Source organism: Pogona vitticeps, chromosome 9 (genome assembly GCF_051106095.1).
Source record: "Pogona vitticeps strain Pit_001003342236 chromosome 9, PviZW2.1, whole genome shotgun sequence".
Lineage (NCBI taxonomy): Eukaryota > Metazoa > Chordata > Lepidosauria > Squamata > Agamidae > Pogona > Pogona vitticeps.
The window spans coordinates 1937931-2078840 of NC_135791.1; the positions used below are offsets into that span (position 1 = coordinate 1937931).

At 46.3% G+C, this 140910-nt stretch overlaps 4 protein-coding genes across 10 annotated transcripts; 2 read left to right on the forward strand and 2 right to left on the reverse strand.

The window, feature by feature from the left end:
• Nucleotides 1-2331: 2331 nt before the first annotated feature.
• Nucleotides 2332-12614, reverse strand: TMEM39B (transmembrane protein 39B). Of its 2 annotated transcripts, none has more exons than XM_072979562.2 (9): nt 12476-12614; nt 10154-10335; nt 8954-9173; nt 8088-8180; nt 7327-7478; nt 6667-7003; nt 4985-5172; nt 4277-4397; nt 2332-2900 (listed from the first exon to the last, which is right to left on the reverse strand). In XM_072979562.2, the coding sequence occupies exons 2-9, from the start codon at nt 10279-10281 to the stop codon at nt 2664-2666; spliced, it is 1476 nt and encodes a 491-aa protein (XP_072835663.2). In that variant the 5' UTR covers nt 10282-10335; nt 12476-12614; the 3' UTR covers nt 2332-2663. The 2 variants fall into 2 exon arrangements, with proteins under 2 accessions (XP_072835663.2, XP_072835664.2); XM_072979563.2 differs by lacking the exon at nt 12476-12614 and adding an exon at nt 11185-11325.
• A 503-nt stretch (nt 12615-13117) lies between these two features.
• On the reverse strand, nt 13118-40895 carry KHDRBS1 (KH RNA binding domain containing, signal transduction associated 1). Of its 2 annotated transcripts, XR_012080982.2 has the most exons (11): nt 40282-40895; nt 29061-29185; nt 27057-27173; nt 25845-25991; nt 24176-24309; nt 22805-23018; nt 21299-21366; nt 20718-20776; nt 19303-19499; nt 16200-16249; nt 13118-13704 (listed from the first exon to the last, which is right to left on the reverse strand). XR_012080982.2 is itself a non-coding variant. In XM_072979566.2 (9 exons), exons 1-9 carry the CDS (start codon nt 40682-40684, stop codon nt 19402-19404), a joined length of 1365 nt encoding a protein of 454 aa, XP_072835667.2. In that variant the 5' UTR covers nt 40685-40894; the 3' UTR covers nt 18126-19401. The 2 variants fall into 2 exon arrangements, 1 of the variants encoding a protein (XP_072835667.2); XM_072979566.2 differs by lacking the exons at nt 13118-13704; nt 16200-16249 and having other exon boundaries at nt 18126-19499; nt 40282-40894.
• Nucleotides 40896-47022: 6127 nt separating this feature from the next.
• Nucleotides 47023-75739, forward strand: PTP4A2 (protein tyrosine phosphatase 4A2). 2 transcript variants are annotated; one of them, XM_072980245.2, is made up of 6 exons: nt 47023-47242; nt 60961-61635; nt 65371-65463; nt 70830-70960; nt 72010-72084; nt 73224-75739. In XM_072980245.2, the coding sequence occupies exons 2-6, from the start codon at nt 61540-61542 to the stop codon at nt 73330-73332; spliced, it is 504 nt and encodes a 167-aa protein (XP_072836346.1). In that variant the 5' UTR covers nt 47023-47242; nt 60961-61539; the 3' UTR covers nt 73333-75739. The 2 variants fall into 2 exon arrangements, with proteins under 2 accessions (XP_072836346.1, XP_078236019.1); XM_078379893.1 differs by lacking the exon at nt 47023-47242 and adding an exon at nt 60333-60385.
• A 2729-nt stretch (nt 75740-78468) lies between these two features.
• SPOCD1 (SPOC domain containing 1) lies at nt 78469-101696 on the forward strand. 4 transcript variants are annotated; one of them, XM_072979786.2, is made up of 16 exons: nt 78469-78744; nt 79477-80116; nt 81606-83019; nt 84128-84181; nt 87456-87575; nt 88426-88510; nt 90743-90878; nt 92048-92207; nt 92804-92920; nt 93293-93418; nt 94134-94200; nt 95418-95559; nt 96553-96706; nt 97377-97466; nt 98427-98613; nt 100382-101696. In XM_072979786.2, the coding sequence occupies exons 2-16, from the start codon at nt 79551-79553 to the stop codon at nt 101332-101334; spliced, it is 4371 nt and encodes a 1456-aa protein (XP_072835887.2). In that variant the 5' UTR covers nt 78469-78744; nt 79477-79550; the 3' UTR covers nt 101335-101696. The 4 variants fall into 4 exon arrangements, with proteins under 4 accessions (XP_072835887.2, XP_072835886.2, XP_072835885.2 ...); XM_072979785.2 differs by having other exon boundaries at nt 78469-78720; XM_072979784.2 differs by having other exon boundaries at nt 78727-78864.
• Nucleotides 101697-140910: the final 39214 nt, after the last annotated feature.

Below are 140910 nucleotides of genomic sequence, written 5' to 3' on the forward strand. Positions count from 1 at the left end.
TCAAGAAAGACCACCGCCGAAGGAAGAGGGGACAAGGGGAGGGGACAGGGTGGAGGAGAAATCAGAGGAGTCCAAAGGAGGATGCTGCCCCCAGCCTGCCAAACCCAAGCAGCCGGTCTTTGCTCTTTTGTTCTGCCTTGGTCCGGACGGACACCCAGCTCACATACGCTTCATTCAAACCAGGGCGAACCTGAAGGGGTTTATTCTGCTACTCCCTTTTTGGTTTTTACAGTTCTGCAACCGATCTTCCACCCCGGGTGGCATCTTGGTCCAGGTCGTGCTCCGGCTGGCCACCTCTCCCTGATGGCCCTTCAGGTTTTCACCTGGGAAGTTAAAAAGGCCACGTGGGGATGTGGCAAGAGGGCAAATGAAGCTCTGGTTTGGCAAAGGGGTGGAAAAATGAAATCCGAAAGCCAGAGAAAGCCCTGCTAACCATACTGACCAGAGGGAGGCAGGGCTGCCTGTTCAGAAATATAACACAGAGCCCACGGTGCACTTGGGGGGCCACACGAAGAGCGAATCTCTACCCACCAAGAAGACATTTTTTCGGGTGCATGTGTGCGCCCTACCTGCCCTTCCATGTCAAGGATAAAGGGACTGGCTTGCCAACAGCCATGAGGCACGGGGGGGGGGGGGGACCACAGCCTGCAACTCTTTTTCAGAAACCAGGCAGCCGGTCCCTGGGGCCCGATCCCTGTAGACGTGACCTGTCCCCATTTTAAGCAGGGCAGCACCGGACTCCTTCCCTTAGGAGGTCTGCAGCAAGGCCAGGGCATCCACACACTTTGCTTCTCGAACGCAAGAGGGGGTGGGAAGTCCTCGGAGGGAGACCCTGGGAAAAAATGGGTTTTTTTTTGGGGGGGGGGGAGGGTAGCAGGAACTCCCCTGACTGCCACCTGGCGGACATGCGCTCCGGATGCACATGTCTCCGTGCATCAAACATGGACCAATGGAGCAACTCCGGCTGTCGCACCACCCCAGGGCCCATGTCTCATGATTTCTTACCCCCCCCCCCCCATGGCAAGCCGGGGTGGCCTGAGCGAGCAAGGCACCACCGCAGACCCAATGCCACTGGATGACTCGGGGCGGGGGGGGGGTCCATTCACACCTGTCTCCTGCTCTCGTGTGTGTGGAGCATATAAAAGAGGACACAGGGGTGCTCCTTCTCTTAATTCCATCATCCTATACCCGAAGGACTCTGTTTGAAGCATTTGCCTCGAGAGAAGGGTATGCGGGTGATCCGAGAGGGGGCACAAGATGGTTCTCCTGCGGCAACTGGCTTCGCAGCCCTTGTATTTATGTTCCCAGCACCCTCCCTCCATTGCAGTCCTTCTTTGTAAATTTAATCCGGTCCATCAAAGGTCGTAAGGATCATCAGTGGGCCAGATTATTATTCTGACCATTTATGTGCCACAAGGAATTTCTGACTCACAGTGACCTTTTTTTCTGAATTTCCTAAGTACACAGGACTCAGACGTGGTTGACCCATTCCTTCACAATGGGGGTGGATCACCTCCAGGCTTAGAAAAAAGGTCCCTCCAAATGCCAGATGCAGGGGAGGGGGATCAGGAGATGGGGATCCTGTGGTCTCTCATGGGCTCCCAGAGGCATCGGGTGGGGCGACGGTGAGAGATACAGGAAGCTGGGATGAGAGGCACCCTTGGCCTGATCCAGCACAGGGCTCTTTTTGATGTCCTTCTGGCGGCGCCCTGGGAGGGTGCACCTTGCCCAAGGCCACCCAGGCTGGCTCTTCCCCAATCATTCACACTGGGGGAATCCAACACCTGGCTCTGCAGCCAGGCGCTCCAATGCACTGAGCTCTTCAGCCAGCTTGACTTACCCTTCCCTCTAACTGCTCAGGTCCCACTATGTACCTTCCTGGTGCAACACGTTTACTCCAGAGTGGCAGAAGAAGCCAAGAGCTCGGGTCTGGCCGAAGAGTGACAATGCCAACTATGAAGACGGCAGATGCCAGGTGCTCGGCAGCGACTTGACCTTCACTGGGCAGACCGAGGGCACTGATATGCCCGCCAACGCAGTATGTTTGGAGGGGACATGTGCCTGAATGAATACAGCCCCTTGCCCCAAGGCCAGCTTGGAGCAAAGCTAGGATTTGGACATAAGACGTGCCTGGACCACCGGTCATCTTTTTCCTGTCCCCCCACCCCACGTAGCTCAGCAATCGTGGGGCTTCTTTAAGACGGGACGTCGTATTAAACAACCTGACGCACTAAGGTTGATGCCCAGCCAGACACGCGTCCCGGAGCTGCCAAGAGCCAGCTCCGGCTCTCGCCGCTCGTTCCTGCCGAACAAAACCAGGCAGACGGCAGGTGGGAGTACAAAAATAAGATATTTTCCTTACAGATCAGTTATCAAACCAAACCAAACAAAAAAAAACTCCAAACCAAACAGAAAGCAGTGGTAAAAAAAGGGGAAATACAAAGCTCAGGGCCGGCCTGACTGCGTGCTCCTTGAGCACCAGGCTCCAGGGAGAGATTTCCAGGGGAGCACGTCTCAGGCAGCGCGGTGTGGTGGCAGAGGCGCCTGGAGGAGGAGGAGGAGGAGGAGGGGGCAGAACACCTCGGGCCACCTGCCAACGGAGCCGGGAGCTGGTTCTCTCTCTCTCCCTCCCTCCCCTTTTGTGTCTGTTGAGTGCAAGGCCTTCAGTTTGCCTTCGGATCAGTCTCTCTGGCGGCAGAGTAGGAGTAGGCTTTCCCCAGCACCAGCCGGTCACGCAGCAGCTTGAAGAAGGCGTAGTAGTTGCTGAAGAGGATCAGGGCCAGCGAGATGGTCTGGTGCCACTTCTCCGACACGATGAGGGAGTAGAGCTGGTAGACGATGACGCCCCCTTCCAGGAGGATCAGGATGTTCAAGATCCGCAGGGGTTTGCTGAAAAAGAACTGGAAATCCAAGAGGTTCCCTTCCAGGTGAGAGGCTTAGACTCTTGTTCCCAAGAGGGCTAGAATGCTGGCATTTTAATTTCCAACAAAATAAGCAAGTAAATAACGGAATGCACTCTAAAGGGAGACAGAAATCTGTTTCCTGTTAACTCCAAGGGGAAGCCTGGAGAACGTCCTGCTCTCCCTCTAATGCACTGATGCTGAAATGGCCACTGAGCAATAGCGAGCAGACTCCCCTGATGGCCATCAGATCTTCCCTTAGCAACATGCAGCTGAGGAAGAACGCTGGGAGTTTTCTAGGCTGCAAAACTGCTCTGCCATCCACTTTTCAGCCACGAAAACATGGGTTGGCAAAACACGCCCTACCCAGCTCTTTCTAGATGGCAGCTCCCAGCTCTCGCAGCCCCCAGGCGGTCACACAAAGCCCACATGGGCTGGGTGAAGCACAGAACCCGGTCTCCTTCATGCACCTGGTCTGAGCATCCAGGCCAGCATCAGAGGTCCTGTTCGCTGGTCGCCCTTTGGACGATGCTTAATGGGCCGACAGCACAGATGTGACAACAGTGACAACATTTCGCCCCTACCTTAGTAGGTTTAAGACAAACTGCCTTTCCCTCTCCCTCTTTTAGACAGCTACCGAGAACGTCTTAAATTTGGAAATGATTTGATACATTTATGCTGTTTTGACTTCTGCTGTGTATTTTCATCTCAACACCTTTAAGATTCTATTTGTACTATCAGTGATTTTGCATTAGCAAGTTTTCCTTCCCAATGTATTTTCATATGTGTGTAAAATCACATACAGTACTTTGGTCAAAAAGCGGGATAAAAATAACAGAAAAGAAGGCCCTAGAGGCCTGGCCGAGGGTCCCAGGTCATTGAGCGAGTGCCTGAACACTCCCCAAAGTTCTTCACCAACACACGAACAGACTGATACGTGTATAAGGCGCTATGAACTGCACTGTCCGCTCACCTTCAAGGGAATTCATTACTGTTTGTGGAGGATGAAGGCTAGAAAGTGGATCTCCCTGGACGTTGAGGAAGACCAAGACACGGACAGAGCCTGACGGTAAAGCCCAGGCCTCCTGTCAATTCTCGGGACCCCCGAGGCCTTCTAGAAGGCAAATCACACTCCAAGCAGGCCTGGGAAGGGGGAGCTGGACCCCATTTCCAACACAGACCCAGATGTGCATGCCTGCTTGCTCCTTATTGAGTCTGAGGGAGCCTGGCTGCAGAAAGGGGCTCTTTCAAAGAGCCCTCTTGACTGATGGCGTCATGCTAGTGTTGCATAAACAACAAGGGGTGGGGTTCGTGGTGACGCTGCTCGCCTAGGATCGCGGCCTGAATACACCGAAAGGAAAAAGGCCAACGCTTACGTGAAACCGGAAGTGGGAGACGTCAGAAGGCACCGCCACGTTGTAATGGCCCACGGCTTTGTACACGTTCCTGCTGTGCTTGACCAGGACCCCTTGGGGCCACATGCATTCCTCCGTCCACCTGGGAAAGAAATGGAAATAAATGAACCCTGCCAGGGGAAGGGAAGAGACAGGGATCCCCTTGAATTCCGCTCTGGCCCAACTCACCGCTGAGAGCAGGCCAACTATGGCCAAAACCCCCCCATACATACGGAAAGAAATAAGAGGCCAAATCAGGACGATGCTAAGTCACATCATGAACCTTGTACCAGGTGGGGTGGGAAGATCAGTTCCCAGTCTGCAGCCCCCTTTAAATGTTCCAGCCCACCCCACCCCCCCAGGGAACCATATGGATCCCCGTTAAGGATGGCTTATTATCACCGATTATCCCAAATGAAAGGAGGAAGGAGAGCTTATTTTCACTACGTTCCCATCAAAGATCTACTTACAGGAAAAACAACAGTGTCTCTTATGGTTCTGTTACTACTTGGTTTTTCCCCCTTCAACAAAAAGTGAGCTCCAAGCACAGCAAATCTTGCACTGAATAAACATAGGGGTTTAATCCCCCACTATCAGAGGCTTTGTATCCCCCCATGAAAAATAGTAACACAGATGCATTTTACATGTGCTGAAGGTCAGGATGGGAGTCGGTCCCTGAGAGCTGCTTACTGGTGCTGCAGTACGTTGGAGCAAAGTGCCGGGTCCACCTTCTGCCAACAGCCCAGATGCGCCGCAGCCTTATGGAGGAGATCACAGTAGCGGGCAGGCAAAAGATGCTGCGTGAGGATGACGGAGGTGCTGATAGAGACCAAGAGGAACAGCTCACAGGACCACCGCTTATCGTAATACTGGGTGTTCTGTGGCAAAGAGGGGAGAAAACACGGATGAAGCACCAGTCCTGCAAAGTGAACAGATCGGGGGGGGGGGCACTATATCTCTGTAGGCATCCTTCAGTCTCAAGAGACGATGGTATCATGCTCTGTATGGAGGTCTTGGAACAGCGTCTAGTGTGGCTGAGAAGGCCAATTCGAGAATGACCATCCCTTCCACACTGAAGACAAATACAATCTGCCCCCTGTCCAGCTCCCTGGTTCTGCTCGTTTCGGGACTGCCTCTTTGCTTCGGCCTGCTGTACAAGGGTCTCTTCAAATTGGGAGAGGCCATGATGCTACCTATAGGTTTCAATTTAAAAATCTGGTTTAGAGGAAGATTTCAAGAGAGACCTATATTGAAGGGAATGAACAATTTTCAAAACCCGAAAAACCCACAGCAACCAATTTTCAAAACATTTACCAGCACGTTCCTGCTAGGAAGTTCTAGAGTGCCTTTCTCCTTCTGATGGTTTTCCAAAGAAGAAACTGCAGTTTTGGCCCACGGGTCCTTCATTGCCAAGAACTGTGGGCCATCTCGCTGTGATGCCAAACCCAGTGCTGCCGGCTCTTGACAGGCAGCAGCGATCCAGGCTTTTGGACTCTACCCTGGCCCTACCTGGAGATGCTGAGGCCTTGAGCTTGGGGTCCAAGCCATGTTCATGCTCTGCCCCAAAGCCACCTCCAACGTCTGGTATCTCCCTTCACGTCTCTCCTATGTATCAGTTCAACCGGCTTAACCTCCAGAGCCAAACAAGACGGAATCTGTCCCGGATTATTTGCAATATAACCTTCTGTGCTGGATAGCGCTGAGAAAAGACACCACCGGACCAGCAGCATCCTGTTCCTATAGCAACTACCTAGCTTTATGCCTCTTGAACCTCACTGACACACAGCAGAGGTGGCCTACCACCACCGCCCATCTCCACCCTCTAGGAGCTGGAGATATGGAGAGCGGTCTTTAGATCTTAGAGGCTGATTCTTCAAGCGTTTCCAGGCTCCATGAGCCTACATTCATCAGGAAGGACATCTACGCTGCCCAAGAATCATGGAACTGGAAGGGACGTGTAAGGCCACTGAATCTAATCCCCTGCTTGGTGCAGGAAACCAAGTCAAAGCAGATCTAACAGAGGGTGGTCCAATTTTCTCTCGAAGGCCTCCAGCACTGGAGCGCTCACCGCCTCCCCTGAGGTCGCTGGTCCCATTGTTGTACTGCTCTAACAGAGTTCTTTGCGTGCCAATGTGGCAGTACACCAAGCCCCACACATACTAGTTTGATGGACTAGTACCCTTACTTCATATTTATATGCACAGAATTCCCAAAGGCTGAACTTGCCCTGGCCCTATAATCAGGTGCTGATCGTGCACCCGGTCAGGTGTGACCAGCTCCTGGAGCTCCACAGGGACAGGAATATCAAACCAGATACCGGCCACGGATTGTCTTTCTGCAGAGCAAAGGTGTCTCATCCCTCACCCTTGTACCTTGACGAACCAGACCGGCACGAAGGCCACGTAGTAGGCGCTGAGCATGGAGCTCACGAGCACCTCCTTCATGCGGCAGTTGAAGTCCATCTTCAGGTACTCCACCTCGTTGCGGATCAGGTCTGGCGAGAGGCAGCAGGCGTGGGTGGGCATCGCCTCCATCCCGTAGAGGGGCCGCGTGTGCTGCTTCCAGGTCTCCTTGAGGACCGACAGGTAGTCTTTGCCCCTTGTGCCCCCCTCGCCCGTCTCACGAGGGCCGAGGCTGGCCACTGGCGAGAAAAGGCCCGCCTTGCGGAAGTCGCAGTCCAGCTGCAGGAAGGGGACGTACATGCCGAACCTGCGAGGAAGGGGAGAGAAAGCAGCTCTGAAGTCCCTCTGCTGAGCTGCGCAGAGCCCTCCACGGGCAAAGGATGAAACGGTCAGCCCTGGGCCAAAGAAACAGCACAAAGGAGACACCAGACAAGGAGGGAGGGAAAGAGAGGCAGGGGTGAAAGGAGAAGAAAACACGGTCGCAGGAGGATAATTTTTTTTTATGCCAAGCAGGACCCATCCTCCTGTCTATTTTATTCCCAATGGGAGTCTTTTATTTTTTGTGACTTTCGTCTCACTTCAGAACCTGCGAAAAAGGCAGAAATGTGACCACAACTCTCGGGTACTCACGGATAACACAAAAACAGGAGGTTGAGCAGCGAATACGTCCTGAAGAGGTGGATGGATCTGCTGAGACTCCAAACCACCCCGGTCAGGACAGCAAAACTCGTCAGCACCAGGAGAATAGAGCGTGGGAGGGAGACCTGGCCAGTATGAGAAGCCTGGAAGGACAGAGAAGAAGAGCAAGATAGACATCAGACGCCTAATATGCAAAATCAATTAATTGGTCAGTCAATTAATCACTCAGTGCTACCTCAGAATCCCAGCTACTTGACTGACTTTCAAAGGCGGGGGATTGCATTCCATAAACAAGATCTTACTCATTTCCAACACATTCAGAAAGGTGTGTGTGTCTTAACCTAAACTCAATGGCCTCACAGGCCCCTTCCGACTCAGTCATCCCACAATTCTTCTATGCTCTAGGAATTCTTGGAGTTCAAGGCCTCTCCGTCCCCATCAAGGTCATCGAGAGAAGCTGCACTGCTTTGGTGTCGGGCTAGAACTAAGGGAAGCCGCCACCCACCACTCTTCTCATTCCACCTTCCCAGGGCAGGCTGGAAAAGAAGGACGGCTAAAGACACAGGTCCTGCCTTCCAGACCCGGCCCCCCATCTCCTACAGGTCACCGGCAGGAGCCCCCACTTGCTTGTACGAAGGAAATATTGGACACATCTTACTGGGACGTTCACCTACGAAAGCCCCAGTGTAACAAGCAGGAGCTGAAAAACCCCCAACAACAACCCAACCCAACCCGCCACCTCGGATCTTTACCTCCTTCACCTCCTTCACAATGGCCCCGATCAATCTCCTTGCCAAGACAGCGGTGGTCACTGCTAGGACGTTGCAGTCAATGAGATGAAAATTCTGCAGGAAGGAAAAACAAAGAAGCCAACAGAAGGTTTTGTTAACTTATGAACAGAGGTGTTTGAAGCAAGGAGAACATGCCGGAAAAAAAACCTGAATGGTTTTCCTACTGAGAAATGTTTCTTTGACCATCTGGGAGCTACTTCATAGACTTTGATGTGAAGTAGGATCAAAGAATAAATCAAGGATACAGGACAAATGTTCTGTGACTGTGGAGAAATTCAATCAATGCAGCATTTATGTGCATGCAATTTATGCCCCACGACGTGTACAAAAGAAAATCTAGCAAAGGGCTGAGAGTTGCTGGAAGTAGGCAGTTTTGGGTCAAAAATTAGTCTAATTGTCTTAGCATTTTACCTTTTTCTAATTTGACCTCTATTTCGTATGTGTCTATAATTTCAAGAAGAGATTGATAAATGTGTGGAAAAAAAATCCAGAAGAGGACCAAACCACCCCACCTGTCAGTGACAGGCAATGAATTCACTCTGCAAGGCTGATTCTCTAAGCTGTACCTGACATGGGTCTCTTGTGCGCTCTACTCCCTCTCTGGATTAGACCGCCTTTCTCTTTAAAAAGGACCCAAGGGGGCTTACATCCTTGAAAAGGCAATATTTGAAAGCTAAAAGCAGTGGGTATACAAATATTAAAAAAAATATTATACTGAATGTGCAAACAAAAGGAATACTAAAACACATTTAAAGCCAGAGACCACCCAAGCACCCACGGTGCTGCTCTCTGGCAAAAAAAGGGCAGCGTTCCCTAAAGGTACCCACCAGTGAAGTGTGGGAGGGCGGGTGGGAAGGCGGGTACCACCAGACCGTTTTGTAGATGTTGATGTAGTGGACGAAGAGCGCAATGAGGTGGCAGAAGAAGAGCTGGAGTTCGAATAAGATGCTTCGCTCGACAGGAAGCTCCGGGATCTTGCAGTGCTGGAGGGGAACCACCGTCTGGGTGGCTAAGGGAGGGCTGGAGAGACCCGTCCCTGAACCGCTCCTGCAGACGGGAGTGTGTTGGGGGGGGGGAAGAGAGAGAGAAAAGAAACGAGAGTCCATGAGGGCGGAACACAAGCCTTCAGGCACATCAATCTCGGAAACAGACGTCCAATGGGATCACAGGAATGCCCCCCCCCCATTTGTAAAAGGGTTAGAACAGTCAGAGACCTGGATGTCAGATGCATCCTTTACAAAGCGTAAGGCTATACTCGTGGGCAACAGGGGAGCAGTGAGGGCGCTTTTGGGCAGCTGAGACTCTGGCAAATATAGGATCTCAGTAACCCCCAACGTGGCGCAGAATAAGTGGCTCCGTACTCCTGTCCATATACTGTAGATGAGGAGAGGGGATGAGGGGCCGTGGCTTACCCTTCGCCCCCGAGATCACCTAGCACAGCCTTTCCCATGCTAGTACCCTCCAAAGAGGTTGGACTACCCTCCCCATCATTCCCCATCAGCAGTGGCATCTGGATTGGAAAAAGATTGTCACTGGAGCAGTATTTGAACCAGGAACCACCCAGCTGCTGAGCTGTAGGACAGAAATTTCTGTCTGATAAAAACACAGGTGGTACATGCCATTAAAGGACAATAAAACCAACCTTGGTTGATGGAGAACAGGGAGAGGGAACCTCTAGAATCCAATTTTGGGGACCCAGGATCCACCACAGCTGCACCAGATCCCCCAACTCCACTTCCCAGGTGCAGTTGGAAGTCTAGTTCAACTTTCAGAGAACCTTTTTTTTAGAGGGTGTAACAGGCTACACCCTACTGTAATGGAGAACAGCCACTCCTGGAGGCTTCAAGGTATAGCCATGGCAATTTTCCTGCTAGATTCCTCCCCCCAGCTTGGAAAGAATGCACAAAAATGGCTTTTGGGCTCTACACCACCTGCAGAACTTCCACCCTTTAAAAAAAAAAAATCAAAATACTTTAGAGCGGTCAGGAGCCTTAACGACTCAGGACGTCCCGAGAACTCACGCCTACCGGGTACGCGAGCGCACGCCTGTGACGGAGGTGCTGGTAGAGTGGCCGGCGCCCCCCGCGGCCCCCGCCTCACAAAGAGGATTGCGGCAATAGGAGGTCCGGTTCGGTCCCCTCCTTCCCCCGGCCATAACCACCGACGAGCAGGAGCGAAGCAGGTCTCCCTCCTCAAAGGAATCGAAGAACTGAAAGAGAAAAGAGCTTGGTGAGCACAGCTTGGCTGGCCTCCGACTCCGGCCGTCCAGGACAAGGATCCGATGCCGGCCGGCCGGCCAGCCAGCCGTGGGTCCCGCGCAAGTCGGGATCGGTAACGACCATCTCATTGCCTCCTGGGTGGGGACTAAACGAACGGAGGCAGCTCTGGGCAGAATGGGGGGCAACGGAAAGGAGAGGGTGGCGGACTAGACCCCGGAGGACCTGGGTTCGAATCTCCCCTTGGCCACGGTGGGGGGGGGCAGTGGTGATGCCACCCCAAAGCTCTGGAAACCTTATGAGGTGGCTTCCCAAGCAGGAGGGGGAGCTTCCCGGGGATCCCAGCCTTTTTTTGGGTGGTGGGGGTGGTGGCTGTTTCCCAGGGGAGTTCGGGGCTTAGAGCAGGAAGGGGCTGCCCACAGGGGGGTGGGGGTTTGTGGGGCAGGGACCACCTCCGGGGTCCTCCTGACACCCCTGCAGAGTTAACGGGGGGGGAGGGTGAATCAAAAAGGCAAAGGGGGGGGTAGAGAGCGCGAGAGAGGGGGAGATGTTGGGGGGCGCTAGGGGAAAAGGCAAAGGTCACCGGTGGGGAGGGGGAACGGGGTGAAAGGTCAAGGGAAGGGGGGCTGTCTTGGCAGGAGGACAAACCCCTTCGAGGATAAGCCCCGAAGCGTCAGTCGCGTTACTTGCCCTTGGACTACAGTTCCCAGAATCCCCCTCCCCGCTGGGGATTCTGGGAGGTGTAGTACAACTGAAAGGAAGGGGGCCGTCGGGGGGGAATAATTTAATTCGCCGCCGCCGCCAGGCCTCTTCTCTCCCCCTCCTTCCCTTCCCTTCCTCACCCATCGCCGGGACGAGGCGGCAGAAGGAGCGGCGGCGGCGGCGGCGACAGCGGTGGCGACCGAAGCCGCGGGGAACAAGATGGCGGGCAGGCCAGGCCAGGAGGCGACGGCGGCCGGCGAGGGACAAAAGAGCGCGCCGCAGCGCCCGGGCCGGCAAATCACGCGGCGCCGGCGCCCAGGAGCCAATCAGAGCGCCCCCGCGCGGAGGCGTTCCGGTTGTTTTCAAGAGGAAGACTACAATCCCCAGCAGCCCCCGCGGCCTGTGGGTGGGGCGAGAATCCTCAAAGATCTCTAAAAGGGATCTCCAGTAATTTGAGAAGCCAAAGCCAGAAAGACTTGCTTCCCTTTGTCCTCTGGCCCAAAATGCACTCGTGCTTGCTGCAATCTCTCTCTCTCTCTCAATACATATATTTATTTTAAAAATTTTTAGCCAGACCATTACCAGTGGCTTCTGGGTGGCGTACAACAATATTAAAACTTAAAAACATTAAAAAGACTCTATAAAATATCCTATATTAAAACAAATCTTAAAACATTAATATAAGTCCTGCTGCTCATGTGGTCAGTTAGAGAATACTGTAGGTCTCTAGCCTGTTTCCCGGAAAGTAAGCCCTAGCAGGATTTTTCAGGATGCTTGCAATATAAGCCCTACCCCCCAAATAAGCCCCTGTTAAATGAAACCTCGCCCTCCAACCTTGTGCAGCAACCAGAAGATGATGACATGCCTGTCTTTGAATATAGATTGTTTTAATTTAAAAAATAAAATAAAAACATCCCCTGAAAATAAGCCCTAACACATTTTTAGAGACAAAAATTAATATAAGACCCTGTCTTATTTTCAGTGAAACAAAGGGGGGGGGTCTACCTACATGTCTTATGTCTTTCATCCCTCCTTCCCTCTCTCTGCATCCATTTATCTTCTATCTCACAAAGAGTATTTATTTAAAATATTTTTACCCCACCTTTCTCCTTAAAAGGACCCAAGGCAGCTTACACGGTTAAAAGGATAAGATTTAAAAGCAGCAAGTACACAAATATTTTTTTTATTTAAAAAAAGAATTAAAGAAGTATTTCATTAAAAACGGTGGGCCAAAATCAAAACCCACTGGCAAAGCCAACAGAGCACAACTGTTTCACAATTGCTTTGCTCAGGTCGAGTCAATATCTGGCCCTCCCTTTTATTCAGGGGCATTTCCAGCATCTGGAAGTGTGCATTTTCTCAGGGAAGGGGCACAGCGAAGCACAGCGGCATAGCAACAGCTGGAGGGGTGGGAAACGGCAAAAGGCTCACCTACAGTGACCCTTTCCTTTGCCACTTACAGCAGGAGAAAGACAGCCTATAAGTAAAACAAAATAAATACAATAAATAATGTTACTAAAGTTGTCCTGATGCTATTTTAACGTGATTTAAAATAAAACCTCTCTCTGCCTACCGCCGAGAGAATTTGTTAACGTGTGTATAAAAGTTACAGCTAATTAAAATAAAACTCCTATTGAGTGGAGCAGTCTTCTTTGGCTCCGTGCTTAATGTCTGGAAGAGACTGGAACCCATGCTTTCCAATAAAAAACAACAGCTGCTCCTTTCCCAGATTATCTGGAGCTTCTCGTGACCAAAACTTTCAGACAACAGTTGATCGGACATTTAGGAGTCCAGCAGCAACCAAGCAGGATGTAAACATTTGCTGTCTCCCCCCCCCCCACCTTAAAAATAAACGTCTTTTCCTTTATTCTTTCAAACAACCAGTTATGAGCAGAGAAGGTAGAAGGTGACAATATTTTCGGGGCTGAAAACCAGTCTTTTACTGTTTCTCAGATCTCCCAACACTACAAGGGTTATATCTTCTCATCAATACCAAAGCTGAATTGCGGAGCTGGACGACAAAAGTTCAGACGAAAGGCTCAAAATAATTAAATGATTACCACGAGATTGTGCTTTATTTAAAAAACAGAGTGCCTTTATTAAAACGTAGTCAAAGCTAGAGAACAGACTCAAACGGTATCCGGGTCCCATGCACTCTTTGCTTAAGTGACAAACCAAGCGAAGAGGCAGTTTCCAGAAACCAGTGTGATCAAACACGAAAAGGCCCAAGTAAACGTCTCCTTAGGCTATGACTCAACAGTACTTCATGGAAAACCTGAAAATCATTTCCACAATCGTATCTGACTGCCCGGTACATTACGAGAACCTTTGCCAGCAAAGGGCTTCAATTCAACAGGATGCTGATGAGAGCATCCGTCTTCCACCTTTCTTCCCTGAAGTCTTTGGCGGTGCTGAGAGGGCAAATCCCTTCCTCCCTGGGGTACTAGAAAACACATTTGCACCTCATGTTTTAGATCTTCATTTGTCAACACTACCAGTTTCAGCAAGAGTCCCCAGGACTGTTCAATTAAAAAAAATTTTTTTTTTAAATCCCAACTGCAGAACACAGGTATTACAAATTTTCCTGGACTACTTCTTGGTAACAGTACACATTATTTAAGAGTGCCTCCAAGCCATCTCCTTGGATTTGAAGATTCCACCTAGGGGAGAAAAAAAGAAAGCTAATGATACCCAACACAGAATCAGCCATCATCTTGCAATCACCATATAACAATGGGTCTAAAACGGTGGCTTATGGATCGTGCCTTTAAGACCCACAGGTACAAACTTAGAGATCATGCTGCCTCTGATAACCGACCAAGACCTTCCCATCTGTGCTGCATTCCCGGCCTGCACACCCAGAATTCTTTCTCATTCTAAAAAGCCACCAGGCTTCAGAAAGGAGAATACAGTGGTGCCTTGCTTAGCAATCTCTCTGTTGAGCAACGAAATCGCTTAGCGACGGAGTTTTTGCAATAGCAAAAGCGATCGCTTTGCGATGGTCCCTATGGGTTTTTTTTCGCTTTGCGATGATCGCAGGGAAGCGATCATGGCAAAGTGACCCTTTTTTAACAGCTGATCGGCGGTTTCAAAATGGCCGCCCACTGTGTTTCCTCACTTTAGAGGCACCGAAAATGGCCGCCCCTATGGAGGATCTTCGCTTAAAGGTTAGTTTTTAGCCCATAGGAACGCATTAAGTGTTTTAATGCGTTTTTATGGGCTTTTTAATATCGCTTAGCGATGAAATCGCTTAGCAACGGTTTTTCCAGAACGGATTAACGTCGCTAAGCGAGGCACCACTGTAAAGTCAACTGCAGTCCTGCAGCAAAGACTCTGCTCACAGTCTGAGTTCAATCCCAGGCTCAGGTAGTCAGCTCAAGGTTGACTCAGCCGTAAAAAACAAGTTAGTTAAAAGCTACAGGACTATTTTGTTTTAATTACACTACATTAAGTTATCCTTCTGATGCCACTAGAGGGAGATATTCCATTACTTATTAGCTAACTTGTGAACAAAAGGGGACCACGTGCCACCCTTCAGCAGCCATCTTGGCTCTTGCCAAAAGCGAAGGGAATTCCAGAGTTGCCCAGAGACTTCTTTCCAAGACTTTGGGAGAGGCGGCGGCGACGGCTGTACTGGATTCTCTCCCATGGAACAAGCTCCTCACCCCCAGGACTGCTGCAGAACCCATGGCTCTGGCAGCAACAGGAGCGTGCTCTGCAATGCAAATATGGTGGACCAGGTCCATACACATTTTTAACTTGCTGGGGTGGAGGGGGAGCAATGATTGCTGCCACAAGGAATCAGCCTTGACAAAAGCGCTTCACCCCCCCAACATGTAAACAAGGTGTGCGGGGAGTGTGCATCTTGTTTCTAAACTGGACAGGGGTTCCTAGAGCAGGCTTGATGTTGGGAAAAAAACTTTTTTTGTTTGTTTCAAAGCATTGCATGTATGTTGCCCAACGTCTCTGATCTCCAGCGGCACCGCTGAGACATTTCCCAGCCTTCCTAGTCCAAAATATTTCAGCAACTGTTTAGGGCTCTTCTAGTTTTATCTCCCAGACTGGCCATTACTGGTTCAGTGTCCATGAGGGGACCCACGTGGCGAACAGAAGGACCTGCGAGCAGCAGCGACTTCCCAGAATCATGCCTTCTGCCCGGCTTGTTGGATATTTCAGCCATTTCATTTTCTGTTCCTTCAGACAGTCTCCAGTTGTTATCTGCCTCCCAAATCTTTAGCAAAGATGACAATTATTATTACTGCATTATTGTTTTTAAAAAGGGGGCCGTGCAAGACGGTGGTTGCTGGCAACGCTTGCTGGCAACATCCGCATGAACCTACAGCTCCAAAGCAGACACTGTGGTAGGCCCTTCTGTGGGCTAGGAACAGGGGGATTAGGTGGACTCATGGTACGGATAGGTTCCAGCTCCCATCAGCCCCACCAGTGTGGCTAATGTCAAGGGGTGATGGGAATTGTAGTCCAAGCTATCTGCATGGCCATAGGCTTTCCAACCCGGCTGAAATTCTGTAATCACATGGGAAACTTTAGGTGATAACAACACAGTATTATATTTGTGGAAGTTTAGTTCTGTTGTATAAACTTACTCCCCAAATATGCAAGGTTCTGTACAGGATGCAAAACTCAGGGTTTTGTTTTTTTTTTGAATACATTTTTTCTTTAGGAACATACTCAGCCATATTCACGAAGGCTTTCATGTCCGGGACCTAATGGTTGTTGTGGGTTTTTCGGGCTCTTTGGCCGTGTTCTGAAGGTTGTTCTTCCTGACGTTTCGCCAGTCTCTGTGGCCATGGGCATCTTCAGAGGATTGGAGTAGGAACTCTGTCCAATCTCTGCACCAACAGAACATGGACAGAGTTCCTACTCCAGTCCTCTGAAGATGCCGGCCACAGAGACTGGCGAAACATTAGAACAACCTTCAGAACACGGCCAAAGAGCCCGAAAAACCCACAACCATACTCAGCCGTGTTTATCCTTCTGCTCACCCCATCACTGATCTCCTTTCCAAAGTCAAAACTGGACGACAACTGAGTGCTAGTAATTAGTGAGCCAAAATTACTGTCCTTGCAAATAGTGATTTACTGGAGCCGTTGGTTCCAGAAACAGACAGGTAAAAACAGCTGAAAAGCATACATACCCAGTAAGTTCTCAGCCAATGTTGTTTTCAGCCAATGGGCAGCTCGCCTCCTGCAAACGGAAAAAAGAGAGTAAGTCCCCCTCAGAACTGTGCAAAAATCAAAACAAAACTTTGACAGAAATATTTGCATGCAATTGAAACACTTCAGGAAAAAAAAGAAAACATGCAACTTAACACCTAAAGACTGGAAATTTCAATATAGTGAACAGCAATACTGGGCCATTAAAGGGCTGTGGATTTACTTGAATTAATTGAGCAGATTTTGTTGGCAAACAGAGAGGACTGGCTACATCCATTTTTAAAATATATATTTAAAGTCTGATTCTTTCTGTTTTTTTTTTTTTTGCCCAAAGTTACGGTTTGTTGTATTGACAAAAGGGCACAAGGATTAAAACATTATCACTAATTTATGCAAAAGCAAGTGGATGTATTTTAAGTTATCTATTTTTAAACCATCTTTTTTTTTAAAAAAAACAAAAATTTTTACATGAAAATTAACACGTGAAGAACTTCTTCAGTAATAATAGTAATTAAAAAAAGAGTTTATGCAAGTTGCTGTCACAGTTTATGTAAAAAAGAAATGTGCTATTAAAATTAGACATTTAGGTTACCTTTTTGAGTTTTTCGGTGCATGTTAGCTTTACATCCTGAATTCTCCTGCGATAACTTTTCCTTTAAAAGGGGGTTTTTTGGGCGATCTTTTCATCAAGCAAGACATTAAACCCTGAAAGCTGACTCCAAACCGTTGCGGAAAATTCAGTTATTTACATTTTTTTTAAAATAACAATCTAAACATACAACCTTTTTTGTGTTGTTGTTTTTTTGGCTTTTAAAAGGATTTTTCCTCGATCATGCAGGAACAGTGGACTTTTTCTTTTTTTTTCACCCCCAAGCAGTTTTTATCCCAGCAAATATCCAATTTTAAAATTCTGCCAACTAGGGAGATTACAAACAACGCCTCCCCCCCAAACTGGACGTAAAGGCATCTGTTATTACGCCAGGCTTCAGAACAGCGATTCAGCTGTGCAGCCTGCGGTGATTTGCACCTTCCTTCCGGGCAGGAAACCTTGTCCTCTCTTTTTCAATCTCTCTTTCCCCCTCGGAGGCCACAAATCGCTAACAGGGGGAATTACGTGGACAGGCTGGCTGTTTGCAAAGCTGTACTATGTGCCTTCTTTAATGGCTCTTGCGAAGAATCTGCCGGCAACCTGCGTAAGCCACCGCTTGTGCTCTGAAATTGCTCTGGAACCCAGGCAGTCATCTCGAGAGAAGCAAAATCTGCAGCCACATAACAAGGAAGGTTACGTTTCTATTTGTTTTTTTTTCTTTTTAAAAAAAGGCTTTTGAAGATTCTAGGAAAAGCGCACTACGCTAATTTGACAAAGCAACGCCTACTTTTGGATCAACCCTGTCCGCCTCTCTCCGGAGAGGGTGCAATCCATGGGGCACATTCCTTACACAAGTGTATCGCCAAAGGGAAACGGGGGCTTGTTAAAGAATGTCGCCGTGTCCTTTTGAGATCAGCAGCAGCTCCAGAGGCGCAGGCATAAAAGCAGCTGCCTGGAGGGGCTCGAGATTAAAAAGCCAGCCGATGGGTCTCAACAGCTTGGCAAAACGGACCACTGGTATAACCGCTGCCTTGCAAAGCCCAGTTTCTGGCACCACTGCTCAACTTCCAGGGGGTGAAAAACAATTTTGTATTAAAACTTAAGCTCACTCGGCTCAGTAGTTTTAAAAAAAATTGGAACACACCATTTTAAACAACACCTTGGATTTTAGTTGTCTTTTTTTAAAAAAAAATATATATATATATATAAAATAAAATACAAACCATGTACTTTAGCATTAATTTAAATTTATTAAAAGAGGAAAATCTATTTTTACTTTTGACCAAAATTAGGGGGGAAAAAATCACAATTCATCACATTTACTTTGATTAAAAAAGGACTAAACTTTATTGACAAACTGCTGCAGACATCTTGACAATTTTTAGCTACCTATTTAGGCAGGCTTACACATGTAGTAGCATTTTTATCTTCCAAGAACAAAATGGGAGGACCGTGTACAAAGCTAGGTATAAAATAAGCTCTTTCTCCTTGAATTCTCCATTGCAAAGTCCCTTTTTAACATAATGCTAGTGTTGAGACACACAAACATGTCACTGGAATGGCTTAAAAGATTGAGTTTTGCCAATTTGGAGCCTGACTGACTTAGGCACTGCAAACACTCAAGTGTTCAGCTCTTCCTTTGAGAGAGAGAGGGGAAAAAAAGACACAATGCACAGCTATTTGTTTAATACTTCCTAATATCAAAACACTGGGCAGTTAAGAGCAATATAAAAAAATTACAGCGCAGTTAGATGTCCACTTCTCTTAAAAGTTCTTCATGCAGAATTAAACTAAGAATACCTTTTACGGGGAAAACCTCCACCACTAGCATCTCAACACTGGGGGGGCTAGATTTCAAAACTCAAATGGTTAGAGAGCCATTGTTACAAACCTACTTTTTTTTAAAAAAAGAAAAAACAAAAAAGGAAAATTGATGGAAGAAAAGAAACATAGTTTAAAAGTGTTAAGGAGGCTTCCTTTCTATGAACGTTTAAACTTACGATTAACCAAGAAATCTGCTTTTAAGGGCAAACTTTTGACATTTGACTTTAGTTTTAAACTGCGGCAGTCACTATCATTACATTATGGTTTTAATTCACACACACACACACAAATTTCAACCCTGAATTTTGAAATGTACCCTACTTTGGGATTCTGGAACTACAACTTTTATGGGTTGCCTAAAAATAAAAAAAAGCGAAAAAAAAATACTTAAAAGATTAACAAACTTTTAATCTCATAACTGTTAAGCAAGCATATCACTTTGGAAACTAACATTTTTATCTCTTTTTTTTCTTTTTAAAGGTACAGTTGTTTATAATATCTAAACAGGAAAGAAAAGCAGCCTACACACTTTAAAAAAATGAACCCTGTTTGGCTAAATCTAACTTATTTTAAAATACTACATACAGAAGCCAGAATGCAGGGGTGTCGGTGGGGGAAGGTTAGAGGTGGGAGCAAAAAGGGAGCCAGAGAAAAATCAGGGAGACAATTACTTGTCTGTTGTGGGTAAAGGAACAGGAATCCTGGGAGATACAACTGAATCAGAAACAACTGTTTGCCCCAAAAGTGATTATTTCCCCTGCACGAAGGCTTTAATAGCGTCCGTAGGGGTGCTCTCGATAGGCCCCCTTCACTGGCCGGGTCGGAGGGGCCTTGAGGGAGGGCCTGGTTCCATTCCAATCATCTTGACCTGCGGAAAAGAAAAACAGCACACTTGCACGCCAGCCCAGCAAACGAAGGAAGCGCGAGGGGGGCCACGTCTGCAAAAGAGCCCAGGAGAATGTTCGAGGCAGTGATTTTGGGGGGGCAGGCCAGCGGGGGCCACCCCCTTCTGCAGGGGCAAACCGTAGAGCGGGTGCAGCGATCGCCAGGGGTAGGGGGAGGCATGGGACGAATGCCGGTCCAGCCCCGTCCCCCCACCCCGAACTGGCAGGTCCAATGACTGCTCGCCAGCCAGCGTGGTGCCCATTGTGCCAACTGCAGAAGTAGCTCGGCCCAGCGCTTCCCCGCCCAGCTGACCGCTTGGCAGCTGAGCAGAGAGCTTCATCATCCCGCCTCCGCCCAACTGGCAGGTTCCCAGGAAAGGAGGTGCCAAAGAAAACCACGGGGACAACTGAGTTCATGGCCAGAAGCTCTGTCCCACAATGGATCTGGTCCCCAGCTCGTCAACACAGGGCTTGGGCACGGGGCTGTCCTGACCGGGGGTAGGAGTAGTGGAGACGAAAGAGACCCTGTGCCAGCCGCTCCGGAAACAACGGCACAGCAGCTTGTCAGCCCCTCAGTGTAGAGGGGAGGAAACTCCCCTGGGACTGGTTTTTGTGGGTGCCACTGGTTCCATCTTATTTACACCAGCAGAGAATCTCTGGGCCATCCAGACTGGCGCAGTTTAAAGCTCCAGGATTTCCATGACGTTCATGTGCCCATGAGAAAGGAAGCCCTTTCTGAATGCAGAAGTCAGTCTCTGGAGAAGCTCAGGTTCCCCATTTACAAAGACAGACACGTACAGACATTGCAGTTTTAGTCTGTTTTAGAAGAAGGGAGGCTGGGAAGTCTATGGGTGAGGCCGACTGACATTTGGTAAGTCAGAAAGGGAGGCCCAGGTTTTAATAACAATTAAGACAGATAAGCTGAACTTTATGAATGTGGGCTGACAATTTGTAGTGTATTCTACGGGCACCCAGGATGAATGAACTCCTGTAGAAAAGCTTTTCTTACTATACTTTTCTATGATTTCCCTGCTTTTAAGATTATCTGTACAAGCATTTCTCAACACCAATTAAACATCAGATCTCAATTTAAGCAGAGATCTGCACTGAACTGAAAAAACACATTTATACCCAGCTGCATTTCTCTAGAAGCCTAGACTACTGTAAATGTTGTGTTGTTTGCACTTGGAAGTTAGACATACCATATGCTTCATATGATTCTTGAGCCTCACCATGGCCATAGTCATAGTATTCTGTTTCCCTGCAAAAAACACAAGATGAATCATAATTATTTCTTGAGACTGCTGTGGCTGTCTTTTTTTGAGTCTTACGGTTATGATGGTACAATTCACGCTTCTGCCAGTGAAAGGCTGTTTTGTACACCTGGTTCTTGCAGTGCCTTGGACGTTCTACTTCCACACCATATCTCTGCACCAAAGAAAGCGTTATCTAGGTGGAACTACATGGGGTCATTGTAAGCAGGAAAGGAGAGATGATGCCAACAGCAACAGGACAGGAGGATAAAGAAGGCTTCTGGGAGCCCACTGTCTTCCTCGGGAGGAAGAATATCCTTTGCTGAGGAGTTCTAAGTCTACCACTGGGGGTTGACTTTTCCATTGATCACGGTGCTGCTTGACAAGGCTACTTTTTGTGACCCATCCTCCTCTTGAAACAGAATCAAACGGCCCACCCACTAAAGGTTTGAGGTTTACTCTTCCCAAGACATTTGTCAACTGGGACCGTGCCGTGCCAATGAAGCCAAAAAACCCAAGGGAGCACTTACTGTTGACCCTGGCTATAGTAGCCTTCGTAGCCTTCATAACTTTGCTCCGCATAAGCATCATCATAGCCCTGAAACGGATGCAGAGACAAAGAAGGAATCAGCAACAGCCAGCAGTTAACAGTCCAGGAGGATTCAACTCAAGAGAGCAGAGCATCTTTTCTATACAAGGCACGTTCAAATGATGTAGGGCAGAAAATGAACAGACGTGATACAATCACACCCAGCAGTTGAGGGGGTTGTCAAAGAGGTGACTGAAGGATTGTCTTCCACTCCAGACATCATCATCATGAAGTGCTGTCAAATCGGTTCTGACTGATAGCAACCCTTTTCTGAATACTCAGAAGTGGTTTACCCTTCCCTTCTTCCTTGGGAGCCCTGGGACTCCTGTGCAGCTGGCCCAAGGCTACCCAGCCTGCCTCTTCTCCCGGAAGGCACAGTGGGGGGAATCAAACTCCCAACCTCTGGCTTTGCAGCCACTTCCAATTCACTGAGCTAACCATGGTATAATAAGGGTTTGGGATCCTGGTGGACAGTCATAGAGGGTTGGGGTGTGCATTCATGAGCCCCATTTCCAAAGCCCTGAAATCTCACAGGACACACACCTGGCTTCCTGAGTAGGTCAACTTCTGGTTTTGAAAAAATGCAGTTTAGAGGGCAATAACAAGGGGCAGAAACTATCCTTGTTTGAGGATAGCGTTGTGTGTCCCTGAAACTTTCAGAGGTGTGATTCTCTTTTTATTGGATCAGGGGGGTTAGTGATGGGGATTGAGGGGTGGCCTTGGTAAGCTGCACCACTTTTGCCAAGAGAATTCCCACGTGTTCCACCCCTCAGTTCTTTCCTCTTACACAATGCAATTAAAAGCCTCTAGTGTTTGTCAAACCATGGTCTCCCCCAACAGGGAAACCAACTTCATCTCAGATAACAAACCAGGATCTCAAGATGCAGAGTGCAATTAAGAGCGAGCCCCAGAGGTCCTTCACAATGGTATGTGAACGGGTGAAAGAGGTAAAGCTGTGTTTGAATCAGACTACAGTCTCAAGTGTAACGGCAGTAGGAACAGCGTCACATGGGGGACTTGTCAGAGAAGCTCAAATCTCCCTTAATGCAGGTTAAACTACTGCTTCCATACTTCAGCCTCACCTAGGCTATACAGGCAGTCTTCTTCCAGACCCCTGATCCAGCCCTTTTGAGCACCAGTTTCTGGGAATGATAGATGGAAGCCTTGAGCAGCCACTGCCACCTCCCCTCCATGGAAGCGTGTGTCCCAGCAGAAGCAAGTCCTACTCATTCTCTAGTGCCATTCCTTTTTTTAAAAAAACTACAGCGAGGCCCAAAGGACAGCACAGAAGGGACACTGCGATCGTTTGCAGTACGGTATCCTGTGTCAAAGCAAAGTTACGAGAACCTTGGCTCACGGCATCACCTCCCCAGGGTGTAAAACAGCCTGCATGCCCAAAATATCTGCCTTTCAACTCTGAAGGATGGAGAGTTCCAAGTTTTCTTACATAATCTTCATAGGTCTCTGGTGCAGGAGGGGGTGGAAGAGGTATTCTCTGAATGCCGGCGGTGCGGGCTCTCGGAGCAGGGGCCCCTCTCACGGGTGGCAGAGGGGGGACACCGCGGGCCACAGCTGCTCCCCTTGTGATGGCACCTCTCACGGGGGCCCCTCGCACAAGGGCTCCACGTGGGGGAAGTGGAGGAGGCCCCACACCCCGTCCCCTAGAGAGGAAGGAAAGAAAGCAAAGTCAAGGACACGCAGTGTATGCACGGTGAGGCTGAGACCATTTACGAAATCTGATCCAGCACCAGCAGCGAAGCTAAACCCCCTGAGGCCTGAGCAGCAGAGAGCAGTAAGAAAAATTATCTGCATTAAAACCCGTCCTACGAGGCAGAGCCAGAGAGATCCTGGCGTGAAGCTTGGATTAGCAGCAAGTATTAGCTACGGAAATCGCTTCAACTGCAGGTCACACAGGAATAACACCGTTCATGGGTTATCAAACCTAGCATGGCCTTCACAGCCTTGTGACTTACAAAAAAATCTTCAATGCAAAGAGGGAGAAGCAGTATTGCTTAAGGCCAAAGCACACAATACCGATTCTGTCCCTCCAATGTGCATGTAAAAGCTCTACAAAACTGGGCCCACTTCTGACACTGAAGAATTTGGAGATTTCTTAATTCATTTGTGTTAAGGATCAAAGGATAACTGAAAAAGGCCAATGCATGAAGGCCAGGGCAGGCGAAGAAAGGTAGGTAAGCAGGCTGGAATTGTTTGGGAGCCGTGATACCTAAATGCAGAAAAGCTGGGGGGGGAAATAGCCACGGTCAAGCAAAGGGCAGCTGGGTGGGACACTGAAAATACCTCCCTCCCCCCACACGATAAGAAAGGCTGACCGGAGGCAGGCTGGATTTAAAGCCATGAGGGCTAGAAGCAGTTTGCAAGGAAGAGTGACTTCAGAATGTCCAATTTTGCTCCCACGTGTTGCGCAGTATTTTGGCAGTGCCACAGTTCAAGCTGCTCTGTCATTACTGAGAGCATAGGGAGGCTTGCACCGTGCTGGACAGTTAGCACCTCTCTGAGGTCCACATCCAATGAGATACATACAGCTTGCGACTGGGGGAGCAAACCAAGACTCGAGACCTGCACCTATAACAGGAACGACCATCCTGTGCCTTTGCTACTGCCTCTTTGCTACTTGCCATCAAGGTTGTCCCACTCCAAAAATACAAAACCCAACATGTCTGTGAAGCCTGGACATTGCTTTCCCATCTTCGCCAAAGTCTCTGGAGCCCAACGACACTGCTTAAAAGAGGCAACGGCAACCAGGTTGAGCTCTTACCAATTGCACAGGATGTCTAGAAACATTCCCGTTTGTTACCTAGGGACAGGCGGAGGTGGGGGAACCGCTCCTCTGCCCCTCACAGGAAGCCCTCGGCCACGGGTTGGCTCTGGGACACCATTGAGATAGGACAGCTCCAAAAACTGCTCCTGGCAGATGTCATCCATCATATCCTAAGTGAAGACAACGAGGAGACGGAGGTTGAGACGTGCAAAACAACATTCTGTGCTGGTAGCTCCAAGCAGGCTTGGAAAGCAGGCAAGTGGGAGCGACCCAGGCTGATGCAGCAGCTGTTGCAAAACATTTCTGCACTCCCTCCCGTTGGGCTCCCTGGGAGTCGAAGGCACTCAGAGCCGGCTCCCCCAAGAATAAAGCTGCTCATTCTTGCTCACAGGAGGCAGGGGTTGGTTTCTATCCCCTCCCCCCCAAAAAGCACACACCAACATATCAGCAAATCTGTCTGTGCTGTATCCCTGCCCCCTCCCTGCTGCACAGGCAGTACCACCCGAGGAGAAAACTTTCCCCTCCCGATCCAGTGGTGAATTCAGTTTCTGAGGCCGGTCTGTGCAATGGGGACTCCTCAAGACCGTAAACGTCAGACCAGGACCTTCAGCTTTTGCACAGACAGAACACAGTTGTAATGGGTGAAAGGAAAAACAGGGGAGGCAGGGGAAAGCTGCGTTAAAGGTACATCCTGAAGCAGGCCAGATCATTTCATAGGAAATCAAACAGTAGAGATCCAACAGAATAACATCTGGAATTTTATTCTCCCTTAAAGTCTGGCTCTCACTCTACCTCTAAAAATAGCTGAGGATTTATTATTAGTTTTATTTAGTGAATAAAGCCCAGGCTACAATACCATGAGGCATCCATTCTTTTTAGAGTTACGTTCTCTACTGTCCAACCTTTCTTTAAGAAAGACAGCTATCAAAAATTGCTTTGAACAGATGAAAATATTTAAAGTTTTTCTTTCCTGATTTCCAAAGGATGTTATATGTTCGTCAGTAACGTTCTTAATAGCTTTTGGGGAGGGCTAATTTTCACTAAGGTATCCAGAGATCTCATATAGAATAATTAACTATTTTGCATGCTTCTCCTTTTCTCCTGCTTTTCAGCGCTAAGAAAGAGCTATTAGAATATCACTCCATGGGGCGAGGGGGGGGAGAGAATGGATATCCTACCTCAAGGAAATGCTGTAAATCGAAAGAACATGGAGTACCAGCCAAGGTAAACCTTACACCTACTTCTTCAAAATACCACAAGGCCCTCTTTATCCTTGGTTGCTAAGAAACTGTTCTTCCAGAAAGAGGATCAACTGTGTATCTGTGTTTGTTCCAATCATGTTTGAGCTAAATGTCAGTTGAGCACTAGTAATTAAAACACAGCCACCTGGTGCATCTGCTGGCCTTCATTAACAAACAATCTGGAGGCCAATCACCCAAACTAGTCCCGGACATTCTGGATGACCACGGTTTGAGAACACCTAAGCAAAATGCATCAACTTGCATGAAATATTCAACATTCGCTCAAATTCTTCTCAAGTCAATGGAGTTCTTGACTGAGATAAATCTTCCAAGCACGTCTCCTATGGATCCTTTTGAGCTGCATTTATTTCATGGGACATGCTACACTGCAATCGATCTGACTTCACAGTCTGTCACTACTAAAGCACACTAAAGCCTCTCTTTGGGGAGAGGACGTTACTCACCGGAACAAGGAACTTCTTGACTTCTTCCATGGCGTGGGCCATGAGAGCATAAGCCTCGCACGGTGGCCCAAATACTTCAATGAAGACATGCAGGTCCATATTTAAGTGAGCATATTTTGGGTCTCCTCCTTTGCGTAGCTCTTCCTCCTGGAAACACCCGGGGGTTACAACAGGTAACCAGAGAGATTAAGACCAATCATGGCAAATGACCCATGGAATATATATTGGGCTGTGGATAAGTGAAACTGTGGATACTGATCCCATGGATATGGGGATCCTACTGTACAAAGCATGGCCTCTGGAATTAGCAGATATTGATTCCACAGATGAAGGGGTCCTGCTGTATTGTTGCAACTCTACAATTCTGTGCTTCTGTGATCTTTCCTTAATATTTAAAGGGGCCCAAAAAAGTCACTGTTAGTGTTCTCCCTGTGAGGTTAACTTCACCATTCTTTTTAACTGGCACAAGTGGAATTACATTGAACAACTTGCTGAGGCCGTCCATACATCTACAGAACAGACCTCCATTCAATAATGTCTGAAGACACATACTAGCTCTACTCAGTGATTCCTACCAACTAGGAATGATTAAATCCTATCAAGACCAGTGTGTATGCTTTGTACTCCTGTTCCCGTGTGTGCAGACACACCTTCCAGACTGATGTCACCTATGGCCTGGCAGCATGGCTAGTGTGGCTGCTGAGAAGGTCAGGATTAGTTCAGAACGTGCCTTCCCTGCTCTCCATGCACGTGGTACAGGATGGTACTGAACAGCCAAATAAGGCTATCATCTGGATTAACTGGTGGATTATGGAAAACTCAGCCTATGCCAGAACGCTTTCTTTAGGGCTGAGCTATTCTGATACTGCTTTTCAGTGCACAAGGTGAAGGAGGATCCCAGGGACAGAGCAAAATGTCAGAAGGTCCTCAGGAAGCTGCCTGCCCAAGCAAACATCAACAGCTGTACGTGGGACACATCCCCATTGATTCTCCAAAAGCATTTGGGGGAAACTGACATCCATTCAGAGATTGACTCCACAAGCCTTGATAAAATCAAACCTAAAAGGGAATAGGCAAAACTCCCGAACGTTAGGGCATGTGCTTAAAGGGCCTTGAACGGATAAACCAATCCTCCACTGGTTTAAATTTTTTAAAAAATTAACTGGGGTCCCTCATATAAGACTCGTCATCATTTGAGCCCGGAGCCCTTACCTTTGCCTTGTCTCTCATGGATCCCTTCCCCAGAACTGAGATCTTTGCTCCGGTTTCTTCCTGCAGACGCTTGATGGTGTTGCCTTGAGGTCCCAGGATCTTCCCAACAAAGTTAAACTAGGAGAAGGAAAACAAGAGGCTTCTTTTCACTTGGCTGCATTCTGCTTTGCTCCATGTTTTAATCAGTGCTGACCTCAAGAATTCCAGGAAAAACACAGCACTGCATGTTCCCAATTTTTGGTACAGGGTGTACTAAAAGCCAGGCAGCTTTTCTTGAGAATGCTGCCACCACTTGTCGTTGGTGCCTGCGGGTCTCCTGGTAAATGGCAAATCCCTGTCAGCCCCCCTTCCCTTTGCCTAGAATATCTTCACCGTTCTATGGTGTGCCTTAGCCTTCTACACTTTTCCCCTCTCTCGAAACCCGATCTCCATGACAGCATCTCACACCCCTTCCCTTCCCTTTTCAAACTGCCCCTCATTTGTCCAGAAACAAAGGATATACAAGGATTCCATTTCTCTCTTTCCAGCTACTTATTCTCACTTAACCTGCCTCCCTCCATCCTGGATACCAACCCTCGCGACTATCCCACTGTTGTGGTTTTCTATGTCGGAAATCTTGTTTCCATGCCCTGAGTCCTGATGCCAAAGCAGGGAGTGGCAGAGGCCCACCACCGCCTTCCCAAGGCCTGGCCATTTCTAGTCCCTGCATTCCCAGGTCCTTTTCTCTTTCTGGAACTTCTTAATGCAACACCACAACATAGGCAGCTGACACAATATAAAGTTCTCTGAAAAAGAAAAGTGCACCTTCTTTGAATTCTATGGCGTTATATATCAGAACACGATACAAACATCTGATCCTTAGCAGGTCTGAAAAATTACCTACAATCTCAGATGAACAGCAACGAATGACATATTACACTGTGTCATGACTCATTTCAGAGAAATAACACTAAAAAGGAGGAGCCATGTCTGAAAAACTAAGTAGACCCTATGTATTACTTACTAATCAAAATAAAGCTACCTACAGTGGTGCCTCGCTTAGCAATTGCTGTTGAGCGATTAAATCATTTAGCGATGGGGTTTTGGCCATCGCCAGAGCGATCGCTTAGCGATGGTCCCATGGGGAAAAATCGCTTTGCAATGATCGCGGGGAAGCGATCATCACAAAGCCCCCATTTTCAGCCAGCTGATCGGTGGTTCCAAAATGGCCGCCCGCTGTTTTGCCTCGCTTTTAGAGGCACCGAAAATGGCCGCCCCTATGGAGGATCTTCGCATAAGGTCGGTTTCTAAGCCCATAGGAACGCATTAAACACGTTTTAATGCGTTTCTATGGGCTTCTGTATTCCGTTTAGCGATGAAATCGCTTAGCAACGTTTTTCCTGGAATGGATTAACGTCGCTAAGCGAGGCACCACTGTATATAGGCAAAGTACTTCTGGACTGAACGGTACACTGAAGTATTAGCTCCCACATTTGCACTACAATTTAAATCAAATGGTCTTAGTTTCAATCATGGCACCCTTTTTGGAAGAGGATTAAAAGTACTAACATACAGAAAAAATTGGCAGATCGCCTGGATTACAGCAACCACAAGCATCAACCAGTACAGCCATTTGTTCGGATTCATGGGAACTGTTGTTCGAAATACCTGAAGGGGACCGGGTCGCCCACTCTTACGTACAGGAGACCAAAAACAGTGGACCCTCGACTTACAGACTTTTCGAGTTATAGACTTCTCTGGCCGCAAAATTTAGGTTCGACTTGCAGCCTGAGAATTGACCTACAGACCAGAAAAAAACCAAAATGGAACAAAAATGGAACAAAAACGGCTGGTTACGGATTAATCGGTTTTCAAAGCATTGTAGGTCAATGGAGACACGACCTACAGACTTTTCGACCTGCAGGCACCGTTCTAATACGGATTAATTCCGTAAGTAGAGGGTCCACTGTATGCTTAAGCCAAGCCTTAACTTACAGAAGCGACAAGGTATTTTCTGGCCTTTACCTTAGGATATTGCTTGACTGGGATCAGAACTCGTTCCTTCAGCTTCATATTTTTATGGGAAAATAAGTCCAAGTAGGTCTCCTCTTCATCCTTCTTCGACTCTCCCTTCTGAATCTTGTCAATTTCTAGGGAAGGCAAAACATCCTTCAATCGAGACGGCACTTTACACTTAAGTGTACTCTACAAGTAAGCAAGGAGGACCAGCATGGCTCATGTCTTATGAAAAACGAGACCTTGATGATTTTTTTAAAGAAACTGAGCCAAGTCAAAAAACACACCCCATCACCTGCCAAACAAAAGATAAATGAAACTATTAATTTTTCCTGTAGCAATTTTTATTTACCCAAAAAGGAAACAGGGACTCAACAGTTGATACAAAATATAAGCAGGCACTAAATGCAAAATGCTGTTGTATACTTATTTACTAAACACAACTGCAAAAAAAGCAACATGCACAATCACAACTGGTATCCTGTTAGCAGCCCATTTGATACAGCATCTTCAGGAGATATACAGCCTCTCTAGACCTTGTTTTTTATAAACTAGATTAATTTTCTGCCCTCCAGAAATGACTAAGGTCTCTAGGCTATATGAAAGACCACACCTCCTTCTGTGAGCCTGCACGGGTTTTTAAATCATCAGGGAAGAAGGCCTTTCACAGCTACATCTGGTAAAGACACAGGGTGGATTTCATTTAAATCGCAACTAAAAAAATTAAATTGTAGTTTAAATCAATTAGATTTTTTTTTTTTTAAAAAAGCAACATTGATTTTTATCCACCCTGCTGTTGCCATGTCGGATTAACACGGCTATATCCTAGAAATGCCTACCACCATCTCATTATTATTTGCTTTATACTGCAAATGACTTTTTTCACATAATACAGTACACTATGTGCCAGTCACACAAAATGGTTTTGAAAAATACTTTTGTTTAGCAATGATCTATGCATCGTATGTATGTTGACCATTTATTTACGTATTTCTCAGTGGTCAGTATCAACCATCTACTAGCATGCTTTGCGGTTCCTTATTTCATTTCAATCAAGGCAGCACCCATTTTGGAACAAGTTCTATTTCCCACATTACTGAGCCTCGTGGTGCCCCAGCGGTTCAACTGGTGTACTGCAGCCCAAACTGTGCTCACCACCCGGGGTTCAATCTGAGCCTTTAGGCTGACTCAGCTTTCTATCCTTCGGAGGTCAAGAAAATGAGTCTAGAGTCTAAATGGTGCCTCGCTAGACGATGATAATCGCTGTTTAGCGAAATCAGTCTAGCGAAAATCGGCCATAGGAAAGACGCTTTGCAAACCGCCGATCAGCTGTTTAAATAGCTGTCTTGCGAAGCTTAGGTCCCGAAAACCTGTTTTGTGAGGGAGGGAGGGAGCTGTCAAAATTGTTGTCTAGCGAAAATCGGTTTGCGTAGCAGGGACCAAACACTGTCCAGCGAAATTGCCCCATAGGAATCACTATTTCACAAATCACTATAGCGACTGCAAAAAGTCAATGTCTAGCAAAAAAAACCTGTCATGCAGGGTCTAGCGAGGCACCACTGTATACCCAGTTTGCGGGGCGGGGGGGGGGGGAGGAGAGAGAGAATGCATAGCCTGCGTAATTAATTTGAAACTGCCCACAGACTGCCTTAAGTGCTATGGGGCAGTATATAAGCAACACACTTTTTGCTTTACCTTCAGCCCAAGGCTCAACTGAACAGATTTCTAGGATCTAGGCCAGTTTTTGCAATCTTCAAACCAAGACGCACACATTCACAGATAACAAGATTTGCTGTAACCCTGAACAGAATCCCAAACATTCCTTTAAAAAGGGGCAGAGAAGGCCCAGGTTCTACTGGGAGATTCAAGCTCTTCCAGCCAGCTGTAATGAGTACCAGGAGGAATGGGGGGGGGGCAAACTTCATAACGACACAATCTTTCCTGAGCCACTGTGACGTGATCTTCCCAGTAGAATTATATGCTCCAGCTCTCCTTGTAATGACAAGCATTTGAAGGTGGGAACTTGGCACTAACAGGGAATCCAAGAACCTTCCTGGCAAGCTCCCAGCCTGCAACTGACAAGAGGAGGCTCTTTTCCAAGTCCCGCACCGCTTTCCTCAGGCAGTGCCGGGTGAAACCTAAGATGTGCAAGCGGGCATTCCTAGCTATGTGGGCCAGGGTTTTCGGACGTGTAGCATAGCTTTTCTGAGGATGTGGGGCTGCAAGGGCTCAAGACGCAGAAGGTCAAAGAATTTACCCAAGAACTACAGGACAAACAAAGGTAGGTCTAAAGGCAGGAAAGCTGAGCAATGAAAATTCCTGCATTGCAGGCAAGGGGCCCAAACTAAGTGAAAACCTGTGCACACGGTTAAAACACAGACTTTCTTCTGCAGGTTTTCCATATATTTTTAAAAAGTAACCCTGAGCAGCTTTCCCACCCACGATTTCAACATCTTGAATAGCAGTCTGATTTTTGTGGAACTCAAGTAAAGCATGCAGAAATCTTCTTGAGATTTTTCTTTTATTTACTTTTTGGCACACAAGCTAAAGGTTTTTAACCCACAAGCCGCTAAACACGGCTAGAGACTTACTCAAGCATAGAAACCAATTTCTTCAATTGAGAGCTACACATTTTAAAACTGATTGCTTTCCTCAACTGGAACTAAACATACATAGTAAAGTCTACTCTTATAATTTCAGTAAAATTATATATATTTGAGCTCCCTTGTCCTTATTACCAGGCAAGAACAAACAGGTAATTCATAAGCAATTTAATGTCTTTTTCTGTATGGCCATGTGTTGGGAAATTGCCACAAACTCGAAGGGAACTTGTCATTTACAGCCATGGAGAAGAAGAATGTGGCACACTGCCCTAATGGAAATATTAACACGCCTATTCAAATTCCTTAAAGGACCACAATCCCAATATGATTTTTTTTCTACACATGATTTCCTTTTATTTATTATGTTACTAAGAATGACAACACCACTTTCGTCAATCTTTGGTGTGATATTCTAATGATGCAAAACACAATGGTATGAAGGCAATATATCAGATTATACATTTCTACTGAAAGACTTGTACTATTATTTTGTTTTGTTTCCATGTTCTTTCAATAAAGATTTTAAAAACGGTATATATTATATTCTGAGGGGCCATCAGTTTTGCTGGACCACTCCGTTGGGGGTTCATTCTGCAGACTGTAATTTCCCTTCCACTGTGATCAGTGTTCATGTTTTTGAGGCAGATTGTTTAATTAGGTTGATTACACTGGTGATCGCATGGGAGCAGCCTGAGAGCGCTCAGAGGTTTTCAACTGGTAGGCATGCATATCTATATCTATATCTATATATGTAAAAGGGCGGGGGGGGGAAGTACCCTTTGGATAAGGAAGTAAGAAAGCCAGTTTAATCTCAGATCTGTCTTGAGAATCTCTTGAATTATATGTGGGTGAGCAGGGTTTTCTGCCGCAGGGTGGGTGGGAGTGGGGACAAAACTGACCTTGTCGACAGCTTCTACACCTGGGGCCAGGGCGATGCTGCTGCCATCCGGGCTGCTATCTACAAACCTCCTTCCCCGACGGCCCTGCATATGCAGGCATGGAAGAATGCCACACAAATAGCTGCAAGTCCCTTTCGCTCCCCCTCAACAACTTGCTTGGAAAGCATCCAAGCCAGCTCTGAGGGAAGCATCCCAGAGGGTGTGGGTGGACACAAGAACTCTCCAGCTCTGCCTGTACTGTCCTAGCTAGGCTGCACACAGGCTTCTTCTGGTCAAGCTGCTCCTACACAGAAAAGCTGCCTCTGGGGCCACTGCTGACCCTGACTGGAAGGCAAAATCTAAAGAAAAGGGCGGTGGCAGCAGTGGGGATAACCAGACCCAAGCATGTTATATACAGGGACTACACAGGCACCTAAAATTGAAGCTGATAAAGACTTCAAACACGATGCATTTTCGCATGCTTCTCTACAGGAAACTGTGCACAGGGTTTATGCTTGCCGCACACACAGACCTACTCCTCTGCTTCTATAGATTTATCCGTATCACCAAGTGTGAACAACTGCAGCTTTCCCAGTACGTGCCTGGCAAAACAGACACGCCTGATCTTTTATAGAGTGGAGACATACTTTGCAACAGAAATAGAGGCGGTGTTGAAACTGAAGCAGCTGCCTTTCTTTATCCTTCTGCTGTCTGCCCACGTAAGAACCTGCACATTTCCTGAAAGATGCAAATCAGACCTGGGCTGCAGCATTTGCAGAAATGAAGATCAGCAACTGCTTTTTCATCCCAGAATACATTGCTGGGTGTAATCTCCTACCTGTAGCATCTATCATAAATTCATTCGGCCATTTGGAAGTTGGGCAAAAATCATGGCCACAACAGCTGGCCATGACTTTTCTGTGGGAACTTCTCTGCTGCTTTCCCCTTCTCTTCTTTTGAGCCACCTTGATCTAACAGGAAGTATTCAGAACTTGGGAAGTAAATGAATTTAATTATAAACCCGTTTTGGATAAAATGAGGTCTAAAATACTCTAAATGTAGATATACAAGAATACCACTGTCAAGGCTAACAACGGCTGAGAGATCAGACACTAAACAGTGGCAACTACAGTGAATCACACTCCTGCAGGCTGACCAATCTGGTGTTAGAACATGGAATGTGCAGTCATTAAGGGAACATAATGAACTCAAATCCAGCTTCTAGGAGGGAAGACTGCCAATTTGACTAGGGAAAAAAAGCCTCACAGGGAAGGATTAGGGCAGGCCTTGTGGTTATTAGGATCATTTTTCACCTTTCTATCCTCTTGCTAATTCATGTCCACTGGTCCAAGCAACCTGAAACCAGGACGTTAATAATATTAATAAAAAAAAGCACACAAGCAAGCATAAAATAAGCAACAGATAATGCCATGATAAAATTGTTATGGTAAGGCAACTACCAGAATACAAACAGTTTGTTAATAAGGACGATAAAAGAAAGGGCCATGGAACTCTTTTTCTGTGACTGAAAAAAGAAAAGAGAAACAATGGAACATAGATTAAAACCACACAGTGGGTTTAGAAATGCCAGGACCCATATAGTATTGATCAGATACAGCTAGCCAAAGGTCAGAAGCCTGAGAACATAACATAATAATTCTGCTGCCTGTGGCTTCTGCCACTGTTACAGTGTTATGATTTGGTCAAGAAGCAGCAGGTCATTCAAAGGCCAATTTTCACACAGTGACTTGAGCTTTTTCAGACAATTACAGTGGTGCCTCGCTTAATGAGCGCACCGTTTAACGACGAATCCGCATAGCGACGCGTTTTTTGCGATCGAATAGGGAAAACATCACATTGCGATGATCGGTAAGCGCTTTGCTTACCGATCTTCGCATTGTGATGTTTTGGAACAGCTGATCGGCGGTTCCAAAATGGCCGCCAGAGGAAGAAAATGGCTGCCCGCAGCGTTTTCGTGCTGATTCCTCGCTTACCAAGGCGGCGAAAATGGCGGCCGGATTGAGGATTCCTGCTTAGTGGTGAGTTTTGTCCCCATAGGAACGCATTAAACAGAGTTTAATGTGTTCCTATGGGTTCCTCCCCCCCCCCCACATAGCGACGTTTCCGGATAGCGATGTTTTTCCTGGAACGGATTAATGTTGCTATGCGGGGCACCACTGTATTTGATGGAAGGCCTTCAGCTGTTTATGCATACAGGACTACAACTGCCTAAGAATAAAAGGCATATGAAATGATACATCTTATGTAAATTAGCCGTGCTACTAGAGGTTCTTTGGGGAAGATCCTTCTGCAGGATTTTGCTGGTTATATTTTCACAGATGGAATTTATTGCTGGTGGAATTAACTGCTTTAGAGGCTTTTATTTCCTCAAGATTCTCTTATGACAGGATCTAGGTGCTCAACTAAAGCTTAGAAACTGCAGGGTCTCACTTAAACAAAAGAAAATAGGGAAGGGGCTCCTCATCCTGCAAGATTAAATAAACAACACCAATGAATTGGTTTGAAAAGCAAACAAATCTGACTTAATTGTAGGGGTTCTGCTTTACCAGTTTGACTAGTCCTTACATCAAGAACCCACCACATCTCACCGAACAGTCACAAATCTAGCAATTCCCCTTTGTTCTAAATTCTGATCAGTCATTTCCAGGCAGTTGGTTTCACATGATGCAAGAAAAGACTGAAAGCACAGCAGCTGCACAGTGGCGATTAGGCTCTGTCAAGATGGGGAAGGAGGGTTTTAAGAAGACAAAGACTGCCATTTCCACTCTGGTTGCTTCCAAGAGAGGCATGAAATAAGGACTTGTGTGTATACGCATAGCAATGAACGGAGAGGTCGATTACAAAGCGCTCTGTCTTTGCAAGATGGAAAGAGAAAATATACCCAAATAGCCCTGCTTTGAAAACTCCTGTCTTTGCACGAGAGAACAAGGGAACCAGAAATGCTTTGGAAATTTCTCTGGCTCTAATTCACTGAATCCTGATCAACACAGTCCTTTCTGCAACATGAACACCTTCTAAAACAGTGCAATAAATACAACCTTTCAAACAGATCCATTAGCGGCCCCTTTATTAAGGACTTCAACTGGTCAGAACGCTCCGACTTGCCTAGAGTAAGAGGTGATTGGGCATGGCATCCTTTTCCTAAATGCGCAAATGGAAAGCATCTGCTTGTGCAGGCCCTGAGCCCTGTAAATGTGCCTCCCTACAGTATATAGATCAGAACTCCAACAGTGGTACAACCAGGAATCTTGCCATATAAGTGGTGTCAGTGGGACCTCAGGGCCCTGCACCAGCCTCCAGAGGTCTATGGAGGAGGACTGGAATGGTTCGCCCTTTCCATTGTGGACAGCTTCCTGCCTCTATTCCTCCCTTGAACAGTTACAGGAGCACCAGCCTCAAACTTAAGAAGGAGGGGAAAAAAACTGGATTTCCCCAAACCTTCTCTATATTACTACTTAGGAAACATAGCGCTAGGAATGCAGAAGTAAAACAATGCAAGCACTGTTAGGTAAGACTGTTATTTGGCCATAAGAATCATAACACAAAAGGGGAAAGGTGTAACTTTTGCCACTATTAAAGGTGCAACAAAAACAAAACACATTTATCTAAGAAAGTGATTGCTAGCCACAAAAACTCAAACCAATGAATTAAATTAGTAGGATGTCTAAGGTGCCACAGAACTTTTGTTTCTGCCGTTGTTGCTGAAAGGGACTGACAAGGTTAACTTTCTATAAACAAAAGGGACAGGAGCTCTGATTACTTCAGCCCACTGGACAACAAATGAGACTTCTGAGTCTTTCCATCCCTTACTGAGTTTATTATATTCGTAGCAGAAGAACCATTGCAGGATTCCCTCTTGGGAGGTGTTGGACAGTGTCCATGTCGCCTCCTGAGCATTTATAGTGGGCAGCCTAAACAGTATTTCTTCCTTCCTAGGGCCAAATGTCTTCAGAACTAGTTTTAAGGATAGGTTCTGGCGTTGCATTTGATATATTCTTGGGAAATGTTAGCTTTTAACAGCATTTTGCTATGTGCTTTGAAAGTGGCCCTCTTGAAGAGGAAAAAAAAAAATAAATTCTTAATGAGGTTGAAGTGCCCTGTTATCAGATTACATCTCCAGGGATGGCAGTATTAATTGTCTGTCTCCATCTTTATAGACAAAAGGCATAGAAACATGTGTCATCTGTTACCGAGTTGGAGCAAATACATTACACTGACCAACACTCCCTCTAATTTTCTGCCAGGACGGGTGGCGCCCCCGCCCCACCTGAGGTCCTGACTATGACTGGAACCAAATGGGCAGCAACACTGCACAGCACCGAAGCAGCACCGCATAGCCAGGCAACCGAGAGGGAGTGCTGCTAAGCACTCCATCTTCTTCCAAGCACATGATAAAGTCATCATTTGGCTTCAGATTACTATTTTCGCCTCTTGTACCACCTATGTTTATCTCCAGTTCTGCTGAGATGGGAAATGCCATACAGAACCTCGTAGTGACCTCAAACACATCCTTTCCCAATGGAAGCAGATTTCAAAGGCCATACGCCAGACTGGAGGGAAAAAGGGGAGTGAATACGTCTTTCAGGAGAAGTTAAATTGAGCAGCTGCTCCTGACTAAATGCACCTTCAGACAAACCAACGATTGTCACTAAATAACTTGTGCAAAGGCCCTTGTGTTGGTAGACATGTGACAACACTTCCAACATCCTGGAAGATTATTCAAGAGAATAATTGAACAGGTGGTTGGATGGCTCAGTGAGTTAGGTTTCTGCTTGTGAAGCCAGAAGCTGAGGGTTCAATTCCCCACTGTGCCTCCTTGGAGAACAACCAGCCTGTGTAGCCTTGGGCAAGCTGCACAGTCCAAGGATGCCCCCAGAAGTGAATGAGAAACAATTTCTGAGTACCCTATACCTAGAAAATGCTGGAAAAGGTCACCACAAGTCAGAATTGACTTAAGAGTACACAAATAATTACTCAGTCATTACACAAGCAAGATAACTTGGCAGCAATGAGTTTTTATGGCAAATGAAACAAGTTCAGCACAAATTCTGGGAGCAAAAGGAAAGCTGTCAATTTTCCAGCGATCTGGCACTTCCATTAGGAGCCACATTCAGCTACAAATCTGCAGATCTGTCCTGGGAGTCTTGAAACAGTGGGTCTGAACCACCCAGCTTTTGTGGCAGGCATTTGAGTTGCTGCTTTTATAAAACTAAGGTACTGTAACTGCAGAAGAACCTGTTAAAACCTCAAAATACCGCCAAGTCCCTTGTTGGAGAAAAAAAAGGAGAAGAGATGGGGGAGAAGACAATGATCCAATCTTAAAGTTGCGTTATGATCAGCATGTTATCTCAAAATGTTGGGGAAAAGGAACACTCTCAAATGGTATTTGCACCCTAAATGGCTTCTAAGCTTGGTGGAAAACAATGGGAGGCAACAGAGGCTGATTATCTTGAAAATAGACATAACACCCCCTCCCTCACAAAACAACCCTCAGAATGGTCTCTATTCAGAAAAAGCTCACTGGCTCCTTTGTAGTTAAGGAGAACAGTCTAGATGTAGGCAAAGCATGGTGTGTACAGCCTTAAAAGACTCCCCCATCCGAGTAACAACCCCTCCCCAACTGTTTTCTCAGAAAAGAAAAGTCACCCCGAGGGTGCTAATTCATCTCCTAAACATGCTTGCTGCAGGGTGACCATGCAGAGCTTAACACCAGGAAACACACACAAAGCTTTCCAATCTGAGGTGGATTTATGGCCATGTCCCCTTGCATTTCTGACACTTCATGCAGTCCCTGGAAAATCCGGGGCAATCCCCCCTCCAAAAAAACTGATTAGGAGCATTTCTCAGCAGGCCTTCTACTCTCAAGTCTGGGAAGGATTTCAGACACTGGGCTTTTAGGAGTGTCAACCTCCTTGTACAGTTTTATATTATTATACAGTATTTTGTGGACTGAGCGGGGTATAGATGTCTTTTTATGTCTACCCTCACCGTTGGAAACCACCCAGAGCAGCGGCTTGCCGCTAGATAGTGTGGTATAGAATATAACAATAAATAATCATAGTAAGTAATAGAGATAGCCCACAATAAAGTGCCTTGGGTGTTAGAGAAGCCTTAAACCTTTTGATTTTCACTCTGTTATACATACTGAAAAAGACTAACAAAAGTAAAAAGCAAAAGGTCTACCTTGAAATCCAGATAAAGTTGCCTGTAGCCTTCAAATAGGCCTAAACATTATATTATCTATTGCAAACATTTGCTATAAATTTGTTGTGGATCTTTTTCATCCATGGCACTGAATTGTAATCCGTAAAACTAACCACAAGGAAATAAATAAATAAAAATTAAAAAACTAAACCCAAAATTTTTGGGTTTGTTTTTGTCTCCCATTGCAATGTCTTGTCTGAGCAAAGATCTTAAACCTTACCTGTGTTTAATATTTTAGTTGTGGTCTGTCTTGTTTATCAACAAGTGTGTTCATATTTAGTACATTACTTAAAATTTATTTTCATTTTATTCTATGCTCGTTTCTTTTGGGATGTAAACCGCCCAGAGTCTTGTATATAACCAGTTTGGTATATAAAGGTATTAATTTTTTAATTCAGATATATGTTTATTGCCCCCCCTCCCCCACAACTAGGGGCAACGCCAATATTCTGGGTGGCGAACGAAAAGCATAATATAAGCATACAGTACAGAACTAAAAATAAAATTCACATGGAATGACATACAGACAACCTACTCTCTAAAATTAGGATCACTAGTACAAAAGGAAAAAAAGTATAAAAAAAATAAATAAAGCAATAAATATAGCAGTAAGAAGCATAATAGGAGGCTGACAAAAGTGATTTAACAGGCACAAGAGAGGGGAAAAAAACCCAAATTAAATGATTAGTTTGGGGTAAGGCCATAAAAAGCTCGTGAGAACAGCCAAATATAATAAATAAACAGTAATCTTCCTTTTTTCGTCTCTCCCTTCCTTCTTTTCCTAATAGGTCCACCATGTTCTTTCTTCCAGGGAGAAGGCCAGGCAAAGGCCCCAAGCTTAGAAAAGAGCCCCCACCCACCCATCTCCTGCACCTCTGTGCCTTTATTCCTAAGCATTTGGGGGGAAATAAAGACTGCAACGAAGGGGAAACACGTTTAAGGGCCGCTTTAAGAAGAAATCATAATAACTATTAAGTTTGTCCTTCAAATTTGTCCCGTTTCAGAGACGTCAGTCAGATGAAAAGGGTCCCAATAAAGTGAATAATTAGTCATTACATCAGGCCACCGTTCCAAGTGCTGGTTTTAACAAACAAAGCCCTAAACATCTTGGATGTCAGCTACCTTGGATCATGAGGGGAGGCCTTTCTCTCCGTCCCACCCACCCGCCCCCTCTCTCACAGGCGCGCTGAGGGGGGGGATGACACGGGAGAGGAGGGCCTTCTCTGGGGCTGCTCCTTTTAGACTCTGGAACTCCCTCCCACTGGAGGCCATCCTGATCCCCACCTTTTTTTTTTTGGTCCTTCCTCACCACCTTTCTCTTCAGGCAAGCTTTCCCTCAAATGACCAGCCTGGGGTCCTTTTTTCCAAGGGAAAGTCGGCGGGGGGTGGGGTGGGGGTGGGGGGTGGTTTACAAACTCTTCCAAATCCAATCGGAGCGTCGGCCTTCCTCGGTCTGACCCTCTCCGTCCCCCCCAACCCCGTTTACCGCTTCTCCCCCCCCTCTCTCTCCTGAGGGCCTCTTACCGGCCTGGAGCAGCTGCATGGCGTGGGTGAAGGAGGGGTCCAGGCTGTCCTTCTCGGCCATGAGCTCCGGCAGGTACTTGTTCTCGGGCGGCTCGGCTTTGGCGGCCCCTCCTCCTCCTCCTCCTCCTCCGGTGGCGGCCGAGGGCAGCAGCGGGGTCGGGGCGGCGGAGGGGGCCGGCGGGGGGCCCGAGCCGGTGGCCGAGGGGGGCAGCAGGGGCGGCGGCTGGGCCCCGCGACCACCACCACCACCCCCGCCTCCGCCGCCGCCTCCACGGGGAGGCCTACGCGACGGGGCGGCCTGGCCGGCCGGAGGCGCCTGGAGGCGGGCCCCGGAGGCGGACGAGGCCGAGGCCGGCCCAGGGCCCCGGCCCAGGCGGGCGGCGAGGTCCTCGCGGCGCTGCATCCGCGGCCGAAGGAGCGGCAAAGGCGCGCGAGGGAACAGGGTTGCCACGCCGACCGAGCGCCGGGGCCGCCGGGACAGGAAGGAAGAGGAGGAGGAGGGCGAGCGGGGGCGGCAAGAGAGGCCGGAAGCGCCGCGAGCCTTTTCCGCCTCGCCTCGCGCACCGACGACGACGACGACGACGACGACGACGCTCCTGCTGCTGCTGCTGCTCCGGCCGCCGCCAACCGTTCCTCGGCTCGGAAACGCGCCTGCGCGGAGCTCGCGAGAGAGAGGGGGAGGGAGCGGCTCCCCACGACGCACGCGCACGGCTGGACCCCGCCCACTTTGGTTCCCCCGCGCTTTCAGAGTAGTGGGAAAAGACGGGAGAAAAAGAAATACAGTACAGTAATTGGCCGGGACGAGTGCGCAAGCGCAGTTCTCTCTCTCTCTCTCTTTGTGGGTGACGCCCTCCCTTTTCCGGCTCCGCGCATGCGCCGTTGCTCTCTTGGGCCGCATGGTGGGACCAGCAAAGCGTGGTGCGTGGCAAGGGCTTTTTTTTTCTTTTTTCTTTTTAAAAGAACGTCAGAAGAGCCATCTTGGGTCAGGCCCAAAGCGTGTCAAGAGTCCCCTATTCAGTGCACAAGGGTGCGCAGCCAGTGGGGCCGGGGAAACGGCCACCTCGCGTTCCTCAGCCATTCAACCCAGCAGGGAAAAGTTACTTTTTTTTTGGAACTTTTGTAAAAGTCACCGAGGGGGGGGACGTTTGGACGAGATCTCACGATCTCCCCTTCTGGCCTGGCCAAAATATAAAATACGTACGGTGGTGACGGATCATTTCTATATCAGGCCAAAAAACAAGATAAAAATAAAACCCATGCAGGGGCAGGTCATACCTTTATTAGACGACTAAAAATAATCAAGCAGACAGATAATACATTGAATAATGTCAGATTAAGTGGATTTGTCCACAAAAACTCACATTAAGAAATATACAAGTTAAGTCTTTTAAGGTGCCACCACCTTTTTGTCTTTTTATTTAAATTTTATTTTCGTTTCCACCTCCAAGGCTTGCACAGACTAAGAGAGCTACCCCTTCTACAACTATCTCAAATAAATAGCCTGTCTTTTAATGTGAGCTTGCTTCCTCAGGCCCTGACCATTTTAGTGTCACAGACAGAATCCTGCCTTCCTCTTTTAAGGAGCAGAGCCTGGACATCCTGCTGTCTTTGTGGTAAAAGGAACTTTTCCAAGTTCTTGCCAGCATTGCTCTATTGCAGGCCAGAGATGTTTTTGAAGGACCTAACAGGGCTCATGTCCCGACACTTACACACATCTGTCTACTCAAAATCTACGGCCAGTGTAAAATCGGTATGTTTTTTCAGGGGCAGGAGGGGAAAGCTTTACTAAACTGCTCTTCCCACCCACAGTCTCGGGATGGCCCCAGTAACTAAATTCCTCCATCTCCCTGCTGGGCAGAGATTTCAATAGGACTGATGGGGTGAAGGGCGAAACAACGTCCAGAACATCCTCCAGCCGGCACTCTTCCAACGTTCCTCGTACAACAGACTGAGAAAGTTACCCATCGGGAAAGCCTTTGCCAAGCTGTGGACGATGGGAACCGTGAAACTGAGATGATGAGAAAGCCGCCGATTGGGAAGGAAGGTGAGGACAGAGAGCGGTGGAGACAATCCAGCATTTTGGCACAAAAGATAGCCAAGAAAAGTGGGGCCACTGCCTGGATTACCCTATAGCCAGCTCCCCTTTCCACCCCTGTGGCGGAAAAAATGGCAGGGGTTCTAAAGGAACCAGAAAGATCTGATACGGGAGAATACTGTATTGAGAGTATGTTTTAACATAACTATTACCACCATATGTATAAATAAGACTCGGGTATCCTATGTACCAGCTATGTACCAATACTCCATGCACCAACACGATGTAAACACTATACTGTATTCATAGCACAAATGCACTTTATCTCAAATGTACTTTATACTTGTACTGTGTATTTCTCTGATGTTCTACCCTATTAATGTATGCCTTTCCAAGATGGTCAAGTAGCCCACATTCATTAGATATTTTGCAAATTTGATTGTTTTAACTCTGTCTCAACCCAGACCTGGGAACAACAAAGACCATGTGGGCGATAAATGAATGAATGAATGAATGAATGAATGAATGAATGAATAAATAAATAAATAAATAAATAAATAGCACCACTTGATAAGCATTTATGGCCTACATGGAATAACAATGTAATTCTTCTTTCCTCCTACCCATCTTTTGGGTAAAGCAGATGGCCCATCATTGGAATGCTTGGGGGCGGAAAAGACAACAAAGTAACTTATACAAGTAAGACATAGAATTGGAGGTTACATTTCAGGGCTCAGGAAGAACACACATAAACATATCAATAGATAAGGGGGATTGTTTCCAGATTTTTAGGCCCATCTTGGGCACAGGTCAAAGAAACATCAGGGCATACAATGGATATTTTCTTCAGAACAATAGGTTGGCCAAGTTAGCATCTCAGATCCAGTCAGGAGCAGGATCCAAAGTTGGGGTACCAATAGAAATGTAGTACTTTTATGGCTCTTTTTTTGGTACCATTATAAAATGTATGTACATGCATCTCCTCCTGGTCTCTCTCTGCTTTTAAGAGAAGGCCCAGCTGACAATTTCCTTCCTGATATTCAAATAAAATTGGGTCTTTGGTTCAGCTGCCTTGCTTCTTAGCCTGTTGTCCTCACCGGAAATCTTGAACCCGGAATTGGCCTGTAACAGGTCCATATATGTAGAGTCTAATATACTCATTGTTTCCAACTTTAAGTATTGTCTTTCATTGTTAGCCACCTTTGGTCATTGACCAGGAGAAAGGCAGGGTCAAAATATTTAAAATAAATAAATAATACATTTCCGTTATGTCCTCATATTTAAATTCTCTTTTTGTTCCTAAGCTAGGTTTCAGTTTATGTGAAAATCTACTGCTGAAAATCTATCCCATTGTACTGTGTTTCAAATAATACTTTCCCCTCATTTCTGCAAGTGCCTCTATTAGAAAATAAACCCGGAATGGCTCAGAGGTTTCTGATGCAACACTCTTTCTTATAGCTCTTTCTTATAGATGTGGCTGTGGCCTGGTCATCTCTCATTTTCTTGGCTCTTTAAGTGTAAATTGATTGACACAGAAAGCAATTGAAAGAGGAAGAGTAGCAAATCTTTATGTGCAACTGCGAATGCAGGCCTGCTCAAGGTGAGTTCTGTTAACATTCAGCTGGTCTCCTTTGAGACAAAGGCATGGAGCTCTGGATCACAGCCTTTTGTGATTTTCCCAAAGGCAGAAGGGGACTTTCCCAAAGGCATGGCTTGAGATTTTTCTGTAGCTTCCCAGGTGGTGGGAAGGCTGTTTTCTACTGCTCTCTAGTGTTGAAAGCAGAAACGGGAAAAAACTGCTGTCCAGTTTTGAACAAATTCTAGCCAACTTCAAGCAATCCCCATGTAATTATTCCACGGAAAGGAAAAAGACGGAACAGACAGGAACGCAAGTGGGATGCGTGACACATTTGCAAACAATCCAGAAGGTGGGCCGCTTCTTGGCAATGTGGAATGCAATCAGCTCCTCTTCAAAAGAAGATCCCAAACATGCCCTTTATTCCGTATAAGGACCTTTCAGCACTTAACAGTGGCTTAATTCCTGGCCTATTTAATTCATTGAAACATGGCAGGAGCAGCTTAACTGCTTAACGAATGAGTAGAACATTAATTGCAGTCTTGTATTTTTGACTTATTAAAAGCCAATAAAAGAAAGCAAAGTGTGCTGCTTATATACAGCCCCATAGTGCTTTAGGCACTCTCGGGGTGGGTTGGGTTGTTACAATTTAATTATGCAGGCTGCGCATTTAAGAAGGGCCAGATAGTTTTTTAAAGGCTGGGAATGTGGGGGTTCTGGTTTTGGGGTGGGGTTAGAATTCCCTCTACTATCCCCCAAACAGTTATTTAAGAAGATGTTCAATAAATGTATTCTCAAAGCCTTTCACGGCCGGGATCCAATGGTTGTTGTAGGTTTTTTCTGGCTGTTTGGCCGTGTTCTGGAGGTTTTTCTTCCTAACATCTCTGTGGCCGGCATCTTCAGAGGATAGGAGTCGGAACTCTGTCTGTGCCCTGGTGCAGTTTGTGGGATAGTTGAGTATTTATAGCTGTGGAATCAATAAATACTGTATTGTTCAATAAATATTGCAGTATGTGGAAGGGGATTATACTATAGGAAGGAAGGCTCAGAGGCTATTACTAGCAGGTCCATTACAAAAAGAAAAAACCAACCCAAACAAAAAAAAAACCACTAGTTTAGGTCTGGCTGTGGAGCCTGAGGTTGGGAGTTCGATTCCCTGTTGGGCCTCCTTGACAAGGGCTGGACTAGATGATCCACAGGGTCCCTCCCAGCTCTGCACTTCTAGGATTCTGTCATCAGAGGTGGGAAGAGTTAGGGTAGGGAAGTATATTTCCCATAATATCACAGTCACTTGTGGACAGAGATCCTGCTGGCTTTTAGATTCATGGAAGTTTTGCTCAAAAAGTCACTTTCTTCACCTCTCCACGTGTCTTTATGTGTGCCTTCTGTGTTCTCCCATCAGGTATCTATCTTGCTTTGGACAGGGAATATTTGTGCTTTCCTCTTGTGAAAAATAAGTCACCTTTCTAGTTATTTACACAGGGAGGCCTCCAGTAATTTTCCACTGATGTCAGCTGGGAAACCACCTGGCTTCACATGATAAAAATCAAGGTTTGTGTGAAAGAAAGAAAGAAACAGAAGATGCTCTGCATCATATATGGCAATATTAACAACATTTTAAAGAGGTGTTCACACGATGAGATAGATTTTGCATGTGTATCTGTGGAGCCACATTTTTTTCCTGCCATTGCCATCTTATTTAGATTTCTGGCATAAATGTCATATAGATTTCCTTTTCACACTGTATTTTTCTGGAAATAATTTGAAAACTTGGAAAGTTTACAGGTGTCCTTATTGGCAACCACACATTGTGGGCAGAGTTGGGCCTTTTCCAGGGTACACAGAACATACACAGAACGTCCGTCCATGTGTGCAAAGGTAAACCCCGAGTAAGCTGGACATGGCACTGAGGGGTGCAGGAGGAGCCTAAAGGTCTGCCACACAGTAGTGACCATAGTTACTTAAAAAAACAAAATACGGGTTGAAAAACAAGGTTATATTTTTAAGACCTTATAAAATACAATAAAATGCATGATGAACCCCCACAGCATGAATTGATAGGGGTGTGTGTGTGTGCCGGGGGGGTGGTGGAAATGGAGGTGGGGTGAATGGGAGCAGATTAAAGCTTCTCACTTTCCTCCGTGAATACCGTATGTGCAAGAGAAGGAATGAGGAGCTACACCGGGGAAAGGAAAAAGGAAAGAGAAAGGCTCCAAATTGGCGAAGACCTTTTCCATGCTGCTGGCATCCTGGGGTCCCTTTTGAGTTTTGCACAGATGCATCCCCTGCTCTCTCTCTGACCCAGCCCTGAGGGTACCTCCCTTCTCCCTAGTAACAAGTTACACTCAGATACTTTCTTTCTTGCTTCATTGATAAAATAAGAGCTAGGGTTCTCCTAGGGAAAAGTAACTCGTTACTGCAGGAGGAACGTGGCTCGTTCCAAAAGCAGCTCGTTACACCGACTCAGTTCCTTGATTTGCCACTTGTTTGTTCCTTTTCGTGCTCTGGAGAGGACAATCCTCGATTCAGAGCATGTTACCATAGTCTCTCGAGACTGAAGGATGCCTATGTATGTATGTTCCTTTTCGGTTGGCCAACGTTACTAAATTACTGCAAGAAGAATTCGTTCTTTCGCCCCCCCCCCTTACGACCCAGACCGAGGCGTCGCTTTATACTGGGGCCGTACCATTTCTTTCCTTCGAGAGGGGGTGTCCTCGCTTCAGAGCGGGACGCACCACTCGTTGAAGGCCCGGCCGGGCGAAACCATTCGGCCAAAGGGGCGGCGGAGTCGCGCCCGCCATTTTCGAGAGGAGGGGGGGTGTAAGACGTGCGGAGGAGGCATCAGCCAATCAGCGCTGGAGGTCGAGTGGCGGGGAGAAAAAAAGGCGGCGCCTGAGCCTGTACCATCTTCGGGCGGGGGGCCAAGAGGAAGGGGGGTGGGCGAGGTGAGCGAGTGTGGGCGGTACCATCGGGAAGGGTGCGAGGGAAGGAAGTTGAGGGGGTGGGTGTGGGGGGTGGGTGGCGGCAGGGAAGGAAGAGAAAGGCAGGTGGGGCGCGCCCACTGCGCCTGCGCGAGGCCTGTGGGGCGGGTCCTCTTTCCCAGGCGGGCCCTGTGGTTGGCCGGCCGCCGCCTGTCTGTCTTGTGCGGCAGGCTGAGGGGACTCGCGCGTCGCGTCGGCTGCCGGTCAGGGCCGGTTTGGGCGCTTCTCCGCGACGTCGCCTCGCCGCCCCGGCTCTCGCAGGCCCGCGGCTCTGGCCCGCCTCCGCGCCCCGACGCCGGCAGAGGGGCCCTGCCCTCCCCTCGCGAGAGGCGCCCCGACCTCTCCGCGCCTCGGCATTCAATGGTCCCGGTGGGTGAGGCGCGCCTCGGGCCCGGCCCGCCTGCCCCGGAGGGTCGCGGGGGGCGGTCAGGCAGGCAGGGCCCTCACCTCGGGTGTGTGTGTGTGTGTGTGTGTGGGTCCTTTTGGGACGCTGTACTCCCGGGGCTTTGAAACGTTACTTTTTGGGTGTGGGGTGGGGGTTTGGCAAGTTTCAAGGTAAGTCGGTGGGGGTGGGGGCTGTGCGGTTGGACTTGCAACCCCCCCCACACACACACACCAAAAAAGCAACGTTTTCAAGTTATGGTGTTATAACTTCTGGTAGGGAAGGGGGGGGGAGAGAAAGGAACGTTTTTAAGTCCATGGATATATAACTTCCAAGTAGGGAGAAGGAAGGAACGTTTTCAAGATGTGGGTTTATAACTTTTGGTAGGGAGGGGGAAAAGAGCCACGTTTTCATTCGACAGTTTTGTAACTCCTAGTAGGAAAGGGGAAAAAGTAATGTTTTCAAGTTATATTTTTACAGCTTCCTATAGGAATTGAAAAGGAAGGTCTCTAAGCATTCCCGGTTGTCTGCCTGGTGGGACAGCGTGGAGACTTGGGAGGGTGTTTTTGTGGGGCTTGAAAGGAGATGGTGCTTAAATGGGGGAAAAAAGTAGCCAAAGTGGTGGATCAGGGCGGGTGAGGAACTCGTTTGAGCTGTTTCTGGAGGGTTGGGATGTGTGTCTTTGAATTTCCCCATTTCTTTGGGGGGGATTTTTTTTTTGGGTAGTAAACGTGGCACTTGGACCTTGTGATAATAGTGTTTTTTTGGGGGGGGGGAGGGAATGGGTAACCAGAGTGAAAGGAATGGGGTTCTCTTTGGCTGAGCCTATTCCCGGGGGCAAAGTGTGCCAGCCAGAGAGGCAGAGTTTAAAGGAAGCCCAGCTGGCAGAGGTTGAGTTGGACATGGGGGCCAAGCTGCCCTTCAGACTCCTGCTGAAAAAACGAGAGTCCTTAGGCTTAAAGTGAAAGGTGAGGGTGAAGCCACCTTCTGATGCTGGTTTGAGGCACTTGGTTTCTGTGGGGTTGATGAAACAGAAATGAATGAGCCTGCGACATAGGAGACAGGAAGGGGGACTTTGGTCACAGAGCTACCAGTTTCTCCCTGTGGCTTTCAAACTTTTTGGGCGTTTCCAGACTTGGCTTTTTCTTTTTTCTTTTCCTGACTTGGAAACAGCCCCCTGGAACAACCTTCTCCTCCTAAGTGGGGGAGGAAGCTTCCAAGGAAGCTTTTGGGTTTGGCAATGGCTGAAATTGCCACCTTAGTGGAATTGGTTTGGCCTAATTCAGAAGAGGCATTGACAGGGAGGGGCTGTTTCTTCTGAAGCCTTGTGGGACCTGGGTGTCTACATAGAACTTGGAGAGATAAGTGCCTGTCACTTGGGCTGCAAAGTGAAAGGGAGTGTTTTAAGTTTGGAAACGAAAGATAGTGAAGTCTAGCAGTGAGGGAAGAGGACAAGGCCTGCACCAACAAAATCACAGATGGAACTGGGGAAAGGTATAAGACTTTTGGGGAGGCCTCAAAGCAAAAGAGCAAAGCTTTGGGAATGAACCTCAAAGTATTTGGAATTTAATCTATATAGGTACAGTATGTATGGTGTGGAAGTGATGGAATTCTGGCCTGTGAAGTCAGAGGGAAACTAAATGTGAAATCAAGTGAATGCATACAGAGATATGGATGTGACAAGAATATCTTACCACATACCACATGTTGGTTGATTCCTAGTGCCAGTATATTTGCGATATCAGAAATGCCATGTTGTGAATGGCCATATGTAAAAACATTGTTGTTACTAGGAGTGCTTTGTCCTTTTAATTTCTCTCACACATCACAATTTACAGTTCTCCTTGATGTGTGCTGTATATATGTGCATGTATGCACACACAAAATTATGGGTAACTGTTCCGGCATCTGATGGAAGTGTGATATGTTTCATGTTTAAGCAGTGACCAATGTTAGCCCTTTAAAGTGCTGTTCACCTCTTTGCTTTTTCTTTTTGCAGCAGACTTGCACAGCCACTCTGAAAATTGGTGTGATTCTAGAGAAGAGAAAATGGAAATGTATATATAGATGTGGACTGGAAGTGTGTTGGAGGATGGAAATAACCCACACTATGTGTAATTTGTAGAGCAGTTTGTTTTTTTGTCCCTTTGTTCTTGTAGAAAATCAGTGGGAGAGTGACAACAGAGCTACAAGAAGGTATTTAGTAGGGTTCTCCAAAAGTTATTGGCCGAGGTCTGCAGTGGCAGAAGTCAGATCTAGGGGATCAAGGAAGAAGTGGGTTTGTGCTAAAGCGTAATCTGCAAATTTCTTGGGAAGAAGGGTGATGGTACCAAGAATTAGCATTAGGGCAGTAGCAAATATTCAAACACAGTATGTGTAATTTAGGAAATCAGTTTGGGATGCAGGCCAAAGTGGGGCTAATGAAAGACCTGTGAAAGAGAGACTGAAGTTTCTGAAGATCTGTACAGGGAAGAATAAGTACCAGAGTTATCAAGAGAAGAGATTTATCTTGTGATAAAGAGTAGGGATGTAACAGAAGCTCATACTTGGGGCATAAGACACTGGGAGTGTTGAGCCAGGTATGTGTCCATGTGCTCTAAGTAATGAGCAAGGTCAGAGCAGATCTTGAAGGAAAGACATGGTGGCAGAAATTGCCAGGGAGACAAATGTGAGATGTTGTATTGAACAGTCGTGTTTGAAGTCAGAAAGACAGGTGAGGGAATAAAGCAGGGGAGAATCAAATGATAAAGATCCAGTTAGTTATAAGGAAGTTGAATGTGGTTGAATCACTCCTGTGTAAAATGAAGCATATTAAGGTGTTTAGCTCTGTGCTGAAACAAATTTATGCATTGAGACTTCAGGTTAGTCCTTAACATTTGAACTTGGTCGACAGCTTCTATTTTTCACTTGATTGGTCTGCCGCAAAGTGCTTTCTCTCATGTGGCACAACTCTCTCTGTGTGTAATTTTCAGTACAGCCTGGCACTGAATGAGTAGCACATGAAAAGCACCCACCCACTTTTGGTCGAATGAGTAGGGCACGTTGTGACTCAGAATTGCAGTAGTAAGAACGAAGCACCTCCCTTTGTGACTCAAAGTGTAGAACTGCTATTGCTGGTCACTTGTTGAGGGCAGCAGCATTTTGCTGTGGGAGTAGAAACCTTATAGGAGAGGGGGCTAGATTTTTATAAAATCTATAGACTACTTTTTGTGGTAGCTGTTTAGCTTGCAATTATTTAAGGCAGGCTTCTTAAACTGCACTTTGTGCTTTGTTCAGGTGGAGTGTGGAAGGGCTGATGAACTGTCAAGAGTCGGCCTTTTGTCCTGATGTCTGTGATTGAGACTTTTTTGGCCAGATCTGAATGACTGAGCAAAGCTGGGTGTTTTTTTCCCACCACACAGTGCTCGTACAATTTACTGATTATGCTTAAAACTTGTCAGTGAATGTCATCTGTTGGTCCTGTTTTTGAAGCTTCATGCATTGCAGTGCAAAGGCAAACCTGAGGTTTAAATTACAAGGTCGTTTGATTTGTAGAACAAACCAATTTGTTGAGTGCACCCCCAGTGATTTTTAAGAACTGCCCAGTTATTTTTTGGTGGAGAACCTCTGGCTTAAGTTACAGGACTCCTTGATATGACTAAACGGGAACATTTGTCATGAGTTCTCATGGAGGAAGAACAAAAACTTCTTTCGTATTACGCTGAACTGCGCCTGTAATATATCTGCTGCCTCTGTACTTTGCCCTGCTGTGGAATGCTTTGCTCTTGTGGGGCCTCCAGAGGGAAGGGAGATGAGATGGTTCCAGTGCCGCTTCTGTTAAAAATCCTTTTTTTAAAAACTATTTTTTAAAAAAACTGCTTTAAAAACTGATTCTTTCCACAGAAAAGTGTTCGCTGTGGGCAAGGTGCTGAATCCTTCCTTCAGTGACGTGCAATTTCTTTGGTCTCTAGGCACTTCTGTGGTGCCTATGTATTTAAATTCTGGTATACACGAATTGAAACTGTAGGTATTATTTTCTGTTTCAGAAATATAATTTTATCTTTGTCAAAACGGAATTCATGACCTCCTTCTGGAAAGCTGCCTTTCTTCTGAAGGGAGAACTATGGAAAAACATGTACTGAATGGACAGTACAGCAACCTTTATATTTTGATCATAGGAGAAGTAAGGAAATGATCTTTTCTGTGCTTCCTTGGAAGTAAAAACCTACTGAACTCTAGTAGATGTCAGTTCTGACCTTACGTAACCTGAGATCAGATAGCACAAATCTAGAAAGTTGCTCTTTCGATAAGAAAGGGGAAGAGACGACTCTCTATTAAGTAGACAAGTTACATTCAGAAGCCAAAATAATTGGATAGTTTATGAGCAGAAATCATTTTGTTTCAGAGGTTTCTAGTGGGTTCTCTTTCAGAGTAGCTATTAGGGATATGGCTGGCGCTACCCCAAAATGTGACATTGAAAAACATGCTAGCCCTGACTGCCGTTTAGTGGGGACTAATAAAGTTGGCATTTATTGTGCTGCATTATCAGTTGGCCACTTTGAGTAATCAAAATGGACTTTAGTCTGTGTGGTAGATGCAGTCTGTTCTAATTTGCATTAAAGTGAAGCAGCTCAACTCTTCTATTCCCCCCCCCCCCCAAATCATACAGTGGGCTTGACCTTTATTTAACAGTAAACCGCCTGTCTGAAAATAGATGAACTAACCTGTCTGTGCAATCTGGAGGGACATCAAATAATTAGTCATTGGGTAAACAGAACTGTTGACATAGGTCATGGAAGATTGTGGGTGGTGGGTCGGTCATCCAGTTGCTTGGAGGCTGACACATGGCTTAGGGTGTGGAATAGATTTCTGTGTTTACAAAAACAGGTATGTTTCCACCCGCATTACTCCCCCCCCCCACCAAAAACTGGGAACATAAGTCACATTATTGGAACTGTTAAAACGGGGATCCCACAACTTCTTTTTAGTTTTTTTAAATGTTTGTGTATTTGAATAAATTTTATTTGCCCTCTGGAGAATGCTCTGCACAATCATCTACGTCTGTCACCTACTTAGTATACACAATGCATTTGCATTTTCTTTAGTCTGAAACAGAAATAGGTTCTGTCACCACTTCTCATTTTTAATGGCTGGTTCAAGGGGATAAAAACATCCTCATTCATCAGTAAAGATGGTGTAGTTGTCTTGCCAAAGGGGCAAGACTCATAGCTACTGTCCTGTTCCTGCCCTCCTACATCCTATCCTCTGCATCAGGGCTGAGCTCCCCCTTTAACTGTAAGAGAGCTTGTTAAATGTATGTAAGGTATAACAACAGAATTATAATTTTTTGTTGGCCAGTCACAACAGTGTAAAGGCAGGACGTTTTCCCCAAAAGAAGACACTTTGTTTTTGTTAGGAAAGTGTACTTAACTGAACTGCAAAAGGCAGCAGTAACAGAAGAAGTTTGCAAGAACACAGACTGAATCTGACAGAAAGCACATGGCCATCCAGTTTTTATAATTTTTTTTCTTTACATCTGTAGACTGCTCCCATTTTCTCTTTGAATGAGGTGGATGTTGATCTTGGCGGGATCAGATAGTATAGTACAAGAAGGGGAGATGCTGAGAAAGGGTGATAGTAAGTAGGAAGCATAAGAGGTCTAAGGGTAGAAGAATATCTGATTTTTTAAAAGAGAGTCCTCAAGTATGTACACTCTTCATTCCATACCTTTTTGTTGTTGTTTTGTTTTATTTTGAAGATGGTGGCAGTTAAGAGCGAACAGAAATCAAATAATAGATAGCTACTCATGTCGGATGACAGCCTGATTCCTGTATATTCATTTTATACAGGAACATGAGTTATTTGTAGGGTTCCTTTTATGCAGTTGTTAAAGCCAAAAATGTCTGAGACATCTGGTCATCCGGCCTTTATAAATTAGATACTGTACTCATGTATGGAAATTTCAGGCAGAAGCGAACAAGGCTGGAAAAAGTATCTTTGAAATTTGTATTTGCGGTGCTTTCCATTTTCAACACTTCAGTTACACTTTTCTGAACTTCTAATACTGGAATTGTCCATACAGGGCAGGCTTTTTCCAGTCAGCTTTATCAAGTTAAAATGCCTTAGAGAAAAAGTAAACTACTAAATCAGTTAAGTATTTTAAAATTGCCCCACACTAATCAGTAGGGCTGAGAAGAGCATCTTGATTTTTAGACTGCTTTGTTTTGAGGTGTTATAAAACTAAATAAGAATATCAAATATGTTGTTATGTGCTGTCATGTTGCCCTGACCTACAGTGACTCAATGAATGAGTGACCTCCAAAATGGCCTATTCCCAACAACCTTGCTCAGCACTTATAAAGTCAAGGCTTGCTTTCTGGAGTCACTGCAACTCATCTTTGGTCTTCTATTTTTGCTGCTGCCTTCAAATTCTCCTAGCTTTTTTGCCTTTTCCGGCCTGCCTTCTATTCTCACCATGCGCCCAAAGTATGACAGGCTCCACTTTGTCATTTGTACTTGGAGAGGTTTGTAGAGAGTATGCAGCTGACCAGGTGCGGGGGCTAATAGCTAAAGTCACACACTGGATACTGTCATGAGTGGTTAGTGAAGTGAAAGTGGACCTGGTGGAGCCTTTCCCTGAGTCGCTCCTGTATTCCTGTGTCCCAAGAGAAACTCTGTGGATGCAGATGAAAAAGATGGAGAACTGCAAAGGTGTTTGATGAAATCGGATGCAGCAGAAATATACAGAGAGCAGGCTCTTTTCTTGATTGGTAATGTCACTTTTCTGCTTAATTTATTATGGGTTGTACTTGGATACTCAGTTTGATGAGGTGAATAGAGTCACAGACTAGGACTCAAGAGTTCTGGGTTCAAATCCCTGCTCAGCCATGGAAAGATGCTTGGTGTAGAACTGGTTAAAAACACTCCTTAAATATCTCACTTACCTTGAAAGCCCTTTCAGGCTTGCTGTAAATTGGTTTTGATTTGACGTCACATAACAATAACTGCCTGAGCCAGGTCTCAGTGGGCACAAATTGAAATCAATTGGGGAGCAAGAAGTCAACATGACATGTTTCTAATATGGATTCTAGGTGAAGCGATGTTACATTTCTTTGGAGAGTCGTGGGTGAGCATGGGTTTTAACATCATTCCTTTAGACATGTAAGTACTTTAAAGAAAAGAGGCTGTTGTATGTATGTATATGTGCAGGCAAAGTATTATGCAGATTTCTGAAGAGTGTATAGTTACAAAAGAAATAAGAGAATGTGTTCAGGATTATGTCAGACCCCAAAGATCTGAACTATGGAGACTAAAGGACAGTGCCAGTTGAGTTTCTTAAGGAAACCTATGCTACTAGGTGAATGGGTCTGCTGCATCTTTGCAGTGTGTGACCCTTGCTTCCATAAAGGGCATAAATGTGCCAGAATTTTTGGTGAAAGGAAGAGAGGATGGCATCATTGCATGGCCCCATCTGTAGGGGATGTCTGGCATAGCGTGGTGGAAAGAGTGTTTGCAGCCGTATAGACCGTGCAGATGAAAAGCTGTCTGTTGCTTAAAATACCGACAAACACTGGACTTGCTAAGATGTGACAGAATTTCATCATGATCAGATGATATCTAACAACATTCCAAAACCTGCACACTATTTTCTAAACTGCTACACGTATTCAGTTTCAAAGAACAAGGAGTTGCTGGAGATTTGTCCCTTAAAACATTTTTTATTACCTTGCGGAAATGAGAAATGAGAAGCCTCTTGATGGTTTTTACCTTACTGTTTGTGGCAGTCATACTGCATGAAAAATAATGAAGTGTGGGATTTAGCTAGAAGTAAAATGAGGTCAGATTAGCTAAACTACAATGTGTTGCTTGTACAAACTGGAGGGTAATCTTCGATGACGGGCTGACAAATTAGCAAGTTTTGCTTTTGTGCCCTGCTGTTCTGCTCCATTATGTTGAAAGGTGATCCAAGTAACCTTTTCCAGACTATTTGTCTCTTGCAATCCAGGGAAACTGCAGCTGCTGTAGTCTGTCTTTAAGACCTCAGAGCCACTATGGCAACAAGTGCAAATGCGAGTTCCAAGGGAGCATTTACAGGCAAGAAGTCCCTTTTGATGGGTCTTCCTCAGTAGGGTTTAATAGCACTACCTGTTTAATTGCTTTTTAGTGTTACAGTTTATTGCAGTATTAGCTAGGTTTTTTTTTTAAAATAACTTTTATGCTGCTGTGGGTCTCTTAATTGGGAGAAAGGTGGCATGCCAATGAAATACTGTAGGTAGGCAGGCAGATTCCATCGTGAATAAATAAATGTGTACCTGGTGCTATAGCTGCTTGCATCCTCTCTGGGCGCTACTATGTGCACCCTTGTTTAAGAACCCATCAGTAATAAAGTTTACAGCCAGCGCCAAACGTCAGCATGTTGCTTTCTCTAACCTAATTATACTGCACAGACCCATGCAAATAATGGAATTTGGCCGTAGTTATACCAGTGGCATGGCAGATAATGCCTGACCCAAGTTGCCATTCATCCATAAACTTATATACACCTTTCCCCAAATTGTTTTCCTAAAGTAATTGCTTTTGAAGCTCCTTCAGATCTCTTTTTGTAAACCTATGTTTATAGTATGATTGCCAGTTTCTTCACTTTAGACAGTAGGTCAGTCAGCCAAAGTGTCAGTTAATTGTATTGGCCGATTTAAATAGTGGACAAATTAAGGACATGAGTTCATTTTGAGACTGTTCTGTTATAGAAATTCCTAACTGATGTGGAGTGAAATTGAGAGTATAAGCAACATAGTGTTAAATAATATTTTTACATTTCTGTTTCTCAAAGAATACCTTTATTGAGGTTTTGATGATAAGGGTAAATTGTTTGGCAAAATTAAACAATTGTTTGATAAATGCCTGATAATGCCTCTTACCAGCTGATCTGCCCAGCCATTAAAATGCTGTTGTAAGAAGCATTGGATGATATCACCATGCTGATGAACTGAACTAAATCATTGTGTTGAAAAATACATAAATTATGGGCGTGCATTTCACTCGTAGCAGTTTTTGGGAAACTTCAGAAAGGTATTTCAGGATCTCATTCTATGTGAGATCAATGTTGATATTGCTTTAAGATTCTTATAACCCTGGCAGAACTGAGAAGTGATTGGGCTTGCTCTAAGTACCCACAGAATTTATTTCTGGGTGCATAGTCTTGAGAATCCTGGAGTTTATAGATGTTAATCACAGGACCCTTTTCTCAGAAGACTCCATGAAAACCCTTAAAACTTTTCCAGCAGGTGATTGGTATCCATTTACAAACCTTTGGGTGGATTTCCACTTATTTGGAAGACTGTCTGGAGGGTGGGAGGAAAGAAGCAGGTCTAAGAGTATTTCCTTTAATTGCCCTTGGGCTTCTCTTGATCAAGTATCTGCTTGATTAACATTATATTCTCTCCTATGCCTAGGGTCATGTCTGATTTAACACATCAGTTTTGTTTTCATATTATGAATATGGAAAAGGAAAGGCTTTTCTTCTGTGCCTCCCCCTCTTGCATTTTCATGATGTACATTATGAAAATAGATTCTTGTTAAGCCTTACAGAGTTGTAGGAAAAAGACAGGATATCTTTTCAAACAAGTGGATGCCAAAGAGAAGCTAAAACATGCTTCACATCAATAAATACAGTGTTCGGAGACCTAGTTCTTCTTCTTTTAAATATTTCACAAAATATTCAGAGTGCTTAATGTGTATCTGTTCCATTGGGAGAGAAGGGGCACTGAGCCCTCAACAACATAACAGTCCTCAGTTTACCTGTTTATCTTTGTGCTCCTAAAGCATACGGCAAGGATTTGATGGCATCCCTCCACCCTTTTTACTTTTTGTCTTAAAGAGTAAAAGTAGCTGTATTGGCCAAAGATGGCAAAAAATTGTATTAGGAGTGTTCTGCTTCAGTGTATCTATAATAAAAAAAGCAAAAATAATAGAAGTTTTGTGGCATCTTAAAAACTAACATATTTATTTCAATGTGATCCTTCATGGATTACAAACCGTTTCCTCAGATAAAAGGTATGACACATCAGAGCAAGTGGATTGTAATCCATGAAGGCCCACACTGAAATAAACTTGTGACGTTTTTAAACTGCCTCCATACTTACTGTCTGTCTGTATATCTGAGGGCTAAAATGAAAACCACAGTGCAACAATTTTTAATGACAAATAGTAGTTAAAATTATCAGTAATTAACATGGTTCAATAAACCAATAAATACTTAATTGGGTATGAAAATATGTGTATTCAGTTAACAACAGTTCATAAACAGTGTGCCACTAAGTAAGGATAAAATGCAAGCCATGTTTTAATCAAATTGTAGTTATACTTCTGTCTGTTCTTCAGCCAGCATTCTAGTCATGTGAACACACCATTCAAGCATGGGTGAGCAGTGTGGGCCCTGTGGTCCTCAGAGCCCTTCTGCTGGTCTGCAACCTTTCTTGTCTTGCACTTTCCCTTACCGGGAGCCTCTAGGAGCAAGGGTTCACCTTTTGAAATAGACCACTCTCCCCTGTGGAATTTAACATCCAAAAATACTTGTTTTTCAAGAGCAAAAGTAGCCACATCTGATTTTATTTTGCTTTCTGCATTTTGTTCTTGCATTTTTGGCAGCTACACAGGGATCCCGAGGGCATAAAACCGGTCCTTGCACCTGCTGAAGTTTCCCTCTCGGGGTTAAAGGAAACAGAGCCAGCAGAAGCCAAGAGAAGAATTGGTGTAACCACTTGACACAGTAATAGTTCATGTTGTAAAGAAGGATCATGGCTTGAAAGTTCCTTATACAGATTCGTACCGAGATTTAAACAAAAGGGGTGGGATGTTTTACTGTCAAAAGGACTTCCAGCAGTGGATGAGAGGAGAGGCTGGAGATCTAGCCACTTTACTAGGTTACAGGTTAGTTTAACTGAACCTTGCTGGTCTCATCAGGAAGAGGTTTACAGTGTTTTTCTCCACTTTGCTCACACTGTTAACTAGAGTCTCTGAGGTGGTTGTGACTTCACAGTTCAGTCCATAAAGATAAGGATATTCATGCGCAACGCTCTGAATAATGTACTAAATGGGTAAAAGTTTGAGCAAAGAAATCTTTGCATCAGGAAGGATCTGTGAGAGGATTCCTAAGTGTTGGGATCCCTCCCCTTTCCCCAGAAATAGTTTTAACAAACTCATTAATCTTTTTGTAAGGTAATAATATATAGAATTCAGAAATCTTACTTTTTGGATGCAGTTCCTGAAAGCTGAGAGTTAACTGTTGAAGGAGGATAATAATTTTATATTATGCATATAATACAGTGGGCTGTACTCAATGAAAGCTGGTGCTTTAATAAATTGATTTATCATTGTGCTATAAAACATCCTAGTGTTCCATGAGACTATTTTAGGGTGACATCTCAGGAAATTCCATTATTGAGCTTTCTGTTACTTGGCTTTTGGTACTCCTTTATAGTATTGAGACCTACAGTTGACCAGGTTCTTGTGTAAAGTTAAATGTTGTTGTAGTCTATGACTTTGATGAAGTTTTTCTGCCTATTGGTGAGTATTTGTGGTCTTCACATGTGGACCTGTGCACCCTGTATCCTCATGTGTGTCAAGCATATTCCTCAGTGTTTCATAAGTGTAAACTCTGGGGAGTTGTGAAACTGAATACTGTACAAGAGGCATTTATTAGTTAGTACTTTATCTTGTTGCTGCCTGGTAGAAACCTTGTCCCTCCTGGGATTACAGAGAAGAATCACACTCGGGGGTGCTGTAGGTAGATTTCAGCACAGTACCTTTATTTGAGTGGCAGCAGTATTTATTTATTTAGAGCGTTTTCATCCCATGTCTCAGCTAAAAAGGCTTCCAAGCAGCCCACACATAGTCAATAAAACAAGACCGTCTGTTACCCACAGGCTTATGATCTAAAAAAGACAGGAGACAAAATTTTTATACCAATGAGTAGTATTAGGAGTTAATCCCCTCCCTCTTGCATCTCTTTTTCATGATTGAATCCCCAGAGCTAATAGATACCTGGTTGCTTTGTATTCTAGGCCTCTTGATTTGAAATTTGCAGCTATTAACTGCCTTTTTCTCGTGTAAGCCTTACAGTGATCTTTGGGCAGCACTTTCCATTGCTGAATTGTAGGGAGAGATGCCTCATAGTGCTGCAAGCAAATTTTCTGTGCTTAGTTTCCTCTCCTTATACTCCTCTGTTTGTTTTGAGACCCTCTTTTTGTCCTGTAGATTGCTTTGCAGGAGGGGAGAGCCCAGTGGAACCTTCTCGGTGCTGTTAGACTACAACTCCCATCAGCCACCATAGCCAGTGGTGAAGAATGCCAGGAGTAGCAGTCTAGCAACATCCCTACCATGTCACACTGTGTCTGCCCCTGTTTCACAGCTGGGGCTGCAAAGCCTTGTGATGTACTGTAGTGTTACAGAGTCCTCTTCCCTGTGTGGATTCTGTGCAGTAGTCTTTGAGCTGCATAACTGGCCCTCCGTGTTAGAGAGAAGTTGTACTATAGAAGCTGTTTGTGTGGGCTCTTGTCTCTCAGTGAGCCGTAAAAGCTCGTCACTCTCTGAGGGTGGAGGAGATAATGACATCCATGAAATTCTGTTCCCACAGTAGGTTAACATGAGATTAGGCTGCAGCAGATGGTTCTCTATTAGGTGCTCCCTGATTGTAAGAGCTAAAACCGTTCTTGCATGTAGTCTGTAAGGTCTGTAATTTGGCACTGTGTTGCCTTTTCCAGGACAGTGTTCAGTCACTTGGTTGTAGGCAAAATGCCACTCCGCAGCTGCTTAAGATTGCCTGGAGGGCACTGTTAAGAATGTTGAACTGGAATATGGAGCTAGGCCACTGAACTGCAGTCTTTTTCTTAGATCATTGTCTTAGCTGGCGCACGTCATAACCTTGGTAAAGATCAACACTGAAGTGAGACAGGTTAGCATTTCCTCGTATTTGTTTTATACTGTGCGTCATGGAACACTCTGCCTTGTGAAAATGTGAGTTGGACTGTTCTTGGCTTTTAGCTTCCTTCTGGCAAGACTTGTGTGCATGTGGTTGAGGCAAACATAGCTCTTAATGAAACGCTGAGCTGCCTGTCTTGAGACAGAATCTTCTGTTAAGCAGCTTATGAAAGGTAATGGGTTTCTTAGGGTTGCCTCCGGGTGCACTAAAGCAGCAGCCCCCAACCTTTTTCGGGTTTGGCAACATGCCCCTCTGCGAGCGTGACACGCCCATCATGCATGGATGGGGGGGGCGGAGATCCATGTCCGCAGCCCAATTCAAGGAAGCCCATAGACTGTTACTGGACCACGGACCGGGGGTTGGGGACCCCTGCACTAAAGGACGTGCTTGCAACCCTAAAACCTAGATTACACTAGATTATGATAGACATTGTTGAGACAGGGGTAGCTTTTGCTTGCAGGGGTAGTGATTGGAGTTAACGTGTGATGCAGAAACCCAGGGACCTCAGCCGCAGGCAGGGCCCTAAGCATCACATGATGAGAGCTGGCCTAGATTAGTCAAAATGAGAGCATTCATAGTACAGGAGGGTTGTTGATTCACCGTATATCTAAAACTGTTCCAGAACAACTTGGCTTAAAAAAAACAACCAAACTTAAATATGGTAGCTGTGTTGAGTCCTCTACACCCATCTTCTTTAGTGATCTCTGTGTAGCTCTTTCTAAGTGTGGATATTTTCTTTTCTTTTAGGTTTTCCGTTCGAATCCACGCCACACATTTATGGCGATTCTGAGAGTCAGGGCAGATTTCTGCCGGGCCCAGCACAGCAACCTGGCTGAGAAGTGAGCTGGGGCCCAGGGTCCTGCGTGCCATAACTGTACTTTGCCTTGAAGACTCCAGACACCAACACATAAGCCTCAAATATATGGGGTTATCTTCTGCAAATTGGAAACCTCTTCCTTTTAGTGACGCTAGAGAAGCAAAGCCTGGCTGAACCCAAGTGGAGAGAACACCTGTCCTGACATTTTCTTTGTGCCTCACCAGTGCCTAAATGTAGTAAAGGCTGCCTAGTTTTTTGCATGTAGTAGGAGACTGTAGAAGGAGCACCACCTGCAGTGACTGAGGCTGAAGCTGAATTCCAGCAGATGCTCAAGAAAAGCTGCTTTTTCCTGAAGTGAAGAATCATCTTGAAGAACAAAACAAGGAAAGCGCTGATCGATCCCTGGACACTTTCGTGGTCTCTCTCTCTTTTTTTTTTAATGTTTTCTGCTGTGAAACATTGCAAGATTTGATTTTTTTCCCCCTACACATTTCCCCTCCCTTGCCACTATGAACCGTCCCGCTCCAGTGGAGATTACTTATGAAAGTATGCGCTTCCTGATCACCCACAACCCAACCAATGCAACCCTCACTAAATTCACAGAGGTAAGAGGAGTGTCTGCTGACACAGCCTGAGGTTGGGCTTTTTTTTTTTTTTTTTTTTTTTTGAACTCTATTCTGAGGAATCCCAGAGCAGGGGGTGGGCAGGAGGGTTCTTCCTAAGTTTACCAAGGGAAGGGAACAGATCAACCATAGTGGGTAAATGTCACTGTGACTGTAATTCCAATAGATGATAAACTAGAAGACAGATTGCTCAAACACTGCCCATCTGCTGTGACTGCATGCAAACACAGGGGATTGGCAGGTGAATTGCAAAGAACATTGTAAGTGAGGCTTGGGGTTCCCAGGGGGTCTGGCCAGCGCCTTTTATTGAAAGGAGAGGTCTAGAACCATCACCAAGAAACCTCTGCAATCCCATGGATTCTGCAGCATAAGAGTAGTGGCAATCCAAATCTGGTTTTGCTTCATTGTTTAGACTTTTATTGCATGTCTTTGGGTTGGGAGGTGGAGGGAAAGAGAGGGGAAGTGAATACAGGACATAATACCAAAAGTTAGGGAATGGGAAAGGAACAAAAAAGTAGGCCACATGTATAACTACGATGTCTCCATTAGACTAGTCTCAAGATGGACATTATGGGTAGAATAATAAGTAGGTGTTGCAGGTATTGGATTGTTCCTTGCAGTACATTCTGGAAGCAAGAAGAAAAATGTCTGCTGTCTTTCCTGGATGCTGGGTGCAGTTTAGAATGTCTATCTGTTGCCTTGGGCAAAGCATTTAGGTTCATGAGTCACCACAGAGCAGAAGTGCAAAGCAACATGACATGTTTGGTTTTTGTATACAAAGCTGGACGGAGAGTTTGCAAGTTGTGATATGTAGAAATGTGGATTGAAGTCAATTTATAAGTGTTACCTAGTGGTTGGGGGGGTCATAAAGCCCTCAGGCTACACTTTCTATTTGTGCTTTCTGTCGCACACAGCTAAATGCAGTCACATGAAATTCATATTCTTGAAAATTATTATAGATTAAAGGGATGGGAATGCCAGTTGTACTGCCAGATGCTAAAAAAAAAGTCTCACCCAGTTTAGATATTTAACGATGCCATGATAAAATTGTTCAGTATTTTTCAACTTTGAAATTAATGGAATTCTCTCGCCCCCTCTGATGGTTTGCTCCCAAAAAGCTATTATTGATCTGTTTGGGCCCAGTGTCCACAGTGGAAAGTCTGTGTGGAATAGTACTGTGGATGACACTGTAGTGAAGGGCATTTTCTTCCTGACCTCTACGGTCTCTACCCACTGTATACACAATCCTAGTGTTCACAAAATTGACCTAGTTTCCTACCCTGTCTTTGTATATCCTGCAGTTGCCCCTGCATTCTCCTACTGATCACTAAGTCTGTGCTGTTTGGTGGGATCTTGCCCTATAGCTGCCAGTTCAGGCAGCGGAAACTCACTAGGGAAGTGAAAATTGGTAAAGCCACTCCTTAAATATCTCATTCATCTTGAAAACCCTGCCAGGGTCACCATTGGTTCCAACTTGATGACATACTAACAACAAGAAGGAGGTGATAACGCCAATTGTTCCTGTATGTCTTATTTATGCTCAGGATGCTTGACAGTGGTTATGTTTCCCTTCCTCATTTAAAACTCATTCTTCAATATGATTTCCTTTATACAGCTAATAAATCTTATCAGTCCATTTCTTTGCCCATGCTTAGGGTGCAAAGGAAGAAACAGTAAGACAACTGTACTGATTAAATTAGTGTAATTTGTGGGCTTCGGTTAAATCTAATTCAGTGCAGCTAAGGCAATTATTTTTGTTGGGGTTTCTTTGAATAATTTTTGTAGACCATTAGACCTCCTCCCCCAGCACCCAAGAGGAAAAGTAGTGGAGGATTCTCATTTTCTTTTTTATCAGCTTGCCTTCCGTTTAAGCTCCAGAGTGGTGTTCTTGTCTTGGCTTATGTTTTTCCTACACAGTTAATTGCATCTGGTTGTCTTTGTATCTGCATCTCAGTCCCAGGTGGAATAGCCAATCCTGCAAACGGTGTTGCTTTGTTCCTTGAAATGGAGCCTTTTGCTTCTGGAAGGGGTCAGTGGAGTCCTCCTTGTGCACATAGGAAATCCACTATCCTAATGATAGTTTTGACTTGTTGCTGGCTACCTGAGACCTATATGGGCATTCTCATAGGTCCAGAGGAAAACATTTGTGACATGTTTTGACAGACAGGCATGCATCAGCTAACTGAAGTAGGTGGTCGTCCTCTCTCTCATCCCATCCTTGATGCTTTATCAGGTCTTGCTTTCTTTCAGCCTTGGTGGTCTTTTTTTTTTTTTGCCAAGAAATACGCTTCCTTTGTGTATTGTGGAGCTTTTAGTGTAGAAGTGCTTAAAGCTAGTTAAATAGTGGTATCAGGAAGCCAGGGAGAGAGAAATAAGCTTTCTGTAGCTCCCAAGGTGGTTTTTAGAGCTCTGTGAAAGCACACCTACAGTGGTGCCTCGACTTACAAAATTAATTCGTATTGGACTGGTGGCTGTAACTCGAAAATTTTGTAAGTCGAAGCACCATTTCCCATAGGAATGCATTGAAAACCGTTTAATCCGTTCTGGCCAAAGGGGGGAAAAATCCCGGGCTTCCAAAGCTGTGCCTGCTGCCCTCTGTCTCCTGGCCCCGCTGCCCACTGCCTCCGCACCGGGTGCTGGCTTCCTGACCGCCACACTGGGTGCCAGCTTCCTGGGCTTCCAAAGCACCGGCATGGTAGTCGGGGCAGTGTTGGAACCCCAGGAGGCTGAGCCTCCCTTTTCCTAACCATTGGAGTGAAGAAGCAGCGTCTTTGCCACCAACAGTTTGAAGTCCCCACCTTCCCCCCCCCCCCCCCCGGCCTTTTTCTGTTTGTAACTGGAAGCTCCAGCCGCAAGTCAAAGCAAAATTTTGCAGCTGTTTTTCGTAACTTGAAATTTTGGTAAGTAGGGATGTTTGTAAGTTGAGCCCCCACTGTACCTCCGACTCAGATCCTCTTGACTGCAGGGTTTTTTAAAAATGAAACTACAAAGCAGGCCAGTAGGATAGTTCAAGGTGTGCAGACTGCAGCCCCGGGACTGTAAATAATTCCTGAAGGCTATCTTTCTGGCCCTTGTTTTTATTGGACATCCTACACCAAAAATATCTTTTCTGTAAAAAATAAGTAAACTGTGATTTCTCAAAACCTCCAGGCGCACTGCTTCACATTTCAAATGGGGTACAAGGCCCCCTGCAGTGTTTAATATTCAAAACCCTTCCAAGCCTTCTGAAGTTCTCTGATTGGAAAAAGGGGAGGTCAGAGAGCCAATTTAATTTTGATTCTACTCTGACATGTTCTGTCTCTTGTGTTTGGGCATAGGAAAATGTGAATTAACTTTCCTTTTTAAAAAAATTTGTTTTGCTTGTTACGGGATGGTTCAGGGCTGGTGTGCAACTTATTAAGGACAGTTGCCACAATTTGGTACCCTAATAAAAGCATTGCTTTATCAAGTCTGCATCTGTTGGCAGGTCCCATTCTTAAGTGTTTTCTTCTTTAGTGCGCACGCACACACACATACACACGTTGTTCTATGCAGTGGCGCTCTCTGTTGCTGCCGTTGCATCAGTAAAAGTGCCACTCCCTCGGGAGGCTGCTTTCAGTGGCTTCCTCCTGGTATCAGTGGCTGGTAAAGCTTTATATACATCTGAAAGAAGAGAGTTTTTTTTCCCCCTTTTGCTCTTGGATATCCACTTGATATGTTTTCTGCTTGTTTCCAAAGGAGCTGAAGAAGTATGGAGTGACAACCTTGGTGCGAGTCTGTGATGCTACCTATGATAAAGCACCAGTTGAGAAAGAAGGAATCCAAGTCCTAGTGAGTATTTTTCAAGATCTGAGAAGGAAACAGCATTGTTCTTTTGAGCCATCGTGTGGCTTTCTCATGTCACTACAAAGCGTTTTCCCCAGTCTGTCTTGTGCTTGTGAATGGCGGCCTGCCTTAGAGTCTCATCTACTAGGCAGTGTGTTCCACAGTGCAACTGCTAGTGAGGCGGGAATAATTTGGAAGATGAGCTCTAGAGGTGGCATATTCAGAAAAGGAAATTCACTTTGGGTGAACGCAGTAAGCGGGGTTGGGGTTGTATTGGGTATTGCATTGGTAATAATTAGGTGAACAGACAGCTCTCACTCATTTCTGTCTCAGTGGTATTATTAGTGGAATCTAAAGAAGTCAGAAAGTTTTAAGTCGAAGCAGCTGCTTATACAAAACAGATCTTCAAATGATCTTATGTTATTTGCTCAGCCCTCCAGTGAAGGGAACACTGTCTGGTTTTAGCACTCCAGGGACAGATGTCTTGCCCGTGATCATTGGCAGGATCTTGTGACTGATAGCTCCTACCAACACAGATTCCCTTCTCGTGCACAATTTCTGGTCAGATGACAGGTCACCAGTTGAGCAATGAACTGGCATATGACCACTTCATGAGAAAGGGGATGGGGGAAGTCGCTGTTTTCCTGGTACTCAGCCTGCTCACACTTTGAGGCCGATAACTTGAGCCTTTATGTCTGCAGGCGAGGTTCTGCAAGAGAGGCACCCTTCCTCTGGTTCTTTCTGGGCATTTCTTGCTTAGCAAATTCAGAGTTGTGAATCCTTTTTGGTTGTAGCTTTGATTCATGCAGTTCCAAATAGAATGACATGCCTTTATATTCCTCATTCTGTCGTCTTCTCCACTTCTTCCTTCCCCTGCCCTTAAACAGGCAACACATCAGCCCCCCTCTGAGCAGTCTCTAAACCAGCTTCTATAGCCATGTGAGCAAGATGTGCGCTCCACAGGTGCCGCAGGGTGTTCTTAAATTGCTGCCGCCACCACGGAAGGGTGTGCAAAGAGAATAAGCTCTTTCCCAGGTTAGTCCCTGGGTAAAGGAGCCCACTCCCCTGTTGGCTGCTGCCTTTTCTCCTCCGACGGCCCTCTCTTGACCCCATTGAGAAATGTGGCTTAATGACTCTCATCAGGCTGGTAAAGTTACATTGCCGGGATCTAAGCCTGGGTGCTTGCAGCAAAATCTTGACCATTACAAGCAGGGCAGAATGCAACTTCTCTGTCCCAGTTCTGTCCTTGTATAGTTAAATATTAGGGAGAGGCATGACAATCTAATTCTTTTCTTTCCATCTGGTAATTTTCCTGGTACAGTCTAGTCTCTTGTAGGAAATGTGCATGAAGATTGGGGAAACCCAGGTTCAGATACAGGTGAACAGTCTGGCCAGTTTCACTCTGTGGTTTGGGGGATAAAATAATAGGGAGAATAATGTATCTACACTTGTTTGAACTTCTGAGAGAGGAGATAATGTTCACCTCCAACTGAAAATTATTTAAAGGTCATCGTATTGTCCTTCTATACTTCACATGTAGCAGGGTTTGGGAGACTGGGGATACTCAAGCACGGTAGCCCTTTATTCTACCCTGATGAAAGAGGGCTTCAATATTAGATGTAACCTGTTTGAGCTACTAATGTTGGTAAACAAGCATATGGAATAAAGAGATTAGCTGTAAGAAAAAGCAAGGGGTGGGGATAGAGGGGGGTTGGCACTAGTCCATACCAGCTGCTGAAATTGCAAAGGTTCATGTGTCTTTCAAAAATAGCTCCTGTTTGAACAGCAGGCATGGCTTAAGATAAGCAGCAGGAAAGACCTGGTTGAATTATTCTCTGAAAATGCTTTGGGTATCTCTACCGCATTCCCTGACTTATGGGCTCTGTGTTAGTCCTATGGGCTTGTAAACTAATTGGGTCCTGATGGGCAGTGACCGAGAGCAGAGTCCAAATCAAACGAAGAACTGGATTCGATTTGGGAGATCAAATGATTTTGAGGTCCCGGATGAATCCTCGTTCAGTCTGCAAAATGCGTAAAATGGAATAAATAGTGCCTTGTTGCAAAAGCAGATAAAGAAGCAGAAATCAAACGAATGTTCTGTATCAATATATATAACCAAGTGGCAATGAATGCAGCTTCTGTCTCTCTGGGCTGTTTCGGGGTTTGCCGGACTAAAGGCCTCGTTTTATAAGCTGTCAAGTTTTCTAGGGGTGTTAAAAGATACTCTCAACACTGGGCTGGACGGGGTTAAATTGAACTAAGCTTGTCACGGGAACCTTCATTTTGGTGGCTTTACTGCTGAACATAAGCTTTTACACTTCACTTTATCTGCAGGTTGGAAGTCCCACCTGTTGCTGGCATCTGGTGTGATAAGCTGTGGTCGTGGCAGCCTTTACAGAGTTCTTAATGTGCATATATTTTTTTCTTTTTCTTTTTGCAATCCGAGCACTTTAATTGTAGTACATTGAGGTCTATTCCAGGAACTGTGATCTGCTGACATTATCACCCAGATAACATGGTGTTCTGTTCAAGGGACTGCAGAGAAGGGGATTGGAAGCTTTTATTCTTCTCCCCCCCCCCCTCCTTGGCTGTCCATGGATCATCTCTCATGGTGTTCAGCAGAATATATGCTCTGCTTTTCTGTCTTTTTTCCTGTCATTCCCTGGCTTCTTTGACTCGGCCACTTGTGCCCATCTCTCAATAACTTGTTTCATCTAAAGCGCTGGTTCTTAACCTTGGGTTACTCAGGAGTTTTGGACTGCAACTCCCAGAAGCCTTCACCACCAGCTGTCCTGACTGGGGTTTCTGGGAGTTGCAGTTCAAAAGCATCCAAGTAACAAAGGTTAAGAACCACTGACAAACTAGATGCTTTCACTTGCTGGGCTGCTTCCTCAATCTTCACCATTGGGGTGGGGGAAACTTCTCTACTGGGGAGAACAGCAATACTATCTGGGGCTGGAGAGTCATGGGTGCACTTCTATACCTTTCTTGCCACAGTAGGAGTATTGAAAAGTCAGAGATTCCAGCAAGACTGCTGGTGTCAAAAAAAATATCAACCTTCATGCTACAGTTTTGGACCTGTTAGTTCTTCTCTTGGTGTGACTGAGAAACCAAGACAAGGTACCATGGCTTAAGGTTAGCTTTTAAATCTTGGCTTGTTTGGATGGCAACAGCTATAGCTTCTAGCCTGGACATGTTGGGAAGCTCTAGGTAACCATGCCTTTTGGAGTTGTTTTCCTCATGTTTTTCCTTGTTTTCCTTCTGCTATGGAACAGGAGAGGTGTGTGCAGGAGCATGATGCTTGTCCATGTCCTGACTTATTTAGGCAGGATTTCATGATTTTAAAAAGTCTGTTTCAGTTGATATGAAGCCAAACCATGGTTTGTCACTGGGCATCTGGGAATGTCAAGGTCTCCTGTGCTTTCTGTAATCATTTAGGGTCACTGTGACAGTACATGGCCCCAGTGGTGACTGACCAGGTATATTGCATGCAGTTTGATGGGTTTTTTGTTTGTTTGTTTTGTTTTAAGTTGTGATGTGCTGGGCCTTGGTTTGAAACAGTACCACTTTGAAAGACCTTAGTCAAATTCAGACGCGTTGCTTCCTTAGCCCAACTTGCTTCATGGGGTGATCAGCTGGGTAAATGAATTTTTAAAAGTAAGCCACTTAAAGTGCGAAACAGTTCATTCTATTTTCCTGGTCAAGATAGTGTGTCTGTGTATCTCTGTGTCTGTATATTTATTTAAACACATGCACACACAGAGAGCATTTATAATGTGCCTACTATATTTTTGGTTGCTCAGTATCAAATATAGGCAATGTACAGTATTTCTATACTGTATTTTCCACCGTGCATTGTCTTCACAGCAGTTCATACAAGAAATGCACTGCCAGTTCATACCATAGTCTCTCAAGACTGAAGGATGCCTATGAGATGTATATAATAACACTGCAATTCATGCAAAAATCTCAGATTGAAATCTGTCTGCTCAGTTCGATTTTATACCTCTAAAATACCAAGTGATTTGTTATAACCAAAACTGAACTAATTATTAAAGGTGTCTAATGTTGTTTTAAAGACATATGTTAATTTTTTTTATTTCTCCACCTCCTGGCTTATATGATAATTAAATAAGAATCTGTAGTTTCTACAAAATCCAGTTAGCTGTTTCACACATTCAGTAAATCACCTGTTCACACTGCACTGGGTTAATTTGAAAGGTTCTAGTTATACATGTTGCTCCAGGCAAATTTCTCTACATCTACCAAGTCATTTTTTTTTTTAAAAAAAAATCCTTTTACAGTATTGGAGTAATCTTTCATCCATTGAATAATGTTTTGGTCCACATCCTGCCCATCTTTTGATCAAACTCGCCTTTCTAGTCGGTTGTTGTCTCCTTGTGGTCCCTCACACCTGTCTAGCACTATGTTGTCAAAATCATCTACCTTCCATCTCTGTGATTGCTTAACACCTCTCTTTAATTCGCCACATTGGGTTTGTATGCCCCCAGATGCAACGCCAGGTTTGTCCAGAGCTCTCTGTGACCATATGCTCAGCATGTCTCTTCTTTGATATCCGTATCCACTCCTTCATGCTCCACTCTAGGTGGTCTCCTCTCTGAAAATATCTGGCACAGTCTTTTCCCCTTCTCCTTCATGTGAATGGAACTGCCTCCCAGAGAACACCCTACCTCTCTTAATGAGTTTCAGATCCCTGCTCAGACCCCACCTTTTCCTTGAACCTTTCACTTACTTTTTATGTCCTTGTATAGCTCATCCTAAGCATGTGCAAAAAAGCTGAAGGCTACTTCCTTGTTTCCTTTGGTATCCACTTGCTTCTACCACCTCGGTTTTCCCTGTGTTGAATGTTCATCTTGAATTTGTTGTGGGTCAGGGATCTGATCTCTTCTAGTCTGTGAATATTCTGATGCTGCTGTGTATTTTATCGTAAACATATCATTCTCTGCCAATGCTTATTTTGTATTTGGTTGGTATATTTAGATTCAATTATAAAGGACTCTTTTAGTGTAAACAGCTTCAAGAACTTTGGTTAACTGACAGCATAAAAATGTTATAAAATAAAGTCTCTGTCCCATAGCATCTTCTGCATGAAGCCTGTTACTTTGCCACTGAATAATTGTGGGTATCTTTATTTCTTTATTCAGTCCCCCCAGTTGCTGTAAGAAGCCATTAGTTCCCTTGTATTTTGTAGTCAGAATGCAAAGCAGTAAGAAAGAGAGGGCAGATATTTCTGCTTGAAAGGATGGGATAGTTAACAAGCTTGGTCTGAAACAAAGTGGGAAGGCAGGAAGGCGTTCCTCCCGATCTGAGTACAGAGTGGAAGTAACCTGCTCTTTCCCCCTCTTCCAAAGGACTGGCCATTCGATGATGGTGCACCACCACCAAGCGAGATTGTGGATGACTGGCTGAACCTGTTGAAAACCAAATTCCGCGAAGAACCCGGCTGCTGTGTCGCTGTACACTGTGTCGCAGGGCTAGGAAGGTAAATGTCCTGCTCCCTTAATGGAGGAGTGGATTTCGGCTTCGTGGACCAGTTTCTTTCAGTTGAACCTTCAGTGCTTTCAGGGTCTGTAGCGCAAGGCCTGGCTGTCCGTTTGGAAGCTGACGCATTTGCTCTGGACCCGTCCTCCCTAGCAGTTATTTGCCCAGACCTCTGACTCCTTAGGGGTCATTTTGTAAAGCTAAAGATCAGCTGTTGGTCCCCTGGGTTCATTCTGTGTCAGGCCTAAGTCCCCTATTACATGATAGTTAAAGGGCTTGACAGCGAGGTATCCGGTGCTCCTCGGGTAACAACAGGACATATACTGACCATCACTCACCTTGTAGGTTCATTCTTGAGCCTTCATTCTCTTCCCTGTATGGGCGCAGTGGTGAAATGATAAAAGGGTCAATCTGTGGAGTGGGGATCCTAATCTGCATTTGTGCCATGAGCCTGGGGCTATTGTGTGCTCTTCTCCTGGATGATTTGACAGCTTGATGGATGTTCATTCTCTCCTGGGTGCCCCTTTTATGTTCCGTATCATGACAGCTTGACACTCCTCTCTGAATGGTCATTTTCCTTGCTTTCCTGGTCATGCTCAGTGTGGTAAAAGAAGGCATTGCCCAAAACTGGGTGCTGTGAACATCTCTATAGTGTTCACAGCCAGCACTGTAGCATTTAATTGATAGACTATACACTAGTTAATCAAAGGTTTTTTCTGCTAAAAAGGTGCCCCCCCCAATAATTGGGAAAATGCTTTATTTAAAAACCCCAGCTGACAAAAACTAGAAGACAGGTGACATTTTGTCTCAGTCGTTTATGACAGACTTTCCCAGAATATGTGCAAATACAGCTTGGTGGTTCTATATTGGGCACTCACAGGGGCCAGTGATTGAGTGCCCCATGTAGGACTGCTGCAATTAAGCAGGGCAGGCTAATGTTATTTTGTGACTAGAAGCATTCTTGGGCTCATGGCTCCTTTAATTGGATCTAGTTTTGAGGGGTTTGCTGGACCAAGTTTAAATCTGCATTGATCTTCTTTCTCCTTCCAGAGCCCCAGTTCTGGTTGCCCTCGCACTCATAGAATGTGGAATGAAGTATGAGGATGCTGTGCAGTTTATCAGACAGTAAGTGAAAGAGCTTAATTCCCGTGTGCCTGCCCTCATTCTCTGCCTTTTTCTTTTCTTTTCCTTTGCGTCGAGCAATCCTTTTCTTATCCCCAGTGCCTCACAGAGTCATTGAACAGCTGATAATGGGTCTCTGTTTCAGGTCTAGGCTTTGACCTTCTCTTCTTTTGGATGGCGATTGGAAAGAAATGAGCCATAGCATATGACACCCCCTTAGGAGCAAGAAGGCTTAATTAGCAAACAACTCTAGAATTGACTTGATCCTCTTGCTTTGTATTCAGAAAGTGAAGAATCCTGTTGCAAATCTGAAACAAAGGCAGACTGTCTTGGTTGGCCATGTCAGTTCCCTCCACTGTTGTGAGGCACTGCTTTCCTACTCCTGGCTGGGTCGATAGGAGGCAGCCTTTCCAAAAGAATCCAGAGTTGCTGATCATCTTCCTGCTATTAACAGACGAAGCTGCTCTTTGCTCACACAACCCGTTTGCCTTTTAACACTGCATTGGAAACTTCATGTGCTGTGTAAAGCCTGATGGATTCACCTAGGCATAGTCATGCTTTCTTGTGTAGTGTTTACATCTGCTACACTTTTGTTCCATCTCCCTTCTAAGAGCTCAGAGCAGCATACAGGTTCCCCTTAGGGCCCCCCAGCCCCTGCCGTTTTGTCAACGGGTTTATGCCAGTCCTGCACTCATGACCAAATTCTTGGTCAAGCAGAGGTTAGAAAGCAGCTCGGGAGATTGAGGCTCAAGTGCCCGAATGAACCACAACACCTGCCTTGTCTGTGTCCACATTATATGGACTGCTGTCCTGAGGATAAAAATAGGGACAAAGAAAGTCAGAGACAGAAATATAGGTTACCAATTAATTAACAATAAGCAAATAATGCCCTTCCCTCAGACACACATTACTGAACATCAAACTAAGCAGGGTGGATGGCGGTTGAATTTTGTGAGCCAAGGCTTGAAAAACTCATTCTTTCTTTATGCTTTGGACTGCGGCTTGCATCCGCCCCACCCTGGTGGCCAGTTGTCCACAATTCTCTGAGTTGCAGCTCAAAATACCCCAGAAGGTGCCGCCATGTGAGCGTTGCTTAGAAAGGGTGTCATAGACCTAATCCCATGAATGTGCTTCTGTTTCAGGAAGAGGAGGGGAGCATTCAACTCCAAACAGCTGCTCTACCTTGAGAAATACCGGCCGAAGATGCGGTTACGCTTCAGAGACGCCAACGGCCACTGCATTGTGCAGTAAGAAACGGGAAGCCCTCCGTGAAGTCTTGACGCTATCATGGCTGTCTTTGTGGACTTGTGGAACCTGGAAATGTAATTCTGGAATTGAATGACATCCTTTCCGTAGTGGAGTCGGTGCTCCTCAGCCTTTGTCCTAATGATGATGATTGTGATAAAAAATAATAATAAAATTAAAACAAACCATTTCAGTGAAGGATTGTCTTCTCATGTTGCAATCTGATCATCTGCCAAGAGATGAGCATTCCTTGAACCTTCTGTATTTTTAACTTTTTTGAAAAGAAATGAATAAATAAAATCAATTCTATGTTTTAAGGAAAAACCAGCGTATCGGGCTGTGTAGAAACTGTAATCTTGGAGCAGGGCAAGGTCCCTAAGTTAGGACCCGAAGGGTGTCCTTCAGTTTTGTAATAGTGATTCTGTTTCCTTTTTGCTGAAAGCTGGCAGACAGAATTCATGTGGCGTCTTTGTAGCTGGAAGTGAGTGGTTGGCAGCCTTAAACCCAGTGAGGTGCTCTTAGAAATAGTGGTGCCTGTATGTCTAGTCTGCAGCTGACAAGATGCGCACAGCAGTTAGGGAGAGCTGTTGTTAGCAAACCTGACATGCAGTACGAAAGTCTTTTTTTTTTTTTTTTGGTTAAAAATAATAAGGTGGTATTTTCAAGCATTTTTTTTTTGGGTTGACCTGTGGGGCTCCTTTTCTGACTCTGGAGTCTCCAGTTGTAATTCTGAGGATCCTGCTTTGTTTAGGAGTGGAATTTCAACCCTCTTTGTATACCTGTCCAAATGACATGGTGGCAATGTGCAAATTTATGTTTTTGAATGCAACTCCCAGAACCGATAGACCGCATAATACAAATCCGTACATCTCTAGTAGTGGGACTTTTGGATAATGATGATCTTTAGTGCTGAAATATTGCCTACGGATACGGTTCTCTAAAGAATTTGGATTAGAAGCTAGCTCCCTACAAAGTGGGCAGAAACGCACTCCTGTCAAGACATGCATGTTTGACTAAGGTAGCAAAAATGTCTCCTGTCATGAAGGCTGGATGGAAAGTTCATGTCTGGATGATCTTTTGCCCCTCTGAAAAGAATACACTTGAATGAAGTCTAGTTTGAACATGGCTTTTGTGCCCACCGGCATCTGTGGGCGTATTTTCGGACTAGCCTCCCGTATGTCTAGCTCATCTGAATCACCAACTGCCTTGTTTCTGATTTTTCACCAGGTTCTTAAGGGAGACTTGCAGGTTCCACACTGCCAGTGCCTCGTAGACACGTATGTTGTCTGAGAGGTGTAACATATGGGGAACTATGCTGAGTTTTGATTAGGAAAGGGCAGGAAGACTTTGCGTATCGAATAGCTGGCTTTAACTGACTTCTTCACCAAACATCATCTGCCAGGCTGGGCTCACAGTGGCAGTGCTGAGGGAAGTAATGTCCTCCTTCCCATGCAGATTTTTGTTTTCAAAAACCCGTTTGGCCTTTTTGTCTTCTGTGCTGCATCCAAGGCCATCGTAAGTTCCTCCCACCAGCTTTCTCTGCAGGTTTAGAAAAGACCTTGCAACTCTCTTGAACAGGGTACCTTATTGGGGTTGTGTTTCATCAACCAACATAGTCCCTTTAAATATTTTGAATACAGAAAGCAAATTATGTTTCTCAAAGCATTTGTGCAGCCCTAAAATTCTGATGGTCCTGTAACAGTCCATATATATGTGATTTGCTTATACTGTACTTTTAATCGTGTTTTCTCAAAAGCAGGCTCCACTGACTTCAGTGAGACTTACTCCCTGGCACATCTATGTAAGATTGCAGCCCTAGCAGGTTTAAGTCTGTAAAACCTAAGCCACAAGTGCTACGTTTTTTCCAAAATACAACACACACACTTGATTTTCTTCAACATTGTAGCTGAGTGTGCAAATGTTCAAAGTGGCACAGCTATCGTGGTAACAGAAGGATGCCTTTATAGAAATACAATTCTAAGTCAAAAATGCTGAAAATACCAGATTCATTTGTTCTTTTCCTTTGTTCTCCCCGGTTGCCTCCAAGTATGCACAAAGGCACATATTGTTCTTGTTAATTTTTATGAAAATTCCAAGGTTTTTTTTCTTCCAGGAAAAGAAAAACTACAACTTAATAATGTTGTAGTCAAATAAAACCAGCCCCAAATTTGCAGAAGAAACAGACCTTTCCCCCCCCTCTATGTATAGTTTTGTTTCTCCCCCCCCTTTAGTTTCACTTTGATGTATTATGGTGTACTAGTGTGTATTGCAACCTTTACAGAATGGAGAAAATGGGGCGGTTAAGCACACAGGATTAGAAGTGCTAGTGCTTCATTGTGAGTCAGGCTTGACAGGCACAGTTTTGGTTCAGCACTTGGAACACAGTGCAATAAAGTTCTTACTGTACAATGTCTCTTCCATGGTTCTCAGTGAATTATTTACCACTAGTTCTGGTGTGTCTAATCAAGGAAAGAAGATGAAGCCTCTCTTCTGAAAGGACCACTGGGATTCTGGGAAATAAACCAGACTCATACATGGCCAAACTTCTCTGTTGACCCCGTTGATAAGGTACCTGGGTGTACGTTAAGGGCGCGTACTCAAACCAAAATTGATCTAGCGAGTATTTCTGTTTTGTCTTGAGGTATCTGGGAAACAAAGGTCAACCAGCAAGGTCCATTGTACTTTTCTCTTTTCAACTCCCAGGGTTTGGTCCAGTGCAGGTGCTAGCTGGAGGCTGGCCCAAAGGGTTCGTAGTACAGGGGACTAGTGAGATAGAGTTACATGTGATGAAGTGGGCAGGTTGGGGAAATCTGAGCTTCAGTTATGAGCTCATGTTACTTGAGCTGTCAGTCTAGCTTATAGAGTCATAGAGTTGGAAGAGACCATTGAGGCCATCCAGTCCAACCCCCCTGCCATGCGGGAACATCCATCAAAATACTCCCAACAGATAGCTACCCAGCCTCTGCTTAAAAACCTCCAAAAGAGGAGACTCCACCACCCTTCGAGGCAGCCTATTCCACTGCCAGACAGCTCTGGAAGTTCTTCCTAATGTCCAGATGGAATCTCTTTTCCTGTAATTTGGGGACTCTTGAGATGGGATAACCTCATGGTTATTGCTGAGCTTCCTGAAAGCATACACAGATGACAGTGATAAGGTTTGTTGTCTACTGAGCTGTAGGATTATCCTGATTTTTACCCATAACGTGAAGAATAGTAGCCATTACACATGCCAGCATTTACAAGACAATTGCTTTCCTCTTACTGTTTTCCTATAACGAAGAAGGCTTCTTCTCAATTAGAACACTAGTACTCAGCTTGACTTCTGATTGACTCTCTAAAGGAAGCCACAGAGCTGAGGGGTTAGTTTATGGGCACCTAGTTACCTCTGCCTCTATCACATATTTTTGGCTAGTGCTCATGGCATTTTCAGGCCATTGGTTATCCTCGGGGGCAATGGGGAATTCTCATGCCTTGCCATGTGAATAAGCTGTAACGAAGCCTGAGCACGTATGGTCTGCTCTTTGAACAAAGGAGACGAACAGCATCTGCTTCTAAAGAAATGTCAGTCCTTTGACATACAAGTGTGGAACTTTAAACTACAGCAGTAGTTCGGATTGGGTGAAAAAACATGATAAATGCTGAATCGATCAAAAACTGGGAAGAAAAAAAGGGGAAGTGTTCATCTCCATGGACCCAACCAATCAACACTACAAGAATTCAGTTTTCTGCCCAAGACTCTGTTAATTGAGAAATTAATCTCAAAAAGAGCTCAAAGTATTCCTGCTAAATTTTTGGAGTCGTTAAGACAAATTGTCCTCATTTGTAGCTAAAGAGGGAATTTGAGCCTGAACTTCAGCATCGCTACAGAGGAAAAAATGGCTGTAGTTTAATTCTAGTGCCAGTATTATGGTGTGTTTCTTTGGAATCTGCAATGCAAAATGTTGATCAGAAAGGTGGAGGGAGTTTGAGATGGCAGTTCTGTCTGAATATTTTAATTCTTTGCGAAATATAATCCGACAGGTAGGACCAGGATGGTCTCTATGAGAAGAAAGGTGGCTGGCATATAGATAATAAAATTAAATAAATGCCCCAGGCAACAGTTCAGGTCTGGTCTGCCTTCCCCTGTTGTGCCTTGCCAGCAGTGAAGGGCTCCCATGTCAATGGGAGGGTTAAACCAGCCCTGATCTTGGCCTGAACTCTGAAGGACCCATCCCTGGTCCTCGGCCTTACCTTCAGCACCCCGGATAGCTCTTTCAAGAGTCCTGTGGTTGCTTTTATAATCATCCTGGAATAAGCTTCCACCTCGGCTAAGGTTTTCAAAGCTAAAGCTTGATCATGTTTGTTCTGGCAACATCAATAATTAAAATAAAATGAAATGCATCCACTCAGGATGATAAAAGAGTCTGGTGGTACCTTGACGTTTTATTCGGCATCGATGTGCATGGGTTGCAGCTGACCTTTTCAGAGGGTTGCATGTGGTGACCCTCGGGCTACAGCTGCAAAAGTTGTTTCCTAGTAAAATGTTTTTTTATTATTATTATTATTATTATTATTATTATTATTATTATTATTATTATTATTATTATTATTATTATTATTATTATTATTATTATTATTATTGTTGTTGTTGTTGTTGTTGTTGTTGTTGTTGTTGTTGTTATTGTTATTGTTATTGTTATTGTTATTGTTATTGTTATTACTTGAGATACCTAAAAATACTTCCAGTTGGTTTTACAACAAAAGGCTAGAGATGACTCTGGAAATTTCAGTGCGTGCTCAAAGGCAGTAAGATAAATAAATAAATGATTAAAAGTTCATTTCTCTCTGAGGAACTGGGGAAGGACAGTCTGCACTCTGCACATGCCCAGAGGTCCCATTTTAACACCTATTATCTGGAGATGAGTGTAAGGAATTCTCCACCTAGCCAGCGTTGTCATCATCATCGCCACTGCCACCATCATCCCCACAGCTTAACTAATTAAAATCTTTCCCCAATGGAGCCTGTGCCTTCTCCTCAGATAAGCCCCGCCCCTCCTCCCGCCTTTTACGGGCGGAGCTCCGCCCCCTACCTCTGTGACGCGCAGGGGCGGGGAGAAAAGAACGAGGCGTTCCCGCTCGGTTCTGGGTCACGCGGCGCGCCCAGGAGGGAGGGGAGGGCGGTGGAGTTCTGCGCGTGCGCGCAGGCGGAGCGCGAGGCGGCTCGACGAGGAGCGCGTGCTTGGCCTTGCCGCGCCCACGTCTTGCTCGAGAGCTCGGAGAATCTGATTGGAGGGCGGGGGAGGAGGGGGCGGAGCCTCGCACCACACCTTCTTTCCCCCCCACCCCTCTTTCAATAACGTTGCCTTGCCCTGTTGTAACGGAAGGGAGTAACGGAAAAAGTTACTTCTTGTAGGGGTGCGTGTATGTGCGTGCGAGCGTGTGAGTTTCTGTATATACATCCACAATATAAAAAAAATATTGTCTATAAATAGTTTATTTATGAATGAGAACCAAAGAGCGCCTCAGTCAAGATTTGAGTGGATCTGCCTGAGGGAGGCGGTAAATATAATATAATAGACAGACAACTATATTGTTTTTATATATAACATGTCTAAACAGACCCAAGCAGCACTTTTCTGGACCCGTTTGAGGACTGCAGCTAATTGTTTACTTACGGTAGCCAAGTTTGTAATTTGTGTATGTGGTTGTGTAGATGACATTACTGTATATTACAATGAAATGAAATAAAATACAATATGTGTATAGAGACACTGTTGTGTAACAGATACAGTGTTGATCAGTCATGGGAAATTGACTGGCTGGGTAGCAGTGGTTCCTCACCAGTGAACCTTTATGGAAATGCAGTTGTGATGGGACTCAGTTACACCATTACTGTTGGAAAAGGAATTAATCGTAGTTAGTTCATGATTCCCAGCCAGTTTTTATCAGGTCCAGGTGAAATGGAAGAAATAAAGGGGGGCTGAGCTCAAAGGGTCCATGACAATGGTGTTGTTGCATTGTAAATTGTTTTGAATATCTGTTAGATATAGACCATGACTATTTTTTTTAAAGAAAAAATGATCCTCAGTTTTGTTTGCCACGTGTAGCTATTCAATATGCGTTTTCTGCAACAGTAATATATTTTTCTTTGTTTCTTGCTTTTTAAAATAGTTCTTCTGTCCGGGACTGGATCAGAAAATAGGAGCAGATTCTAATTAGGAAGAGTGCTGTAGTAAGGACAAAAGATGCAGAGCACAAAGTTAGACAACTTAAAGGGGGGCCTAGAAGATATTCTCAGTGTTGGTGGTCAGCATAGGAAAGTATCTCGGAAAACACAGGTTTCAAATCGTCCTCTCAAGAGTAGAAAGTCAAGAACACCGAGGTCTAAGAAAGAAATTACCCTAAGAGGGAGGGCTTCTGAAATTCTTCAGAAGCCTTATGAAGAAAGTAGAGAAGTCCCAAGTGAGGAAGGCCTGCTGACTCTTCCAGACTTCAATGATGCTTTGGAGAAAAACTGCACGAAACCGCAGGATATCCGAAAATCTCTGGGAGAACACGAGACCTTGCATGACAGAGAAACCGGCTCAGACAATCGGAAGGCAGACAGAGCAGCCCTGTTACAAGATTCACAAGGGGATGATGCCGCTAGAGATGAAAAAGCATTTCAGTCGAAGACAGACAAAACCAAACCCAGCACCTACGTTTCTCTCTTTGACTTTTCCAAACACCTTTTGGATTCCTGGGAGAAGAACGTTTGGTCAAGATCCGTGCTTGCCTCTGACGCAACACACAACGAGGAACGAGAGCTCAGGTAGCAGCCAGATGCTTCCACTGTATAAAAGTGCTTCGGGCTTTAATTACTAGACCGGTTTGACGTACTGGCCAGCATCTCCAGCAAAAACCTCATTTTATGAGCTGCTGGGTTGCTCAATGGTTGAGGCCTCTGGCTGTGGAGCCAGAAGTGGGCCTTCTTGACAGAGGCTGGACCTAACAATCCATAGGGTCCCTTCCAGCTCCACAGTTCTAAGATTATTATTATATTGTTATCCCCTTCATCCACACCTGGCTGCATGATCGACTGCATGCTCAGGAACACAACCAGCATCTCCTTAACGAGGACCAATTTGCCGCTGGGACTTAAGCAGTTTGCCTTCCGCAAGCTTAAGTTGGTGATAGGATTCTGGCCCTAAATGAAAACGCCAAGTGTTCAATGAAACATTTCAGAATAGGAAACAAATATTAAAAATGAAAGCAGCATAAAACAGAAACAGCAAAACATACACATCAGAAAAGGGTTTTAAAGATTTTTTTTTTAAAAAAATATGCTTTTCTTAAGAAAAGGTAGCTCTATTATTTGTAAGCTGCTTATAGGAAAAGGGGGGTGAAGATATTGAACTGGCAGGGTGAATTCACACAGCTGCAGCATGGCAGGTGTGTGCTAAATGCTGGCCAACTTTTTTTTTGCCTCTGTAGTTACTCCAGTAATTTTCTGATGCTGTCGCTGATCTGATCAGTGGCAGTGCGATGCAAAGAGTATAGGGAAGAAGTATAGGGAAGACTCAGTCCTGCATCCTTATTGTGGATGGACTTATTTATATATGCATACATACCTACAATTATCTCTAGTCCCCAGAGAACATGCTGGTTAAAACAAACTACCTCAATACACCCCCGCCACCACCTGTCTGAAACTGTTATTTCCATTTCACACTTGATTGGGGTATACCTACATTTTTAGATGTCATCCAAAAATAAAGCAAAAACGAGAAAAGGAAGACAAAAACGTTGTGGCAGTTTAAAGGCTAACAGTTATATTTTAACATGAGTCTTTGTGGACAAGCCCACTTCTTCAGTCCATTTCTTGTCTGAAGATGTGGACTTGTCCATGAAAGGTTACGTTAAAATATAACGTGTTAGTCTGTAATGTGCCACAATGTTTTTGTCTTTGTTTTTTTTATTCATTTTGCCTTGTTTTAGACTTGATACGTTAGCACAGACGAACACGGCAACCTCCTCTAAAACCTCATATTGAAAGACATAGGGTTCTTTGTTTATTTCATTTTTGTTTTACCCTGACTTTATCCTCTAGCTGAATAACATCATTAAAGATACACTATTAAAAGCTAAAAATAGTAAAGTATTCAAATATGCTTGAAGGCTAAAGATGTCTTAAAATTTGGTGCTGTCGTCAGAGTTGTAACTATGGGTGAAGAGGTGGGGTAGTCCATGAGAGGGAGAACTAAACAGCCTTGGTGCTTATATGTGACATCTTTCTTTTTTATTTTTCTTTTCTGCCCCAGTGTTTGCAGCCTTTCCTGCGTAGAGCATGCTGCAGACTGGCCTGTGAAAAAAACATGTGCTGACGACCCCACTTCAGAGGAAGGACCGCAGGAGGAGACATTAACTTTTCCTAGGAAAGATACTGGAGAGGAGATCTTGGAAAAGGCCTCCATAACATCTAAACAGGATTTCCTGTGCTGCTCTGAGAGTAGAGAGGAAAAAAGACACAGGAGAAGGTGCAAGACAGAGACCAATTCTGCTTCGGCAAGTGTGTCCGGACCCACCCTGAGCAGAAGCATAAAGACGGACGTAACCATAAAACCCTGTTACGTGGTTTTGGAAGACATTGGCTGCAAAATCAGATCAAAGGGCAAATCTTCTTCCATGCCTCCAGAGGTAAGGATGCGGTCTGCAAGACAACCGAAAGGGAATGGTGATACTTTAAAAAAGTTGCACGCTATCCTAAAGGACATCATGGAGAAGAGCTGTGCCCAAAAGCCGAGGAAGACCCCCTGGATAAAAAAGGCAGAGATGTCATTGGCAGAGGAGAACATCCGTAAGAAGAAAATTCTCTTGGAACAGAAGTCTGATGAATCACAAAGTTCTGGAACTGCGGGTTCCGGAGGTGAGGATTCTCACCATGAAAAAAAGGGAAGGGAAACCGGCTCTGTGGATATGGTTGACATGTTATGCAATCAAGGTCTTTTTACAAGGTTGTCTTTGGCAAACTCACATGATGACCATCCCGCTGAACCAGGACGGATACATCTCCTATCTACCTCTCCTGGGAAGACACGGGAGGTGGAGAGAAATAACTCTGCAGGTTCATCTGCTACCTTTTCTAGTGGAGCCCATGTCTCCAAAATGTCAGTGGGAGGAATCCGTGTTTCCGCCTCGTCCAGTGAAGCAAATTGTGGAGATGCGTGTCAGGCCCACTCCTGTTTTGAACCTGATTTGGTTTCTCCATTTTCAGGAGGGGATTGTAAGAATCGGTTTCGTGGTGGAACTCCAGTGAGGGTGCCCACAGAGGGGACCGTGGGTCCAGATCCGAGCCTGCTGGATGAAAAAGAGTTCAAAGAACAGGGCGGAAGGGCTCCTGTGCTCGGGGAGAGAGAGCTGGATGACTGCTGGTTTCTCATGGAAATCAGTGAAGTTGTAGAAGAGGAGGTGCCTGCCAATGACACGGAGGAAGAACACACGCTTAGAGGGCTGGAGCATGGAGAGGTCCCTTTTGATTGTAGGCCAAGGTTTCCACAAGCAGAGAGCAAGTCTACGTATCAGCCTCTTTCAGAGAACATGACAGTTCTCAAACCCAGCAAGAATGGGAAAGGAAGAAGGCCAAGTGGGCACCATGAAACCAGAGACAGAGAAATAAATACAGGGGCAGAAGAAAACTCAATTCGCCAGCCTGCTCAAGAGAAGAGTCCTTCGAAAGTATGGTTATATACTTACTGTCTCTGTGGCTAACAATTATTCATCTTAAGAAAATACAGAGTTGTTACCCTAGTGCAGTGGTTCCCAACCTTGGGTCACCCAGATGTTCTCTTGGACTGCAACTCCCAGAAACCTTGGCCAGCACAGCTAGTGATGAAAGCTTCTGGGAGTTGCAGTCCAAGAACACCTGGGAACCCCAGGTTGTGGACCACTGGCCGAGTGCAAAGATAACTGCTGGATAGCTTAGTGGGTTGGGTCTCTGGGTGCGAAGCCAGAGGTTGGGAGTTTGATTCCTCAATTGGGCCTCCTTGACTGGGGCTAGACGTGATGATCTTCAGGGTGCTTTCCAGCCCTTGCAGTCCTAAGATGTGGCTGCTGCTGCAGATAAAAATACTGGCGGTAATAAAGGAAACAGGAACAAGCCAGTCAAGATCATTGAATTTTCCCTGGTTTTTTCTCGTCTTCTGGCCCTTCTTTTAGCAGCTCCTAAATGTTTAGTTCCCCTTTCATCCTTATGGAAAGGAATAACAGCCGTTCCCTTGCTTAGCCAGGGTCTTGTCACTAGCTTTGGATCTGGTTGGAGAATCTTGGGGCGGGGTGGGGAGTCTGGACTATATGGACCGAAAAAGCAACTGTCCGTTTTGTCTTATCACAAAACATCTAAACTGTTAAAACACCAGTTGCAGTGGTTGGCTCTTTAAAAAGAAGACATTTGCAGAGGAAAGAAGCACCCACCCAGTCCTCCTGAGTGAAAAGGGGTACTGTCCCCTTGCCCTCCTTAGCATCACCATAAGCTGTAGTTTTCAAGTGAAAGCACTCATGGTATGTCTTGAAAGCTTTTCTGGGTGAAACCTTGATGTGCCTTGAAGGGGAGTGAATTTTGTGCTGGATAGCATCCCGAGAGAACACCTAGGGATGCTTCTTTATTATTATCTGGGCTCGATGTACGATGGAATGGTTGAATGGGTGTCCTTGGTTGATCTTGGTGGTCCAAGGCCGGGGGGGGGGTGTTAGTTGGTAGGTAGTCTCTTAAATTACTTAAAAGTACATTAGATTGGTCAAAAATGGCTAATAATTGGAATTTTTGTATTTTCTTTTCCTGTCTAAGGAGGAAGAAAGCCAGCAGTCACATCTGTCTCATGGTGTACAAAGGGTCTTTTACGTATGTCTCCTTCCTTCCTAGTCTTTTTGTGACTTTATGGCTTTGGTTTGGGCATAGGAGAATCGGGCAGGTCATCATCTTAATAACAATGCAAAGCTGAGCCTTCTGCTTTAGGCTTTAGGCTCTTTCGAGCTGCAGTGTGATTCTGAGATCATGGACCACACTCCTTAATGTTTGATAGTCGAGAAGCACCGTGTTGGCCTGGGCCTCTGGTCTCGCCAACCCATGAGAAACAAGCTACTTCTGATTCTTGAACCAAGTAGTAAATGCACAGTGTAGGTGCTTTGTTCTGTGTAGCACTGGCCAGGTCTAAATGCAACTTCTAATTCAGTTTTTACCAGGAGTGACGTGGCATAGTTAAAGCTAGTGCACCCGCTGTGCCCATTCCTGGAGAAGTGTGATCTGGCCGTGGGGACGCACACCTTAGGGACATCATCTTGACTGGATTACTGTAACACACTCTTTGTGGGGCTGCCTCTGGAAAGGGTCAGGAAATTTTGGTGGGTCCAAAATGCAGCAGCCAGGGGGCTGACTGGGGCTGGTCACAGGGATCACGTAACGCACGCACACACACGCACACATGCACACACACCCATGCACACACATGCACACGCGTGCACGCGCACACACACATACACCGGTGTTAACAGCAGCTCCACTGGCTACCGACCCATTTCTGTCCATAAATCAAAAGTGCAGGATCTAACCTATGGATCCCAAGCGATCTCAAGGACGGTGTATCCCTTTATGATCCTGCCTGGGTATTAAGATCATCAGGGGAGGCCTTTCTCTCACTTCTGCCACCTTCCCAGGTGTGTTTGGTGGAGACATGGGAGAGGGGCCTTCTCTGTGGCTGTTCCCAGACTCTGGAACTCCCTCCCACTGGAGGCCAGCCTGGGCCCATCTTTGCTCTGCTTCTGCAAGCAGTTAAAAGACCTTTCTGTTCAGGCAGCCTTTCCCTCAGGGACTGGCTGTGTTGAGTGGGGTTTTCAAGTGGATGGTTGCACCTCACTGCTTTGACCTTTTTTTGTATTTGTATACTCACTGTTGTTAGCTTTAAATGCTGTCTTTGAATGATGTAAGCTGCCTTGGGTCCTTTTTAAAGAGAAAGGCGGAGTAAGTAGATAAATAAATCCTCAGTAGGCTGATGGTGAGCCTCAGGTCATGCCAGGGTGCTGGGCACCTGCATCGCCATTTGGCTCCGTATGCTTCTAATCCTACCCCATTTAACGCTGGAGAAACTTTCCTGTTCAAGACGGCAGATTTTCTTCAAGCGGGGCTTTCTCCGCTAGGTGGCTCCTGTTAATAGCTTTGTCCCAATATTGCACCGTTCACTTAAGTAAACCACTTGCACGCCATGTTATTCCCACATTTCAGGAGGGGGCCAGAGACCCTTCTCGGTAGAGGATTCGCTCTTTCTGCAGTTTTTCCCATCCGTGGCTGAGGGGTGCGTGTGAATACCACAGTCCTACTGTAATATCTTTCAGTAGTATAATGCTGTGGGTTTTGCATTTTGTGTTGGTAGGGAAACATTGCAAAAGCACTATTCTGTGTGGTTTAGCAAATAAAATACAAGCACCTTAAAAGCACAGTGTAAGAAACCCAACGGCACAAACTACTACTATTTAATGAGTGTAGGGTTAAGAAACTTGCCTATTAACCATCTTGATTGTTGGTATGAATATTGAACAGGTCTCAGCCATAAAGAGCAAATGCTGCTAGTTTTCCTTCCCCCCCTCTTTCAAGCAAAAAGGAAGCAGAGAAGGTAAAAGCATTTTAGCTGTGCTTTGTGGCCATTTCCTTTGTGTTACCAAGAGCCAGATAGATGGGAGAGAAAGCCCAAAAGCGATGGAGGTTTTCCAAGAGTATCAAAGCCATAATTCTGAAGCAGGAAGGAGGGGGTGTTCCTAATTAGTTATCACAATGAGTTGAGAAATAATCAGTTTCCCATGAGGGAAAAGAGCTCAGCATCTTCCGGATGCCTTCTTTCCCATCTTTTAAGAGTCCTCTCGAAGATGCTGTTCTGATACCGCTCTCTGTTCTCTGCCTAATTGTCTTCAGTTATTTGCTGCTGTGTATCGCTTTTGTAAGAGGGGGCTCGGCGTTTGTAGCTGATTTTAAAGTTGCGGTGTACAGAGAACCGTCTCCTGAATATTGGGCAGAGAGGTTGCCAGCTCTCAGGAGCTGTCGGTGGGAGCTTCTGGGCACCTCCCGCTTGGCTTTCTCTGAGACTGGATAAAGGGCAGGCTGAAACAGAGGGAGTTTGATTCCCCCACGGTGCCTCATTGACTGGGGCTGGACTGGATGATCCTTGGGGGTCCCTTCTAGCTCTGCAGTTCTAAAATTATTATTAAGAAGCTTTTGAGTAAAGGGGCAGTCGTCCTAACATTTCCTCGTTCCCTCCGGTGCCATTCAAGAGGTCATGTCCGTCCCTTTGGAGTTTGGGCCCCTGTTTCTCGCACCTCTGCTCTGATGTAAACTAAGAAGGTGGTAGGAGTAGAACATTCAGGGAACTAGGATTCATACTGGCTTTGGCATGGTGAGACGTGGATGTTGCACGTGGAGGCAATCCTGCAGAATAAAAATTCTGTGGTTAAAACAAGAGCCTCAGGGGTATATTATGTGGTTTAGTAATCAGAAAAGAATAGCATTTTCTAGACCAGACTCTGCTGGTAAAAGGTGCATACGAGTATTATAGGTTATGGTTCAGACGAAACAAGAAAACTGATTGTTCGTTTTGTGTAGAAGGAGATTACTCGTCCGGTCATTCCCCTAGCTGTCTGGTAGGGCTCCGGGACTCTGTTGATTTAACTGGTAGACGAATCAACTAAAACATTAGTTTTTATTCACCTACCAGTTTTTTTTGGCTGCAGCTGGAGGGCAGAAGTTGTTTGAGTTCATAAAATGTACATGGGAAGAGTGAAGATTCTTGAAATGGTTGAAAGCTCTTAACTGTTAAGTGAATTTTGGTAAAAGTAATAATAAAAAATGAGAATTTAATCAAGTAACATGAATAAGATAGCAGGGAAATATGAATGCTACTTGAAATGGAAAGTATATTCTTGTCATAGCAGATTTTATGTCTGCGATATAGATAAAGGAGAAATCACAACCACTTCCAGAGTGTTTTCGTGAGTGAGGCTTAAACATTTAGGAATCCCTCGTACAATTGAGCCACAAAAGACTTCATAATGATTCCCCCCCCCCTTCAATTATCTGACTTCATTGTTTCTTGTTTGGTAGTGGTTCTCAAACGGTGCTTTTCTTCCTGAAGGAATTGTCTGGGTCAGCCGTCAAGTTGCTTGGAATACCCATCTATGATCTTGGAGCTGTCCGTCTGCGGAGAATTCCACAACTGGAAGACACATCTCTGCACATTTCTACACCCTGTTTGGTACAGATGTTTTTACCCTTTGCAGCAGGCTGAAATACTTGTGGAATAAACAGCAGCTAATCAGAGCTGAAGGAGTTTTTGGCTTTTTCCCGTCTTATGGACCATCCGAGGCTACAAGTCTGGATGCGAGTGTCTCTCCCCCCCCCCCCCCCCGGATCAGAGGCAGGCTGTCTCTCCCTATAAGCCCCTGGGAAACAGGAGATGGAGGTTGATGTTGCACTCGGTGAGCTCCCCGTGGGCAGCCACTTGGCCCCTGTGTGAACAGCGGGTGCAACTAGGCAGGGCTTTGGATTGATCCAGCCAGACTCTTGGTTGTTTTCCTAACTTGTAAACGAGCTCCGGTAAACTGGGTCAGAGGGATGGGAGCCTCTATCCCGTGCCTCTCCACATTTGAGCTTGCTTTTGGACAAAAATAATGTGCGTCTCATCCCTCTGTCCCTCCCTCCTTCCCTTTGCTCCTTGTTCATATTTCCTTTTGGCCAGCATCCTCCTGAGCTTCGGCTGGGCAGAAAGACCACACCCTCCACCGCACAATATTTGGCGGCTAACATGGATGTGGGCCACTTAGTGACGTGAGATTGCTGTTGTGCCCGTGGTGATCTCCATGAAGGAACACTGCCTGCATGGTGGGACTGTTTGTGCAAGAGCTGTGGTCTGCTAATTGCCCCGCTGAGCCTTTCTTGCTCAGAAGGAGCTCAGTAGGATCCTGACCCTTATTTTCAGTCTAGAGCTCACAGTGCCCAAAAGATCTCATGATTATTTTATTCAGGGTTGAGTCTCTTTAAGAAATGTAATTTATTTTCTCTGGTTTTTCCCCTGCCTGCCATCACCACTGCAATTCCTGCATAAGGAAAACCAAGAAACCTGCGTTAGTCTTTCTTCTGATAGTACGGAAGAAGGGAAACCATCTTCAACGACTGAATGTTTATGGTTAGGTAAGTTGCTGCTAAGGTCTGTTATGCTTTTGATCATCAATCCCCTGTTGAGAGTTTGTCTTCCAACCTTTTCTGTACAGGAGGTGGAATGTTTAGGGGGTGTCTCGTTTAACCAGCAGAGCAGCGACCTTGTAACATAAATTGTGCATCACGCCCTGTGTCATTGGAGCTGCAATCACATCTGTGTGGCCGCTGTCTTTCCAGTCGGACTTACAAAGGCAGATGTGGTTGTGTTCTAAAGGTCAGTCGTGACAGAAGATGGGCTGGTTTGCACTTCGTGGGAGGTAGGCGAGTCCCCTGCCTTCATTGACTCACCATCGGCACCTGAGGAGGTGATCCGTACCATTGAACCTGGAGAGATGATAGACTCAAACACAACCAGAATCCTTACTTCAACTCTACATTCTTGCCATCCAAATCTTACCAGTCATCTTGGTGGTGAAACAAAATTCTTGGTCTGAGTTGGCATGGCATTGCACTGGCTGTCACCTGCAAACCGTGAGCACCTTCATCAGAGCAACAGTTGAAACCAGAAGAAGATGTTGGAGAGGCTACCTGGGACCCAAGGTGGAGGAGGGAGGTTTGAAGAAACAGTTAGGGAAGCAGTCAAGTGATCGGGTCCAAAATCAAGAGACTAGGATGTGATCTGTGTAGGAATTGGTTGTTGTGGGTTTTTCGGGCTCTTTGGCCGTGTTCTGAAGGTTGTTCTTCCTAACGTTTCGCCAGTCTCTGTGGCCATGGGCATCTTCTCCTCTGGTGTACTCTGAAGATGCCGGCCACAGAGACTGGCAAAACGTTAGGAAGAACAACCTTCAGAGCACAGCCGAAAAACCCACAACAACCATTAGATCCCGGCCGTGAAAGCCTTCGCGAATATGTAGGAATTATTCATTTATTTATACTGAGCCATCAGTGTGTGTTGGCTTATGAAGAGGGCGGGTCTCTGCAATTAAAACCCGTTCTGTGCTCCAGGTGCACGAGTCCTCCCCTCTGTGCCCTGCCCTGCGTCGTCTACAACTCTCACATTGTAGCGGCTGTCCTTCTCTTATTCACAAACCTTGGGGCCTATTTTGAGCGACGAAAGCCGTCTTGATCCTTAGGAGATTAGCTGTAAGCTGGCTGTTACAAAACCATCTGTTGGTGTTGTGGAGCCAGAAGTGGCAAGCCCGCCACTTTCTCGGAATTTTCTTCTTTTCCTCCTGAGTCACCAACAAGAAGCTGTTCTTATACTGCACCTTGTCTGGAGCAGTTAAGTATTATGCCTCCGTTCTGATGTTGAAAGGGAAGGTGAAGAGGAAGCTGTCGGCCGTGTGGCTTCCCTGGAGAAGGAACTGCAAAGAGAGCAAAGCGCTTTTATTTCTTGCACTTCACATCACAATGCTAGCAGTAACCCAAGGAGGACCACCGTGGTTAGCTACCGAATTGTTGAAAGTCTTGCTTTGCTTACAAGACCGTCAAAGGCAGATGGACGCTTGTGCTTTTGTTCAGTGGATTTCACACACACCCCTTCAGACTCTTGCGTGTTATTTCTAGAAATTGGAGGTAGACAGTTGTACTGGGGGCACAGGGGGGGGAATCTCAGGTTCTGAATTTGAACTACTGCAGTTCATCGGCAGAAACACATGCATCAGATTAGACAGTTATGAAACACACCGCTTAGTTGGCATTCCCGGGACTGTGAAATTGAAAGTCTTTGGATGTCCCGTGGAGTCTGGTGGCTCAGGTGGAGCGGTTTTTGTTCCAAACATTGAAGGGGGAGCGATCCAAAGGGATGAAAACGAGCCCTCCCTAAGTAGCTTCAGCACCATGGAGAGCTCCTTAAAAGCTCATTTCTGGATTGAGAAGGGAGGGAAGGAGCTGCCCTTTTCTTCGAGGTGCTTTGAAGCCTCCTTTCCTGGATGGTGATTTTCCTAACACCGGTCGGAACTAGACAGGTAGAGGCCTTAAAAAAAAAAAACAAGGTTGAAGGCCCAGCCGTTGCCTCCAGATATCTGTCTGTGCTGTGGGCCTTGATGGAGAAAAGGTTCTTTCGCCACTGAGAACAGGGGAAGCATTCTTGTTCATTGGGGATCCTGCACGCCCACTTGTCATCACTGAGAAATGGGGGCGATGATACTACGAAGCGCTTTTGTCCCGTAAAAGGAATCAGGGCTTTGTCTCCCTAGGATTTCTCTTTGGTGTCTTCCTTGTGGGAACTTAGGGTGATTGGAGCTTCTTTCATTTGCTTTTAAGATGTCAGGAAGACGGAGGCCAAAAAGAGGACTCAGGGACCTTGTACGTCTGCCACGCCGATCCCTGGCTCTCTGGCCTATCAAGAACAAATCCGTGGGATGGTGGTGGATGCCCTGAGGGAGACTCTTCAGAAAAGGTAAGCCCGCAGGCCCTGCTAAATGCAGGAGGGGTCTTTTGTGCACATCTGGAGTGTTAAAAGAGTCCAGAGGTCACCTGGAGCCTCTTTCAAAGCCTGTTTTTCTTTCCCGCCATTTGCCAGATTTCTACTCCAGTGTTCCTCCAAAGAGCACAGAGAGGCATAAGTTGCTTCTCCCTTCGTTTACCCTGAGAGTAGCCTGGGCTGAGAAAGGAGGACAGGCCCCATTCTGTGAGTGTTATGGCTGAGTGGAGATTTAAACTTAGACCCTCCTTCTTTCAATGGGAAACTCTACCCTAGTTATAGAATCGTGGAGGTGGAAGGGGCCTCAAAGGCTATCAAGTCCAACCCCTTGCTCAAGGCAGGAAGCCAAGCCAAAGCAGATCCGACAGAGGGTTGACCAATTTTCTCTTGAATGTCTCTAGCATTGGAGCGCACACCCCCTCCCGAGGTTGTGGATTCCTTTGTCGTACTGCTCTAACAGTTAAGAAGATTTTTCCCCCTGAGATTCAGTCTAAATCTGGCTTAAAAGGGCTCCCCTATCTCCCCTCAGTCTTCTCTTCTCAAGGCTAAACATGCCCAGTTCTGTCACTCTTCCCTCCTTTATAGGGCTTGGCTTCCATCCCTCAGTCATCCTTGTTGCCCTCCTCTGAACTTGCTCCAGTTTGTCCGCATCCTCCTTCAAGTGGTGTCTAATTATAGTGTAATAGTTATAGTGTAATAGTATAATAGAATTGCATATCTGCCTGATGTACTGAGGATTGTAGGTTCCTTAATTAAACCCCCTACAAAAAATCCACAAAACAAAACAAAAACAAAAAAAAAACCCTTTCATGGTTTTTAGATATGTGAGCTAAGAATAAATGAGTAGCTGCACAGAGGGAAAGATTCCTGATAAATATTTTGAGTTCCTGTCCCCTTTGGAAAGTGATGCGTGTGCCATTTCCTCATCTCTCAAGGCTTGGCCCTTAGCGGGCAGATCTTAAAAGACCGTGATGATAAAAGGCCCGCCGCCTGGTTGGTTTGTGTGTTAAACTGAGGTGTGTGTGTGTGTGGGTCGGGGAGAAGGGGGGGAAGGACCACAGCCTTTGCAGACCGGCCTTGTGTGTGGATGCCCAGTCTGGCCTGACCCACCCGTTCCCTCCACCGTTCCACCCGCTGTGTTTCAGGCTGGATGCGTCTCCTGAGCTGTGCGTGCCAAAGAACGCGGTCTCCAGGCTGGCGAAGCAAGTGGAGAGAGAGATCTTCAGACTCTTCTGCTGCGTTGGCCAGCATTACAAAAAGAAGTACCGCAGCCTGCTCTTCAACCTGAAATCGACGGAGAACCAGGTCAGAAAACACTTCATGGACTCCACCCCGTCCATGGATCGCGGGGGGGGTGGGAGCATCCCGATTTCCCCTTATTAATCCAAGACTGTGGTGAGCCTCTTGCTGTGTTTCATCCCCATTAGCCTTTGCCTCTCTTGCTAGCCATTCTTCTTCATTCCCTCTTTAGACTTCAAAGGTTTTTCTAATCACTCTACTCTTCCCCCTCCCCCCCCGATTGGCTGCATTAGTGGAGAGTTCTGGCTACCCATTAATGGACACATTGGTTTTGCAATACTTTATTTGTCTGAGAAAGATTAGGAATGGGGTCTGGGTGTGTGTGAACCCTTTTTGCATTGGTTGGAGGTCTAGAGAAAGTCGGCAGGAGGCTTCCGGCTGGCCTGAACTGCCGTCTGGAATATCGGGTTGCTGGACTGATAAAGGTCTGGAATCCGTGCGTACAATCGCCTCCCTGCACTTTGCAAAGTCACAATAATCCTTCGGTATTCCTTTCTTAGAAGGGAAAAGGACCCCGTGTCAGGCCTTTGGGAAGGCTTACGCTGGTTGTGTTGAGAAACCTGGCCTCCCAGGAATGATCTGTGTGTGTCTTGATGCTTCAGCAGCTCTTCAGAAGGGTGATGCTGGGAGAGATCACCCCGAGGAGGCTGGTTCAGATGACCTCTTTGGAGATGGCGCCCCAGGAACTAGCAGAGTGGAGAGCAAGAGAGAACCGACGTGTAAGTTGGAAAGAGCGGCGATGGAGCCAGAAGATTTTTAGCTTGTGCGGTGCTTGGAAGACCACAGTCTTACAGTGGGTGGGGAAGGGGAAGCTTCCCTCAGCAGCCCTGGGGCTTTTGAAGGCTGCAGGTGGCCCGGATTTTATTTTTTTCTCCCCCTCTGCTACAGCCTATGTCGCATTTAACGTAGTGGCAGACCCTGTGTCTGCTCCGTGGATTGTAACTGTCCTGCTTCCTTAACCTGTGCCAATGCCACCTGATGAGCATACTTTTATCTCGCCTGCCTGTAGCATCTGAAGTATGTCTTCCGCATCCTCATCTGTGTGAAGGCATTGGTTCGCAACCTTGTGTTCACTGCTGTGCTGCTTTCAGGTGCTGGAAATTATAGAGAAAGAGGAACGAGAAGCCCCATCGCATTGCTCTGCAAAATTCACCCACAAAGGAATTGTTGAGATACACAGGGAAGCAGAGGAGGACTTGCCGTCCCAGGAAATACTTGTGAGTAGGCCGTGATGAGCGTTAGCCAGATAGACCCAACTGGGCACGCATTGGTGCTCACCGTTGCTGGATTGCCCTGTTGGAATTGTGTCCGGTGAATTTTTGGCACTCGCAGGATCGTGTATAGTTTATTTTGGAGATTGGAGGCCAGACATTAATGGCTCGTTGGCCTGAGCCCAAGTAGCCGCAGTAAAAGCTGTCTCCTGACCGTGGCCCTGATCCTTTAGCCTCGTTGTCATTAAGCGTTCCCTTGATCGCTTTGGAAGATGAACATCTAGTTGCTCCTGTCCAGCTGGAGTGGAGTAGAGACCCCGGCAGGACAGGACGGCCCCCCCACCTCATGTGCACCCTTTTGAGCTTCCCTTTCCGACTTCATTCTGATGAGGAAGGTCCTGCAAGCATTTACGAAGCCCAATTAAACGTGTTGGCTTTCTAAATGTGCAGCAAAACCGGCTGTGGCCTTAACGGCAGAAGACCTAAATGGCCATTTCCCTGGAAAGGCCTATGTGGGTGATGTCGTCACCAGCGCTTGGGGGGTGGGCGGAGGGGGGCTTGCACCTCCTTAAACTAGGCTGGCAAACTTGAATTGATCTCTTCAGGAAAGAATAATTTGCTAAAGACGTGAGTGACTGACCTGGTTAGGTCACTTTTAACCAGCAGAATGAGGAGTTAAAGATACAGTCATTCACTTGTTCCCCCCCCTTTTCCCCCCCAGGAACTGCAGTTACACATGAAGGAGAACTCCAGTTCTGAGGTTCCCACAGCACCTGCAAGAGACTCAGGTGAGAGCCTCTGTAGCCGTGGTACAGGACTGCCACTGTGCCAGGCATTCTGGCAAGTTTTCTTGGTTAAGGCACAAGGTTAACTTCAGGGCTAAACCACTCGGGTCTCTAGCAGTTCATTAAGGATCCTCCTCCTCCTCCTCCTCCTTTTTTTTGAACAAATTTTTTATTTTATTCATGCATACCTAACATACAAAACTAAAAACACTAAAGACCTAACAATAATAAAGAAAAAAAATTCAAAACTACACATTCATACTATCCCTATAGATCAGAGATTTCGCATCGGCTGGTCATCTAAATATCATCAAAGGATTCCAGTGAGCACTGATTCGCTATAGACTAATTTCCCCCCTAAGTTCCTGTCTTTTTCTGGGCCCAGTGATATATCCGCTTCCAGCTTTCCTTTACAAAGTCTCTTGGTTGGTCCCGTAGTGTCTAGGAAAGCAGGTCTAGTTCTGCAGTGTCTTAATAGCTTCTTTAATAGTTCATCCATCGTTGGTGTCTCTCTATTCTTCCATTTTTGGGCCCAGAGTAACCTCGCTGCAATTAATATATACGGTAGACTATATTTTGTTTTCTTATCAATAATTTCTTATCAGTAATTACATTTATTTTACAATAATTGAAGAAAAAAATCCAGGGGCTTATTATCATATGTGGTCATGAGAAAAAGCAAAAAAAAAAAAAAGTTATAGGTTTGGGAAATGTCACAAGAGATGGTTCAGCAAAAATAAAGTTTTAAACCTGAAATGTTACTATTGAATAGAATCACCATCATCTTAGAACAAGTCCTCTGCAAATGTTTCTGGGGATGTTCTGCCTGTCTTTATGGCACCTAGGATGCCTTTTTTCTTGAGAGAGAGAGACACACACACACACGCATCATGGGCAGAAAAGCCTGTATTGCTTTGTGATTGTGTGGGTTTTTTTTCCAGAAAGAGCAAAGGAAGCGTTTCTGACAGAGAAGTGACTGCTTATTTGAAGCACGAGATGAAGGTTTCCGGCCTAGTCTTGACCGCAGGGACTGTGTGATTTGATTCAATAAGCAGTAAAGCTTAAAAAGCTAAGTTAATTTCGAAATCCAAATCATCGAGTCTGTACCCAGGGTCCAGGACCTGTTATTTAAATTTCGTAACTGGCAACAGCGGTTCTTTAAAATCAAATAATTAAAACTGAATTGCTGGAAAATAACCTCATTTCTTCTGGTTTTGTAGGGCAGAAAGCTGGTGACAGTGAGAGGCGATTTAAGCCAGCTGCTTACAAAGCTACTTTAAATCAGAAGGAAAAACCTCGAAAACATTGGCGCTCCAGCATCATGTATTCAGAAGCGGAAGGGACTCCTTTGCAACAGGACAGGTTTGTATCATGCTTGCTTCTCGTTTCCTGCACAGTACAAGGCAAGACAGAAGCCTTATAAATAACCTTATAAATAACTTTGCAAAAGGTGCTCCAGTGAACTCTTTAAAAAAAAAATAGAAAGGTGTGGAAATATTTTAATTTTTGAGTGCTATGCGTTGCATGGTGTCTTAACTTCCTCTAGTGGCCAGTTCTGGTAAATATGTCCTGGAAATATATATAAATACAGTGGTGCCTCGCATAGCGAGGTTAATCCGTTCCGGATTAACCTTCGCTATGCGAAAACATCGCTGTACGGATCAAAAAAAGCCATTGGAACGCATTAAACATCGTTTAATGTGTTCCAAATTGGCAGAAAACTCACCGTACAGCGATGTTTTCCGGGTCCGGCAGCCATTTTCGCGCCCTCAGTAAGCGAGGGGAGGGCGCAAAAACGCTGCGCGCGGCCATTTTGGCCGCAGCGAGACCACGGATCAGCTGTTTGGCGGGTCCAAAATGGCCGCCGGAACACCCGAAATGGCCGCGCACAGCGTTTTCGCACCCTCCCCTCGCTTACCAACGACGTGAAAACGCTGCCCGCGGCCATTTCGGGTGTTCTGGCAGCCATTTTGGACCCGCTGAACAGCTGATCCGCGGGTCGCAAAGCGAAGGTCGGTAAGCGAAACGCTTACCGATCTTCGCTATGCGAATTTCACCCATTGGGGCCGATGCGATGCCTTCGCATTAGCGATCCCGGAAAAGAGATCGCTATGCGAATTCATCGCTGTACGGGGCATTCGTTAAGCGAGGCACCACTGTAGGTATTATTTGGGTTTTTCTTTTGTTTAGTATTTTCATCCAGTGGATAAGTGAATCAGCAGATACTGATCCTGTGGATATGGGAGATCCTGCACGTTTATTTGTGGAATGGTTGCATGCACTCTCGCCAAAAACGGGACTCAAGGCAGAGGAAGAACAGTCTTTGACTTGCAGATTTTCCCTATCTCTTTTTAGTCTCATTTCATCCGGCATTCCGAAGAAAAATCGTCGCGTGGAGATGCAGTCCAAGACCACCGCTGTCTGGAAGGGGCTCATTCAGATGTTCAGTATAAAACAGTTCATGGCCAAAGCATATCCTGTTTCTGGCTCCAGCTCTCAGCTCGGGCAGGTACAACGTTAGCATTCCCCATTTAGGAGTCTGGCTCCCCTTGTAGCCCCAGCTATGCAGTGGGACCAGTTCTTCCCACAGAATTATGGAAACCAGCCGGCGGTCAAAACAATATTGATCCAGTTCATTTCAATGTGGGCGCTGTTCAGTTGACTTTAGTCCAGCCCTAGTGGAACCAGACTACTGGATGTTGGAGGTGCCATGGACACGGTTTAAGAGCCGTGCAGGAGGTGACAGACCCCTGTAGCCTTGTGGGCTCGGCATGACAGCAAGGAAGGAGAGGAATTAAAACAGCCGTCCTTGGGGAATCTTCCTGGGGCCGATAGATTGAGCAGAGATGCTGATGAAGCCAGTGTTTACCTTCTAACGACCAGTCACGTCATGAGACTGGAACCAAAGATGGTCAGCCCATGTTAAATAAGTGAGGAAGGGAGCCCCACTTTGAAAACAGGCTAAACGTACAGGGAAATCTGGTTTGATGCCAGGATTATTGCTGCCCCAGGGCTTCTGGAGAACGGGAGGGGGGGCTATTTGGCCGTTCAGAAATATAAGACCGAAATGGTAGAGTAGTGCTAGTGTGGTCTAGTGACCATCAGCTGGTGGATCCTGTGACCCATCTCACATGTCTTCCTCCCCCTGTTTCCTCTCTGTGTTGTTGTGATTCCTCTAGGCTTTACCCGGTCTTCTTTGGTCGAGGGGATGCATTATGCCCGAGGATGTCTGGACCTATTTAGACAGCATCTGGCCAGCCAACAGCAAGGTACGGGAGCATCCTGAGTGTCTTTAGTTTGTTCAGAATGGAAAAGGGAAGGGCCGGTGCGGTCCCGAAGATCCCATAATAGCAAGAGCAGGTGATACCGTTTATTGGATCACTAAAAATTAGAACAAAAAGGGAGAGCTTTGGTAGATAAAATCCACTTCCTCTTTTTGCCCAGCGACAAAGGTGACCCCAAAGATTCACGCAGGCCTTCCAAGGCACAAGAGGCCAGACTGAGGCTGGTCAGTTTTTAATAAACTCTCCGGGGGAGACACATGTAATTATGCAGTTGATTAATCAATCAGTGAATTAATCTGACTGTTGTGCTTTTGGTGCGCATGCTTCTGTCTCTCCACGGAAATGGTCTCAGTCGTGAGAGAGGCCTATAAAACAGGAAGCAAAGGAAAAAGGAAACACTCCCGTGATCTTCCAGCCGTCCCTGTCCCATTTGCAGTGGCCTAGCAGTAGACTTGTCAGCTGACGTGCCTGTTACAAGGGGGGAATTTTAAAAATGCAAATAATTGGAATGGCTCATAGAAATAAACAAGGAAGGGTTTTTTTTTTTTGTAAAATCAATGGCACTTAATTGCCCGCTGAAGACCAAAAGCACTCTCACATATTTTGCATTACGACAGAGATGATGTACTCTTCATGGAACAAGAAATGGGTGGGGAAATCCACTTCTCCCCAGTGGCTACTCTGAGGGTTGCAGTTAAGGTCACGGCAAGCATGGCAGCCTGGCTCAGGGCCCTTCTGTCCCATCCTCCTCAAGCCATCTGCCATGGGAGATGGAAGTCAAAACAAAGGAACAAGCAAATAAATAAATACCTTGTTGGGCTCCTCTCTGTTTTGAATGCCCTTTCGTGCTCTAGAAGAATCTACGCCCAGTGGGTCACGTCTCACTTTCCCGAAAAGCATCCCCTGCCCCAGACGAGCCTCACCGTTTTTAACTCCTTCCTTTAGGAGATGGGCGTGATACGGTTCCACCCCACCTTCTCTCGAGACTTTAGCTACTACCACATGCTGTACACCTACCTGAACAACAAGCAGCAATACGGCATTGTGAACAGCCACCAGATGGAGATCTTCATGGTTCCTCTGGCCGCCTACCAGCCTGTGCCTTCTCAGCTCCGCCCTCTGAGCGGCCCAGGTAGGGATCCAGCGCCAGGCTTTCTCCTTCCTTGGAAGCCTGTGGTGGCCATCATCCTTGGAGGTCCTTCTGGAAGGCATCATTTGTCCCATCGCAAATCAGTCCGTTGTCCTCTATTTTGCCTTTGCCGTTGTCAACAAATGTTATCCTTCTGCCGTAATTTGTCTTCCGCACCAAGTTTTGTTTGCGTAAGGGGTTTTGAGAGATTAGGAGAGGGAGAGAGAGAGACAGACAGAGAGAGAGAGAGAGAGAGAGGAGAAGGAAAGGACATTAAAAAGGTTTAATAAGAGTACCGGTCGCGTGGAGTGGAGAGAGGAAGCCAGAGAGAAATTGTGCCTCCCAGCGTGCACAGACTTCGAGTCCTCGAGTGACACTGGTTGGCAAACGACAGAAGACAGGTAGATGAGAGACAAGATGCGCTGGGTGGTTTGGGGAAAGGCATTTCCCTTGGGAAGATTCGTGGAAAGCCTCCAAGGCCTTTTGCGAACAGCAGCAAGCTTTCCGGGCCCCTCTGTGTGTGCCTTCGCTGCTTTTGTCTGCAAAGCCCTATTACGGATCAAGAAAACAGGTAAAGTCTACACGAAGGCATGTTTAATGATTTTTGCAAAGTGCCATCTGGTAGAGAATAGGAGCCACGAAGGGAGGATGATGAAATGCCTGCTGTTGGCCCCAGTGTGTGCAAGGAGCTGGACCTCGCTGTGCAGCAGACGGGAGGGTGCCTGGCTTTGTCTAGCCCTGGCGTGTCCGGAAGGATAGAATGCCTACACAATCCCGTCCCTTTGCTGCACACGTGGAGCCGGGGGGGGGGGGCTTGAGGAGTCTTGCCCCTCCGTCCTGGAGCTGAGCAATCTCTTTCCTGTGTTCCTGAGGAACCCCTCCATGTCTTAAAAAATCCCCATCTTCCTCAAGAGCTTTTCTTCCTTCTCTTCTCCATCACACGCTTTGCGGTGACCTTTCTGTGCCCGTTGAGAGACCGCATGGCATTAGACCATCCTGTGGCAACAGGATATTAAAAATTTCGTTGTCGACATTTAAGAGGTGGCCTCATCCTTTTGTTTCTGTTTGCAAAATGCCAACAAGGATGTGCTTCTACCCAGTGTGCTATTTACTTAGGCCCCTTGTCTGTGTGTGTGTGTGTGTGTGTGTGTGTGTGTGTGTGTGTGTGTGTGTGTGTGTGTGTGTGTGTGTGTGTGTGTGTGTGTGTGTGTGTGTGTGTGTGTGTGTGTGTGTGTGTGTGTGTGTGTGTGTGTGTGTGTGTGTGTGTGTGTGTGTGTGTGTGTGTGTGTGTCCAAATCGGGTCGAAGTGAGCCTGCCTTGTAAAGAAAACATTCATAAACAGAATTTTAGCTCTTTCGTTGTTTCTGGTTTAGGAAACGTTGGGGCGGATGGGGTGGGAAATGCATCTCAGGAGGATCGCAGTTTCTGTCAAAAAGGTGCCCCACTTACATTCTCCCCCCCCCCTTCCTGGAGAGAAATGGCAGATAATAGTCACTGACTTGCCAAAGGTTATCATGGTGAACTTTTGGAATAGTGGGAAAGGCTGCTTCCCTGTCGCCCTTTGCCATCCAGCCTCCCTTATTTGCTTTCCGATACAGCGGGGCTCGCACTGCTGCAGTCACAGGGCTGTAGATTTTTGTATAATTAAAGCTGCTCTTTAAGAAGGGCCGAGGCGCTGCTGGTTTTCCTCTGGGTTACAATTAAGCCAGCCAGCCTCCTTTTTCCATTGACTTGTGTTTTTTTCCCCCATTCCTCTCCTCCTCCTCCATAGGGCTTGATCCATCCCATCCGTCTTTGCTGCTGGGACTAATTCTGCCCAAGAAGACTTCCACAAGAACTGTGGAAACAAGGGGCAGCTCTCCACCCAAGGCCAAGGCAGGGGTCGTCAGCCTTAAAAACAGGACCCAAAACAGCGGTTCACCTCCGGCTTCGTGTTCCCAAGCGGACCCTAATCATACCCAGCCGCCTTTGTCTGGAGACGAGGTTCAAGGCGAGATTCCGAGAGAAGAATCCTTCACCATCAACACCCTGATCAGTCTCACGGAGGAGTTGGGCCGAAAGATGTGCCAGGCGGATCCTTCCTGGTTGCACTACGAAGGGCCAAGCGATGTAGCCGGCTGGGGTTCGGCTGGCAATCTTTTCCTGCCCCCAAGTGGTCCGCCTTGGTTCGGGGAGCCCTTGGGCAGCCTGCCCCTGGGAGCCCAGCCGGATCAGGGCGGGGGGGAGCAGGTGCAGCTTTGTCTCCAGCCAGACCCCTCACTTCCGTGGGACGCGCAAGGCCACCTTCTGCCTTCCGTGATAGCGTGGCCGGAGCAGCAGAGAGCCGAGGAAGGACAAGGTGTGGCCCTCTGGGAGATCCCATTCTCGCATGGGGCGGGTAGCATTGAGGCTGGGCCGCCTGTTGACCTGTCTTCGGTTCTGCCTTTGCCTGAGATCCTTTGCCCCAGCGGGACGGCTGGAGAGCCCAGTTCGGTTCTGCAGGAAACTCTGTCCTTGATTGAGCAAGTGGCGCAGCTCCAGGCCGGTATCCAGAGCCAAGAGCCTCAGCTGCCCTCCACTCCGTTCGGCTTTCCTACCGTGCCGCAGGACGTCGCCTCTGCCTGGCCTCAAGCTGCCGCGGGCCTCGAGTTCCCACCCGCTCAGCAAGACCCTGAGATGTACGCCCACCTTCAGCTGCTCGTATCTGCCTTGAGTGGACCCCCACCGCCCCCTCCGGCCCTTTAATGGCTCTCAGTTTTTATCAGAGGGGACTTTACAAGAAGGGCAATCTGCAAAAAAGCACCCTTTGGGCCCGGGACTTGAAAAGGGACCACCGGTTTATCAAGAACGGAATGGCAAAGGCAGGACGGGCGAGTGGTGGGGGTTTCGCCTGCAGCCTTGAACGACTGGGATGCAGAAAGCCATACCCAGGTCAGAACAGGGAGAGGCGTAAAGGCAAAGTGTGAAGGTTGTGTGAGTGAACACTGCCTGATAGTTTCATCCCTTTCCGACCGTAACTCTGGATCCGATAGAAGATCCCAGTATGGCGGGGTGTTTATTATTATTGTTCAAAGCAATAAAGCTTTTACTATTTTTTAAAAAGGAAACTTTGGTTGTTAGCTTCCTTATCTAGACATATACTGTGTCAGAAGTGTCGAAGGGGCCTGTAGCGCTTCACTGAGGTTTTGAGAAAAAAGCTGCAAAGCTTCGGTTTCCAGCAGCCACTCTCCTACAGAATTGCAGGTAGCAGCACGTTGTCGTGTTTGTTCCGTACCAACTGGTCCGAACCGACCTCTCGCAACCTGAGAGGGCTTTCGAGGTCAGGGAGGGATTTAAAGGGTCGTTTTACCGGTTCCACATCCCAGTGAGTTTTCACGGCTGAGCAGAGATTCGAACCTGGGCCTTCTGACTCCTAGCCCATCATTCTAACCCTCTGCCGCACTCACACGCCATTATGTTTGTAAAATATAAAATCGCAGAATACACTCAAGCTTTGGGCTGCCCAAAGTAGGCCAGATATGTAGATGTATCGAGGGTGCTTGCGTAGCAAACCGCTCCGATGGCTGCCTCAAGAATTAAAGCTCTTTTTCTTGTTGTTATTAATAAATCAGGGGTCCCGAGCAAGGCAGGGAGTTCTTTCCTGAACCCAGAGATAAATCTCCAGTCACTCCAGATTTTAAGAACATGAGTGAAACACTTGTTAACCAGGTTTCCTAAATGGAAATTAGGGGCAGGGGAATTTTACCCCGTGGCTCATCGTCTTGTTCCTAGTTCAGGTCCTCCATTCCAGAAAAAGGAGTAAAAAAAAAAAAAAGCCGTCTACACAGTTTTCGTGTTTGGTGTGGATCCTGGTGAATCGCAGGTGAGTGGATGAAGTAAGAGGAGAGTGGCTGCAGTCCTGGGACGAAGAGCGGGAAAGGGTTTAAATAGCGGCGAAGAAAGACGGAGCCTGGCGGGAATCTAAAGCACAGCGGCCCCGTCCCAGTGCTTTGTTGAGCTGCTGTCGTATCCTCGCACGCTCACAAGAAGACTTTAGTTTTACTTATTTATTTAAAATGTTTTTAATCCCGCCGTTCTCCTTAAAAGGACCCAAGAATGGCAAAAGGGGAAAGAAAGAAGGGTCGAGAGGGAACCCAGGGTCTAGCCAGCTCTGTTCAGTTGTGGGTCTGTTGCCGTGACATAAAAGTGTTTTGCGCGGCGGAAGTAACATTTAAACACAGGCACGCAAGTTTCTTTAACGCCACCCTGCATTTTACAACACGGACTTATTTATATGGTAACAACAAAAAAGGGCAGACTTTTATCATCCTCTTCAGGCTTGATCATTATCCTTAATTGTGAAAGCAAAGCTTCTTAATGGGGTTATTTTCAACTTGAGGCACAATGAACAATGAAAGGGGAAGATTCTCCCCCTACTCTGAAAAATGCTATAATGGCTTATTACAGCAATCTGTCCATGGAGTTTTTAATGAGTGTCGTTTCCTCGAGAGCGGTGTTGTCTCCTGGCTTCCTTCTCTGGCAAGCTCTGGAGGTTGGAACGTGAGGAGTTACCTTTGCCGAAGCAAAAGTTCCAGAGGGAAGGGAGGATTCAGAGCTTATCCCGCAAGGAAATGAAACATGGGCTTTGAACACTCTTGATCTCGTAGAAACATAGCAGGCGTTTGGATGGGATCAAGGACTCCTGAAGTTCAGTAGGTTGGCTGTGGGAAAGAATGTAGGGACCATTAGTTCAAACATTATAATGCATTTCCAAAACTTTCTTGGGTTAAGTAGTAGACTCTGTTGATTTTTCTATTGATAATTTAATGGGGGGTGGGTGGGTGTTAATTATTATTTTTTCTGCCATCTTGACCTTCTTTTTGGGTCCTGGGGGTGGGATACCCTTTAAAATTAACAAACAAACAAACAAGCAGAAAGCTAGTGACGACTTTTTAACTGCTCTGGTTAAACGCTAGCTTTGCAATTCCCAGCCGTCCAATAGCTGCGTCTGGTAATTAGTGCTCCCTGTATTACACCGTTTGGTGGAGGATGATAATTGCCCTTTTAAAAATGGCGCTTGTTCGTTATGGCAACTCCGCTTTCCATGTGGGTTCGTTTCCCGTAGGGCCCCGGTGGCCGCTCGCTGGAATCGCGCTCCGCCCTGGGCACCTGGATCCAAAGTTCATTAAGATAAGCAACCGGTTTGTCTGCAACCCGGCTAGTTTTGTAATCCGAGCAAGCCCGCACGGCACAGCTATGTCGATCCGGGAGCCCACCGTTGGATAATAACTTTATAAGGATCGGTTGAAATGTGACCTTTCCAGTTCTCCTAAACCTCTTAATCAGGACAGATAGTAGAAAAGGTGGAACGGAAAAAAGAAGACGTCAGAAACTCAAGATGTGGCTGTTGGCTTTACAACTGCACTCGGGGGTCAAAGAAGACATTGCAGTGAGCCTTCACATGAGAAGTGGCGCATCCTTGAGGGGGCTAAATGGGTCTGTTTCCCTAAGGTTAAGGTTCTTCAGCTCTCCGAGCTGAAAATTAGCTTGCTTTTGTGTGGCTGTTGGTCGTTTGGAGATAAGCGGGGGGCTTCGTTTGCAAGTTAATTACGCCGCAGACATGACAACACTGAAGAACTGCATCTTTGGAGGGAGCATGTTTAACATCTTCTAATTGGGAAGCTAATAACTTGTCGAGTTTAACCCACAGCGGGAAGGTTGGGGCTACAAGAGGAGACACTAAGAGGCTGGCTACATGGGCTGTTTAGCCCACTGGCTAGAGCGTGGCAGCATGGATGGGCTGGTGCATTGCTCAAGACAGTGATCAGACAATGTCTTTGCGAGAATGCGATAGCTCACCCTGGAGTATTCCTACCTGCAGCTTTCTAGCCCCCATCAAGGGGCTTCTCCTTTTATGGGGTGGGTACGATCGTTCTGGTTTAGATTAGTTCTTGCAGGAACTGATCCAAGCCAGTCTGCCTCTTTCCATTTGCCGATATTGTGAAGTGGCTTAATAAGCAAGCCACTTCAGGATATTGGTAAATCAATCACTTCCCCTGCTCGGGAGGGAAGTAGATTTTTCTTCTTCTTGTTAACTCTATATAGACTATCACTGATGTGCTGCATCAGGCATAAAATTACCTCGCCCTAAAAAGCCGGTTGAGAAACCATCCACAGTTGGATTCACAATGGTGTCTTCGGCTGCAGGCAGTTTCTCGATTGTCCCTTTAAGACAAGGCAAAGAAAAGATTTCTGACGTTTTAAAATAAGTGATGCAACTTATCAGCAATAGTCTCTATATAGTTAATTTTCCTGCTCACTTTTCTGGCCCTCTGCTGCAAAGAGGAAGTGATTAATTTGACAGTATCCTGAAGTGGCTTGCTTATCAAACCACTTCACGATATTGACAGGAGCCTTTTCTATGCACAGGGTCAGTCTTGATTAGATTGTTCTGGTCAAACCAGGTAGGTTAAACATTGCAAAAAGGAGAGTTCTGGTAAACATAAATGAAATAAGTCAGTTTTTAAGAAACACATATAAATGTGTGAATAATAATAAAAATTAGATAATTGTGTGCCACCAAGTCATTTCTGACCTCTGACGATCATTTTCAGGGTTTCCTACATACAGTGTCCTCAGAAGTGGTTTTCCACTTCCCTTCTTCTCGGATATTACAGCTGGCCCAAAGCCACTGAGGCTGGCTTTTCTCCCTGGAGGCCCAGCGGGGAATCGAACTCCCAACCTTCAGCTCCGCAGCCAGAGAACTAAACCATGGTGGGCATGACTGTGTCTCCTCCTAACTGGGAAACGAAGGAGCAAGAAGGGAGCTCCAGTGAGGAGGACAGCCTAAGAGTAGCAATATATCTGGAGAAAAGACGAGAAGGGATTAAAAACGGGACCATTTGATGATGTATCTCTCACCGGCTCCCCCTGCTTTCCTCTTTCCCAGGTTGTCGGCTACCTACGTGCCTGGGTGACACCCTGGGCCGATACGCCACCCCTAATGGGTACCACTGTGCGTAACACTTAACGGCGTGCTCCAGATCAGGCTGGCCCTGCCACGAGCAGAGGGAGGCATCCGCGTGAAGTATCTGGTGCTGGGGAAGGAGAAAGGCAGAAAGGGATGGTCTTCCGAAGGTGGTGGATGACGCGGCCTCTTCCCCGCCATCCATGTGCTGAACAACCAGCCCATTGAGCGGCTGGCTTTTTTCTCCTCCGGCAACTCATGCTCTCTGGGCGGCTTGCACTCCAGGGTGGCCGCTGGGCTGTCGCCTGGCTTGGCAGTTTCCCCCCGAATGGGAGCCACTTGGTGATTCAGACCCTAACCCTGCCACCCACCTGCTGCAGGTTTAAGCTGAGCCTGCATTTCTTTTGAGTTTGCATTTCCTTTGCTGAGTCTCGTTGCCTGGCCCTGATCTCGCTCACTGTTAAAAAACCGGCAACAAAGGATGGATAGAGGCACTACTCAAAGGGAAGGCAGCCACAGAGGAACCGGCCTTTGAAGCCCAGTTTTCGGTGTCTCCGGCACTAGAAAGCGCAGGAAGAATCCTGCGCTGCCCTGGCACGCAGGTGGATCCCTCCCTCTTTGTAAGCCTCGCCGACTGGCTGTCCAGCCTCTGTGTCATGATGAGATCGGAAACCGAGCCGTGCAGCTGTGGGGAAGCCCGGCTTCAACCAGAATCTTCTGCGGCGCCGTTAATTTTTAAATTTATTTTATTTTATTGGATTTCTACCTCACCCATCTAGACCAAAGGTCTACTCTGTGCGGCAAAGCGCTTCCCGGCCCGCCAGGCGGATGGTCCTGGTGGTTTACTAGGGCAAAAACGTCCGGAGGGCAAGAGGGTGGACTCTAGAGGGAGTGGGCATTTGCCAAGCCGATGTGGGCCCGTTTTAAGAGGACGGAGATGCATCGAGCAGAGTGTGAGCATTAGAGGCATTTAATGGATCCGTCAGATTCATCCAAGCTTGTAAGAACTGATGTTACTGCGTCAGACTAATGGAGGAGCTTCCCTATAAATCTCTGCTCTTGTTTTTACATTTTGTTTATTTATTTATTTATTTTATTTATATCCCGCCTATCTGGTCGGTTAAGACCACATGGGTTACAGATTCGCTAATCTCTCCACGAACTGGAACGCAAAGCAACTTAGAATCAAATGACACACGTACAAGGTTTATCTGCTTCCGCACCCTGTATTTCCAGCCTCCAATGGTATACTTTTTTATTCCCTAAATAGCTTGGGGCCAATCCGTCTCAAGGCCTGCATCTCCCTTTACTTCCCAGGTGCACTTGGTGGAGACACAGGAGAGGAGAGCCTTCTCTGCGGCTGCTCCTTTAGACTCTGGAACTCCCTCCCACTGGAGGCTAGCCGGACCTCATCTTGGCTGTCCTTCTGCAAAGGCTCTTCAGGCAAGGCTTTCCCTCAGGGACTGGTGGGGTTTTCAAATGGATTGTTGTACCTTACTACTTTAAATGTTGTGTTGGTGCTGCTTTTGTTTACTTTTTTTTTAGTGTGGTGTTTGTCTCATCCTTTTTAGCATGTGTTTGCTTAATTTTTAAAGCTGTTAATTATTGTCTTTTAATGGTGTAAGCTGCCTTTGGTCCTTTTTTAAGGAGAAAGGTGAGGTAAAACGTTTCAAAGCAAGCAAACAAACAGTATAATTACCCTCATAATCATTGCTTACAGTTTCTTTCTTTTTTTTTTTTTGAAAAACAAACTCTTTTCTCGTGAGCAGCAAATATAGGTCCTTGTTTGGATACTTTTTAAGAACATTGGCATGCCACAAGCACTGGGCTGAGGGTGCCAAGAGCACTCACCTCCTGTCACCCACTGCAGAGTAACTCCATGTATGCAGACCCCACTTTCATCTCTGGTAAAAGAGGTTTAGCAGGTTTTGGTGGGATTTCAGAAACCTCAAAAGCCTACTAGGTCAGAGGCAGCACAGCCAGAAAAGAAATGCATGTGTGTCCCGTGGAAATCCAAGCTACTGTCAAAATGTTTTTAATTCTCATAATAACGACTGCCTGCTGCCAAATGTTAGCTGACAGAGAGATAATTCAGAGAATTAAAAGCAGCTTGCAAGCAGTGGTTGTCAGCCCCACGGGTTTCCCCATTTATTTTGCTCCCTGATCCCGTCTGGCCAAACTGGTCAAGGCAAGAGTTTTTGAAGCACGCTTAAATCCCGTCTGATCGGAGATAAAAGCCGAATCGGATCCCTCTTGCGAAAGGCCCTCCAGCCCTCTGAAATGTTTACTGCCTATCTTGGATTTTCACGTGGGCATGGCAGAATGGCTAAGAACACGTAATTAAAAAAGAAGCTTTTTGAAAGCAGGCACAACAAAGCACTTAAATCTCTCCGTTGCATTAACGGATTTCATGGACAGTGATTTAAAACAACTTTTACTGCCAACATTTGGCGAGTTTTTACAAAGAGGGGAAATTTCCTCGTGCTGAGAGAGAGAGACTTGTGTGTATCCCAAAACTGCTGGTCTTCTTAAAAATGTGTGTTTAAAGATCAATCCTAATATATATATATATATGGATTGAAAAGACGTTTCTGTCTGGTGGAAGGGTTTTCTTGTCCCCACGAGGCCCCTTCCAGCTTCCTCCCTGGTCTAGTCCGGTGGGACTCCGACAGACGTTGGCGCATTGTAAACAAAACAAATTAATTAAATGAAAATCAGGACATCGGCACATTCATAATTGGCTAATCCACCAGCCCCTAATATAATTAATTATGTTAATGCAGCTGGCAGAAAGAACGCGTAGCCTTGATTAACGTGGACGAGGAGGGGTGCTGTTGCAGGACTGTGTGGAGAAAGGTGTAAGTTTTTGGCAAGAGACATGATTTGAACAGAAATAGAGAAAGTTACTGGCTGGTTATTTTTATTTGGGGAAATGCAATCCTCGAAAGAGCACCATGACCCATATTTGAAGAACCAGTTTCTGTTCAGTTTGTGCAGGAGATGTTCTCTGCCCCCCTTCCCAAGTCCTTCAGTCTTCATCCTAGAGATGGGAAATGTTACTGTTTTGGACTACACTCCCCAGAATTCCACAACCAGCTAGAAGTGGCAGTCAAAAAAAGGGTAACTTTTCCTGTGTCTGGGTGTGATGGGTGAAAAGAAGCAACCCCACCTAAAGCAGAGCGGTGGATTTTTGTGTGTGTCATTCACAGTAGCCATGTGGAAGGCAGGTGAATGCTTACATCTCAGCCTTAACTGGTAAAGGGCTCATGTTGAAGAACCTTCTGCTGATGGATCAGGCCCCACATTTGTTCCACAGCAGTGGGATGAGATGGCGTTGGCATGGTTGGCTTTTGAGCCCTGTACAGCCGCCAGGAGCCCATGACTGCTGGAAAAAAAGAGCCCGAGAAGGCATTTAACTAAGAGGAGTTGGTGACCCAAACAGTGTACAGTCAAAGTTACACTGGGCACCGCCCTTGAAGAGGGATGCCAGCAAACGGGAGCAAGTTCAGAGGAGAGCATCAAGGATGATTGGGAACTGGAAACCGAGCCCAAGAAGGAAAGATGGAAAGAACTGGGCCTGTTTAGCTATGAGAAAAGAAGACGGAGGGGAGGCAGGAGAGCACTTTTCAAAGACTTGAAAGGCTGTCCTACAGAGGAGGGACAGGATCTCTTCTCGGTCATCCCAGAGTGCAGGACACGTAACAATGGACACAAGTGACAGGAAGCCAAATTTCGGCTGAATATCAGGAAAACTTCTTAACTGTTAGAGCAGTACGAAAACGGAACCCATGACCTCAGTAGATGATGAGCGCTCCAACACCGGAGGCGTTCAAGAGGAAACTGGACCACCCTCTGAGCTGCTTTGACTTGGATTCCTGCCTTGAGCAGGGGGTTGGGCTTGATGGCCTTCGAGGCCCCCTTCCCACTCCATGGTTCTAGGATTCTATTAAAAAAGGAGCTTCTTGTGACAGCATATCCCCGACTGGTTGGAAATTCCTCGTTTCCTAAGCGGAGCAGCAGGGGGCACCAAAGGTCCGGCTTGCAGCCGTGGCTTGCCTGTTGAAGCACGAGGTACGGAGCGTGAAAACGGATGCTTGACGGTGTACAAGCCAGGATCTCCCCTTAAACTCAGACCTACAGCAACACTAGAGGAATTCGTAGAAGGTGCAATCAGCCAAAGAAAGAGTTCTGTGTCATTTGGGGTTTCATTCCCCCCCCCCAAGTGTCCAATGCAAATCCTACAGGAAGGGTCTTCCGCGGGGAAACCAACCAACCCTCTTTCCGCAAAGTCATCCGAGGAGCCCAGGGGACCGGTTCTGCCAGACTCCTCCTTCGATTGAGGTTGCGGCTTGGGTCTGGGAATATGCCGGCTTAAGTCTCCGGAAATATGTCGTAGTCATGAAAGGTATGGGTGTTTCTGAACATACACAAAATCACAGAAAACACACACACCCCAAAATATCAGAGTTTGGCAAAGTTCCCATCTGTTGTCAACAGAGACAGAAGGGTGGACGATAGACGAAGTTTTGGTTCAGCAGTTACGTGCTACTCGGCTGAAATGTGGGACTAGTTGTTGTTAGGTGCCGTCAAGTTGACTCAGACTTTTAGTGACCCTATGAACGAGCAATCTCCAAATATGTCCTGTCCTCAGGCACCCTCGCCAGCTCTTGTGAAATCAAGCCTGAGGCTTCCTTGAGGGAGTCGGTCCATCTCGTGTTATTGGGTCTCCCTCTTTCCCTGCTGCTTTCCGGATTTCCCAGCATGACGGTCTTTTCCAGAGAATCCTGCCTTCTCAACAATGTGCCCAAAGGAGGACAAGGCTCAGATTCAACGTTTTTGCCTCCAGGGGAGAATTCAGGTTTGATTTGATCAAGGACCCACTGGTTTTGCCTTCCTCAACCCTCCAGGGGGTATCCGCCGAGCTCTCCTCCGGCACCACATTTCGAGAGAATTGGTTTTCTTCCTGTCAGGCTGTCTTTTCTGTCCCGCTTTCACACCCAGAGATGGTGACTGGGGAGGCAAGACTGAGGGGGAGTGGGAGACATGGGTTCAAATCCTGACTTGAGCTGTGAAATGCATCGGGTAGCCACAAGCCCGGTCATTCCTCTCTCAACTTGTTTGTGAAATAAAGAGAACCACACATGTTGCTTTGGCCCCTTGGAGGAAAGGAAATAAAGAAATGTTTGCAACCAACAGCACAGAACCGCTCTTCGTACTCCTTTCCCTCTGTCCCCTCCCAGGCTTAACCCTAGGGAGGTATAATAATTGCCAAATTTGGTGCCTCTCCCTGTCCTCCAGGTGTTCTGGATTATATATCCCATCATCCCCACATCACCAGCATTTGGGGGGATAAGCTGCTACCCAAGGTATTCTGGGAGCAGCTGCTTCAATAGCCATCAGGAGACCCCGCATGAAACCAGCTCAGTCTCTCCTGCCCTCTTTCTTTTTCTTTTTCTTTTATTTAATAACTTGGGGTAGAGTATGCCCTTTGATGTGGCCGCGCAGCAACCCTGCTCCTTCGAAAGCACTGAATTATCTGGCGCTTGAAGTGGTCCCTGCTTCTCCTCCTCTTTCCTCCCCCTTCCAACCCTGCCATTTTTTATTTTTTGCACTCGGGAGCTTTGAGGAAATTCTGCCTGGAATGTGTGACGGAGAAGAGGCTGGTCAATAAATCTCTCGGCCTGCGTGGACGTGACTGGAATAGTCCTGTTGAGAAGCAGGAGCCGAAGCGGCCCCAAAGTCAACCGGAGAAGTGTTTGATGACCCCTAGACAACCTCCAGAGGTGGAGGGGTCTCTTTAGGCCTGGGCAAGAGTCATACCAGGATTTCCAGGAAATTTACTCACTCTGGAGCGTGTACCAGATTCTGGGTATTCCCTACCCCAAAGCAACACCAGGCCAGGTCAATGAAAAAGGACCTACAGACCCGTTTCAGCTCGAAACCCGTTTTTGAGACTCTAGGGCTCAAAATAATATTTCCTAAGAGGAATACTGTACATCCTTTCTGCTCTTTCAGGGTTTTCCCTCCAAATACACAATTCCTTCAAAGCTCGGTGTCTGAGCAATCAGCCTTGCAAATGAAGCCCACATTTGATTCCCTGTGCCAAATCGCACACACGTGGAAAAAAAAGCATTCCCTCCTGCGCACCACGAGGTGGGCATGATTCATCATTCCAGACCGTCGAGGCCCCACTCTTCATGGCCTTCAGAAGAACCGCCGGTCGCTTTTCCCCACCACTGAGCCTGACTGCCATCTCTTTGAGCTGATCCCCTCACTTTGCTCCCATCTTGTCAGGATCTAGGCTCCGTTTATTGCTCCTGAAATGTACCATTTATCGGCGCGTTGCCCCTGGGCCCCCATGTACCATGTCTGGGGCAGGACACAAGAGCAAAGCCCCCTTTGTCACTCCCTCCTACATCTTCCTCAGACAGCAAATGGCAGTCACGTCTCGTCCTGGAAATGGGAAGCAAGTTCTGCCATGAGCAGAAGGCACACCCTGGCTTTGCTTTCTCCTTTTAAAATTTAAATGTCAAAATCATTATCTGCAGCAGAGCACAGCTGTGATGGCTGAGAAGGGAGGGGGAGGGAGAGAGGCGGATGATGGGGAAAGCAATGGCATACATACCCCGTGGAAAGGCTAACTAAGGGGGAAGGAGGAAAGCAGGACTGTGTTTCTCTCTGGAGAGTCTGTGTCAATGTGTACAGGCCACTGATGATGATGATTTTACCTGCCGGTGAAGTATACAGCTTGGCTCGCTTGCTAGAATCATACAAGGGTCAAACTAGACATTAAGAGCAATACCCATTGTTTAGGATTAATCCCCTTTCTTTATGGCAATATGATAATGGATTCCTGCCATGAGCGGAGGATTGGACTCGATGGTCTTCCAGCTCAATGATTCTACAATCAACGCCTGCCTCAGTAATTAGAGTTCCAAATTAAGATGCTTTCCAATAATTGCAACACTACACACCAGGCAAATAGGTGAAGAATAAAACAATATACTGCGACCATCAGGATGTTTCACCATTTTGGATCACTTTTGCAAAAACAAATGATAAATTTGTTGTCTAATTTGACCCACAGATTATCGGAAAAGGTTGCATTCCATCCTGTATGGGACTGTTGCTGGAGACAGTTCGGGAACTGTGACTCAAAGTGTATCTACAACACTGCTAACTAAAAAGCTGGAAAAAGTTGCATTTTGGAGGACTAGAGGTTCCAGTGGGAAGCTGTGGATATGGGTCCCCAACTTGTTTTTGGGTACAGTTTGAATGCTGCTGTCTACCCTTAAAGTCCTATATCGTTTGGATGCTGGCTCCCTAAAATGTCATCTTCCAGACAATGAGCCTTCCAAAGGGATGAGGTAAGCTTGGAAACCATTTCCGGAAGACCCCCCAGTGCCTGAGATGAGACCCATGGCCTTCGTGGGGCTGGCCCCCCATGTGCAGAATCCAGAAAGCGCTTCTTAGGAAGCCACGCCTGTTGCCCACCTCCATGTCCTCTTACTGCCTCTCAACACCTGTCCCTTTCTCATGGCTGTAGCAAGAAAGGTACCTTGAGCATAGAATTTGTGTCTGATTGACCCAGCCGTGCTGGGGAAAACTGAAAATCTTAATTGCAAAGAGTCAACAGCGGTGGGCCTGGAAAAATCATGGCCTGACACTTGGGGAGTAAGGAGCCTTTGAAGTAGACTCAAGAGTGCTCTCCTGTTGAAAGATCAAGCAGGAGGGAGATCAAACGTCAAGCAGCATGGCCCATCGTCCACAATAAGCACACCTGGGTAGAACACTAGCAACAGGCACATCTTCCCCACAGGCGATGCGTCCCAAAGGCCCCCTGCATTCTTGGGGGGGGAAACATGTGTCAGCAACAAAAGTAAATGACACATGCCCCCGGAAGATAGCTGACTGGAACTCCAGTTGTGGGATGCACCGCCGACTGAACTTAGACTTGACCCTGGTTTCTTTTCCGTGACTCAGACTCAACTTAGTTCGTGACTCAGAACCCATCCAGCCCTTTTTTATTGGGGCAGGAGGGAAGCTTGTTTTTCATAGGGACTTGAATGTGGGACTTGGTGGCAAAGACTCGGACGTGAAGATCTGCTAACATCCCCGGTCGCCGAAGAACGGCCAGTCCTCTCAGATCCAAAGACAGGAGATCAGACTTCCCATTTTTTTCACGGGGTCTGTAGTCCGAGGGCGACCCTTGAACCCAGAAATCCCGAGGGAAAACTTTCAGGGAAGCTTTCTGATCTGGCACGAGCTTTGCACCACCGTGTCCCTCCCTGCACTTTAAAAATTAGTAGGAAGTAATTTAGAGCGAGGAAAATAAGCCTTCTAGATGCTATGAATTAAGAATTCAACCATTATGCATTTCCCAACATAACTTTAAAGGGAAGCGGAACCCTCCCACAAACCCGACGCCAGCCTTTCGAACATATCGCCTGGAGATTCAGCAGGAGGAGGGTTTTATGGTCCGAACCCCCACGCATAGCCCGCTCCAAATTACCTCGCGCCCATTTAAAACAATTACATTTAAAAATCTTTAGCTATTAAAAAAAAGGGAAAAGAGGGTGGGTTGTGGTTTAAAAGAAGCAGAGGCTTAGCAAAGCCTGCAGTTTTAATGTTACAGTCCCAAGTGTGGGAATGCTACTGCTGTGATACGAAGCGTTGGCTACCTCAGGCGAAGCAGAAGGTGCCGCGGGACCTGGCAAAACGTCACTTCGTCGACACCGGACCTGGGAAGCCGGCCAATGAGTCTGGGCCAGTCCGCCGTTAGAAACGTAGCACTTTCCCACAAATTATTATATCATCATTAAAGCATCGCTGTAAAAAAAAGGCCTGTGTTATTACCCTCATTTGGCCAAGGTAAGATGGGGATTCCGGATGTTTTGGGACATTGATAGCCAAGCCTCGTCGCCTGTAAGGTGGGATCAGGGCAGCCATCCGCGATGCACAGGGTCCGTCCCTGGCTGGGTCATCCTGGGAGCAATACTGGAAATGTGATCATGTTCTCCCGTCTCTGGTGGGATGCATCATAGAGAGCCAGTGTGCTGGAGTGGTTCGGGGCTGGACCCGGGGGGTGAGAGAGCCATGAATCTCTCCGGATGACCTTGGGCCGGTCAACTTAAGCTGACCTGCTTCCCAGGGTTGTTTTTGATGGGAAGATGAAGTGGATTGCAAAAGAGTCATAGGCCACGTTTCTGGGCTCACTGGAGGAAAGATGGGGTATAAATGGAGCCGATCCATAAATAAGCTTGGCTAGGTGGATCAGCAGTTTAGGTGTCTGGCTCTGGAGCGAGAGGTTGGGAGTTCGATTCCCCACAGTGGTGTATCCTTGACAGAAGAAGCTGGACTTGATGATCTATACAGGGTCCCTTCCAGATCTGCAGTTCTAAGAGGATGATGATGATTATCCTTCATGAATTATTGGATAGCTCAGTGGTTTAGGTCTCTGGCTACAGGACCAGATGTTGAGAGTTCAAATCTCCCACTGTGCATCTCCTGGGAGAAGAACCAGCCTGGGTGGCCTTGGGCGAGCTGCACACACAGTCCCAGGGTGCCCCCGGAAGAAGGGAAAGGTAAACCTGAGTATTCTATACCTGGAAAGCCCCAGAAAGGGTGGCCGTAAGTCGGAGTGGACTTGCTGGCACACGATTATTCAGTCAATCAATAACATAGATTGTAGAGTGCTGTAAATTGTGGGAAGGCAGGAACTGGGCAGGCTTTAGAAGACAGGAGGGTCTGAAAATCTGAAAAGAAAAAGGCATCTGATTGAGAAGGAAGTACCAGGGTTATTACAGAAATCCTGGAATGGAGAGCCAAACCTTGTAGCAAGAGAACCGAATGAATTAGAAGGCAACAGGAAAATAGAGAGCCCCTGTGTGTTTACTCTCCTTATCTTTTTAAGATCCAGCTAAGGATGTAAATCCTCTTTTATCTTGTTCTTTCCTACAAGGATGAGAAATGTTGACCCAAATCCTATCACTTAGTTACGGTGGCGTTAAGCACAACGGTGCAAACTGCTGCTGGTGAATTGCTTCAATGAGCAAAGTGTTGCTTTTGTTTTTTCCTGGTTGCAACTGGCACAGGATGACAAGGGCCACAAGTGGTCATTGGAGAAGGGGTGGCAATCTGCTACCGTGGTTTGCCCCCCCGGACCATGCACAACACTGGCCTAACTGACCCGTAGGATTCGGGCCGGCTATGTTTTTTCTTCAGCACCGGAGAGACCCCAAATGGTTCTCGACAGGAGTGTTGGTGCTTGTAAGCCCGAACGCTGTGCTGATCCCAAGACCGGGGTGGTTTTGTGTGTGTAAACCATGACGAGTTGTGGTTTGCTGCGCCGAATTTTCAAAAGCCGAAATGTTGGGTGGAGTGTTTGTTTTCTCGGAGAGATGAGTCATGCCGCCTTTCCCTGCTTGCTCTCTCTTTGTGTGTTTTGCTTCGGAAAGAGAAAAATCCACTTTGCAGAAGTGCTAAGCTCTAGCGATGGGCCCAGGAGTTGGGAAAAACCCCTCCAGGTCTGGATTCCGATCGCTCCACCTTCCTCCCTGCCTTGTCAGGTGGCACTTGGGTCCTGAACGGAGTGACCCTCCTCGGATCGCTGTTTCCCATCTCTTTACCCTTCCCCAGGCAGCTTCTGTCCTGACCGTCTGCGGCTTTTCTAATCTTGAATAATTGGATTTACAGGGAGTGCTGTATCCAATTACGGCATCCTAATTAAAGGACCAAAGTTACAAGTGTGATGTGTCTTGCTTTCAGCAATTATGATTAATTTTGCCAGAATACACACGCAGACGTTGATTATGGGATCGGCGGGCAAACAGGAGCTGAATGCTGATAATTGAGCCATCAGCAGGAGGAAGAGAAAAATACTGTGGCACGCAGGAGATGATGCTGTTTGCCTCGAAGTCTCTGTTCCTTTTGTGGGGGTGAGATGGGGATGGCTTCTTTGCCGACACTGTTAAGATGGATGGCATCGAAGGGAAGGAGCGGTGGCATAGTTGAAGGAGCCGCCTTTTTAGAACTAATAACAGCTTCCTTCCTTCCTTCCTTCCTTCCTTCCTTCCTTCCTTCCTTCCTTCCTTCCTTCCTTCCTTCTATTCATCCATCACCAGTTCCTTCCTTCCTTCCTTCCTTCCTTCCTTCCTTCCTTCCTTCTAGATACACATAGATATGAAACAATCAACCAGGACTTTGATATAAACTCATGATTTGATTGCCTTTGGGCTGTTGAAAGAACCTCTAAGCCACTCAGTCTGAGTAAGAGGTCTCTTTTCGGTGGTGGCACACGAGGCAGGCTGTGTTTCCCTTGCAGGGTATGGCAGTGGCTCAAAGCATCTGAGGATACTGGATGACCACCAGTCTGGCCAGCATGCTTCCTGTGGAGCAGACTGGATTGTCTGACTCAGAGGGTCTGTGGGAAAGAGGAGAGGGCGGTTCTGCTGCTGAGCCCCTGTTCTGAGATCGTTGTAGGTCTTTTGTCCGGGCCACGTTGGATCCATGAGGGTTGAGGAGAGAATCCAAGCTCAGGTGGACCTATTTTTCCAACCCTGAGATGTAAGAAGGAGAAAGGCAGCTTATAAATAGGGTTAAATAAATAAGCACAATAAACCCCCCAGCAAATCAAGGTCCACTTCAGCCATCAGCTTTTTTTTTTTTTTAAAGCAGAGAGGGAGAAATGCGTTCAGCTGACATTATCAGAGGCAGGAGCCAATCCGGCTGGTCCACTTACTGCTTCCACCCTCAATACACAGATTTGGGGAGAAAATGCAGGTTTGAACTAGAAATGGCGAAGGTCACTTTTTCTGGAGCTTCCTGGACATGGAGAAGGTGTTTCCGAGTAAGCCTCACCACTCTAGAGATCATCCATCAACCAACAGTTCTAATGCTATGCAAGTGAGTTGAGTGTCTTCCTCTGCCATTCAGCCATCAGTTACAAGAAAGGAGATTTCAATGAAAGATCATGAGCTGCTGGATAACTTCATGGTTTAGGCATCTGGTTGTGGAGCCAGAGGTTGGTAGTTTGATTCCCCACTGGGTGTCTCTGATAGGGGCTGGACTTGATGATCTAAAGAATCCCTTCCAACTCTGCAGTTCTAAGATCATTATTATACCTGAAGATTACAGAGTTATTCCTTAAAATACAAAGTTATTCCTTAAGATCAGGGGCTGTTTGAAAGAGGAATAGTGTTCCCTGGAGGTTGGTTGGCTTAGCTCGCTTCTGGAGTCCTTTCTGATTCTTCAATTTGATGTTCCTAAGAAATCTGTGGGGACGCATTTAGAGTATCAAGTCATCTGGAATTTCTTTTATTTATTTCTTCAGTGCTCAGCCTGTTCCTGAAGGTTCAGGGCTGGCTTGTAAAGTTCCAAACAAATCGGTTCGCAAACACGTTGTGACCCCCAACAGCCCCTTCTCCCAGAATGAGTCCCAGGGTGTGTGCGCGCGCTAGAATAACACAGAGTAAAACGGATTACGGAGGGCCTTCTTTGCTTCAGGAAAGAAAGGGACGTGTGTGAACAGAATGGCTTGATGAATTCGCTCAGAGGGGTGGAAGGGAGGGGGTAGCTGAGATGCTTAGCCAACAGCTCAGTAATGGATATGAAAATAGGAGGGGTGGGGGAAGAAAGAAAACCTAGTATTTCACCCGTTTTCTTTCCCCCTTCCTTCTCAGATTGACAGCCTGATGCAAACAAAGGGGCTCAGGAAAGCTCTTGCACGCAGCCGCTAATTACTGTATAGACCAAGCATGTCTAGTCTCAGTGAAGGAAGCTTGCATTCCTCAGTGCAGGAGGATGTGAGGAGGGGATGTGGGGTAGGTGGGGGGGCCAAGGATCTTTTGTTGTTTGCAGAGAATCCAGATCTAGCAAGCAAGAGGGGCCTTGGGGAACAAAGAGAGCCAGAGGGAGATGGCAGAAAGAAATCGTCTCTAGAAATTGGCACCGTCCAAAAGGAAGAGAAATCAAGCCAGGTGCAGGAAGTCCCTGGAAACACCTGGGAACACCTGGGGAGCACAGCAAGTGGAAAAACCAGGGAGGCGGGGAGACATTAACATAGAACAGTGAGTTTTTAAGGTGCCACAATGTTTTTGTCCCCTCTTTTTAATTTGTTTTTCCCCCTTCCCATTTCTAGTCAGATATGATTGCACCGACTAACAGCGCTACCACTTTGCAAACTGACCCTAACTGGCTGGTTCACCTTATCTCAAGATTTTCTCCGCTTTGAAAAATCTGCTAAGTGCCTTTGTGAGTGTGTGGCTCAATGTTAGAGGGAGGAAGGGAGGGAGGAAGGAAGGAACTGGTGATAGATGGAAGGAAGGAAGGAAGGAAGGAAGGAAGGAAGGAAGGAAGGAAGGAAGGAAGGAAGGAAGGGAAGGAAGGAAGGAAGGAAGAAGGAAGGAAGGAAGGAAGGAAGGAAGGAAGGAAGGAAGGAAGGCAAGGAAGGAAGGAAGGAAGGAAGGAAGGAAGGAAGGAAGGAAGGAAGGAAGGAAGGAAGGAAGGAAGGAAGGAAGGGAAGGGAGGGAGGCGGGAGGGAGGGAGGGAGGGAGGGAGGGAGGGAGGGAGGGAGGAAGGAAGGAAGGAAGGAAGGAAGGAAGGAAGGAAGGAAGGAAGGAAGGAAAGGAAGGAAGGAAGGAAGGAAGGAACGGTGATAGATGGATAGAAGGAAGGAAGGAAGGAAGGAACTGGTGATAGATGGATAGAAGGAAGGAAGGAAGGAAGGAAGGAAGGAAGGACAGGAAAGGAAGGAAGGAAGGAGAGGAAGGAAGGAAGGAAGGAAGGAAGGAAGAGAAGGAAGGAAGGAAGGAAGGAAGGAAGGAACTGGTGATAGATGGATAGAAGGAAGGAAGGAAGGAAGGAAGGAAGGAAGGAAGGAAGGAAGGAAGGAAGGAAGGAAGGAAGGAAGGAAGGAAGGAAGGAAGGAAGGAAGGAAGGAAGGAAGGAAGGAAGGAAGGAAGGAAGGAAGGAACTGGTGATAGATGGATAGAAGGAAGGAAGGGAGGGAGGGAGGGGGAGGGAGGGAGGGAGGAAAAATTGAGAGTATGAAGCAAAGGGAGAGAGAGACCAAGAGATAGATTAAGCGTCTCAAGCGAATGGATTTTTGCTAATAAGGGCAGTTCACAGAATTAAGCAAGATTTTCCTGTTTGACTTTCAACTCTCACTGGCTAATTAGTCTCCAAGATGATGAAAACCTGACAGGGTTTGTTGCCTTCTTGGCCCATCACAGAAACAGCCTGTTGATGAACGCTGAAAGGCTGCAGGGGGCACACCTAATTGCACGCCCCCCCTCCCAGGCTTAGACCTCTTGTTCGGCCATCCTTGTTTGGATAGAACTGGAAAGGGCCTTCATCTCCCTCTGCTTCTCTTGGCTAATCCCGAGGTGGACAAGATTTGTGCCTGAGGGCCCTGCTTTTTTAGAATTCTGCAATCCTAAATTGTCCCATTTCAGGTGATGGATTGGGAACGAGGAAGGGGTGGGGCCTGTGTGACTTCACTCATGCCAGTGGGATGGTGACTCCGCGTGGGATATTATTATGGGCTTTAGAGATGTTCTCTGAAGTCCTGAACCTGTTTGGGGGCTTAGAGTTCAGCACCACGGAGAGCTCTCGTAAAAGTTCAGACTAAAAATTGAAGTGGATTCAAAGACTCCATCTGCTGCCACTGCCTTTTCTCCTTTCCCCTTCCACCTCCCTGAGGTGATGGCTGCCATCACTGTCATGACCCTGTGGTCTAACTTGAGAAGAGATGGATCATGTCTCAGACCAGGGGGAAGTGAAACCAAGGTGGAGGAGATATCAGCAATCTCTTACCATCTCTCCTCAGACTGAAGAAGCTGCTTGGATGAAGAATGAAACATTTCAGCCTTATAAAGAAGGAATTCTGGTTGCCATGACTCAACTTCCAGATAACCTCACCTGGATGATTGAGAATCTTGACTCATATAGTTCTGGTGAAAATTTATCCCTCGTGAAAGGTGACTGAAACCTTTTGGAATGAGAGTTTTTTAAATATATATGCCACAGAAGTAAGGAAGTGGGAGAAATCACTTCTGTGTATTCTCTACCTAGAAAACCCTGGCAAAGGATCGTCGTATGTCAAAACTGACTTGATGACACATGATGATGATTATTAAATAAACAAAATAATTGCAAATCATCAAGATGGTTCTGACTTCTTGGGAATGTTTCCAAGAGCTTCTTAGGTAAAAAATACACAGAAACGGTTGGTTTGCCATTCCCTTCCTCTAGGGGGCGCCCTGGGACTGTGCAGCTTGCCCAAGGCTATGCAGGCTGGCTCTTCTCTCGGAAAGCGTGGTGGGGAATCGAACCTCTGATTCTGTAGCCAGCTGCTCTAACTCAGTGAGCTAGTAACTAAGTGTCAAATTAAACATGAAGGGGTTTGTGTATTTCTTGCAATTAGCAACATGTTCTCTCCAGCAACAGCGATTTCCTTAGAGCTGCATGGCTCGGCAATTAGGCTTGTCGATTAAAATTTGCCTTCTGTTTGCTTTCCAATCCTCCGTTACAAACCAAAGCGCTCTGGAAAACAAGATGAGGCGATGAGGGAGAATGTCAGGCTAGAACAAATACTTTCACGATTTCAAGGAGCTCTGTTTGCAAGAGATGGACATTGAGCTGCTAGAATCATAGACTCATAGAATTATGGAGTGGGAAAAGCCTCGAAGAGAATGGCCCAATTTCCTCTTGAAGGCCTCCAGCACTGGACAGCTCCTCACCTCCCGAGATCATGGGTTCCCTTGTCGTACTGCTCTAACAGTTAAGAAGTCCCCCCCCCCCCGATCTTCAGCCTAAATCCGGCTTCCTGTAACTTGAGCCCATCGTGGCTTGAACTTCTGGGAGGACCAACAACAGATCCTGCCCCTTCTCTGTAGGATGACCTTTCAAGGATTTGAAAAATGCTCTCCTATTTCCTTTCATTCTTCTTTCCTCAAGCCTCATTGATAATATATTTTAGCTACTTTTGAGAATCAGGGGAACAAAGACTTATGTTTAAAATACTAAGGTGACTATCTTGTGGGCCTGATGAACAATAACGGATTGCTTTGAAAAGTAACGGACGTAAGGTCTGGACATACCCTTTTCCATTTTCCTAATCTACCCAGTAGGGTCTGTTTTGATGGGTCTTAGGTCTTATATGAAAACAGTTGAACAATGAAAAGGAAAAATAAATGGTGTTGATCTGTATTTTTCCTAACCAAGTCAGGCGCATCTCAGTTGGATGGCCCTTTCGGCCAAATTTCTTATCCTTTTTTTCTAGTAGGAATTCTGCCTTCCTTTGGATGTTCTGGCCTATGGTTCTCTCTCCCCCCCCCCCAAAAATTGGGGATACTGGCCTGGGCCAGAGAAAGCCAGGGTGGATTTGGGCTGCATTTTGCTCCACCTTCGTCATGCTATTCTGAGGTAATTTTGATCTCTTTCTTTGCTCTATCAATCCCGTGCAATCCGGGAAGCTATGAAAACAGGAATAATTTGCAATAAAAAAGTAGATACATTTTATTCTTGGTGCCGAAATTGCCTTTTCATCTCCGACTCTGGGTGTTTACTGATGGGCGACAAAATGATGCTTTTAGACCCCTTCCTGGTGCATTTATTTTGCTCTTTGGGCCCTTCAGTGGACGTAACTGTGGCTTAATGTTCACACATTTTTCTCTTCGTCTTCTCCAAACGGCGATATCTGCATGAAATTGCTCTCCGAACGACCTGGGAATGGAATCTGCTGGTATCAGGCTGCTCCGACGGGAGGCACGCCGCCCGTCTGTGGACAAATGAAGGAAAACGAAATCAATCAAGGCCTTTGTCAGCTCCGGCTTGCTTAAACAATGTTGTTTCCTAGCCTGTGATAGCTTGTTTTGGGGGAACTGTACGAGATTGCCTTGGAGTGAGTTTGCACGAAGAAGCAATGAACCTACTGGAGAGTAGATGGGAGACGATCAGAAGCACAGGAGACCCAAAATGAGAGAAAGTGGGACTTATCCTGGATGCCTTTACAGCTTGGGAGCCTCCCATAACTGAAAGCCACTGGTGTCTTTGGTATGAACCTGAGTTCAAATCCCCCCGCCGTGTCTTCCTGTCATCTGTGTTCGCCTTTCATCTCTCATTCCCCCAGCCTTGCTAAGGGGGTTCTGTAAATAAGTTTAGAGATCTTTCCTCCTGCTCTATCCCTAAATGGATTTTCCTGCAACACACGTTCTTCTTTAGGCCATCAGCTCAACCTCTAGACTGATGCCATCTCTTCAGCAACCACAAGCTTGGTACCAAGCCATCACACTCTGTTAGCAAAAATTGCAAATCATCCAGTTATTTCTGTGAGGCATTCTATTATTAACGCTAGTGGGTGGAGGGATCAGTGGGTTAGGCGGTTTGAGAGTTTGATTCCCAAACTGTACGTCCATGACAGACAAAACCTGGACACAGTGATCCATAGGTTCCTTTTGAGCTCTGTACTTCTAAGCTAATGATGATAATGATTATTATTATTTGATAGTTCACCCCTCTTCACCCCACTCTTGCTTTAAACTCCATTACTGAAAGCATCTTTTAACACATCTGGAGTGCATTCTTTGTTATAACACGACCACGTCTTGGCAGGGCCTCCCACATTAAGGCCAAATTACTCTCCAAAAATAAACACATGTCATTCGTTCTCAGCCCTCGCAATTAAGGACTCTTCCTTCTTGAATAATCAACAAGTGCTTAATCTACTCATTAAAGCTTGTGGCCCTTGTGATTAGCATTCCGGAGTTCTTTAAGAGTAAACAACACTAAAAGAAAGGAAAAGCTGAACTCTCATATAGATCTCTCTCTCTCTCTCTCTCCCTCTCTCTCTCTCTCTCTCTCACACACACACACACACACACACACACATACACACACACACACACACACACACACACACAAACACACACACACACACACACACACTTGCTTACCAGCCAATGTCACAATATACCAGACAAGCATCCCTTTGTCGAATTTGTTCATTAGTCTTGCAGGCAACTTCCTTTTAATTTCTTAAAAGAGTCTTGACTATTTGAGAGTTCAGCCCTCCTCACCCCAATAAACATTTTAAAAACCAAACCCACAAACATTGAATCGTCCTCTTAAAGGGAAAGCAAAACAAAATGCAGAGTCCTTTCCCAGAAAATCCTACAACGCTGGTCTAGACGGAGATGTGGTGGGTCGTGACATCACAGGTACTGCCCAAATCCTGCTGTGCACAACAGGTGACTCTAACACAAGAGCTGAGTGGATTTTCCCCATAGTTTATCCCACAGTGGATTGGGCATGGGTAAAACAGATACTCATGGTGGTGTCGTGGATAGAGCAATGAACTAAGACTCTGGAGACCTGGGTTTGAATCCTTGCAAGTGGGTGGAGTTTTAGTGACTTCTTATGGCTAATAGAGTAGAATGCCAAGCTTGGATTGTAGCTTGTATGGGTGCAGAGTTTTGGGCATAGAATTTTGGTCTCTGTGTGTGTTTTGAACTTTTCTTAGCTAACTTTAAACTCATCGCCGTCCGCTGAATAGGAGGCCATTGCCGAGATGCCCCCCACTCCCCGAAGATGAAAATATAAATGAAAACAAAGCGGGAACAACTCTGGAAGCTGGAAGGAGGGAGGCCGAGAAGAATGAAAGAAGTACCTGCCGATTGAACCATCGCTGGAGGGGTTGGAACAACTTGTTAAACCTTTCTGGGCGACGCGTTTGCTTTGGGTGAAATGTGAATAATTAATCTGCCCCCCCCCCGCGTCTCCTGCTCTTTGTGCATTAGTGACTGAGTGTGATTCTGCTGGGAGTGACCCCCCCCACCCACCAGGCTAATATGATTCATTGTGGCCACCCTGCTGGCAGGTGTCTTTGTGCCAGTGCCATGAAAGCCACCTGCGCTCCGCGAGCCACTGGGCTCCGGCACGGCTGTGCGCGCCACTCGAATGCAGAGGCAGAAGCTGCCTTCAAAGTGGGCCGGGGGGGGGGCCCTTTATTGTCTCTGTGGTTCAGCAACAACAACGAAGAAGGAATTGCTAATTGCCAGCCAAGGCCAGAGTGAGCCTGGGTGGAGACGCAGAACGCGAAGCGCTGCTACATGCTGTGCTTTCCTCCCCATCTTCAAATCAAAGAAGAACTATTAAAGGAGGGGGGGGGGGAGATGGAAAAGGTGCATAATTTAGATGTGAGTGATAGGAGTCCTCTGTCTGGGAGTGTGAAGGGATGAACAGGAGTGCAGGTTTCCAAAAGTGCTAAAACACCAGGAACCTGTTTTGAGAACAGATCAAAAGCCTGCAAGACCTGTTTGACCAGAGATCCAGATCCTGCCAGACCTGTTTGACTGAAAACTTGGGGGACAGAAAAAGGTAGGCATTTATGGTGCAGGTAAGCATAGTTCTACCACATCACCTTTGTTCAAGGATCTGATAGTCTGTGCTATCAATAAGCATGCGGTTTCATTTGGGGAGACCCTGCGAAAAGCTTCAGTACGATTTGAATTCTGTCATTTGAAGCCAAGAGGTGAGGAAAAGGACTGTCACTGCTCCCTGAAGCCATATCTCAAGGTTCTCCAGAGAAGATAAACCCTGCTAATTAGTGATAATTAACTCTTGGAGGGCTGTGGTTTGCCAGTTGCTGTTGAAAAAGCACAAAGTGCAGAGCACTGAGCACAGCCCGAGATAGGAGCTTTCATGGCAGCCTGGTGGAGCCCAGATTTCTGGACCTACCACCGTCATCTTTACTCGAGGGGCCCATGCCTTTATGGGGCTGCCTTCTACACGGCCCACAAGAGCACAGGGAGCAGTGAGGAGAGGACCCTGAGTGGAAGAACAGAGATGTGGGTCAGGACACTCTTCACCCCACACAGGATTGAACAGTGGGGAGGTGTCCACTTTTTGCTTGTGTTCCAAAAATGCACAACTTCCAGCTGAGTGTTGGGAGGGCCCCCGAACCATTTCTGCATTTTGACAGAGGAAGCAGGGGGTGGAAAGGGAAACTGGCTCCCATCTCTGGTGATGTGAATCAACCGTGCCTCCTCCAGACTCCCCCTGGGCCACCTTTTCCAGCTTCTTTTTAAAGCGAGATCGAGGGCTGGGGCTGAACCGGTCTTTGCTGAGGATGCCTGTGTCTGTTGTGGAGATGGAAAATAGGGTGCCAAGATGAACGCAGCCAAGGTGGCCCCACAGACCAGCCTTGACGTTGGTCTCTATGCGAGGTCTCTCTTCAGCTTAACAAGAACTGGTGCATATCTTACCGGACTTCGGGAGACCACGAAGAAATAGCAGGCATCTCCAGGTAGGGATTGAAAAGGACCCTTGGAGCAAGCCCTAGCTGCCAGTCAGAGCTCAGAAGATGGACCAATGATCCAATTCCATATGAATCAGTTTCCTCTGCTCTTGTGCACCTGCGATGGAGGGAATGGCTCTTTAATTGGGTAGCTGTCCGTGGTACTAGCCTCTGACAATCCCTTGGGTTGGTCTAATGGCTCCACAATGGTTCACTCCTGATAGCTCCCTACAGTCTAAAGAATATCATATTTAATGTTTGCTTCATCCCAGCCTCTTCATAGCTCTCTTTCTTTTTCTACAAAATGCTGCTTTTCCTCTCTACATACGCCTGCACACACATACACAAGGACATGTACCCTGCACCCTCTTTGTTTGGATGTGTGTGTGTATCTCTCGCTGTGTATCTTCTCTGCAGCTCTAATGGATTTTTTTGTCATGCAAATGCACAGATCATCCACCTGTGGGAGGGGGGGGGAAATTCCTGACAGTTAGGAGTTATTGACAACACATCAGCGTATTATCTGCTCTATTAACCAGTGATGTGTCTAACAAAGGACATTGTTGTCTGGAGCAATATGTGGAAAGAAAAGGAACTATGTCACTGTTTCCTCTATAAGAGCGATGAGGCTCATAAGAATCACCCCTTATTTATCTGACTTGGGTGCCTTGTCCTGCAGCCCACACGTTTAGTGCCACAATTCCCCCTCAAATGTAGCTGAAGGCAGTCCAGGAAAGTTTATGCCTAGACCCAACTGGTTACTCTTTAAGCTAGATTGATTGCAGGGCATGAAGAATTTCTTGGAATGAAAAGGCAATCGATAAAGAAGTGGTAAAGTGAAGGCAGGAAGGCCAAGAAATCATAAAACACCTCCTGGTGAAATGCAGAATCTAGAATAATATGTCCATGTAAGGAGAACCAGCAAATTCAGCTTGTTGCTGCTGATTGTTCAAGGTAAAAGACGTCGGGAAAAAGAGAACAAAATATTATGGATTTATTTCATTGTGAGATTTCTTGGATCAAACTCCACTTCTTCAGGTTGAAGGAGTCTAAAAGAAGTGAATTTTGATCTACTAAAGGAGGAAGGAAGTCTGTCAATCAGGAAGTAGATCTAGAGAAGACAGGACAAGAAGACATACCCACATTATCTGGCTTTTTATAAATCTTGCCCAGCCTTGTGCAATTTTTTTACATGGATTGGTGTTCTCTTCCAACTGTATTAAAGTGCTAGTGTAAACTCTGCGTCACAGGTGAAGCCCTCAGTTGATACCCTCCCCCACACCATGGGCCTGACCCAGAACAAGGCAGGCTTGTAAGATTATTCCATTCTCTCCTCTGTTCTCCTTCACAGACTCTGCTGATCACATCCCCGTGAACCTCTCTTTCGTGCTGTCGATTAGGAATGGATGGTGCGTCCTTCTTCTGGCCTGCTGGCAGACATCTAAGGAGCCATGAGCATCCTCTCTGAACTTCTACCTTTGAAGAACTGGGCCTTGCTTCAGCCTTAGAGGAAGCCAGGTCAGGCTCTTCAAAGGTCAGCCCACCCACCCTCGGAAGCAGCTCAGCTTCCAGCAGCCCATGGCTGTCTGATCAATGTTTACCTTTGTAAACATGCCAGCCTTGGAAAGGAAAAGCCTACAAGTTGTGACTTCTCTCTCTCTCTCTCTTGCCTTTGATGGATTCGGTTGCCAGCAGCTTCCTTGACCCCTGAAACGGAGAAGTTGGTGAAGTTTGGGAAGAGACTGTTTTGCTTATTAAAGCGATTATCCTACCCTGGACTTTTATTGATTCCTCTGCTCGAAAGCCGCTAGACTTTCAAGACATCTGGGTTGAAGTTGCTACGGGCTCCGCAGCTTACGGAGCCCATCCCCAGATTACGTGGGAGGAAGAAGTCGTGTGGCCCTCCCGTTCAATAATTGCGCATGCTGAGCTTCGACCGAGGAAACCGCCATGCTGGCCGGACCCAAATCCATGAAATGGGATGCTGCTTAAGACAGACAAAATGTCGGGTGTTTCCAGAAACAGGAAGACTCACTCCATAGATGTTCATCCACATTAGCTTTCCGATGTGGACTCAAAGAAGCCTACCAAAGCAATGACGGCCTTAAGTTTCTAGTCCATGCTGAAGTCCTGTCTCTCGGCCCGTGCTTCACCTGTGGAACCTCGGCCCTGGTTTCTCTTCCCCACTCTGTCGTCACAATGGCCAGCCAAGCAAGGCTTGTGATGACCCCCTGATAAAATGTGATTCACAGGTTGTGCGTAATCCAAAGCTCTGCTTGCAGTGTGTAACTCAGCCACGGCCCTGATTGCATCTGAACGTTACTGTATTTCTTCGGCATCGCGCTCTCTCCCCTTCTGAGCACTAATTATGATTCCGTGCTTGCTAATTGCTTCCCAGCCCTCGTCGGCTGTCTCTTTCCAATAACATTTATTTTTCATGCCTCTGTGTGTTTAAAGGGATCAGGCGGGGGGAAGCCGAGGGACGGTACTCTGTGCTTGTGTGTGTTTGGGGGGCACTGAAGCCAAGTTGAAAAGGAGCCGCTCTGGGGAGGGGTCTTCCCTTCTAGCCCTCTGTCCTCCTGTTCTCTGCCTTGCTCCCCAGCTCCAGCTGCTTCAAGGGAAGGAAGCAAAAGGCCTTCTGCTTCTCCCCATCAAGACACTGTTTTCTTAAACGATGCCTGTGAACGTTCTCTTTAAAAAGGAGGAGAAAGATCGGACTATTTTCTATTTCTGGCACCTGTCTTTGGCTGAGGCTCTGGGCGGCTGCCTGTCCTTTTCCTGGAGATGATCAAGATAACATATCTAACCTGGCCACCCACATACCTCTAATTTGGGGGAGCTCCCTCAGCCTCAGAAGGGCTGTTCTTTAGCTTTGTTGCTGTTGTGGTGGAAAAATAAGATAATGCAACATTGCCACCCACTGGTACACATAAGGCTATAACCGCCCAATGCCCTGCAATGCTGTTTGGGGCTAATGATTAGATGGATGGTCGGTGAACTCCAAGGTGAAACCATATGGATGACAGCAGGAGACCTCTGTTTCAGTGTGGTATGAACGGTGGGTGCAAAATAAGATCCATTAGACTCGGAGGGCTCTGCTAGGCGTATTTGTGTGCTGCAACACATCCACCGTCCTGTGTGGTAAAGGCCTCACAGATGGAATTCTTGAAGGGCCCCCTGGATTGAGGCAAAGGTTGAGAGTGGTCTCCTCGTGACGGAATGGTATTCCCAAAGGGATAGGCCTGGTGCCAATGTCACCATCTTTTAAGCTCCCAGCAAAACCACCTTGATTCATCTAGGCATTAACATAATATCACAGAATGTATGCATTGGGTTACTGCTCTTGGTATTGCCAGCCAGCGTGGCTGCTGGCTTTGCCAGTGGAAGGATTTTGGGGAGCTGACGTCCAAAAAAAAAAGAGAGAGTAAATCTTCAACAAAGCTTAGAGTGTGGCTCCGATGTAAAGGGGGAGCCCTTCTTATTTAGTCCCAGGAGGTATTCCTGGGAGGTGACAAGAAGCACGGAGCGGAGGTCTGGCTAATTCTGCATTTCTCGCTGGCTCCTGCTTCCACATCACCACCAACCCATCCATCAACCGATCAGTCAATTAAAATCAGTTTGTGTAAAACTGCATGCGCTTTATGAAAGAGCATATCTCACTGTGACTCGGAAAGCGATCTGCTGCCCTGTTGAATCTGCTGCCTGGATTCCAGGAGGACACCAAGGCATCTCTCTGGTCTTCATCATCCTTAAAGCACCCTTGGGGTGGGCAGCTCATCAAACAGAGGATGCCTTCACAAAGAGAGAAGACCTGCAGCCACCCTGGTTCGGGAACATGGCCCTATCCTGCAGAGAAGCCAGTTGGGGCCGGAGGGGAGGTGTGTGACTTCTGCCACATCTGCGAGGTGGGCCAGGGAGGGTCCTAGCCATTAAGGGCCAGAGTAGTTCAGTCCTCCAGGGTTCTGGGTTCTGTTCCAGCTAAAGGGGGTTGACATGTTTGAAGCTGGCCTCTGTTGGACTGTGTATGGTTCAGATAAATTTCCCATTGATTTTAATAGGAATTAAGGACCAAATTTCATGTTGCAGATCACCTGCCAGTAGAGCTGAACTCATGTTAGTGATCTAGAGGCATGATTTAGGCCGACTTTCTAGTGCCTTCATTACTGTTTTTCTGAGTCTCCTTCTGATTTCTTAGCTGCACTCTCCATTTGGATCGAACCAAGGTATGCAAAACCTTTGACAATGTCAGTTTCTTCATGTGCAGCATTAAAGTTCTTCTACAGCCATGATTTTTGTCTTCATGTTCAACTGCAATCCTGCTTTGGCACTTTCTTTTTTTACTTTCCCTAACAGTCATTTCAAGTCATGGCTGCTTTCTGTCAGTAAAATGATGTCCGCTGCATATCTTGAATTATTGATATTTCTTCTGCCAATTGTCCTTCTTCATTCATTTGACTGATGAACTTATAAAGGAGAAAAGCCCTGCTCTGACAATTATGCTTTTAGCTTTCAAGGCATTCACTTTTCTAATGATGGGCTATCTATAATGTTACAGTTCAGTCCCCCTGAGCTACAGCCCAGCTCAAATCTTTGCCCCTGTTGTGAAATCAATCAGTGGCCTTAGGCACACTGGGTTCTTTCAGCCTCTGTCCCTTCTGTATGATGCAGGGACATTTCTGCTGGCTTGCCTCAAAGGACTGTTGTAAATGCAACAAGAAAACACATGTGAAATGCTTCGAATGTCCAGGCCCACTACATGAATGGAAAGTGTTCTTTTAAAGCCTCTGGGCTGCAAGGTCAGAAGACCAGCAGTCATAAGATCGAATCCACGTGATGGAGGGAGCTCCCGTTGCTTGTCCCAGCTCCTGCCAACCTAGCTGTTTGAAAGCATGTAAAAATGTGAGTTGATAAATCGGTACCACCATGGTGGAAAGGTCATGGCGTTCCGTGTCTAGTCACGCTGGCCACGTGACCATGGAAACTGCCTATGGACAAACACTGGCTCTACGGCTTGGGAACGGGGATGAGCACCGCACCCTAGAGTTGGACACAACTGGACAAATTGTCAAGGGGAACCTTTACCTTTACCTTGGTACAATAGTATTGAGGTCTGAGACCTGAAAATAGGTTCTTCTGAGCAGCGGATGAAATCTAGTTGCAGCTGGGAGCAGACAGAGTGATGTCTGATGGAAAGGCAGGCTTGCTTATCCTTTTTCCCTGCCATTTACTGTGAAGAAGTGGACACGGGCAGATGGCAGGAAATGATTTTCCATTGCATAGCAACAGATTGGAAAATATAATTACTGTGTGGTGTAAAAGGCTGCAACAGCTGTGCCCCCCCCCCAAATTCCAGACTGTGGCTTGCGGGAGGCAGAAGGAAACCAAACATATAATTCAGAGCAAACGGAAAGGCGAGTCAGAAAACAGCTGGAAGGAGGGGACCTGTATTGATCAGGCTGCAGGTTGCACATACGTAAAGGGTTGTTGGTGGTTGGTGGGAGAGAAAGCATGAGAGACAACATCATATTGTGAAATGTTTCTGGCTGACCCCAGAGCAGTCTTGGTATCTTGCTGCAAGCAGCTGGGGGGGGGGGTTTGCTCTTGTGAGAGCAGGAGAAAGCCGCAGCCTTTGAACGTAGTCCTGGTTGCAATCCATAGGAATATATTGAAGCCAAGGCTCTCTGGGCCGAGTGATTTCTACTGAACCCCAGTTCAACAGACTGTACTAAAATGCCTCAGAATTGCCGTAATGCTAAATCCGAAGTGGCACAAAAATCAAACAAGGGTTTGGGGAGTGGCAAAAAAAAATGTGGGGACTTGGAAAAGAACCTCGGGACAAAGCGGTATAAGAGGAACGTCCTCTGGAAGTCAGAGAAAGTTGCAGTAAGATCAGTGTCTGAAGACCTAGTCCTTAAAGTGGTGTGAATCTTTGGCTTGGCTCAGATTTAATCCATTTACTGTATGCGTTCAGGCCTAGGGCAGATGCAATGTGGTACAGCAGCTGAAGCTCAAGTTTCTTTCAATGCACAAGAGTTTAGCAGAACTGCGATGAGAGTGTGAGCGTTTTCTGTTGGCTCAAAACTCCCCTAGTGTCGAGTCGGTCATAGACGCCCAGTTAGGCAGAGAATTAATTCAGCCAGGACCCAATCAGCACAAAATGTCCAGCAGCAGCCGACAGCTCCCTTTGCAAATGACCTGGCCACTTCCTCTCCGCTACGATCGATTTAGTCTCCTTTAGCAGGTGTCTGGGGGAAAGGTTTCCTTGTCTCTGTTGATCAGGAAAGATGAACAGGGGAAGGAAGCTAAGCCATGCCAATTCAAGTGTGGCAAAACCAGACGAATGGAGAGACCCCAGGATGCTGGGGGAGTCCCTATTGATCCCACATCTCCAAAACGACAGCAAGGTGCAATGGATGGAGCAGGGACTGGAAGGTGTGCTTCGAAAGTGAAATTAGCAATGTAAACCTGCTTTGTTTTTTCACCTTCAAAGACTTGCTTTTTCTAAAAGCAGGAGGCAGAAGCTTGTGAAGTGGAGACAAACTTCAAGAGAATCTCTGGCTGAGTTCATTTTTCAGGGAAAATACAAATAAGCTCTTCCTGGCGTAATTATGCCTCCTTCTCTTTTTATGGCAACATCCTCTTCGACCTTCCTTCGCATGTGATGGGGCTGAAGTGTTTTGCTGGCGTCATTGGTTTTGTGCTTGTGACACTCCTGAAAATAAGACCACCTGTTGGGTCTTCCAAGGAAGACCTCGGGCTAAAGTCTTTTCAGATGTGCAGGAGTGATCCCATCTGCTCTCGTTCCTTCCCTGCAGTGAAAGTATGAATAAACCAACCATTTCCACTGCTTTTTTTTTTTTTTTTTTGGTTCAAGGCAGCCAGCACTGACAGCCTCAGGGGCCACCTTGTTCTGTCTAATGTTAAGGATAGACCACCGTGTGATCATCTAGAGGTTTGGGTGGCTCACAAGGCCATCCTGTCCAGAGTCTGAAATTACCTGCATCGGTGGGGAAAGTGTGGCCCTCTGGGTTTTTCTTCTTCTTGGACTCCAACTCCCATCAGCCAAAGTAGTCGAGGGTGAGGAATGCTGGGAGTCATGTGCCAACTTTTGAAAGTTTTGCTCAGTGTTAGAATGTTGGGTCGTGACTTTGACCAGCCCATGTTCAAGTATCTATTGAGCCTTGAAACTCCCTGGGGTGATCTTCAGCCACTCTGCAGCCTGAATGGTTTTCCGGTGAGAATAAAGTAGAGGGGTTAAAAAACCTTAGATGCTGCTTTGAGCCTGTTGAGGGAACAGGCGAGATCATACTGTGACTGAGATACAAATAAATATAAAGGCCTGATCCCTTTTGAATGTGCCCTGGGTCATAGAAGAGAAGGGACGTGAAGTGCATAATGAAATATTGGCGTTTACTCTGTCGGAGGGCAGATTTGGAGGGCGGATTTGACTCCTGGTCTGTCAGTGACCCACATCTAGGAGGGTTCATTGCTTACAATGAGACAGAGAAGAAGAAAGGCCTGACTCTGCTCCCTCCCATGGAGGGTTTGAAAATGTGAACTCTTTGGCATTCATTTCTTGTGAAGTTATGCTGGGGGAATGAAGTTTCTCTGGGTCTCTCCACATTAACTGGCCACACAGGGAGACATAGAGAGGAAAGCCTTGTTTGCAACTTGTTTGCAGCTCTGTTTATAGCCCAGCAGGTGGCGTGGTTAAAAATAACTGCCTAATAAGCTGTAAACAAGGGCTTCCTCCACTTGTTAGTTTTACTTTAAGCTGTTTAAAAAAAGAAGAGGAGAAGAGAGGCTTTGCTCATCCGTAGCTGTTTTTTTTTAAATAAAGAAAAGTCTTGCTAATGGGCTTTTCTGAGATGGCTTTTGGTTCCAGTAATCACACATATGAAGCAATATGAATGTATTCTTTTTTTTTTTAAAGTAGAAGCCCTAGCAGTGGAAGGGGAAAATTATGGATTAGTAAGTAGGGATGACTCCGTGCTGATTCACATTTTGATTTATGTCATGGGGGGGGGGGAAGCGAACTAGCCCACCGAGAACGCATAGTATTTCCTGCATTTTTTTTCTCAGTGTAGCACACCTTAACTCTCTCTCCTCTCCGTTACTCTTGCCATATATTTGGCTGATGAGCAAATCAATAAAGTTCGGGGAAATAACTGAACCAAAACGAGGCATGGTTAGGGGAAGCAAAGCTAGGTCAGAAGGGCAGTGTTGTTCCTTTGGTTTGCTCTTATGATCCCCGATGTACAGGGTTGGGATCTTGAGTCAAGGGGCTCATTGTCAAGTCAGACTGGAGTCGCACCAGCAACTTGACTTGGACTTGACTTGGTTCCCTCCCCAATGACTCAGACCCAATGACTCATGACTCAGAACCCACCAACCCTTCCTTTTTCTGGTGGAAAAGGGTTGTTATATATATATATATATGTATGTAAGCAAAGGGGTAGCTCACGGTGAAAGCACTTTCCTCTCCCCACACCCCCGGGATGTATGTATGTATGTATATATGTATATATATATATGTATATATGTATGTATGTATATATGCTCGGGACTCAGGACTTGGTACCAAAGACCTGGGCTCGGACTGAAAGACTGGCCAGCACACCCAATGATCTATCAGGTGCTGCCTTTGCTGCTTCCATCTGAAGTCTGGTCTGCATCATTGCAGAGTGGAGAACAAGCCTCCAGGAAAGCACCACTATTTCAGCAGGTGGATAACGGATGCCAGCCATCTGCTTTCTGTGACAGGACTGCCACACCTGTGCGAATCAGATGATGCGGCGATCCGCCGGGACATGAACTTCCAGGTGGGCCCCATTCCCAAAGGTACAAATTTTTATCATCTGCGAATTCGGGAGCTCCTTTGTAAAGGTGGCGTGCATCCACGCGCACAAGCATGGCAGGGAGAACCGAATCTCACAAGCTGTGCAAAGTGCATCGAAAACTGGTGTTACCAACCTCATGGTGGGAATGCAGCCACTCTGCGCTGTGGACGGAGGCTGGACCGGCAAAGTTTATCTCGTCCGTAGGTTCTGGAGGTGACCAAGCTTTCAAGAGACCCACTGGTGCCGGGCCTTGCGGACCAGTTTGGTCTGCATTGTCTAGCAGGGGGCAAGAGGGATTTCTGTGCCATTGTTATTTGTTGTTTTTATTTAAGTATCTGGAAGCTGTCTAGAGTGGTCCCTGGACCAGATGGCAATCAATCAATCAATCAATCAATCAATCAATCAATCAATCAATCAATCAATCAATCAATCAATCAATCAATCAATCAATCAATCAATCAATCAATTAATTGCTGGTTTGTGGACAAAGAGGGAAATTTGCTGGATGGTCAGAAATTCTAAACGAACTGGGACTTGCTGGAATGACAAAGACTCCTGCAGGCCCCTTAACGAATAACACATTGATTAAAGCATGAGTTGGCTGAATCCATTTCTTCCTGCGAGCCTGACTCCTTCCCTCCGTCTACGTTTGCGCCTGTGCTGTTGACAACATGGCAGCACCTACAGTCCTCTCCAAGCTGGGAAACGGCATTGGTTTGTCAGCTTGATTTCCCTACTCTCAGTTGCTGCTAATGTTGAATGACAGGGCAAAGGACCCTTTTTCATGTGGCCGAGTTTTCGAATTTCTGGCCAAATCCTTTTAGTTGTGCAGGAGAAGTGCAGAGATCCACAGGGCAGAATAGCTTCGAGTTCCCCAGAGTGGCCACCCCTTAAGTCTCAATCCCTCACTTTGAGATGGCGAGGAGGGAAGAGCGATAGGAAGTTTGTGTTCCCTCCCAGTTTTGGAAGCAAATGAAGGGGAACACACAGGGCACCCCAAAGGAACAGCTGGGAGGGGGCTACGGTGCCTCCCCCCTGGGATCTGTTGCTCAAAACGTTTGACCTCTGGTAGAGTATTTTGGAGAGGAAAGTCAAGCCAGTCTTCCATTCTGGTGAGGCTCTAGACCTTCCTGAATGTTGGCACGTGAGCACAGAAAGAGCCTCCAGGCTGCCGGCTGCCTGTTTTTCTCCACATGGCTTGGGATAACGTCTCCGCTGGCTGCTTGTTTCCTCCACCGTGTTGGCTTTTGAAGCGAGATGTGTGAGCGGCCTGATCAAAACAGTTCAGGGAGATGACAGCAATTGAACACTGCCTAAGCCTCTCCTAATGGTTGCACGTCTCTCGCAGCAGAAGTAAAGTCCAAACACACACAGCGATAAAAAGCTGGATAAGTACCTACTGATTGCGTAGGAGGTGGCAGTGGCAGTGGGGAACAGGAAGCTCAGCTGAGGGGCCCACGAGCCTACAGACGCGTGTGGCGTGCCCTGGAGACGGCCACAGGTGGGTCCATTCTGTTGGCTGGGGTGGGAGTCGCGGCAGGAAAATGGCGGCCAACGCCAAGGATCGGTGACAGAGCACAGATACAACCATGAGGATATTTTGTTCTGTTGGGGTCCTCCTACACCCTGTGACCACGCTTTTCAAACCCAAAGGCTTCAGGGATGACAGCCACAGAGTCCCACTGACTCTTCCCATAAGGGTCAAATTAGAGCAGAAGGGTAGCTCACGGTGAAAGCACTTTCCTCCCCCCCCAGTATTTCCTAAAATCTTCATGCCTAAGTAATCAACTTTGCACATAAAGTCCTTGCTTGCATCCTGTCACCTACCACAAAGCAAAGGAAACAAGCCTTTTTTTGTGTGCATGTAGTTGCATGCTAGACCAAACAGAGGTCTTTCCTCCCGTAAGGCAGCTCTGCTTCTAAGTGAGGAGCTGTGGGTTTCATCTCGTTTGACTCTAAGATAGTATGATATTATTTATAGCGGTTTCCTTCCACAAAGGAGAAAGCAAAAGGCACTTGAAAATCTAGAAACATTTTACAAAACCCTTCATAAATGCTTTCCACTTGGTATCCTTCTGAAAAGCAATCCTTTATGCTTCTTTAAAAATACATTCCTTATGTACCTGCATCATAAGCAACTAGAAGATGCTTCTGCAGGATTTTTTTTCAAGATCTGTGGGCTAGTAAAAAGGACCACCCATCATACACCCCCATCCATGTGAGTAATAGGTGGTTTCAAGATGAATTATTGCAGGAAAGCTGTATTGTAAGTGTGTGGCGAGGCACCTTCTGCTGAGAGTGAGCCTAGATTTCCATTTTTCTTTGGGTTTCAGAAAGCCTTGCATGATGCATTTATTATGTTTTCACAGATATGCTGCCTCAAGTGGTGAAAGATGTCATCGCATATGACTTTCTCTACCTCCGAATCCTGCGTTTAGCATCTCTGCTTGGTGATTGGCCACTGGAAGGTAAACACAAGCTTTGCTTGCCTGATTGCTGAGACTCGTATCTTTGAGCACCAAGGGAGGGAAAGAGTGCTAATTGCAGGGAATACGCAAACAGCTAGCTTGATTGCTAGAAGGACATTCTGGAACAGGTGTAGATGTTACAGTTGAAGAAGGAGATGAAGAGGGAAAAGCACGTGGGATGGGAAGACCCAACATGTGTGCGAAAGAGAAAAATGGAGGAGAGGAATTGTTAGGGGTGGGGAAAAGGCAGCGTTCACTTTCGTAGGTCCAATTTCACAGCTGGCTGGCTGGCGCGGCCTTGAAGAGAATCCTCTGCGGAGGTCATTGAACTGCTGGGGCTTAGGCGGTAATGAATTGAGCTCTAATGAATGCAGGGAGGACCTTGCCTATCTTAAGGGAGCCAGTAACGAGGAGGAAAGTGGGCGCACACAACCTGCAGGTGTATTGTTCTTCAGGACCAAATGACTCCTCTCGAATCCCACTCTCCAAATATGTTTGTTTTTGCAGCTAATTAAACTGCAATTACCTGACAAATAATGCTAACGAAGCAATTAGAGGGAGCGGAAGGGGAGGAGGGAGGCAGGCAGCCAGTCGAAGGGAAGCAAATGCTTTGTTTTGGCAAATTCAGGTTTGCCTGTTTGTTTACACGGGCTCTTAGACGTCATGGGCCTCTGGGTTTAAGTGGCTGTGGGGTTTGGGCCACCAACACAACACAACACAACACACAATTTGTAGGATTTTCTTGACTCCAGAACCCTAAAAAAAAAAAAAAAAAAAAAGAGAGAGAGAGAGAGAGAGAGAGAGACCCTCACTCATGTTACCACCAGATCTGCAGAGTGAAAGGTAAATTGGGAATCACATCCATAATAAATGTATTTAATTATATGCCTTGCTAAGCTTTTATAGCTTCTTTACATGGACACTGATAGGATTCTGAGAGATGACTTAAAACAAGAAAACCTTATTTGGCACCAACAGGTGTCTGCAAACAGGCATTCCCTTCCTTAATTCTAAAGCATTTTCCAGGCAATGATCTGAAGCCAAAGGCCACATCCTGCCTCCCTGGTGTTTAAACGTGGAACCTTATTCCCGCCACTGTCCTCATGCCAACTGTCGTTCCTGCTGCTACTAGGACCCTGTTCTAAGGGGAGGTGTTGTTTCAGGCCCTGAGCACATGTAAGCCTGCTCGTGAGGAAGTCGGACTGAACAGAGCAGGAATGCTCAGAGAAATTCCAGAGATTTAGCAGTAACGGTGTTATAATTTCAGAGGAAGTAGCTGAAACCCCCTCCGAAAGTCCAGCTGAGCCGTCTTAATGTAGCAGCACAAAGTAGGAAGGGTGTATGCATGTGTTTTGTTACTGGAAGCCATCATCAGGCACACTGGGAAAAAATAAATAAATCCTGGAGCAGCCACTTGTTTTCAGTGTAAAGAGTTGCAGAATTAGAATACAGATCCTGTTTCATCATCTGGCTTCCAAGGCCTGTATCCTCTTGTTTACACCCTCTTTGTTCTACTCAAGAGGATAATTGCATAAGTCTCTCTCCCCCCCCTCCCGAACACCCCAGTCCAGTAGGTTTCCAGTCAAGCGACTAATTGTGTTGAACAAGCCACCAGGGGAAGAAGGGACAAAGGACAGGGAGCTTACTGGAATGAGGAGGGGTGGGGTGGGGTGAGTGCCCTTTGGCTCTGTATTTCAGCACAGAGTGTATAAAAAAATCCTGTGACACTTGCATTGGGCTGCATTGCACACCCAGTTAAACAAATCTCTGTGCGAAGGTGTGGGTGGTGGAAAAGGGAGGGGTTAGCTCATCTCTGTGGCTTTCTCCCTGCTGTCTTGCAGGATGCGACTCTTAATGTTTTTGCCCTCAGGTTTGCTTGCGGAGTCTCCAGGGTGCCTGCTCTTTTGTCTTGTGACTAATGAATGCACCACATCAAATTAGGAGGAAGATTAATTGACTGCAAAGCCGGTGGATTTGTAGAGCTGATGGAACAAGTTCTTGGGAAGGGGAATGTGACTTGCTTCTCTCTCACTCTCGCTCTTTAAAAGCAAAAAAGCCAGGGAGTTTGCTGGCTTCAATCCCCATCGGGCAATGGATACGCTCTCGGTTTTAGCTTGAACTTTCTAGGAGCTGTCTGAGGTTCTGAACCTTACTCATTAGGCAGACTGGGAGAGCTGTCTTGGGCAGTGGGATTTTGTGTGAAGAAAGAACATCCGATTGTTATCCTAGTACTCTAGTCTCAACCAGAGTAGACCCATCAGATCATCAGGTTTTGCCTAACGGTTGCTTTACCCTTCTGCAATTGATTCGGCTGTTCCCCTTTGGTTGGGACTAGCTATTGGATTTAGGCCCAGGTTAACTGAATTTACTTTGTGCATGTTTACTGCTACAAATAGAGAGAAAAGTGTGAGGAGTAAGTGCGAGAAAGCCACCTCCCCAATCCTGAACCTCATTAAAGAGTTACAGAGGTGTGTGCCTCCACTGGTACATTCTGTTAGCTTTAGCCAAAAGATCCAAGTTGTCAGAGGAGTTTAAGTATACACACCTCTTCCTTGGCAAGTTTCTTATTGCAGTCATGGCCATTAAGCATGGGAAAAGACATGGTGAAGCTTTCTAACCTCCATGGGACCTGCAAGGGGTTAGAGGATTGGTAATTTTTTGAGAGGAGCCATCTACGGATTCTAACAGAGAGACTACGAGTTCCCCAATGCCTTGCGACTACCATGGAATTTAGAAATCCCCACCCTTGTTCTTCTCGATGATTAATGGCTGTTGCCGCAGAGAGAACCTTGGCAATGAGCTGGCGTGTATCCTGAAGACTTGAATTTTTTTGCTAAAGCTACCACAGCCCTAGCTGGGAGAATTCCTGGTGAATTCAGGTAGCTGTTGTGTGTGTGGGGAATCCATCCCCAATACTATCATTTTCTGCCCTTTCTCAGAATTTCTGTGGGGGAATGGTGTTCCCAGCCAGCTTTTGCTCTGGGGCGGCAGCTTAGCCTCCATCAGCAGGGAGTTCCAGAGGCTACGAGCAGCTGCCGAGAAAGCCATCTTTCGCATATCTACCTAATGTGGCCTCAGCGGTGGCAGCCGTTCTGAGAAAAAGAGAAGTTGACAAGAAAAAGGCAAAGCCAGGAGGATGGAGGGGGTGGTGGTGGAAATAGATGAGAGTTTGCATCAGCTTGAAAGGCAGGCAGCTTCTGCCCACAGTGGGAGATCTGGCAGTCTGGGGGTAGACATCTCTCCTGGCGGAGCGCTCAAGAGATCAAGCAGATGGCCTGGCCAGTAGCACACTGCACCTCACAGCGTGCTTCAAAACCAGCCGCCTTCCACTGACACGGGTTGCCAGCACTTTCTTCCTTTCCCTGGGGAGAGACGAATGCCAACCCTGTCAGCAGTAGGCGATGGGTGAAGAGCAGTTGTCAACATCGGTGGGTTAGCTGTCACTTTTGTCCGAGGGTTCCCTTTGGGTCCTCTCCGTGGCGCACAGCTCTCTCTGGAAAGCTTCCTCCAATGCCTGGATAATTAGACCACAACCTGTTTAGCTCTGAAGATTACCTGCGGAGAGCGTATGTAATCTGGATAAATGGTAGTGAATCAGGAAATATTTATGTACTTTTGCGTGTATGTGTGTCCTAAAGGAGGACGTGCCGTACATCACCAAGATAGGAGATGGAGGAGACACTGGCTTGCATAAAAACGGCAAGTGCTAATTTATCTGTACAGCTGCAAAATTAGAAGTAATTTGTATACATGAAATGGAATTGCCGTGCG

Excerpts from the sequence above, each read along its gene's own strand:
- TMEM39B (XM_072979562.2), bottom strand. The coding sequence starts at position 10,281 with ATGGCCGGGGGAAGGAGGGGACCGAACCGGACCTCCTATTGCCGCAAT. Across the intron at positions 9,174-10,153 it reads GGCGTGCGCTCGCGTACCCG|GAGCGGTTCAGGGACGGGTC; the intron begins GTAGGCGTGAGT and ends TCCCGTCTGCAG. Across the intron at positions 7,479-8,087 it reads TTGTGAAGGAGGTGAAGGAG|GCTTCTCATACTGGCCAGGT; the intron begins GTAAAGATCCGA and ends CTGTCCTTCCAG.
- KHDRBS1 (XM_072979566.2), bottom strand. The coding sequence starts at position 40,684 with ATGCAGCGCCGCGAGGACCTCGCCGCCCGCCTGGGCCGGGGCCCTGGG. Across the intron at positions 29,186-40,281 it reads CATGCAGCTGCTCCAGGCCG|AAATTGACAAGATTCAGAAG; the intron begins GTAAGAGGCCCT and ends TGCCTTCCCTAG. Across the intron at positions 27,174-29,060 it reads CAGTCAAGCAATATCCTAAG|TTTAACTTTGTTGGGAAGAT; the intron begins GTAAAGGCCAGA and ends TCCTTCTCCTAG.
- PTP4A2 (XM_072980245.2), top strand. The coding sequence starts at position 61,540 with ATGAACCGTCCCGCTCCAGTGGAGATTACTTATGAAAGTATGCGCTTC. Across the intron at positions 65,464-70,829 it reads AAGAAGGAATCCAAGTCCTA|GACTGGCCATTCGATGATGG; the intron begins GTGAGTATTTTT and ends CCTCTTCCAAAG. Across the intron at positions 70,961-72,009 it reads TGTGTCGCAGGGCTAGGAAG|AGCCCCAGTTCTGGTTGCCC; the intron begins GTAAATGTCCTG and ends TTCTCCTTCCAG.
- SPOCD1 (XM_072979786.2), top strand. The coding sequence starts at position 79,551 with ATGCAGAGCACAAAGTTAGACAACTTAAAGGGGGGCCTAGAAGATATT. Across the intron at positions 84,182-87,455 it reads GTGTACAAAGGGTCTTTTAC|GAATTGTCTGGGTCAGCCGT; the intron begins GTATGTCTCCTT and ends TTCTTCCTGAAG. Across the intron at positions 98,614-100,381 it reads CCGCCCTCTGAGCGGCCCAG|GGCTTGATCCATCCCATCCG; the intron begins GTAGGGATCCAG and ends CCTCCTCCATAG.